Here is a 106,147-nt window from a genome sequence, read left to right on the forward strand (position 1 = left end):
TGTTCTTGATTGTTTACTTCATCCGTTATATTTGTTTGTTTGTGCCAATTTCTTTCTTGTGTATATATTATCGCCTCTGCACAATTTTGGCTGTTGGCTCCAAATTTGTAGGCAGTATTAAAGTTGAGATGCTCTTGCGTCTTCCCATCTGCTATTAGAGTCGTTTTTCTTTTACTCATTTACATACCTGAATTCTGCCTAAACTATGTCGGTCACATGGCAATTTGGCTAACATCACAGTTTGTGCAGGTGGTATAAGCTTGCTGCTCCAACTGCGCTGTTATACCTTCAAAAATGAGAGAACTAAATTTTTTTTCATAAAAACTTCCAAATTTATTTTTCATTACAAACAAAAACTGCTGAGAACAACAAATGGAATAGATATAAATAAATTTGATTGACATAAATGTATTTCACAACAGCCCCACTTGAGCACATAACCCAATCTTTGCTTCACAGGGTTCCAATGCTGACAATGAAGTTTTGATGGAGATACTTCACAAGCGCAGGTCTATTTATCTGACCCCAACAAAGCTAACCTCTTCCCTATTCAGAAATGCAACTTAACTAGAAGCTCATGCTTGACTTGATATAAATGACACCTGGTGCGAACGCGCCGAAGACGCTCAATGCGTTTCTTCTGGTGCATTGACAACACGCGTCATCGAAATCAAGTCAAGCATGGGCTTCAAATTAAGATGCATTTCTGAATACGGGGGTAAGAGGTGCCTTTGTTTTCAGATTTGCCATCTGCAGTTGCTTGATTGAAAATGAAGATGTTCATTATGCATGGCATGAGATGGCATGGCATGCCCTACAGACACGAGAACAAGGAGGCTAAGCATTGGCAGTTGTAGCCCTCATGGATGCAGCACACAACACAACATCATTTTTCTTTGGCAGAAAGTCAAAACACTAAGAAGTAAAGTTCAGCACACCATACAGATATGTTAAAGGGATGCCTCCTCAGGGAGAAGCTGACCAAAACAGGGGGTAAGTAGAGAGCAACCTATGTTTAAACTGATATTATTATCAGTTAGTATGGAATGCGACTTAATACTTCACATGTAACAAACCGACTTGAGAAAAAAAAAAGGAAGGGTAAAGGGGAGGAAAAGAGGAGGAGGGGGTAGGGAGGCTTTTATAATCCAAAAGATTAAGGCACCGCGAGGTGTATCACAGACAATCATGACATGCAATTTTGCCAAGTTTGGCAAATCACAAATTGGCCACATTATAAGACCAGCAGTGAACATGCTTTTAACGATACGACATCCTGAACCTTATGCACAGTATGTGTGATTTGAAGATGTATGCAGCTTGTACATCTTATTCCCTAACAAGGCTATATATGACTGTTTTGTTTACAGAGCTAATAGAGAGTGTGCCAACAGACTGCTTGAAAAATACAACCAAATTAAAGACTGGCTATTTCGTAACTAGCACGTCAACACTGTCAGCTGGCTGCTATTGGAAAGATACATGGTCTTCAACACTTTTAATGAAACTTCACTCCCTCACTGAAGCCTTCAGAAGATGCTGAAACATTGCTTTTCTGCAACAAACTTTTGTACACAACAGAGACAGAAAAAAAGAAAGGAAAAGTGGTCAAGCCAATAGTAATCTCAAGTAATTATGAAAAATTAAGATTACTTTAAATCCACAATCATAATTTGAAAACTATTTATGAATGGTAAGTATATGTAAGGTCCTCCTTATTCTAAACTGCACTACATAGCTCAAAGGGCATGCACACCTATAGTAACATTTTCGACAGTGTTCACTCCCAATGCTGACACGGCTATCACGTTCAAATAATTTCACATAATTAATTACCAAGAGGATGAATAACAGTGAACTTTAAATTATAGATATGAACACTTTCTTTTCTTCTGTAGGCAACCAGTAGAAGTTTTGTCAGGCTACACACGGTAGCTAGAGTATTTCGTATTAATAAAAAGGAGAGGGGGGAGGAGGGCACACTCAAAATGCACACAGAATACATGCTTGTGCCTTGAACACAGAACTGAGTAACATCAAGATAAAACTTGGGCACAGGCTCTTATTTATGACAGACTTCTGACACACTTTCCAAGGGGGGAGGTCAACATAAACATGACTAGTGCACAAATTTTCCCCATTCATTCTATGGCCTTTAGCCGTGCAACATCTTGCTCAACAAGCACAACATTGATGTTTACTGCTGTTGGACCATTTCTGTTCCACAGCACAACTTCCATGATGTCTTCATAACTAGAAGAAAAAAAAAAAATCAAATCAGTAAATAAAGCAGTTCAGTGTACAAAAAACGTCAAATAGCATTTGTATACAAAGAGCTAATACACTAACAGCTCTTACTGCTGCTACAACATTAACCTTTATAGAGAAGAGCTGCCTACAGGCAGTACAGTAGAAAAAAAAAGTTTTATTGGTGAGTTTCGGTATTGAGTAGGGTGTTTCTGGCTAAGTGTTTTCAGCCCACACTGAATGACAGGCAGCAAACATCATTTGTTGAATTAAAGCGGAGACACAGGAAGAGGAAGTTTGGCATGAGACTTGCTTTCTTTTAAAAGCAGAGTCAGAGGAAAGAGACCAATGCAAGATGCAGTGGCTGCAGTGCAGTGGCTGCAGTGGCATATCATACAGGTAATGTAAAGCGAATGCCATGTACACCTACGTTTCACATCCCACGAGAACTATCTACGAGTTTCAAATGAAGCCACAGGTGTCCAGTGTTTTTGAATTGGAGTTGCACTCTATTATTGAAAACGTTTCTGCAAAATGCTCTCTTTTCAATAAATATGATTATTCGCAGTGAATGTTTTGCACATTTAGGTCAATAATAAGCATTTCCTTTAGGCATTTATACGTATTATCCTTAACCCTACGGGTGTCCCATTTTTTTTATAGCATATTTAAGTGTTACAGAGCAAGTTATTTTAAAAAGTATAAGCAAAACATTTTTTTTAGAGAGCACCGTTTTTGGATGATTTATTGTAGTATACAAGAATAAACTTGCAAATTAATTTTGTATGAATGTAATACAATTTACAAAACTTATTTTTATGTTTAAACAGCTTTTACACAATTGGGGCCATATTATGGCAAATCTAATTCCATCTAATTTTCCACTTTTATCACGTGTTGCACACCGAGGGTTTGATCCCAGCAAGAACGGCAACACAGCGGCTTACGAGCCCCAATCAAACCAATGGTGAAGGCTCAGAAGAATGCAAAATGAAGTGCATCGTTGGAGAATACAGCCCCAGGACATGTGACCATAGCAAAAGCGAAGCATGCCATTTGAGTGCCTGTAGGCAATCTCAGTGGTAACATGTCCCGTCATAAAAACAAAGTGAGTGTGGAATTTGCCGTAATCAATTGTTAGATCGCTATGTGAGATTTTATCAGTTCATGTACGTCTCTCAGACAGAGATGCACGAGTGGCAGTATCAGCGATTTGCAAGCACCTGCCTGTAAGCAAAGTAATAACATGCCTACGGGAGGCCCATGTGGGCGAAAACCTCATGGTAGTGTTTTGTGTGATAAGAAACGAATAGAAATATTTTTACTGTCTGCACTAACTCAAGATGACATGCGCGAGAATGCTGCTAATAAAATGCACAAGCACGAATGTGACATTCAGCATTAAATTTGGTGACGTGGGAATACTCCCAAAATACTGTGGTGGGAGCAAATGGTCAGAGTGGGGCAAGGCTGCAGCACCTCTAGAGCGATGCTAGGCGCTGTGTTGTTCCATAGAAGGCACGTTCATTGTCAAATGTTCAGTCACAGCCGTACTTGTGGGGCCGTGACCACTTGCGAGTTGTCTCGGCTGCTATACATAAACGATGGTGACCCTCAAATAGTTAATATGCAGAGCCTGACCAGAACAAGGTCAATTATTGCCAATGAGTCCTAGCTATCCCAGCCAGTGTGTTTACTGTGCCTGTCAGTATTATGGACTTTTCAACCAGTGTCACAACACCAGAGACCTGCCATCTTCCCTACCATATGGCCACTAAGTGTTTTAGAGAACAAAAAGCACTCCTTACTGGTGGTTCAAATACAGTAGAACCTTGGTGATACATTCTCGTTATGTAAGCCTTCCTGGTGCCAACATTCGCAATCGAGAACAAAAGAAATCACCCCATAAAGTTACGCTAATTTTTTACCAGTTCATACTTTCCCGTAAAACATGATTTTTTAGCACCGATGTTCAGTATGGCAAGTTGTTTTTCCTACACTTTCAATTTCATTAATTTATCATTTCTTTAATTACATCCCATTCTAGATCAAAGAAGATAGAAGGGGAGCCGATAGACAGGTCTATTGATGAGTATGAGGATTCTAATACGCTGGTTCCTTCTTATTGAAGAGGCACACACCAGAGTTTAAAAGGAAGTTTTCCATGAGTCGACCTCTTGCATCGCATCGGGAGTCTCCCCACATCACGTTATGAACGTTAGGATCTCCCATGAGCATGTAAGGCTCGGGAAGCTGAACAATGAGGATATAAAAGACTTATTTTTTTCAGATGACGGTTCGAGGGTATATATAGGGTACATACAGTGACACACTTATTAAAAGGAATGGCCCAAACTGACACTGCCTCAAGGGGCGTCTGAAGAGCGACGTGCAGGCAAGCTAGCAAGCTACAGACTTGTCGGCTACTACTGCTACACCATCGGAGGCTTTAGCCTTGTCACAGTCTTGTCAGAAGATGGCGTAATTTCGCAGAAAATTTGTGTTCGTAGGTTTGAAATATGCCTCTTGAACACAAAGCAACTTTGGATTATGTTTGTGTAGTTCTCTACTATCATCAAGGTTATAAATGATTCCTCTAACATTCCACTGTAGTATTTGCGTCTCTGTTATGATAAAAGTGTTTTGTGCTGTGTAAGAGACGAAGATTAGCTTGCAGGTCTCTTCCAGGCACCGTGACGTGAGCTTTGTCTTTTTTGGAGCGATTGCGAGAATCTCGCCGCTACTTAGGTGCTGGTGGCGCCGCCTGGCTGGTGGTTGTGTCCATCACCTCTTGCGTGGCACAAAGAGTGCAATATTAACTTCCCTTTTTGAAGAGGTAATATGCACTCGTGCTACAGCATGGATACCAGGATGTGAGCTTTGTGGTTGTGTCAGTGACTAATGCCGTGGACTCCAAGACTGCATGATCTCGGAGGCCACACTGAGGAGTGGCACTGGGCTGCGAGTGGCTACAAGCAGATGATAGCAGCCCGAAAAGAGACTTCTTTTGAAACTTTGGCCAGTCCCCAGCAGCTACGTCATGTGACTGCAACATGCCCTTCTGTCACAGTGGAAGTTGCAGCCTGTTTGCAGACAGACCGGCACTGTATAAACAAAGAAGCCCATTGTTCTAAAAGACTTCTGGTTTCACCCTCTGGTACAGCCTGCTAAATTTAGTAGTCAATGAAGAGAATACAAGTTGCAATAGCCAGTAAACCTGCAAATACACAGGACCATCAAGCTGGCAACGGTTTCACTACAGTAGGTAGTTAGAACATACCATATTTACTGGCATAATGATCGCACTTTTTTGTCAGAAAAATTGACGCAAAATCAGGGGTGCGATCATTACGCAAGTTAAATTTTCTGCAAAGGAAAAAAAATTTTTTTTCCGTCCTGCGTTTGCTGCGGAACACAAAAACAAAAATGGCGGCCGGCGGAGCAAGCCGAACGCGCCGAACGCAATTTTTTTTTCTACTCGTTAGTACATTATGTGCATTGCAACAGTTTCTTCCATATCAGTAATGAATAATATCGTTAACATGGGAAAGTTTGCGGCAATAACGTAGCCATGTCCACTTTGAGGGGACAGAAACAGATGGGCGCACTTAGCTGCCAGTGACATAGAAACACATGGCTATCATGCTGCGGAAACTGCGGCACGTCTTCACTACCATCCTAATACGGCACGTTTTCACTACGGGTGGGTGAATATCTTAGCTGTGTTACAAGCGTTGGCGTGTGAATAGGGTACACTTTTAATGTATCAGTGTAAACGTGGCTACTATTGTTGCCGCTCGCGATTTGTTGCATGCCCACGAGTGCAGATGAGAATAACCGATAGGCGCCGTTTTTGTTGCTGTTGACCACAACCATTATAAAGCCTACACATAATAAAGGCAAGTTTGGTTGCAGCTTTTTTTTAGTCATGGAAGTGCGGAAAGTGATGATAGTAAAGAAATGAGGCTTAAGAATGTTTGGTGCGTGCAGACCGCTTGGTTTGTCTTGAGTCATTCGCGTAGCATTCGACAGATGGTAAGCGTGATCATTATTAGCTAGACTTGGCACACGACATATCGCTGCGGCAAGTTCGGGGTGCGATCATTACGCGAGTGCGATCATTATGCGAGTAAATACGGTAAATTGATAAATGAATTTACTCCAAAATGTGGAAGCGATGAACTATATACGAGCTCGATGCAGATCTGTTTCTTATACAGCGCAGTCCACTTATAACGATACCCAGAAGAATGGAAAATCCGATCATTATAACTGATTATCGCTATATCTGGACTGTCGATAAAAAAGAAAAAGAAAAAAAAAAACAGAAAGAAACTGCCGAAAATGCCTTTGTAGCTTTGAAACCAAATTTGCGACTTACAATAAAGAATTGACATTGTAGAAAGAAAGCTGTGAGAAATGAACAGTTTATTTATGCCCTAAACAGCGTGTCAAGCGTTAGGCGAGCTGAAGTAGTCAGAAATCTGCACTTGCTGTCATGGAAGTTTCAGGCTTACAACTGCGGTGCGTATCACATCCAGCGGCTGCGCGAACACTGGTGGCTATAATTTAGCGTACATGAAATCAATGACTAACTCTATTGACGACAGTGCACTTTGTATGAAGATTAGCATTGGTTTCAATCTCAATCTCGTAGCCTCTGTCGCACAATGCCGCCGTCTGTCGCAACAACGATTGCCCTGTCGGAGAATCTTCGCAGAACAAGGCAGCGCTATCTGCACTCGGAAACTCCTCCATCAAAGCACCATCTTATCGCCTGTAGCGACGTGCTCCCAGAGTTTGGCCATGTCAGCAGCTGCCACCCTGTTGGAACGTGTTGATTTCACACATGGGGTTTTGCCCAAGCGCACAAAGCCTGCCGTTTCTGTTCATCGGCATGGCCACTGGTCAGTCTAGCCATCATGATCGTGGCGCTCACAATTTTCAGAATTGTTGATATCATCGACTGTGCGAGCTGGCACTCTGAATCTTGTAAAATTTGCAGCTTCGTCTCAAGCGACACAGCTTTGTGCATTGTCGGGGCACCTACCGCTGCTTCCGAGGCACATTTCCGAGCGCAGGAGCAGTTCGCTTTTTGCTTTCTTTTTTCTCCCTCTGGACACTCGCCGGTGATGTGGTCGCGAAGCAGCTAGCACCATCTTGTGGCACACTGTGCAAACTTGCAATGCTCTCCGTGGCTTTCGCAAGTGGCGTGCTAGCGGGACACGCTGCGCGGTAATGACGGAAGGTACGAACTCGTGTAGGCAAACTTATTCGCCCCATCTCAGTTAAAAGAAACTTAGCAAAGGAAATTTCACGATTATTCTGCATGGAAAACACTGCCCAAAAGACAGCATTTTGATTGTTATATCCGATACGCAGTGAATAACATTGTAAAATATGTTTTTTTTTCTCATAACCCTAATGCGTTAGTTGATACTCTGAAATCAACTCATCGTAATAACCAATATATGTGGTATCGTTATGAGTGGACTACTGTATATGAATACATCAGCAAATGTGACTAAATGCAGTCAGCTGGGGGAAAAATACTTTTTTTCTTCCTTAGCAAACCTTGGTGGCAATAATTTATGACCAGAAGATTTTGAGGGTCACCAACACAGTGCAGTCACAGTGCAGATAACACGGTCTATAGCCTGCTTCAATGTAACGAGTTTACACTGTAGTCAAACCAGTTCTATGACGAACCAACTTTAAGCTGTGCATTGTGATCATGACGCATATAAAAACTGTAAGCACCATGAGCATGAAACACCATGTAACACTAGCTAAGCACAAGGAAGTTTCATAATAGTAGGCAATCAAAAACAGAGGGATAGTGTCCTACCCAGAGCGCCTGTGACCTTTCTTCTCAGCAACAAGAGAAACATCGAAGCCAGTCTCCTTGACAAAGACTCCAGTAGCAGAACGATCCCACTTGCTGCCCTTCTTGGGGCCCACGAATGCCAGAGACATGCGATGGGCACAGGCTGGAAGGCTTGTGAGCTCGGGAGGCAGTGGTCGCAGAGAGGAGCAAAGCACAGAGGTTCGGTTGCCATAGTCTAAATAGAGGACCCTGAAACGCCGCTGTATGAAGTGAAATGCATGAGCACAAGCCAGATGCACAATGCTTTTGAATTGACTCACACAAAGTGACTAATGCAGACCCATCAGCCCACGTTACCAAGAAAAATTAACACTTACATATGGCTGAAGTTGCACACCTCGTACCCTTAATAATTCTCACGTAATTTATGCCACTCATTTCCTGCTTTCCGTGTATTATCCCAATACAGTCAACTTATGTTAATTAAGAATCCTCAGGACTTCAAACTGTGTCTAAAACAATATATGGCCAATTATATAGGGTGTCTCCCGTAACTTAAGCCAAGCCTTAAAGATATACAAATGCCAAGTAGCTGGACAGAACCAAGGTAATGTTTGCCGTCACTTGGAGATACCACTCAGATTATCTTTTTCATTCCGTCTAATTACATAATTAGTTTTAATTAATCAACTTCTCAAATATTATGACTAGAAGAAAACTGTCAATGAGAAAATTGTAGAGCAGCATGAAAAACTCCCAATACAGCTTTCTCTTGCTCAATACATTCTACATAAAAGCTTTTCTAAGCATGAAAGCCCACGGATACATGCAAAACTGCCACGCAACTCGCCGCTCTTGAGGTACTTTGCATGCATTCGCAAGCTTCTAATGTGTCTGAAGCTAGTCATGCAAAATCTGGAGAAAGTAAATGTATCTCTGAAAGTGATAATCTGAGAATATGACACACCTTTTCAGTCCCCGTCAAGTCCAAATTGGCAGCTGGCATGCATAGTGTCTTTGCTTTAATATATCTTATTTAACAGCTCGTTCTCCTGATTTTAACAGGATGCTTACATAATATGTTTCCTCGGTAATACATATTTTTCTAGCAGCTTCATGGAAAACGTATTAAAAGGTTCCTACTGTATTTGTTGCACTTTCAAGAAGTTAAGGCTCCATAGTGTAATTAGTACTGGGTCGACAGTTATAAAATAAAGAAATAAGAATGAGACAAGTTTTCCGTCAGTACTCCTTTACATCATTGACAGCATGTGTCTTGTGACACTAAACTTCAAAGCAACTCTAGCCTTTGTCCTCTTGATGATTGAGAAATACATTCTTGAACATGGCTGGAACCAACTGAGAAGCATCTGTTTAAACACAGCAAAAAACTATCTTCATAAGTTTCAAACAGGACTCAGGCTTGTGGCGATTGAGGCAATTTCCCACGCAAGCTGTGCTTCTCCCTCCCGTGCTCAAGTCAGCACGCAATCAAGTGCCACCAGCACGCGCCCTGGTTGGCCTGCCAACCAGGGAGTGGCGGCACCCGGAAACCCGCTCCACCCGAGCTCTTTTCCGCTGAGCTCTTCACTGATGCGGCAAATTCTAACAGGCCTGCAATGAGGTGGTTAGATGGGACCTTTGCTTCCGCGAATTCTCGTTCTCACACTTGGTCGACTTCTACCCGGTTAGCCCAGGTGCAGCGGGTGCGCATACTCGAGCGGACTTGCGGTGAGCCTTTGCCCGTAAGCGCCGTGACAGTCGCACTGTGCTGCATCTTGGGTGAATAAACCCGTACTTGTTGGTGATCTGACTGTGAAGCCCTCTCTGCGTGTGTCAGAGAGTCGACAAACCCTGCCATAGCACCTTTGTGTGTTGCGGAGTGGAGGAGCATCGTGCCCTTTCCTGACCATCACTCATAGGGTGAGCCTTGTGCAAACCCATCTCCAAAGGCTCAGGGAAGGAGGGTGTTTGTTGACAGAAACAAGATAGCAGTAACTCCTCACCAGCAGCAGAGATAAATGATATAGTATTAGTATTTCAGATTCCAATTAAACCCATTGATGTATGGCTTTAATCATTCAAATACAGCATAATGATCTACACTATACATATATGACCAAACAAGTGGTTTCGATCAATTTCGCATATAAAAATAATGTCAGTAATTACACTGTAGTCGGATCTCTGCCTTGGAATTGCACGTTCTCGTCCAAAAGACTGGTTTTGTGGAACAGTTCAACAGGGTACAGATGCTGTTGGAACATTATCAGCTAAATATACTAAACCTACTAAACAAGATAAGCCTTTTAGATCAAGGTATGACAAAATTTTATCAAGTGAGGAGCAAACACAGTCAGTTATAAATAACAAACACTCACCAAAAGAACAAAAATATACTAACATTTCAAGACCCCTATTATAACCCATTTTTCACAATAAAGCAAAATAACAAGGTTTGTGCCTTATGTACATTATGTTGGTGCAATGACCTAGTCTACTAAAGCTTGGGCGAATCACCCCATGTGAAACGCAGCAGCACATACTGTACGAGTACCACAGACTGTATGGAATGTATGAAGATACTGTAGTATCAGGCGAGATAACAAGAAGCTATCTATGGTATTGATAAGCACTGCCTGACAGTTGATATGGTCTGTGGTAGTTTCATTTTCATCCAGGCAGCAAAACGTCACATGCTGCTTGGTCATATCATTTTGGTACTGTTTTAGAGACTGCTTCAAGTTGCCCAATTCACTATTGCAATTGCTGCAGCCTCAGAATGGTACCGTATAAATAGGCTACAGGTGTTTTCAATTTGAAATGGAGAAAAAGATGTGCATCGCTACTTTTTTTTTTTTCCAGAGTCGGTTTTAACCAAAAAGCGTCAGTGAAAGTGAATTTACAGGACAGTCAGTGGAGCACAGCTGCTAGCCTACACAAGGTCCGATGCAAGGAGCCTGGCGAGGTCAAGGATATGCGGCAGCCTACAACCCCCAAGCAATCTTATTTCTTTTTTTCATTTAATTTTCAACCATTCTGCCTGTTGCTGCGGCAAAAATGACGCACAGCGAGAAGTGAGGGGAAGAACTTGCCCACGTCCTTTCAGTCTTCCACTGTAGCCACTGTGGTGAATGAATCGGGCAATTTCACCGATGGTAATGCAGGGTCGTATTTGCGTATTCACAGTAAAGCTCTGTTTGGCTCTTTCCCCTACTTTGTGGGTGCTGGCTACTGCTTGCTGTTGTGTTGCTGAGTTGACAACAACTTGCCACTGACTGCTACCTTGGCAAAACGACAACTTGGGTAACTGGATATGTGCCAATTTTTGGCCAACCACCCAGAATTGGTCTGTGCCACTGTGACACAACGGGTACAGAAGCCTTAAATGTCAAATAAGCTTCGCGCCATTTAGATTTCACCATTGCATCGGATCTGCATGTCTGAGTGACACTTGAACGTCTGAATTGATGACGTCGCAAGGAGATGGTGCACGAACTTCCAGACAGTGTCACCGTCAACCCCTTTTCATACCTTCACTAGTTTACAAAATCTTAGTTCAGAGCAAGTCTGACCTCTATCCGATACTGTGGAAGTATACCTTGACAATAGTGCTCAACTTATATTTTCTTTCATGTCCATTTTATTTCAGTGAAACCTCGTTAAACCGTAGTTGGCCGGAGATTGGAAAATGTATGTACTAAACGGTAGTATTGCTTAACCGAAATAGCCTGGGATTACCCGTTTAACTGCCAAAAATGAAACTTGGAGATAGTGCGAAGAAAGCACAAAAACATGCAGTATTTATTCATTTCGCGTGACAATAATCTGTTATTTTCGTTTGATACCACGGCAGCCTAGCAGTGACGACAGCGGCCTCAAACTCCCTTAAGCCGCAAGCCAGCTTTTCCGTCAGCCCCGTTCTCAGCAAACACCCGTATGACGCTGGCGCAATGCACAGCTTCTCCCACTGTTCGCCCATGCTATCACTTTCCGTGTTGTCCTCATCACTGTTGTTAGGTGACACTTCGGTAATAATAGAGGAAATGATGGCCAAAAGTTGAACCTCGAAAAGTTGAACATCGTAGCCAACATCTTTTCACCATCCCAGCAGTACTGCCGAGCATTTTCTTCTTCGTATTCCTAATGCCACACAGCATAGTCAATGGTAGATCCTTCTCACGTGCCAGTGCCGACTTCGTGACAAGTTTGATAGCACGAATGATGTCCAATTTTTCTGTTATGCTGAGCACCCGGGTTTTGTTCGAGCTTCGGCATGACGCGAGTCCTAGCTTGCATGATGCCACAACTAGAGTGTACTAAAATACGGTTGAGTGGGACGAGTGGCTGGGGCGGCGCATGCTTTGCAGTGAGGCGAGCAACAATGAAAAATAGTGTGGCGGGGCTGTGATCGAAGTGGATTGGGCCACATCAAGGTCACGCTGTTGGAAACTGCTGGCGATACTTCTTCGAAGGGTCACTCATACAACATTGCGCACTGATATATGCGTTCAGAATTCAGAAAACAAATTATACATGTCTGCCCTATCCGGTACCCTGCGCTCAGAGTTACGGGAAGTATTCTTACGGAAAAACAAAAACAGTGCAACACTCCATTCATGTTTCCATCTTCCTTGTGTAACGGAATGTGGTGTAATTGGTACAGGTTCTTTGATTGCAGTTGGACCTCGGGCGTCGAAAACAGTTTTAGGTAGCCACTATGTATGCGAATGTTTGACCCGTAGGCCGTGTGGAATTTTTCGTCCAGTCCATGATTAAAAAAGGAAAGAAAAAAAATTAGTGGCTACATAGTGGATATGGCGTTATGCTGCTAAACTCGAGCTCACTTGTTCACACCAAATCGCGGAATTCGATGAGAATGAAATAGAAAAACACTAGTTTATTTCTTTGTAGGTGCATGTTAAAGAACCCCAGGTGGTGAGAACTGAATAGGGTGCCTCATAATCACATCACCAGATGTAACATGCCAGAAAAAAAAAGGAGGTAGTTCTGTCCTTTGCTTTTTTTCTAGGGGTGTAAACGAAAGAAATCAATCCCGAGTGATTTCTGAGAAAAACATGTTACGCTTACCTCGTATTTCATACCTAAATGTATATGCCATTCCCAACTGTATGTCCCCTCAACTAAGCACCTTCCTTAATATAAACGGCTGCTTTCAATTATCTGGTGCACTATCATAAGGACAATAATGAAGCAATTACACAAATGACATGCCTCACATACACGTAGAGATATTGGTATATGTGTTGTGTTCATTGAAGAAGTGTGGTACCACATTGGGTATCCAGTTCTAATCGGTTGCAAAAGTGGTAACACTGTAAAAAATAAAAAATAAATGTTTTTCTTGCCCGAATCAAGTTAGCAGATTTACAGGCCGCACCAAAACGGGTCGTTTATATTGATTGACAGCTAGGAGCTTGTTCAGTAGAACCAGTTAGCACCTGCGCTTTAATACTCTCAGGAACTGGTGCACCTCTGCCCAACAGCCACAACTCTCCAGCTGCCGAAACATTCGGAATAAGAGTCCTCACTTGCATCGGTCCCTCACCTCCGAGACTTCCGGTACTTCCCTCACCTCTGAAAAGTCTCGTTATGCATTAAATTCAAATGAAAATGGCTATTCGATAATTTTGAACAGTGAATTCTGAAGTCGAATACGATCTAAATAGCAAACACCATTGAATTAGACTATATGTTTTACTTCATTTTGTCTGCTGGCACATTGAAGGAGATCGCCAGACAAGCCATGGAGATTACATTGGTAAAGGATTCCCGGCATCCCCAATTCAGTCTGAGTACATAAGAAATATCTTTTCCCTAACGCTGTTGTTCATAGTAACGTTCAACAATTGCCGCGATAACTTTCCATGGGAAGTCAACTGGTTCACCAGGGGCTGGTGCAGGTTATAAAAGATTCACGCAATTTCTAAGACAAACTTATTCAAGTCAGGAGTTTTCAATTTTTCGATCAGTGCACTTAAAATATTTGATATCTTTTTCTCTTACATACCACATTTACTTGAATGTCACGCGCACCTTTGTTCCGATAAAACGGGTCCAAAAATTGCATGCATGTTAGAATCGAGTACGACCCTAAATCTGCGTTATCATATCGCCATCGGCATTCAAAAAATGGCCGCCTCGTACGCGCTTCTAGCATACCTCCATGTTGTACGTGTAACCAGGCGCTGGTGTAACCTAGTCTACCACCTGCCTTCCCGTTTTCTGCGTTTATTCAATCAGCATGGAAGCGCCGACTGCGAAGACACGCAGAGTCCACCATGATGCCGCATTTCAAAGGAAAGTTATCATGTGCAAGGAGACGGACAGAAATTGGGCCACATCACGGGCATTCGGAGTTTCCGAAACTTGCATGCGGAACTAGCGCAAACAGAAGGAGAATATTTTCGCCAGCAAAGCAGCAAGGAAGGGTTTCAGTGGACTGATGCAGGGCTGTTTCGCTGAAATAGAAGAGCTGCTCGCAGAATACGTGCAAGATTAGTGAATGGCACAGTGGCCTGTGACGACTGATCTGCTTAAAGTACAGGCGATGCAGTTATCCCTACAGAGAGGGCTAATGCGGAGTGACTTCAAAGTGAGCAGGTGCTGGCTATCAAATTTTATGAAAAGAAAAGACCGTTCTTTTCGAAGGTGGACAGGGATATGACAAAAATTGCCCGAAGGATATGAAGAGAAATTGTACAGTTTTGTGTGGTGCGTTTTGAAGTTGAGCCATTGAAATGGCTACCACTTCAGACAGATTGGAAATGCCAATCGGACGCCGCTTTACTTTGACATGCGTGCCACAACCGTTGAAAAGAAGGGGGCAAAGCAAGCGCACATTTTGTCTTTTGGCTACGAAAAAACTAGTAATCGCAATGCTTTGTTGCACTGCAGATGGGCACAAGCTGCCCCCGTATTTTATCTTCAGACGGAAGACGCTCCTAAAAGGAATCTTGTTTCCGAGTGGCGTGATTGTGTGCACAAATGAAAAAGGTTGGATGACCATGGACTTGGTCGCTGACTGGATTGATAACGTTTGGCGGAAGAGACCCAGCGGCAGTTTGGGTCTGTGTGGGATGCTTGTGCTTGATGCCTTCAGGTGCCACCTTGACCAGCGCATCAAGGACAAGCTGACTGCATGCAACACTGACCTTGTCGTGATACCCGACGGCATGACATTGCAGCTCTAGCTGCTCGATGTTTGTTTGAACAAGCTAGCGACAGATAGAATTCGGGCGCTCTACACCAAATAGCTTGTCAGTGGCTGCCACGAATTCATGCCCGCCAATAAAATGAAGCGTGACTCGCTGCAAGACTTTTCTGGATGGGTGAAAGATGCATGGTGCATGATCCTGTCTGCCATGGCTAACAAGGCCTTTAAAAAGTGTGGGATTTCGTATGCCCTGGACGGCACCGAGGATGAAATGCTTTGGTCTGATGATAGCGATAAGGAGTTGTCTGATAGTGACGACGAGTGATATCTATTGCCCCATGCGACTCGTACCGCAGCAGTGAAAATCTTGGAGGCAAGGTACGCCGCTTCCACTTGTGTTTTTATTCATCGCAACTGTCGTGTATTGGGAATAAATCTGTTTTTTTACAAATGAGAGAAAAATATTTCCATATGAAAGCATGAGGTCCGCAGTATTGTACTCGTCTTCTTTTTGTACATGGAAAACGGGTACGCATTACAATCAAGGGTGCATTAGAATCGAGTAAAAACGGTATATGTCGTGGTTATATCTCTACGTAGCCTTAGATTTACGTAGAAGTGCATCTCTTTGCGCCGCGAAGTTGGTAAACCTGGTTTATTTAACTATAATACTGTTTTTTCTGATCATTGTCCCTGATCAATATTACCAACAATAAGCGCTTGTAAAATGACACGTTGGCAATAAAATTTTCTTGCATAGCTTCATAATGCAGATAGGCGGCTTTTGTGGCAAAATTACGTCTTACTTTTAGAAAATCTTAAAAACAGCAGTTCACCTGGCTGAAGCTACAGCTGGTACCAGCTGACAAGAGTTGTGGGTGCACCAAAAAATTTTATTGCACAAACTTTCTGCGACAAAAACTAGGCGTCTGCTAGCGTCCATAGAACGAACGTGCACTCGCTGGCAGACGACGCATTTGTCGATGACAACAAAATTGAAGATGTTATGTTGTATAATCCATGCCTCAAATATGTGTACGTACCAAAAAAATGGCTATATAAATTTGCAGATGAAATCAAAGCACCTCTAGAAGAGTATATGCGCACAATCGGTCTTAGTGTCCACAGCGAAATTACATTGACTCTGACGGAAAGCACATCTTCACCACAATCCAGTTCACTCGCAGCGCCCTCGCACAATTTCTCCACACATGGCGCCTCAGCGGGAGAGCGCCGTTTGGCCCACTTGACCACTGTGTAGTAGTCTCTAGGCACAGCACAGGCCATCACTAGCCAGCCACAACACTCTCTGGCTCCACACTGAAATGATGTTGACGTTAATGGGGCTTCACCCTTCCAAGCGCCCTCTGCATTTATGCTTGGAGGCGGTTCTGATCTCTGAGGCTTGTTCTTCTGCCTGGCCGACCTACTGCCGTGATTGCACTACGAAAAGTGCAAACACCATGTGTTAACCGATACATACCCAAAAATCTGGTATGGTTTGTGCGGATACAAAATGCATTATGTTCAATGGCAGCTTAGTCAGGGATTTGACTTTACTACTTTTACAATGAAACTACAGTTTCCGTGGGTATGGTTTAACGAGGTTTTATTGTACATCAAGCCATGCACATTAGCCATACTCACGCAAGTGAGTCCTGGAAGAACATCGAGCACCCGAGCTCGATACCAGTTTTTGTCACCCTCAAAGCGGCATATCCAGAAGGAGCCCTTGTTCACCATTTCTTCCGTTGGTGCCTCACTCTGGGCACCGCATTTGTTCAGCTCTTGCTGAAGCTCTTCTAGCACCTGCATTTCAAGGGCGAAAACAAAAGTTTTTTATCCCCAGAGAGGCTACTTGATTTTTCATGCATACTTGGCTCAAACAAAGTGTGAATAGATCCCACCAAGACTAGCTTACCAGTGACAAGTATAGGCTGATAAAGTTTTACCGGAGCAAACTATTTCACTATAACAAACAAATTTCACAATAGCACAATGAGTTATAATGAAGGAGGAGGAAAACAAGATTACTTTGCATTTCAAATATAGCATGGTGCATATGTTTAAAATAAATAATAATTCTGCAAATATTCAGAGAATTAGGCTAGGCAGGATAGAAACATTTTTGCAACTGCAAGCCATAATTAAAATCGTGTAAGGGCTGAATAAAGTCAAACGTGAATGGCATGTACTGAACACAATGAATAAATACTGACACTTACTATATTCACCTTAGCAAGCATGTTACTGTGGTTGTAGTTCACACGTAACGTTATGCACTATTCCAAGGTTAATATTGTTACGTGTGGAAAGACCCAGACGAAAGAAGCTATTTACAGGCTATTTACACTGGAGCCATGCAGCCAGGCTGACACTCGCTAGCGCCAAGGGCCCCGACCAACTTCATCGTTCTCGCGGCAGCTCGTCTCTTGAGCATCGCTCTATGATATCGTAATAATATAAACCGCAAATTTTAAAACAACTTATTTTTAATCGCACTGAACAATCTATGCTCTTGTATACAAACTTCACTCGAATATGCATATCTATTGACTTTTCTGCAGACTGCCATATTTTCTTGAATTTAGTCATCATCTGAATTTTAGCATGTAGCTTTACTCAAGATGGCATAGTGCCACCCTCAATATTTGAAGTTATCCTTTGTATTGTAGTCATCCACATTTAAGTTGATTTGATCTCATGAAATAGCTATCTTTTAAAAACTGCAGCATTGCATACTAACTGGAAGGAGCTCAAGTGGTGGCACAGAGAATGCCACATGATGCGATATTACGCAATAGTATCACCGACTACAATGGGAATATATGTGGTGACAGCAAGCAGTATTAGTTGAACACTTCTAAAACAAATCCCTGTAAAAAGAAATAACTTGCATAATGAAGCATTTATTATACCCTGGCTGAATTTCTGTCTTTCGTATGTGTTATGATGCTTCTACAATGAATTTTCCTGTACAATGAAGGAATTTGGCATTCATGACGGGTGATCTGTTGCTTTACAACACACACACTATACTGGCACTGTAAATGTTCTCAATACCTGCCGTTGCAAGCTGTGGTTCCATATAGGGAGTACTAGTTGATAGCACAACAAAGACTGTGCAGGTGGGTCCGAACTCCACAATAGCTATGGTAGCACTTTACCACCCACAAAGGAATTCGGGTGGGCTTAATACCTAAACACTTTGATGAACTGCATTTTGACAGCAATAGCATGCCATGTAGCTTGATTCTACGCAGTTACCTCCGAGTGGCTTATCTTGCACCAAGTATCTCTTGAATTTATGCTACATAAGTGTTTTTTTACGGAACATGCATAGACTTTAGGAGCAGTCTGGTGTGCAATTTTCACAGTGAAGTGACCTGTATCGTGAATGATTCTTAGATGGCTGCCAAATCTTCAACCATGCTAGGAGGCCTCAAGTGCTTGGATGCACAACAAACCACGAATCCTGTGCCATCTTTTAATATGACGAATTCAAAATGCATGCCGAATGCAGCACGGCTTTCCGACGTAGGTTGTGTTGACAAGGTGTCCTCTACGTATCAAGAAAATCTGAGGCAGTGGTCACATGGTATCACAAACCCTTGATGCACACATCAATCAGTCCAGTGCCATGGTCACAAGCCGCACACTGACCGTTAGCCAAAAGTTCAAATCAAGTGCAAATGGTGCAAACATGCAATCCTATTTACCACATTGTACTTAATAATGTTAAAGCCGAATACCTGTTCTGTAGCTTGATCTGGAATAGAGGAATTCCAGATCAAGCTACAGAACAGGTATTCGGCTTTAACTCAGGAAGAGGACCTTAGTGTTGAAGCAATGAACTACAATCTTATGGGCATTGTTAAGGAGTGTGCAATAGAAGTCGGTGGTAACTCCGCTAGACAGGATACCAGTAAGCTATCGCAGGAGACGAAAGATCTGATCAAGAAACGCCAATGCATGAAAGCATCTAACCCTACAGCTAGAATAGAACTGGCAGAACTTTCGAAGTTAACCAACAAGAGTAAGACAGCTGACATAAGGAGGTATAATATGGATAGAATTGAACATGCTCTCAGGAATGGAGGTAGCCTAAAAATAGTGAAGAAGAAACTAGGAATTGGCAAGAATCAGATGTATGCGTTAAGAGACAAAGCCGGCAATATCATTAATAATATGGATGAGATAGTTCAAGTGGCTGAGGAGTTCTATAGAGATTTATACAGTACCAGTGGCACCCACGACGACAATGGAAGAGAAAATAGTCTAGAGGAATTCGAAATCCCACAGGTAACGCCGGAAGAAGTAAAGAAAGCCTTGGGAGATATGCAAAGGGGGAAGGCAGCTGGGGAGGATCAGGTAACAGCAGATTTGTTGAAGGATGGTGGGCAAATTGTTCTAGAGAAACTGGCCACCCTGTATACGCAATGCCTCATAAAGTCGAGCGTACCGGAATCTTGGAAAAACGCTAACATAATCCTAATCCATAAGAAAGGGGACGCCAAAGACTTGAAAAATTATAGACCGATCAGCTTACTGTCCGTTGCCTACAAACTATTTACTAAGGTAATTGCAAATAGAATCAGGAACACCTTAGACTTCTGTCAAGCAAAGGACCAGGCAGGATTCCGTAAAGGCTACTCAACAATAGATCATATTCACACTATCAATCAGGTGATAGAGAAATGTGCGGAATATAACCAACCCTTATATATAGCTTTCATTGATTACGAGAAAGCATTTGATTCTGTCGAAACCTCAGCAGTCATGGAGGCATTACAGAATCAGGGTGTAGACGAGCCGTATGTAAAAATACTGAAAGATATCTATAGCGACTCCACAGCCATCGTAGTCCTCCATAAAGAAAGCAACAAAATCTCATTAAAGAAAGGCGTCAGGCAGGGAGATACGATCTCTCGAATGCTATTCACAGCGTGTTTACAGGAGGTATTCAGAGACCTGGATTAAGAAGAAATGGGGATAAAAGTTAATGGAGAATACCTTAGTAACTTGCGATTCGCTGATGATATTGCCTTGCTTAGTAACTCAGGGGACCAACTGCAATGCATGCTCACTGACCTGGAGAGGCAAAGCAGAAGAGTGGGTCTAAAAATTAATCTACAGAAAACTAAAGTAATGTTTAACAGTCTCGGAAGAGAACAGCAATTTACAATAGGCAGCGAAGCACTGGAAGTCATAAGGGAATACATCTACTTAGGGCAGGTAGTCACTGCAGATCCGGATCATGAGACGGAAATAATCAGAAGAATAAGAATGGGCTGGGGTGCGTTTGGCCGGCATTCTCAGATCATGAACAGCAGGTTGCCATTATCGCTCAAGAGAAAAGTGTATAATAGCTGTGTCTTACCAGTACTCACCTACGGGGCAGAAACCTGGAGGCTTACGAAAAGGGTTCTACTCAAATTGAGGACAACACAACGAGCTATGGAAAGAAGAATGATAGGTGTAACGTTAAGGGATAAGAAAAGAGCAGATTGGGTGAGGAAACAAACGCGAGTTAACGACATCTTAGTTGAAATCAAGAAAACAAAAGGGCATGGGCAGGACATGTAATGAGGAGGGAAGATCACCGATGGTCAATAAGGGTTACGGACTGGATTCCAAGAGAAGGGAAGCGCAGCAGGCGGCGGCAAAACGTCAGGTGGGCGGACGAGATTAAGAAGTTTGCAGGGACGGCATGGCCACAATTAGTACATGACCGGGGTTGTTGGAGAAATATGGGAGAGGCCTTTGCCCTGCAGTGGGCGTAACCAGGCTGATGATGATGACTTAATAATGATGATGCAACCATTACTAATGTGACTACCATGTGGAGAACCCTGTCTCCAATGGGTGGAAACAATAACAGATCTTGGCATTCTGCCAAATGTTGCCTTCCCCTAAATAAATGCTTTAATGGTACGATTTGGCAAACAGCAACCAAAGAAACCTACATGAGCCTTCCGACTCAAGTTTGCTCAATATGGCACGGTGCCTCTACGAGGCACACTTGATGAGCTGAAACAAGTTAGGATAGAACCTGGCCCTTACGCAGTCAAAACTTGTCTCACAAATTACAGGTCACTCATTGTGAAGGCCTCCTGTGAAAGCACGGATGCTGCAACTAAAGCTAGCAGAAGATAGACAAGGTGCCGCATAGACAAAGCCATGAGTCATGAGAAGATGAGCTACGTATATAAGGGATTTTAGCTTTGATGAATGTTTTTGTTTGCACTGCAGGAGTTTCAAATCATTTTGCTGCAAAAGCGCTTTTTTTCTTGAGACCTCTCACAGACCGACTTTCTTTGCAGAGAAGAAAAGGAATTTACGTCATCGCCTGATATGCGGAACCTGACCTTCTCAAGCCTGCCCAATTTAGGTCGAGCACGCAGACGTTTCCAAGCTGTTTGCCCTCGTCACAAAAAGTGCAGGAAGTGAATGGTGCTGTAGACATTCACTGTGCTTTATCTCGACTTGGTAGCAAACTTCACGCATTATCTCACAGTGTTCTTGAGACTTTTTTCAATATCAAGGAATGAAGGCCTAGCTTATGATCCCACACAGGCAGCTTGCGATGTCACTGCAACAAAACAGTGATGCGATCTGGTGAAATCTATCACTGCCATGGCAAAACACGGTGAAAGACACTGCATGTTAATCAATGGCGCCACCGTATCGTTGCTAAGAAATTGGCATCTTTTGAGCCGTATCACTGCTGACGACACACACTTGCATTTGCCTTGAATTGGTTTGCTTCAAGCCACAGATGGCAGCATACATGCTCCCTTAACTTATGCATCAACACTCGAACTTACTGAATCATTTTTATTGCAGAAACAGTTTTAACCATTAACGGCTTCGTGTTGTAGAAAATTCTGTGTCGGTGGAGTTGCTTGTGAGCAAAAATTTCCACATATATTTAGGTATGCGTATATGCCACGTCTTACTATATGACATGCGGTATATGCAGGTTATATTGTCACATCATTTTATCACTAATGTTGCTCATACCTTGTCTTACATTCTTGACAAAGTTATTTCTAGGAATAGTAAGCTGTTGGGCTAGTTGGTTTGCTACGATTTTTGCAAAGGGGAGCGCAAAAAATTTGTGGAAAAAGGAGACGTAGACAGGAAAGACACTCACTTGTAACTGAGTATATTTCCAGAGCCAAAACTCCAGGAATGTTATTGTGCATGGGCTACCATCGAGAATTGTGAAAAAAGTTTAAAATATATATATATATATATATCGCTTAATAAAGGGGCATGCATCATTACAATAACGACAGTTAGTGTAGGTGCTAGCAACAGCAACATGTGGAAGTGGCCTGACAGAAATTGTCCGAAAAAAACACCTTTAAGGGGAGGGGGACAGAGGAGGGGGCATAGAAACTTCAGCCAAGGACGAGGAATGTAAATTTCTCATCCATTAGATGTACTGAATGAATGCTGCCTAAATATCCCCCCTGCAACAAATATATGCCATCAAATGCATCATTCCTCTGATAAGCATTTTTTTTTTTTTTTACTATTTCTCCTGTATTCAAGCAACTCACATTAGCCTTTTCCCAGTTTTTGTACCTGGACCTTCTCTGCTAAGGGCACTTGATCTCACGCAACTGAGTTATGGGTCCAGTTTGTAACTGAATGCCAACTACCTTTCTGAGATGCACCTGTCGTTGTGCAAGACCTTTATGGCATCTGAAGTGCGAGTTGCTGCGGTCGGTGGTTGTGCTGCGTCATGTTTCTCCACAGCCTGGCCTGATGGTTCCCGGCTGCGTTTCTTGCTGAAATCCACTGTGCGTCTCTTGTTGAAATGTGCCAATGTGTACTCTTCTTCCATGGACAGTACAAATTTCAATTCCATATAACTACAAACCTATTTGTGACTACTTTGTTCCTATGGCACTCAGCGGCCATCAATTCAGCAGTAACCTAGTTTGGTTCAGAAATCAAATAGTAAACCTAAAATTTTGTACACCAGCAAGCATAACTCATTTTCCAATTAGGATTCTTAGGGAAACGTTCCACACTTATTTCACACATATTTGGGTGCGCCATGGACCACTACAAATAAACTTGTATAACTACTTCAGATATAGATCCCCATTATAGCAAAGAAATCCTACAGTAAGAGCACATTTCCTAAAATTATTTCATCATTACTCAAGAACCTTCTGGCCTCTTCCATTTTGGTTTAATACACAGATCAAAGCCTCACCTGTGACTATTAAAGTTAGAAGTGCTGGCATGAGAGATGAATTTGTTAACAATTCTATAAATGAAAAAAATATTTTTCACACCCCAAAACAATTGTGAAGTAGAAATATTTGTTCTATAAGGTAGACTATAATTTGTATTCTTCCTTTTCTGCTAAAAATGATTTTTTTTTAACTTGGCCTCATACTTAGGTGCCTTAAACCACCCCTTCAGCTTGGAGAGCGACACAGTCCATGGGGAAAGGATGAAGCTGCAAACAAGTGGCAGGTAAGAATACCTTCCTTTCTTTGCAAACAGACGGCTCCTCCTCACCATTTTTTAAACTGCTGGCTGGTTGCCAGCTCAAGCCAGGTGGTGGCAGCCCATAAGCATTAGTAATTGAGCAATCATTTTTGACCACAAATTACTTGCAAGCAGAAGCTCACGCACATACATACCCTACTAGATCTGCCAAAGATACTTGACAAACGAGAAAAGGATAGTTGTTAGCCTATGTCAAGTTTCTTGTCACTAGTCCCTTGTCGCCCTTGGGGAACTCTGTCAGAGGCCCACCTCAAAAAGCTGCCATCAGCTTGCCGCAAAAATAAAGAAAGAAACGGAGTGTGATAGGCTGGGCATTGTTAATGGCACCCCACCACTGAGAACAGATGAGTTGAAAGGGATAGACGAATATATTTAACTCCTAATTTCTATATTCGTATTATGTCTATTTAAAAAAGTCCATCACTATTCGATTTCTTGAAAGACATCAGCCATTTCTCATCTTTCAGAAGAATCTTTAGGGCTCTTTTTAGTTCGCTTCAACATACATGTTTTCTACCAACCCGAATTTCTTTTGCACACTAAAGCGAAAAAAAAAAAATTAAATTATGGGGTTTAACGTGCCAAAACCACTTTCTGATTATGAGGCACGCCGTAGTGGAGGACTCCGGAAATTTCGACCACCTGGGGTTTTTTAACGTGCACCTAAATCTAAGTACATGGGTGTTTTCGCATTTTGCCCCCATCGAAATGCAGCCGCCGCACACTAAAGTGACTTGGAGGTTGTTAATCAAGTGTGCACATCATAATCAGCTGCACTGTATAATTATAAAATTTATTTGCAAATCAAGTTCTTGCTTAGCAGATGCACTAGAATGGCCTAGAGGAAACCTACATAACAGACGTCAAGCATCCTTATTCGGTGGCACCACCGCATCCCAACTAAGCCATGATGTGTAGTAGGTCCACAGTCAATGGCATTGTTTTGCTGTCAATATTGAATACCTTGGCCTTAAGAAGTGCAACCAAGACTAGCGAAGCCCTACACTACAAATCTGGAACCAGAAAAATATTCTTATAATAAGACTGAACATGCCCTTTTATTGCTAAAGCATCACATGCCCATAATGTCATGCATAGTGTCATGCAGTAAAAGAAAGTGAGCTTCTGACCTTGGCTGTAGTGTTTGCTTTTTCCACTATCTGGCCATAGAAGTCCGATGGGTTGAACACCACTGAGATGCATACGCAAAAAGTGTCGCCTTCAGGAAGGACAGCTGGAGGTACCGTAACTGATGGCAGAGCTGGTGGCAGAGCTGGTGGAGCCGTCCCAGCTTGTCTCAGATTGTCTGGAGGCAATGTAGCTGGATGCATGCCATGTGATTCCATGCCACCAGGAAGTGCAGTTGCAGGAGCCATGGCAGCAGGAGCCATTGCTGTGGGGGCCATCGAAGTGGCTGCAGGTGTCATGGCATTGGGTGTTATTGTGGCAGGAGGCACAGTGGCAACAGGCTTGCGAGGTGGAACCATACCAGCGGGAGCTGGCGCTGCACTAGTGGGGCGTAGAGCTTTCACAGTGGGGGCGGGAGCAGTGCCGGTGGAATATTGAGCCAGGCCAGCAGGTGGGGGAGCCGTGCCGGCAGGAGGTGGAGCCATGCCAGTGGGTAGGGGAACCATGCCAGCAGGAGGTGGAGTCATGCCAGTAGGTGGGGTAGCCTTGCTGGTGGGAGGGGTAGCCATGTCCGCAGAAAGCGGGGAAGCCATGCCAGCGGGAGGTGGAGACATGCCCGCGGGTGGTGGTGCCATGCCAGCAGAAGGTTGGGGAGCCATGTCAGCGGGAGGTGGAGACATGCCCGCAGATGGTGGAGCCATGCCATCGGAAGGTGTACCAGCCAGAGGCATTCCGCGATGTGGCACGGAAACTGGAGCTATGCTGGTAGGAGGTGTATGACATGGCAATGTGCTGGCTGAAGCTATGCTAACAGCAGGCATGCCAGCCGGGAACATGCCAGGAGGGGGCACAGATGTTGAAAGTGCAGGCCCAGTATGCATGCCCGACAGAGGCATGTAAACCGAAGTAGTGGTAGCAGCGGGGGTGCCAACCAAAGACATGGCAGTTGAAGATGTCACAGCTGCAGCGGTTGTGACTGGAGATGAGGTGGCTTGTGACATAGTGACTACAGGATGAGTCTCGTGCCGCTTGGTGGTAAAGTTCATGCCTTGCTGGTTCTGAAATCCAGAAATGCAACTTTCACCAACAAAGCCCAATAGGCAACAATATCCAGAAGAAACATAACCATGCACAACGTGTAGAGAGACTTAGAAACTATTCATATGGTGCCCATGCTGCCGTCCGATTTTCCGGACCTCACGGGGACCGAAAAAGAATCCGAAAAATTGAATAGTCAGAAATACTTGTTCATCCCAAAACAACAAAATTTATTAGACTTAGAGTGGCTTTAAAAAAATCTCTAATAGTGCGCTTGGAGGCAATCAGATCAGCTTAGATTTGCACAAGAGTGACGTTGTCTCCGCATACAGAAGACAAGAGCGTCACCGCATTTGTGACCTCTGTTGGCGGAGATCGCCATGAAGATCAAAGAAACGAGCCACGTTACATTGCATCACTTGGCTCTTGTGAAAGCACTAGACTGATCGCACAAATGTGAAGCTGCACAAACATGCATAAAAATGCGACAATGTCTCCGAGACATACCTGCTCTGTGGACATTATAGGCGTTCTGTGGACACACCATGCACAAAATAGCAACAAAACCTTAAAAAGAGAGAGAGAGAGAAAGCTCATCGTGCATTAACTGATTAGGATAATGCTGACCAGAGAATGAAATAAAGAAAAAGTGCCATCCTCCGGAGCGCTTTGTTAGCTAAGAAAGAGCGGGCATGGCCTCTGAGACCAGAAGATGGCGCGTGCTTTCTATTGATAGCATGAGCCATAGAGAAACTATATATCGCGTGAGCCTCCGAATCTTGGAGGCAATATAGCGGGTCACTGGAAGCCATCCTAGCCAAGCCAGCTAAAAATCCAGTATGACGGCCTTCAAAATTGGGTAGCGGGGCTCAGAATGAGCGATTCAGTCTGGAAAATAAAAATTTGGGGCCTAAATTCGTCCAATACATCCGCCATGAAGATGTATTAGCTCTATGGGAACCCTGAAGTTGCATTTATGAACTACAGAATATCCATCAAGCCCGAATTTTCGGAGTCGGCAAAATCCGTTGGCTATATACTGTACTTCAGTGCAATGGAAAGGTTACTGTCCAGTGCGGCCAATCCCACAGCGTGAATGTAGAGAACAGTTTACTGTACAAGTGCGTAATCCTGCAGTAGTAACGTAGAAAACAGAGGCACAGGCGGGAATTTATTTCCAGAGGGGGTTCTCCACCAGCCACTACTCCTCCACCTACACCCACCGCCCAGAGATTAACACTATGTTAGTCTTCTTTACATCTCTTTTTAAGGCGAAAGCCTTAGATGGCTCATGGGTCGAAAAATCCACTGTCTGGCGTAATGGCACCAAAATTCAAGCGAACCAACTTGGAGACATAGGCAAACCAGCCATATATTCAAATTAAAGGTACACTAAAGGGAAATACTAAGTTGACGTGAACTATTTGAATACCATTCCAGAAACCTCGCAATGCTTGTTTCGTGCCAAGAAAAGTATTAGTTTAAGAGAAAATGGCATCTGAAGGCTTCGCATACCCGTTTCGAAATTTGAATGTCCTGCCACCCAACCGGGGAGTGTGAGCACACGTCATCACCACCCTTTGCTGCCGTCGGTGAGTAAAACGGCGCCTGACAGACGGCCGTACCGAGCCAAGACAGAACAATGGACTCACCGCTGCAACTGCTTTTTGGTCAAGTCGCGTAGACCATTTGGGTATCCCACGACCTCACTTGGAAGTTGAATTCTCTGCTACTTGCAGTTTGTGCGAGTTTCACTAGCCAGCAGAAGCAGCGCAGCACTACGCAATAACAAAACTACTAAAACGCAAAACCGTGGGGGGAGAAGATTCGAGTGTAAACAAAAGCTTTGGACCGGTCACATCGTTGTCAAGAGTAATTTCAATCAGTTCTTTTATCTAAAAATGAAATAGAACCGAACAAGTAGCATTTGATTAATTCTTAAAATACAATGATGTTTTTTACATGGAGTAGTTGAGTACTAGTGACAGAATATAACTGAAGAGTGCTTTCGTCATCAGTCATGTGATCGAATGTCTCGGGGGAATCTAGTCATGTCCTGTATTTACCTGAATTTCTCAATTATTAAGGCTCTGTTCGCGATAATATTGACGCTTTAGAGATTCTCGGGCACTAATCTATCACTTTAGCTTGACTTGGATTTGCCTTTAGTGTCCCTTTAATGCACCTAGCTGGGCGAGTTGGTGATTGAACATATTGCTAAGGAGTGGGCAGCGCAACACGGGCGAAGGGCAAAACTAAGTGGACTGCGCTCATACCGTCCACTTCCTTTTGTCAGGGTTATGCTGCCCACCCCGAGGAACATATATCGAAGTTGGATTCCAATTCACATCATGTTGGTCAAGAGTCAAATCCAATTTATGAATTGTAGCTGGTGAGTTTGCAAAGCATGTCCACTTGGAATGAATTTACAGAATGACACCGGTTTGGAGATATACATCAGACTCGCCATAAAAATGCAATGTTGGAGCTTTTAACAAAACGCTCTTTTATGCATTGAAGCACAAAAGTAACTGGAATGCTAATGTATTGCATCCCATATTTTCGCGAATATCTTGAAACCGGGGTCACCTTGGAGATTCAAGCGGTTATAGCTTGCTAACTCACAGGCTACAATTCTTAAATTTAGATATGGGCCATAAAGTAAGTAATTTAATTATTGAATTATTGTTAATTAGTTGAATATGTGTTTCTATTTCTAGTATTTAGCAATGTCCACCTCTTAGAATAATCCACCTCAAGGAGAAGAATTATGCGATATGCCAAAGGCAATTTTTTTTTAAGTTCCAGAAAGTTTAAAGATGATCATCCCGTACATCTTATTGGAGCAGTCTGGAGCATGCATATTTAGAGCAATAATATAATTAAGAGGGCTAACCAGTCAGTAAATCTTGCATTCTACAGCAATAAAGCAGTGTTGAAAAGAAGCCTAAAGGCATCTTTAATACTAATTTTCTACTAAGTGCTGGTGAAATGACTGGAGGTGTTTTTCAACAGAATATGGGAAGAAACGAAATACAGCATGAAGGACAAGGACTGAGAGATGAAATGACAAAGTAAAAGGGCCCCATTGTACTAGAAATAAAGCTAACAAAGGCAGATGATGATGATATGCGATGTTTAATGGCAAAAAGGCCAGGTCTGGCCAAAGAGCACTATACAAGTGCATATGAGTATTTAATGGCACAATGAAGTGGTGGAACACGGCTGTATATGGGCCTATAATAGAGTCGCTGTGCAGTAATATATTAAAATTATGACAATGGCTTTAAAGTGTTCAATGAATGTAAAAGATGTTTTGAAAGAATGGTCTTTTAACATATGTGCATGCCATTGGCATTGCAGCCTCATCAGAAACCTTGGATGCAAGGCTTTGGAGGCATGTGCCATACAGATGCTATAATCGCAGCAGTAGCCTCTGTTAAAGGCCGATCCACACGACGGACCAAATTGCTCTTTTGGACCGCGGTCTGTGCATCACGTGATAGGACATCACCAGTTCATGCGTACAGCTGTTGGCCCGCGCAAGACCGCGGCCCTCCTCGCGGTCGAACAAATCGTAGAGGCTTTTCCCGCTTCCGTTTTGGCGGCGGACCGCATGCAAACCGCAGCTATTTTGGCGTAGCCAACGAATGTTGTCCGGCAACAGAGTGTCTTCAGCCAAATCCAATCTAGTTTTCGGCTCGGCAAAAGCCAGTCAAGTCGGTCGTTTCATGTCCGCCATTCCAGCAGATATATTTTTTAAACACCGTGTCCTCTTGGAGTGACGAGGAGGTTTTTTTCATTTTGTATGCCTCGTTGAGCAGTTCCCGGCTTTGTGGGACTTGAGCCGGAATGATAACAATGATAACACTCTGGCCAAGAGTGTAGCTGGTTTATAGTGCCTAGAATTACTATAGCTGGTTGGTCCGCTCTGCCGTCTGCTATGGCGGCCCGCCGTGTGGATGTGCTCTGCACCGGACCGGACCGCGGCGGGCCGTGACGTCGCATCACGTGACCGATCGGACCGCGGACTTGGTCCGTCGTGTGGATCGGCCTTAAGCAGTCATGCTACGAATTCATCGGTCATAGATATTGTAATGAATGAACATCATTTAAATATTTTAAAAGTGATTTGCTGCTGAAAAATGCATTCACATGAAGGAACATTGCTGGATGAAGAGGAATATTCTGTTTGTAAGCTAGAGGAAAGTGTTTTTTTTTTCTTTCAGCTTCCGATTCCTGGCACTCCACCAGGACATGTAGCACAGTCAGTGTCTCTCCACAATTAGCGCAGCACACGGGAAGGTCACCACCAGACAGCCTAGTAAGAGTGGGTCCTGTAGGTATGGCCTATCGTAAGTTGACAAGGAATTCAGTTCGCCGTGTTTTTGTTGTTGGCCCCCAATTAGCCAACTGAGGCTTAATTAAGTTAAGCTTATTCGACGTTTCAGTGGCCCAAATTCGCTGCCCTTATGTCCTGATTTTTCTGTAGAGAAAAGACTTCAAGTCTGTCAGAGAGACAGGTATGAAAGTGTTGCTCACTTTCACTGTAACAGATGTAGCCATCTGGTCTGCCAGCATGTTCCCCTTAATGCCTCTGTGGCCGGGCACCCAACAGATCACAACAAGCTGGTTTGACATGTACGCAGTGCACAAAAGTGAATAAAACTAGTTGAGTACAGGATTTTTGTTTTTGCGGAATGACATTAAGGATCTTACTACACTCAGGGTCAGTGAATATGATGGCGCTGGTTAGGTTGGTTATCCCGATACATTTAACAGCCAACATTACTGCGTATGCCTCAGCAGAAAAGACACTTTGTTTCCGGGTGCAAAACATCCGATTCTGAGAATGATGGACCAGCCACTGCAAAAGACATGCCAGTGTGGCACTTTGGTGTGTCGGTATAAAATTCCAGGCATGAGTACTTTAACTCGAGTTCTAGAAAGTGCATTTGGATGTGTTCCTCTAGCGTGTGCTTTGTAACATGAAAAAAAACGACGTGTCACACTTAATAAACTGCCATTGCCACGGTGCTAAGAGCTTTGCCAGGGCCTTTAGACGAGGTTCTAAAAGTGGTACACACATTCCATCACTGAACTTCCTCACACGCAGTGAGAAAGACTCCTTTGCAGTGGGTCGGTTGCGAAACAGTGTGGTGCATATCATTTATAGTAGCGTAATACGGATGTTCAGGGTTTGTGTGTACCTTCAGAAAATATGTAAAGCTAGAGTATGACCTTTGCAAGTTAAGTGACCACTTGTTTGATTCTGTGCAGAGGTTTTGCGCTGGACTTGCCCAGAATGTACCTGTGGCCAGGCGGATACACAAATGGTGAATTGGATCCAGCATCCTCAATGTGTACAGTGCGGCAGATTGGTACACCATGGTACCATAGTCTTTAATGTGTATGTATAAGGCTTTTGTATAGATCCAACAGGCACTTTCTGTCACTACCCCATGTAGTGTGCGACAGAAGTTTTAGGAGGTTCATTGCTTTCGTGCATTTCGTCCCGAGATACTTTATATGGGGTATAAACCTAAGAATTTATGTTCACCGCTGACAGCGAGTTCATGTCCATTGATGAAAATACTGGGCATTGGTGTTGCGCCTCTTTTCTTGGAGAAAAGCATGCAAGTACTTTCCTGCACATTCAGTTTAAGCCCATTTTCATCTGCCCATCTAGATAATTTGTTTAAGCCAAGCTAGAGCCAGCATTTGCAGATAGCAATACAGTCGACTCTTGTTAAAACGGGCCCTGATAATCAGACAAGAAATGTTCATTTTATCAGACGTCCATAATATCCGAAACGCCTCCCTTCCGAAACTTTCGTTGCGATGTCTAACAGCTTTATTGCAAATAGTAAGTGACGAATGTACAAAGTAAAAAACAAACAAAAAAGTTGTAGTTTCACCCGAAAGGCGAAGCATCGATTGCGACAGCAAATTAAGAAAAGCACGGCAGCAGCATTAGTGAGCGAATTGACCTTTGTGCTGCCTCTCGCTTCAACGCGAACGTCGAAAGCACAGCACGTACGAGGCACTTTACATACATACTGGGCGCACTTTGTCCGCATCGCAGGTCCCTTTGAAGATGAGGCCCGAGCAGGCACGCACTTTGTTCACATCACAGATTACTTTCAAGATCAAGCAAGGTGACTCAGTGTGCATTCAAACTGGCGTTAGGGTCTACACATTCTATGTTCAGTTCAAGTAAAGTACTGTACAGCAATGTGGAGTGCTACACAATATTGTATAGTGACAAATAAGGGCACTTGCATAGGTGGTGTTCAATATATAAGAGATTAGATCAAGGTTCGGTCGAAGGTTGGTCTGAAATACACTATGTGCTCTTATGTAAGTCAACACCCTACACAACAGGAAGGATTGCTTGTAATTATTCGTACATACACTGTCAAAATGCTGATGGATAAAAGCACCCTAGGGTGCGAAAAATAAACCTACCTTTGATATTAGTCGAACACCGTTATCAAACTAACACGCACTCATCAGCATCTACTGTTGTTTGAGAAATCATTAAAACAGCCTAGATGTCATATAGAAGAATTAAACAACCCGACAGAAGCTTCTATGGCTTCACTCCTTCTGTCATCTAAAAATGAGGTTGCCGAGTCGACCAAAGAGCAAATTTTGGGTCTTTTTATTGAGGAAGTGCTAAGAGTACAAGAGGCTAGTTCGGCAATATCTCCAGTCGAAGTTTTTATTTTTTCCAGACTCCCTAATTTGCCAAGAATTGTCAAATCTGAGCTGTAGTTGAAGTTCAATCATCATTTCAGATGGTGCATAGCATTGCTAGTAGAACAACTCCAATGAATTTAAACAACATGTAGAAATACTGTCGATCAAATTGATCAATTTCTATAGGCCAGGTAAGGAGAGAGTTAAGGAACCAATGACCCTTCATCTCAGAGCTTCTTGTAGTACTTACTAAGTAAATATTAGGTACAGCAACAAAAAAAAAAAAAAAGCAACAAGTCACACAAGATTAAAGCCTTACTTTGGGTAGTGTGGCTTTTTCTTCTGAACAGAGACTGAGAAATTCTTGAGACAAGTTTTGCGAAATATGGTCTTCGTTATAAGACAGAATGTCCACAATGAAGCGGCCAGTGACATTATCTTGCGAGTGAAAGTAGGCTTGCAGCTTTGTGCCTTGTCGAGAGACCATGTTTCGAAATGTACGCACAGCAGCGATAGTCCACATGCCGGGGCCACATGGAGACCTCACCTACAAAACAGAGCAGTTTCTTAAATCACAACATACTCTCGCACATACCAATGTGTGCATCAAACAACATGATGCCCAAATAAAAACTTGTAACCAATGATTACAGAAACTAAGGCTTATTTGCTGCTGTGGGCATTAAATACTGCAAAGTTGCAAGCAGTGCATAGTCCTGCTCACACAAGTTCCTTCTTTCATCCTAGGTATGTATATAAGCTTTAATCATGTTGAATAATGCAAAACCAACTGGGTCTAACAATACTATTCTGACATGCTGTTTCATGCAGCAAGGGAACAACTACATGGAGAATGTACTTCCTCCATGTGCATAGCTTTATGTATTAAACAACAAGCTGCAGTTACTCAATGGGCACATGAGGGTCATTCTTGCATGGAGTTACCGTATTTGCATGATTCTACTGCATCACCAATTGTAACTCGCAGTTATATTACCACCCAAATACCCCCGAAATAACTTGGTGCTGATTCTACCATGCTATTATTATTATTATGGATTCTACAATATTATGGAACATACAAAGGCACAGAGACATGCACACAGCAGAATTTTAGCAGCTGGTGGCTATCGGAATCCGACGACACCTCCTTTTCACTGTCTACCAACCACAGAAAGTCATCTTCAGTTTAATGCACTAGAAAAGTCACATTTCGGGAGGCTCGCACAATCATCGTCTGGGGGAGAGAATTCCCCGCACCACTGACCCACCTTGCGATGTCTCCGAGCGTCGCTTTCTAAAGACGACCCGTTGGATGGGAATGTGGCTAGCTACCTTACACGCAGCTTTTTTTTTCCCCAGTAAGAATCGGTTTCATGTTTTAGTTTGAGTAGAATTAGTTACGATTGTAATGTGCATGCAAATTTGAACCTTTTATTAAAAAACAAGTCCACATTAGAATCGTGCAAATATGGTAATTAGCAGCCATATTCTATTTCCTTGAATACTTCGCCCAAGACAAGTTTGTGCCAGTTAGGGTATCATGACAGGTAAAAGTACTAATGAATATCGACATAACAAGACTTTGTAGCTTTAGATATTAAATAATGTACCATACATACACCCTTAATGCTGCAGCAAAAACCCTGCGCTGGAAGTGATGCAAACTCCTCTTCAAGGAAGGACACACAGTCAATGTCCACCCTGTCAATGTTGCCAAAGTCCACATAAAAAACCTTGGCATGATCTGGAAGAGCAAAACAGTACTGCGGTTGTCAAAAATGCATCAAAAGAAAAAAAAATTTCAATAAATAAAAACTAACTACAGTTCCATACTCCGATGCCTTTTCTTGACTGCATCCACATGAAGCATCTGTGCCTAAATGACGGTCTATGACGGTGCATCCACAAAATGGACTTCACTGCAGACAATAATTCTGCAGCCTATCCAGCTGCAGCAGTTTATTGTTTACATCGATGATTCAAGCATATTTGTTAAAGCACACAATGTTATGAGCCCTCTGACGTAACAAACATAACACTTCAAAATGTGCATGTGTGGAGTATAGCAGATTCACTAGGAATAAATACACATTACAAAAACAATATCGGTTCTAGTCGGGCTTTTTAGAAACTCTTACAGCCATGCATTTTATCATTTGTATCTTGTAGCTGGAAAATTAGCTGTTGTGAAGTTAAAACACTGGCAATAATTTTTACTAAGCATTTATACTGGGGTGCTCATATACGATGTGTGTGTGCCAATCTAACATGAGCTTGTGGTGTGCTTTCTAGGCTCTGAGAAGCACTGCCGACCAAGAGTAGATTACTGAGGAGGTTTTTCTTCGTCCAATAGTGCCCAAATGGGTACATTGCTTTGAATCAAAACTATTAATCTGAAAGTCAGACGAATGTGGAATGGTATGGCTTTGGTATGGTATGGCAGATAAATGGCGGCAGCTTTTTTGTAAATTCTACCAATTTGGTGTAAATTATGTCACCACAAATAACAAAAAGCACCCATGAAGTGCCATTCAAGTTCAGTGAGTTGACATGAAAATTCAGGATGCAGCATGAATGTGCCAACCTACCTGTGATGTTACATCTTCATCTCTATGTTTAACACTTTCATGGTCACCAAACAAGTCCCAAGTGATCATGAATGCGCACGTACGATGGCGACCGAATGTTTCGAAAAAAAAATCACTTTTTCAGAATGAAGTGTCGACTAGCATTGCTCCAAAGGTGCAGCAATCTTCTGAGACTTCTAAAAAAATTCTTATTGTGCTACCATTCCATGGCTGCCACCACAACTGATCTTTTGCTTCCCTCTATGGCAGCTGCCACCATGGTAGTATAGGAGTACTTGCACTTTACCTAGTTTACTGCTGCATGCTTGCACACTTTATATTTGGCATTTTCATGCACATTTCCATTCATTTCAAGCCATGAGTGTTGGGGAAAACGGATTGCCGTCTCCTTTATCAGTTGACGAATTACTGCGAGATGCTTACCTGCATGACTGTGCTACAAGTGTACGATTACTTTCTCTAAAGGTGGGCACTTGCAAACAAGCGACACCATCCCCTTTCGCAAAATGTGCAAAAACTTGTACACACCTTGTCTAGCGATCAAATAATTAACTACTGAAAATTTCTCGCTTCATTGGTCTGACTGGTGCACATCACTGAGACTGGATTCTTTAACTCTACAATTTATTTTCCATTTTTATGGCCTTTTGTCAGTGGCTTGAATGTGGCTCAGAGGTTGCCACACAGTTGCCTTTGCTAGGATAGCACCGCTGGCACAACACATGACAAAAATGGAAAATGAAGTTAAATGATACAAAATGTGGGCGCTCTTTGTGTCAAACCTATTTAAAACATAAAATTAAGTTGTGTAAATTTTATTACATTTGCAAAAAAATTATTTCACGAGTACATCCATGTATTCAACAATAAAGTATTGTTATACCTTTGTTTTTTTATTATAAGCATGGTCCCATGTCAATATCAGCAAACGAAAACTACAATTGGGTCTATGCGAAAAACGCATGTGCGATACCTCCTAGGAGCCAGCAAAGGGTCTACAATTGATTTTGATCGCCCCTCAGTGGCCTGTCATGCCAGTACATGACATGTGATCGATAAAGAATGGCCTCACTATTAAAGTCCCACAAATCTCATGCCACAAAATTTTTTTGAATCCTTCAACTATAAGTGGAGTTATCACATCTATACCTGGCTTTCTCTGTCTTTGCATCTCTGTTAGCATGCTGGAAGCTACACAGCAGAGAAGCCAAGAGGGCAAAGACCGAGCCAAAAGTTCAGCGTTGCGGCGGTGAAAGGGCGTGTTGCAGTACTCCGTTGCGGCCGTGGTAGAAGTCTCGGAGGCCATAAGCAGCAGACGCAGCTACGCGCAGTGCGATGATTAAATAATTTTTCTGTCCTTTTGAGATTGTGGACACCTAATTTTTCATTTCTTTAACTAAAAATTAGCAATTATCTATTACTGAGAATGTTCTCGCAATCACAAAATCAGTCAATAGTGTTGGTCAGTCAAGTGCTTTCGATGACGATATTGACACGTGTACTTATCTTTATCGGGCGACCACGTTTCGCCGCTTAACAAATGTAATCGCACAGCGAGAGACGCGCCTGCATGTATCCGACGTTTCTGGAAAGTTATCGATGCTTCTACCCGGCTGTCTGTTGTCGCCGAACCTTGTGTTATCCGATTTCCTCGCGTAACACGAATGGTGTAGAACTTTGTGGAAGGCACGCGGGTCCGAACGATTAGTCTGGAGCATTCGACAACTGCTCTATAAAAGCCGACGCGCTTGACCTGCTGATCAGATTTCCGACGATCGCCGACCGTGTTCGCCGCTATCGTTGTGCTATAAGTGTAGCCTGTTTTGTGGGCACAGGTTCGCCCAATAAAAGCTAGTTTTGTATTCCACCGTACTGCTTCTTTCTTCACCGTCACTACCACGTGACATCTGGTGGAGGTGCTTTTCGTTCATGTACGGGACGCCCCCGACAAGCCGTGATCCCAGCCCAGACCGCAAACAGAACACCAGCGTCGTCCCGGACCACCGAGCAAGCCGCCGTCTTCAACAGCTGCTCCCGGAGCACGGACTTCTACCTGAGAAGACCAAGAAGATTGTGGCCAAGGCAACCCCAATGGCAGCCCCAGCGTCCCCCATCGTGCTGCAGCAGCCCAGGGAACCACTGACGTTCCGCGGTTCCACATTTGAGGACCCGGAAACCTGGCTGGAAACGTATGAGAGGGTCGCTACGTTTAACAACTGGGCAAGCGACGACAAGCTACGACACGTCTATTTCGCATTGGAGGACGCCGCCAAGACGTGGTTCGAGAATCGAGAAGCCACCTTGACGACGTGGGACCTCTTCCGAAGCGGCTTCCTGCAAACATTTCAAAGCGTCGTGCGAAAAGAGCGAGCCCAAGCTCTCTGGAGACAAGAGCGCAGCTGCCGAATGAGACGATCGCGATCTTCACTGAGGAAATGAGCCGTCTGTTCCGCCACGCCGATCCCGAAATGTCCGAGGAGAAGAAAGTACGTCTACTGATGCGTGGTGTAAAAGAGGAACTTTTCGCCGGTATGGTAAGAAGCCCACCGAAGACCGTCGACGAGTTTCTTCGTGAGGCGACGAGCATCGAGAAGACACTGGAATTGCGGAACCGGCAATTCGACCGACGCACCAAGCCAACAAGCTACTCCGGAATTAAATCACTGGCCACGAACGATCGATGCGAGACCATCAGAGCCATTGTGCGCGAAGAACTGCGCAAGGTCTTGCCATCGTCGCAGCCTCAAGTGGCCTCGATCGCCGACATCGTGAAAGAAGAGGTGCACCGATCGCTAGGAGTTCCTGAGCTGCAACCACAATTACCGCAGCCCCAGCCAGAAGCGATGACATACGCCGTCGTCGCACGCCGTCCAGGTCTCCCTCCGCGACCACGCTAGGGCCCTGCAACGACGCAATTCCTTCGTCCACCGCCACCGCCGCCAGCACGCCCACCCGCCGCCCAGCGCACCTACGCGAGGAAGACGGTCATTTGGCGCGCCCCCGACCACCGCCCGCTCTGCTACCACTGCGGCGAAGCCGGCCATGTGTACCGCCGATGCCCATACCGCGACCTGGGATTGCGAGGCTTCGCCGTCAACGCACAGCGCCCGAGGGAAGGTGAACGACCTCGTGACATCGCCGACTACCTCGCCGCTACTCAGTGGAGCCCTCGACGACCGTCGCGTTCGCCATCACCAGGCCGCTACCTGTCGCCGCAGCGCCGACCATACACCGGTCCAGCCCTGGGCCGGTCAGCGAGCCCATATCCGGAAAACTAAAAGCAGCAACCAATGGAGGTGCGGTTGCTGTTCGTCGAACTGACGAAGATCCTCCGCCGCCGACGAAGACGATGAAGAAACGATCTCGACGACATAACAACGACACGCTGCCATCCCGACGAAGTGAGGAAGGCAAGACTACACCGATGAACGACGACTTGACGACGCGACGTTCTAACTTCAGTTCAACACGACGCAGCCGTGATCCGATGCCACGACCTAACTGCAACGCCAGACAAAGAACCACCGACTTCGACGTGCTTCTCGACGGCCACGCAGTCACTGCCTTAGTCGACACAGCGGCCGATTACTCTGTAATGAGTGGACACATCGCCGCCCAGTTGAAGAAGGTTAAGACTGCATGGGAAGGTCCCCAAATTCGGACCGCTGGAGGACACCTCATTACGCCAACTGGAAGCTGCACGGCAAGAATTACAATTCATGACCGGACTTACCCTGCCACCTTCGTTATCCTCCAACAGTGTTCACGAGACGTCATTCTCGGCATGGACTTCCTGAATCAACATGGCGCAGTCATCGACCTGAAGTTGAAATAGATAACGCTGTCACAAGATCAAGCGATACCGCCGGAGAGCTGTCGTAGTCACCACGCCTTGAGTGTGCTCGAAGATCAAGTGAGCATCCCGCCGCGTTCCAGCATTATTATTTCCGTCGGCACTGAAACACCCGCTGATGTAGAAGGAGTCATCGAGGGCCGCTGGAGCCACATCAACAAAGGCACGACAATCGCATGCATCGAGGAAATTGTGGAAACCAGCAATGCCTTTGTCCTCTCGGATTCAGCCGCATCTACCCCGATGAGCATTATCCCCGAACCAGACTTCGACGTAAATCCAAGTCTTCCTATGAGTAAGCAGCAACAGATCAGAAGTCTTCTCCGACGATACAAAGACTGCTTTTCAACGTCATCGAGGATTCGACAAACACCAGTTGCAAAGCATCGCATAATAACCGAAGAGAGCGCTCGACCACTCCGCCAGAGCCCTTACCGAGTTTCGACGCGAGAACGTGAAGCTATTAGGCAACAAGTCGACGAAATGCTGCGCGACGACATCATCCAGCCGTCGAAAAGCCCGTGGGCCTCCCCTGTAGTTCTGGTAAAAAAAAAGGACGGAACCCAACGCTTCTGCGTCGATTATCGTCGACTGAACAAGGTCACGAAGAAGGATGTGTACCCCCTTCCACAGATAGACGACGCATTGGATCGGCTCTGCAACGCTAAATACTTCTCGTCGATGGACCTCAAGTCTGGCTACTGGCAAATAGATGTCGACAAGAGAGATCGCAAAAAGACTGCCTTCATCACGCCAGACGGCCTCTACGAGTTCAAGGTCATGCCATTCGGACTGTGCTCGGCGCCTGCAACGTTTCAGCGCGTCATGGACACGGTGTTAGCCGGATTGAAGTGGCAGACGTGCCTTGTTTACCTGGATGACGTCGTTGTCTTCGCCGGAAATTTCGACGATCACCTTAGGCGGCTTGCAACAGTGTTAGAAGCCATCAAGTCTTCAGGGCTCACTCTGAAGCCGGAAAAGTGCCGTTTCGCTTACGGTGAGCTTTTGTTCCTAGGCCACGTGATCAGCAAATCAGGAGTACGCCCCGACCCACAGAAGACAGCTGCCATCGCAAAGTTCCCACAGCCAACCGACAAGAAGGCAGTGCGCAGATTCCTTGGCATGTGTGCCTACTATAGGCGCTTTGTCAAGGACTTTTCACGCATCGCGGAGCCGCTAACACATCTAACCAAATGTGATGTCGCGCTCAAGTGGGAAACGCCTCAGGCCAAGGCATTTCAAGAACTCAAACGATGCATGCAGTCGCCGCCGGTACTTGCACACTTCGACGAGGACGCCGATACCGAAATCCACACTGACGCTAGTAGCCCAGGCCTCGGTGCCGTCCTAGTCCAGAGGAAAGAAGGACTTGAAAGGGTGATATCGCATGCTAGCCGTTCGCTGTCAAAAGCGAAAAGCAACTATTCTACGACTGAAAAGGAATGCCTCGCCATCATTTGGGCTACAGCTAAATTCCGCCCTTACCTCTATGGCAGGCCATTCAAAGTCGTCAGTGATCATCACGCATTGTGTTGGCTAGCTAACTTAAAGGACCGTTCAGGACGGCTGGCGCGGTGGAGCCTCAGACTACAAGAATATGACGTCACGGTAATATACAAGTCCGGAAGAAAACACTCCGACGCCGACTGCTTATCGCGCGCCCTCATCGATCCCTCGCCGCAAGACGACGAGGACGACGACGCCTTCCTTGGGATAATAAGCGTGGAAGACTTCACTAAACAGCAACGAGCCGACCCGGAGCTAAAAGGCCTCGTCGAGTATTTGGAAGGGAACACCGACGTTGTCCCTAGGGCATTTAAGCGCGCGTTGTCTTCGTTCACGCTACAAAACAACCTGGTCGTGAAGAAGAACTTCTCACCAGTCCGCGCCAGCTACCTTCTTGTTGTACCGTCAGCGCTGCGTCCAGAAATACTGCACGCCCTACACGACGATCCAACCGCTGGGCACCCCGGATTCTCCCGGACGCTGTCGAGAATACAGGAAAGGTATTACTGGCCGCGTCTGACCACCGACGTCGCCCGTTACGTCAAGACATGCCGAGACTGTCAACGACGCAAAACACCACCGACAAGGCCAGCAGGATTAGTACAGCCGATCGAACCTCCTCGCCGACCATTCCAGCAGATTGGGATGGATTTGCTGGGGCCGTTTCCGATATCAACATCCAGGAATAAGTGGATCGTCGTGGCGACGGACTATCTCACCCGTTTTGCTGAAACTAAAGCTCTACCAAAAGGCAGCGCAGCCGAAGTGGCGAAATTTTTCGTGGAGAACATCCTGCTGCGACATGGTGCCCCAGAAGTCCTCATCACCCACAGAGGAACGGCTTTTACAGCAGAGCTCACCCAAGCCATTCTGCACTACAGCCAGACAAGCCACAGGAGGACAACTGCCTACCATCCGCAGACGAATGGTCTCACGGGTCGCCTGAACAAGACCCTCGTCGACATGCTAGCAATGTACGTCGACGTCGAACACAAGACGTGGGACGTGGTCCTGCCGTACGTAACCTTTGCGTACAACACGGCGGTGCAAGAAACAACACAGATCACGCCATTTAAGCTGGTTTACGGCAGGACTCGACGACGACGCTTGACGCCATGCTGCCGCACGTAACTGACGAAGAGAATGTGGACGTGGCTAGCTATCTCCAGCGCGCCGAAGAAGCCCGACAGCTCGCCCGCCTGCGAATCAAGAGCCAGCAGAGGACCGACAGCCGACACTACAACCTCCGACGACGCTTCGTCGAGTACCAACCTGGCGACCGTGTTTGGGTCTAGACCCCGATACGCCGACGAGGACTCAGTGAGAAACTACTCCGACGCTATTTCGGACCCTACAAGGTCATCCGAAGTATTGGCGCTCTGGACTATGAGGTCATGCCAGACGGCATTTCGCATTCATAGCGGCGCCACGCACGATCTGAAGTGGTCCACGTGGTGCGCCTTAAACCCTTTTACGGACGCTGACAAACTTCGGCATTTTTGTTCTTTTCTTTGCTACGAGTGCTTTTGCTTATTACCTTCGTTTGTTTGCAGCATCGGGTCGATGCTTTTTAAGAGGGGGGTATTGACACGTGTACTTATCTTTATCGGGCGACCACGTTTCGCCGCTTAACAAATGTAATCGCACAGCGAGGGACGCGCCTGCATGTATCCGACGTGTCTGGAAAGTTATCGATGCTTCTACCCGGCTGTCTGTTGTCGCCGAACCTTGTGTTATCCGATTTCCTCGCGCAACACGAATGGTGTAGAACTTTGTGGAAGGCACGCAGTTCCGAACGATTAGTCTGGAACATTCGACGACTGCTCTATAAAAGCCGACGCACTTGACCCGCTGATCAGATTTCCGACGATCGCCGACCGTGTTCGCCGCTATCGTTGTGCTATACGTGTAGCCTGTTTTGTGGGCACAGGTTCGCCCAATAAAAGATAGTTTTGTATTCCACCGTACTGCTTCTTTCTTCACCGTCAGTACCACGGGACAATATTGTGGATGCTAGAGCAAGTGACTGTTCCCTGCTTTTGACACGAGATTGTTAATTCCCTGCTGCATGAAGGGCAATAATATTTCGCTCATATTCACAGGAGCCTCGTTAACAGATTGGCAACAGTTTTTTACTGTGTTTAAATAGTGTTTTAGGGCCCCTTTACCATGCAACCATGCGAATGGTGTGACCACAGAGGATCAATGCACTGGCGTGTAGTCTGCGGGCCAGCCAAGCTAAGCTGATGGCCTAATGGCATATGTGCTCATGATGCTTTTGCTGACTATGTGACATTTTAAAGTGAACAGCTTTCTTTGACACTTTCACTCGTTTTCGTTGTTGGCAGCAGTCAGAGCGGTTGGTGGCAGTTTATGGTCTGTGATCGAACTTGCGACAGAAAGGTGACAAAAGATAGGGCACGTGCTCTCACACAACCAAGTTGCGGGAAGGATTGGAGGGGAGACTGTCACACGTGAGCTTGTTTGTTCATTCATGCGCCCACCCACTTGCTCGTTCGTTCGGCCTATTCGTTTACACTGACAATCATCATCGATGGCTTCTGCACAATATTTTTTTTACTACAATACACACCTTAAGCTGTGAGCAAACAAACATATGCTTTGCTGTAACTGATGCTGTCTCCGATCTTGTATTTTCAGTTTAGTTATAGCAGTAGAATGTTCAATGAAATAAGGAATGAGCTACCCAATTTCAGAATTTCTTCTGTCTGCAATAATTCATTTATACATGCATGTTATACCGTGGTTCAATTATATTCACATTAACCTGAATCTCACGAAGATTACTCAAATTCTACCTCTGCCTAACTTAATATGCTCTGAATACAAAACTGTGCTGAGGGTGTGGATTTGCTTAACCTGGCACACAAGCACCCTTTGGCACACAAATGCCTGGATTGTGGAATGACAAAAAAAAAAAAAAGGGGGCAAATTATATCGCAAACATAAGGTGAAGTTATTCATGAACAAGCACACTGTACAACAATAAGATAACAGTGAAGGCTGAAATAAGTACTCACCTGGCGTAACTTGCAGGATCCTAGCGCGATACCAGTGACCATCTTCTGCATAGTATGCTGCACAGTACATGCCTGCTCGGAGAGTGAACTCTCGCCGTCGAGCGCTGCTGCTGTAGTGCTCCCTATGGGTATAACACACAATACAATTTTATCAAAACCTGTGTCAGCCAGTGTCCTGTTCACTCATTATTTCATAAAATTTCACGAAATTTATTTTCACAATTAGCCTTTTGGCGTTGCAAGAATCTGCAACCGATCCTACAGCGTGAAGCCACAAAGTTCGTTCAAGAATAAAATAGGCAGCTATCCAAACTGCTTTTCAGGCACAGTGCATCAACTCTACGTATATGTAAGAGTGCAGCTGCGTTTAAGTAACTGGTAGGCTTTACAACCCCCCTTACTTCCCTCCACCTTGCGGGCTTCCGCAGAACTATTAGGTCAAATATCATGAAGTGATTGAAAATCCAGACTTGAGGTCAAAATTAAAAAAAAAAATTTAGGGAAAGAAATTGCCAAATGTCTATACATATGCTGCAGATCTTTAGAACATTGCTGTAACTTTTTTTACAAGTAAAAAAATGAAATGCCAGGTAGCTTGCAATACCATAAGATGATGCTGCAACAGCTGGCCTTATACAACAGCTTCTGTGGCCTCCAGAAGCAACACTCACCTCTCATTAGTAGACACGAGGAATGCGGGAGATGGAAATTCAAGACGATGAACAAACCGAGAACAAGGTGAAAGCAGGAACCAATGTTTCGACAAGGAGACTTGTCTTTTTCAAGGCCTTGAAAGAGAAGTCCACTTGTTGAAACATTGGTTCCTGCTTTCACCTTGTTCTCATTTTGCTCACTCACCTTCCATGGCATACAGAAGCAACTGCTGCAAAAGTTAAGCCTAAAGAGTGGTAGTACTAAATATGATGATGAGTTAATCATTTCTGCCACTATTCCCCAACTTTTTTACATTGCATACCAGGTGCCCTGGGCTTGTATGCAACTGCTGGCTGTCCCAAGTCAACCTTCTTCATGTTTGAGCCACCCTCTTTCTTCCTCTAGCATTTGAGAAACCAAAAGGCTCATACTGTGGTATCACCTCACATGTCACTCCTGTGCAAGCCACACCTACAATCCCTTGAAAACACCTGTTCAGCACTCCTTACCAGCAGGCTTATCACCTGCACAATAATGTAAGTCTCTTTCTAATGAAGATGCCACCAAAATGCTCAATCTTGCATTCAAAAGTAACATCACGAGCTTTAAGGTGGCACGATTATGATTGATCCTGGCAACTTGTTGTTCTTTACTATGTGCTAAGCTCTTAACTCCACCACGACCCTAAACAAAGCTTCATTCACAAGGCATCAGCCTTAAAGCCTCAAGATCACCAGGTATGGCACACTTTGGTCGTGGAGTCACTATAGGCACAGGCATCTGTTTCTCAACAGGACAACAGTAAACATAGCAGAGAAGTGCAAAAACTAATGAACTTACTGCAACCTCTTTAGAAGGGTTTCCAATATGTTTGCAGAAGTAGTCAGCTGAATCCAAAACTCGGAAGGTGTCTTGTAGAATGAAAGAACAATGTCTTGTGTGGTCCCAACAACACCTGCATTAGGTGAAGGAATTCCAGGAGGCTTCAGTTTACTGGGCAGTTGTGCAGCAGCACTTGTGCACGGCCTTGAAGCACTCTCTGGTGGTTTCTGTTGCGTGAAGTTATGCATTGCAGCTGCATTATCACTGGCCACCCAATTTGGGCTACCTTGGCTTTGTGCAGGAAGCGCAGGGGTCGGGGGAATGTTTCGCACTGACACACATGGTCCAAGCTTGGACCATTTGTTCTGGTCACCTTCTTCCTCATAGGAGTATGCATCACCTTGATCAAAGCTTACAGGACCAACACTTTCCCCACAAATAGTACCAGCAGCTTCAGCAGAAGGCTGGTGTACAGGCGGCGCAACTGTAGGTGCCTGTGGTGTTGTAAATGTCACAGGGATAGTAGGGTCGGGCGCAACATGACCAGGTGTAGCTGGGCCGGGTACAGCAGGGCCGTGTGTAGCAGGGCTGGGTATAACAGAGCCAGACATAGCAGCACCTGGCACAAGCACAGTATGGGCAGGCATAGTAGCAGTGTATGCGTTGCTGTATAGAGTTGTGCCAAAATAAGGTGCCAAGCTAGGTGGAGGCATAGCAGAACTATGTGCAACAGCAGTAGGTGCAACAGCAGCAGGTGCAACAGCAGTATGCACAGTAGCATAAGCTTCGCTGCCAAGAGTTGTGCTACAGTTTGGTGTCAAGCCAATCGGAAGTACAACAGGTGCAGATACAGCAGGAGCAGATACAGCTGGAGCAAATACAGCTGGAGCAGGTACAGCTGGAGCAGGCACAACTGGAGCAGGCACAGCTGGAGCAGGCACAACTGGAGCAGGCACAACGGGAGCAGGCACAACTGGAGCAGGCACAACTGGAGCAGGTACAGCTGGAGCAGGTACAGCCGGAGCATGCACAGTACCAACAGGAACAGTAGCAACAGGAACAGTAGCAACAGGCACAGTAGCAGTAGGCACAGTAGCAGCAGGCATAGCAGTAACATACGTTTCACTGCCCGGAGTTGCACTACAGTTTGCTGCCATGGCAGGGAGCCTTCCGGAGCTGTCACAAGTTGGTGCTGTTAGCGATGACCCGCTTGCAAGTCTTGCATATGCTGCAGTGAGTGATGAAATTGCAGCAGCAGTTTCCTGTGGAAGTGCAAAACTTGCAGCCGATGTTTGACGTCCCAGCACCTCATCACAGATGGACAGATGTGGCAATGCAGAGGAAGCATGCTGTGACTGCAAAAGTTGGGTTAAACTTATTATAGGTCTTTGCACAGACTAGAGGTACGCAGAGGCTCAAGTTAACCTGAATGTTCATTGCTGGCATGGTCTGCAGGCCAGGAAGAGACCACCTAACTGTCTTAGGCTAAAGTACCCTTCTAACGGTTGGGCCTCACTTGTTTGACAATGATGTGAATGTGGAACTTCCTTGAATTTATCAGCAAAGATATGTGGGAGTAAAATATAGGCTAGCAGGCATGTAATGCATGAGCAAGAAAATGAAACAGTGTACATTTCGTGCAGAAGGGAGACAACATAGCCAAAAGACAAAAGGAATGATAGATGATGACTGGTTTGCGTATTACCTTGCTATCATGAACTGAGCAACAGTGACTGGTTAGTGAGTGGCAAGCAGGAGGAGCTTACTGAATAATCATCCTCCCAGAACAACTTGCAAGAGATTTAAAAAAAAAGCCATAAGACAAACCTTTTCCAAGCAAATATTAGCGACTCAAATGACTACCACAACACACACACGTGTGCAAGCCCAGCCTTGGCCATGTGTGGCGCTGGCTAATACTCCCAAGGTTAGTCTCGTACACACATGCCCAAGAAAGTGGCCAGTCTAGTCTCGCTAGTCTCGTACACAAATGCCCAAGAAAGTGGCCAGATGGATAGGGTCGTTGTAGCTTAATTTGTAAAGCACCGCACAAGTACAGTAATGCAGAGGATGTGGGTTTGGTTACCACTTGCAGCACATAATCTTTCTATTCCCTTTAATTTCTCTTTAATTTACTTCTACATTTTAATTAAACATAATAAACTTCCCTTATTCTTTCTCTGACTTAATTGTCACATTGTACGACTGTGACAAAAAAAAAATCAGTTCCACTTATTCTTTTCACGCATTATATACATGAGCATGTACGATGGCAATACAAGGGAAGTTGAATAGTTTGACAATAAAAAGACCAAACGCTATTATTATGCCCAGTCAAGTACAGACTTGAATGTGAACAAAAAAAGAAGCGCTGCGTTTGCGCGCTTTGCCTGTGTTTGTTTGGTTTTGTGCTACTAGTGTTATATCATGAAATGAGCACGTCAAGACCACCACATCAATAAAATGGACAAGAAAATCTATGCGAGTATACAAAGTCAAGGATGTTTTTGTACTCTGGCCATTTTTGCACAAATGTCATGCAAGTTAACGACCGAATCATGTGTCAGAACTGCTATTCCATAAATTTTAACTGCAAATATTTATTCTGAAATGATGCTTTGACACACTTTGCTAACATTATGCCACAATAGAATCACTTATATTTTTCAAGTTGTTGCTACAGTAGTGATTGTAGACTATGAATGGTTTCAAAAGTACACATTTACATTATTAAAGCATGTTTGGCAACATCATCTAGAATTCCTGCAGCATAATATACAACTAAATGCACTGCAATTGACGAAACTGCCTGTTTATTTCTAGTCTTCTCAATATAACTTTACCCACTTTTTATGCCAGAATAGCTGATGTAATTACATGTATAGACTTGAAGAAACACAAAATGAATACATTAAGCAAAGCTGTATAAATAAATTAGACTTCTGAAATAGCAAAATGGCCCCTATTACATACAGTGAGACAGTACTGGCAAGCTAAAAAAAGAAGGATGCAAGAATGAAATATGGGTGGCAACATCACCCTAAGTTCCTTGCACAAGCTTACTGTGGCACAAATTTTTATATTGTCTGCTTGGGCTCAGTTAACCATTTATTGGTAAAAAAAAGGACTACACTGCCCCAATTCTAATAAACCAAGCACCAAATTTTACGTATTACAGTGAAGCTGTTAGCTTTCAGTTGGTTGAGATTTTTCACGGCGATGCCCTCACAGAAAAGAAAAAAGAAATTTCAGTGATTGAAGCGAAAAGTGCATATGTTCTTTGGTATCATGCGTACAACATACAGCACAGCATTCCTTTCAACAAAGAACAAGCACAAAACAAGCATCGAAACCACTTAATTGATAAGGCACTCCAGCAAACCATGTGAAGCACATAGCGCTAACCATAAAGCTGCCACGGTGACGGCAGCTTGTGATGCTGGGAGTGACCCGACTAACCTTCCATATATAAAATAATCAGCCTAGCAACTGAGTTCATTGTTGTTGCAGCACTGCCATGGGTAGGCAACTCATAGTTAGGACTCCCAAGGAGCAGCGCGAATATGAGGAGCGGCAAAGGGGAAAGAAATGGCAATACGACCAGCGGCAGCGTGCTGCCACTGGTCGTATAATTGTGGAATTCAAGCACAGGGGAAGTCTATATGTCCACATTTTTCTGTGGCTGAATAATGCACCAGAGGAGGAATTGAGTGATAAAGCATTGCGTATTCCACTCAGCAGTTGTAGTGATGGTTTTCAACAGCTTCGCTGGACATCCACTTTCTCAGGGCCGGGATGGCGAGCCAAACATCTTGCATATATTTTTCTGTTTAATCTGACTTTACGTAGATTTTCAGTCCTTTTAAATACGGTGTGTAGGATCAACGAGCATGTGAAGTCAGGGAGGTTTCCTTTCGACCACTGTGCGAGGACACATAAAAGAACTTGTTAGCAATACTGCATGTTGCCGGATGCAACATGACAAAGGATGCTTTGGTTAACGAAAATTGATGATGTGCACCATACTATGTGCTTTTACCTAGCACTGCAAGCTACAAAGCTTGCTAGGCATGCATGTGAGCAGCTGTCAGACTGTTTAAGGCTGATGTTTAAAACTGTGATGAGTAACGCCTCATGACGGTCTTTTTAAAAGATGGTGTACTTCTGAAGAATGTGTGTGCGATATTCAGATGTTTCTTGAACACACGGCAACTTAGGATTATGTTTATGTAGGAGTTTTTTAGTGTCATCGAGATTGTAAAGACCCTTGAAATTCCTACATAATATTTGTGTATCCATAGTAAAACAGCTTTGTGCTGTGTGTTTAGGAGAAGATCACGTTAGCCAACAGAGCCCCTTCCAAGCCGCGAGATGCAGGGTTTGTCTTTTTGGCACCGTTCAGGGAGCTCCGCCGATCCTTCAGCGTCTGGGACGCCGATGTACTTGACAATTTTTGCCTCCACTGAGGTGCTGGTTGCCCACTCGCAGTGCAAGCTCACGGGTGTTTTGAGCTTCTCTGGCCAAGCAAAAACTAGACATTCTAGACCACGCAGGCACGGAGGACTGCTGGCTCATCTTGCTGGGCGGCGAAAGAGCACTTGCTGCTTCTGTTGAGGAGGCAGGTGGTTCTACTGCTGGTCCACTATGTGTGGTCTGAACGGCTGCCAAGAACCAGTGCAGCACTGCCCCCTGCCGTGCCACTTCAGAGAATTAAGGTCCCTGTACAAATGAGAAGTGCTTGCACGCTTCTTTGAAGTAAATGTTTTCTCCGACTTTGAGGGTGATTTTTTTTTCTTCTTCCAAGGACAGGAGTGAAAACACGCAGTTTTCACAGTACGGTGGGTCGTTGCAGTTGTCCATGAGGTGGTCATGCGACGCGCACTTTGTACAGGTGGCATGGCCTCGGCAGCTTGGAGAGCCATGACCGAAAATTTGGCACTTGAAGCAGCATCGTAGATTTGGAATGTATGGTCCAACATCACTTTTGATGTAGCCTGTTTCGATGCGTTTGGAGAGTATGCTTGTACAAACCGTGAGAATGAGGTGTTTTGTTGGAATTGATAGCCGGCGAGCTTGCATTCCACAACCAATCCAATTCTTTCTTACACCAATGCGCTGCACAGTGCCCACTACATTTCATAGCTCATCCTCCCACACTGTGTGGTTTACAAATGGGTCAGCACTTGCAACTTCTTTCAGCAAACAAAGAAACATAAATCTTTGTCAATGCAAAATCGCTTATGTGGCTTGCGCAGCGCAGACAAACATAGGTGTGGTTGAAGTGCACAGCATAGTTCAGAACATCTCACGGGAGGCAACCATCTTAAAAAGAGCTAGGTGCCTCGATGTTAGCACGAGAGAGGGTGTGCGCCTTGATTACCTTCGCTAGCGAAAGTCGGCATCAATGTTCCACTTAGGCAGCTTGCAAGTGGACAGCGTTTCTCGCTCTGCTAACCCGCTTGTGGCTAAGCGGGTTAGCCACAAGCGGGTTAGCCGCAAGCGGGTTAGCCGCAAGCGGCTAAGCGGAGGGCGCATGCGAATTCGCGCTTCCACACAGCTGCAGAGCGGAGCGTAATAACACCAAACTAAAGCACTTTACTGAATTAGGGGTGTCACCCAATGAAATGAGATATGTCAGTTTGCCATGTTAGACTTTGTCACAAATTTCTAGGAGAACGACACCACTGTCCACTTTCGTAACTTTGTATCCAGGGCCTATAGTGTCAGTGAAGCACCTTGCGACAACAAAAGGTGGTAGTGCTCATACAGTCTTTTCGAGGGTTTCAGTATGGGTCACATGGAAAGATTTTTGTTTCTGGAAATCATGCGCCAACACAGAACTAGTAGACCACTGTTCGAAGGAAAAGTCTGGTTATGCAGATACCATACAAACTACAAAAAAGTGTGTAATAAAAAAGTGAAATCATGTACAAATCATGGCTTACAGGGATTAACATCAGTAATATCTGAACTCCTGAACGAATATCCCATACATTTAAGTTTTTGCAGAAGAGAATCTCCCCAATATAACTTAAAAAGCAAGTTAACGCAATATTACTTTCTGAGGGCTAGGTTTGTGCCATGGGTTGTATTACAGAGTTCATTTTGGTGTAAGATGTGTGTTTATTGTCAAAAATATGGTACATGTGTAACAGTCTGTTTGTCCTCCTTTTATTCTTCTCAAGAGCAGAAAAGAATAGTTGTATCTGCATTGATGTATGTACCTCATTATGATTGTATGATGTGTAACAATATGAAAAGGATCGTACTGCTGTGGCTGTTGTCAGGGTGACAGCCTAGTCAGGTACTTTCTGGGCCTTTTGCTATGCCTCTCAAGACAATTTGTATAAATTATCTTGAATAAAGAATGAATGTTTTTGACAAAAAATGTGAAAGATTCATAAGTGCGCCCCCTTTACAAAAGAAGGCGGTCAGGCAGCTTGCAGAATGCGCTTGAAGCCATAAAATGAATATAATTTTGACAGCTCTGCCAGCCACCCACCACGAAGCCCAACAAGAGAACACGACATGATTTTGTATATATAAAGCCTGCCAGAGACAGCAGTATACAGTCACTGTAACCAAACATGATATAACCTAGCTTGCCTATTTCACACAAAGTTAACCCTCATTGCCAGGATGATCAGATGCAATACAGAGTGGGTATAATAGAGAAAAGGTAGAAGGTGATAGAGAATGATTGAAGAACAGCATAGGAAAAGGCAACTACTAATTTCCCCCGGTTAGGTCAGTCTGGGGGGTGCCCCCTACGTGAAGCTAAGGCCAAAGGTGTGTGTTGTCTCCGTTGAGTGGCCTTAAAGATACAAACACTCAGCATCAGCTCAACCCCCAGGATCCCCATTTCCCCAGACATGGCTAAGCCACACATGATTTAACATGGGCAGGTCCAACCCCCATGTGTTCGGGCCTGTGGTGTTTCAACACACCAAATGCCTGCTGACACCGACATCCCTGCGGGACACAAATAGACTTGCCCATAATGAATAACATGTAATTAAGTATTTGTATTCAAATACATTCTTGGTAGTTTTGTAATTGAACAAATTACTTTAGTAACTTGGTAACACTCACTGCAGCTGAATTACTTTCTTCTTAATTACATGTAACCAGTAACTTTATAATGACGAGACAGGCTGTAACGGTGTTGCTGCTTTCAGCATTTGAATATTTTAGGAAGTGCAGTAGAATGTCTACATATGTGCCATGCTGCTGCCACCTGGATGCACATCTTCGGACAGCCAAACCTGGGTGCTCTATATTTGTTCTCATCTTAACGGCAGATCGTGTGGTCTTTATTGTGGTCGGTCCTGCATTCTGCATCTTGCAACGGTTTCACATACAATGTAAAATAATGACTCTTGTAACAGTATAGTTACACTTTTCTATGCAGCACGAGTGCCCCCATGTTCTGCAAGTTTAGCCTTGGCTTTTTTATAGACACTGAATAGTTCCTGACCTTCGTTTCCCTTTCTGATATCTGTGAGTTACATCACCCTTCCCCCCAGCATTCACTTCTAACAAATTTTCAGTGTTGCTGTTGATGTTGTTGAAGTCATCAAAAGAAAATGAGGGCAAATACATACATAAATTTTGAAAAGCGATTGTCAGTGGTAATAACCTATGAAGGCTGCAGAGGACACACTGAAAGAGCCAGGCGGCTCTTTTTATTTAGTGTGTGCAATGTTAATGAATGCTTGGAGCAAAGTGAAGTAAGAGTAGTCCATTACTTTTTAGTAAATGCTCAGTTACTTTTGTGTGGCATATTACTCTCTGTAATCAATTAAACATTTTTATTGAAGTAATTCAAATCAGTTACTTTTTTTTTTTGTAGCATCTATAAATCTAGCCACAATGAAGACTCCACAAGAGCACACATTTTCGTCTTTTTTTGTACACATGACAATAGCTGCCATGAGGCAGATTAAACAGCTTTATCTTCCAGGCAGTATGGTGGAAAGACATGACATCACACAACTGATAAAGTACCACACTTCCTTAAGTATAACTCGTATAATACCATGGACAACTGAAACGCAAACAGTGGAGCACAGCTTGCCTGAAGCATAACTGAAGGTACAGTGCGCGCCATCAGCCAGTCATCCATGTCCACATGCATGTATATATTCTTTTCGCACAGTGTGTGGGGCTGCTCATCCTACTGCGATAATGCCATGCATACTATTTTTTGCGAACTTAAACTGCGTTAGGGACGAGACACCGAGGTAGAAGAAGACAGGACGAACGCAAGTTTAGCCTTGGCTTTTTTCGTAGTCACTGAATAGTCTTCTACCTTGGTGTGTCGTCCCTAGCGCAGTTTAAGTTCACAAAAAGTATGTCTTACCAACTAGCCTCCCAACACACTCTCCTATACCGATTAGACTCTGATGCTTGTTTGCTCACATGACTTACTTCAGTAAGGCACTTATTACAGTAGGTCGAGCAGCCTGGCACTCTGCGTGAAAACCATATGCACATACATGCGGGCAAGGATAACTGGCCAATGGCATGCGCTGTACCTTGTCATGCTTCAAGCATGCGCTGCACTGTTCGTGTTTCAATTGCTCGTGATAGTAATTAAGCTGTAAAAGAAAACATATGTTCTGGAACATACTTACACTAGATGACAGGCAGTTCAGCCTATCCTTTGCTTCAAGTACAGCAAGCTGGGAGTTGCTGCTTTGATCACTGCTTGCATGGAATGAGTATGTTATAGCCATATGAGGAACTCTCTGTTGTTCAGCATCAACATAAGTATCCTCAGTGAGAAGGACATGAATCTTGAAGAGCTTCATATACATGTGCTCCATTGTGCTACTGGCATCCATAAAATAACAAAGAAACTGGTTCATGTTTGTCAGGCTGCTCACGTGAGCCACCATCAGATCCATCTGCAAAACAAATGACCCCATAGCTTAAAACGACAGAAAGCTGGGCTAGTTGGTAAGGATTCATTATGCAAAAAAGAGGTGAGGCGTGCAGACAGGACACGAGAGTAGAGAAGTGAACACGAACGCCGGCGTTCGTGTTGTCCACTTTTCTACTCTCGTGTCCTGTCCGCACGCCTCACCTCTTTTTTGCATAATTACTCATAGCTTAAGTGTCAACAGTGTAGAAATATGTCAACACACCTACAACGTGATACTGGCACACAACTTTGCCGGTATACTACCAACACTGCAACTGAAGATGTCACTAACAATCGCTTACACCGATTATTTCAGTTGTCCTCACAAAATGGGCTATGATGTGGGCCGATTTCCCCAAGTAAGCTCAATGAAAGACATTACACGTTGCATAAACGCATACTTCAGTGCGACACAGTATGGATAAAAATGCACTTACCCTTTTTAGCAAGTGATCTAGCACGTTCACGATCAAGTCTTTTTGATGGTGAAGCTTCTTCAGGCGCCTCTGTAGCTCGTCCTGACCGAGGGCATACGCCCGCGTACCTGACATTCTCGGCAACAAGCTCTGAAAGGGAATACTTGAAGTGTGATGACACCTTAATAAATGATATCACGGTCTTGTCAAAAACAGCATGGCTACTGCTAGGCTCATCATGACAGGTGCGTGGCTATAACAGTTGCAAGCAGACGTTGCTGCGTCTTCCAACTCGCAGATAAATTCCACCACAGAATTAAGCTGTAGTACTGAGTTTAGTCAACATTCTCCAGGCTGAACGCGTCAGTGCGCGGTAGAGATAGGCTGGCGGCGCCGTACAAAACTGCACTAGAAACAAACGGCATCACAACACTTCGCCACCAGGCTGAACGAGCGATAACGTACCAGCTACACGCGCGCTTATTTGGAGCACTTAACGCGAAACAGCGACAATAATTAAGTAATAGAAGGCCAACAGTATTTCACGGTGACTGTGACTTAAAAGAACAATTTTACGCACCAGCCAAATGCGGCAACTTGCACGGCGTCAACACGTCAAACGCTGCACTAGAGAAACCACATGCGACTCCACGCAGGCCGGCTGAGGCCGGTGAACAATAGCACCAACGCCTCCTATAATATACTATGCCTGGAACGTGAGCCGCAAACGCGCTGCCCTTCCCTCGCCTGTACTTTCCTCCTTTTGGTACGGTGGCGAGCGCCTCTTGCGGCCAGCCCTTGTAAACACGCCGGTGGCACGGCTACTGGGAGACGCTACCGGGAGCGACGTCGGCAGCCAAGCGGCTGGCGCGTCGTGAGCTTTCGGCGGCGGCGGCAGTGGTTGCCATGAGGACCGGTACGGTGGCGCGCGCCGTCCTGCGGCGCATGGTCGCAACACTCGGCAGAGAGCTCCCAATGGAAAAGAGAGCGACGTTCCAGGCATATAGTTATAGGAGGCGTTGAATAGAACGCAGCATCCACGTGACCCTGCGTTCCCGGATGTAAGTCCAACTGTCCCTGTGGGCATAGAGTTAGTAGACCTGTGGGGCCACCGAATTGGCCTCGAGCTCCACCACTGGAAAAGCTGGCGCCACCGTCGGCGTGACGTGCTAGGAGGGATCACGTGGACATAGCGGCCGCGTCGGCTGCTTCGGGCGCGCCGAAGCGAGCTGAAAACGAGCTTAAATTCCCTCGTACGATGCGGTTTTCATTTAGTGGCGAAATTTTCCCGCTTCGAGTGTCTCCTTTACAACGCTTGAAAGCACTACAATAGGTAGTGGCTGCCTTTCAAGGCGCGCGACATGGTAGACTACTGCTCGGTGCCGCAGGGCCGGACGCACGTAACGGAGGCCGGTGTCAGCCTTATTCGCACGTAGCCGCAGGACAAGAAGCTGTGTGAAGCTTGGCTCGCGAAACATAAAACCGGCAAACAGTCATCGGCTACAACTCGGGTATGCAGCAAGCACAGACGCGAGGAAGATTTCTGCTACGGCGCCCGGTCTGCGATGTCCTGAAAACGTGCACTGAGACGCTCGCCCGAGTCCGCTGCCCGACTAATGTCATGACGGTTTGGTCTATGATATTGTCGATGCTATAGATACTGGCAAGTTGAGTGGAGTGGAAAGGCAGAAAAAAAGCCTGGCATATGGTCATGTTTGTGTTATGAATTAATGCATGCACTGGATTACAAAAAAAAAAAAGAGCAGCGGGAAATTGCACGCTGAGAACACCGATAAACATACAGTGCGACGCAACTCGAGAAATAATATTGAAAGGTCAAAGAATTTAGAAGAAAAAAAAAGATTGAATCGTCGCGACGGCACATCACAGTCCCCGTAGGCGTCGAAGTCTCTACAATGAAGTTATCTTTGAACAGTTGTGATAGCACCCACGCAACAATGGTTGCTTGTATTCTGTCAAATGCTCATATTCTGCGGCCTAAAGCTCATGGCGCGGTGCGAAAACGCGCGCGCGGTGAAAGCGAAACAGTGCGCGGACAAGCATGCAGACGCGCAGTCAGTCGCGGCGAATCTGCGCGATCGCTGCATTGAGCTTCATTCTATTACGCTCCATTTAGTTATACAAACACTATAAGAACATATTTCACATAGTTTGCTCTCAGCGTTTACCTACCTTTCACGCAAGAAGCCGGTTCGGGAGACTCCATCACGGCGACCGCGCGCAGTGACGTTCACTGTACGTATTCGGTAAAGAGATAGCGGCTGTAAACGATTGTGTGCTTTCAGTTTGCCAAAGATTATTATTTAGACAGTAAGAAACTTCTCTCGTTTCGAAAGTACTTACAGAAATGTCCGGTAGAGCTCGCGCGTGGTGTTTTCAGTGAGCGCTGACAGCAAAACCTATGAGGAGCGCGCCACGTGATCCCTCATACTACGCCAGCGAGGCGCTCCCGATAGAGGGCGACTCCGTAACTCCTCGCCGCCAATACCTAGGGTGTCACGTGATTGGGGAGGTTGGTTTCTCCGGATTATACAACCCTAGTGCGTGCAATGACACGGATATAGTGCTTGGAATATACATACTGGCACTATAACACGGAAACTACGTGCTTTCAAACATCGCCTATTCCGCTTCGGAATGGCGCACGTCTGTGATCGGCGTGCGTCTAAAAATGTCGCACAAAAATTCCTCACGTGACCTGATCCTCGGTGCCTAGAGACAGGATTGTTTAGGGATTTTTGAGAAGGCACGATGGTTGCGCCGAACGACGCCGTGGCGTGTTCGTTCTCGACTTGACCGAGGTATGTGGAAAGGGGTAATGGTTCCAGGACTTACTTTTCGAAATGCGGTTGTTTGCTTTAAATCAGGGGTACAGTCAGGACTCGACGGGAACCAAAGGTCAGTGGGTCGCCTCGCATTGGGCGCTCACGGGAAGACCAAATGAAGCTGCAGGTGCAAGGGATATGGGCTGGACTAGTTTTGAAGTGAGGGAAGCTCGCAGTAAAATTGAGTATGAAGAACGGCTGAGGAATATGGAGGAAAGTAAATGGGCTGGGAGAGTGTTCAGGTATCTGTACAGGCAAAACATTGATTCACAGTGGAGGAAAAGAACTAGGAAGCTTACCAGCAAGTATGCGGCCTGTGGGGTGGGCAACACAGCAACAAAGAAGGTCAAGCGGAAAGTCAGAGAGGCTGAATTAATCTCATGGGTGCGGCAATGGAAAAGAAACCTGCCATGAGTAACTACTTAAGGGGAAAAAAACGAAATTAGGAAAGAAACCATTTATGATAACTCAAAGGGAAGCTCATTACTTTTCGAAGCGAGATCGGGATGCCTTAGAACACGCACCTATAAAGCGAGATATAAGAAGGAAGAAGAAGCATGTGCTTGCTGCGGTAAAGCTAGGGAAACGACGGAGCATATTTTATTAGAATGTGAAGACGTCTATCCAGCGGTCGATTTAGGCACCACTGGCCTCCTTGAAGCCCTTGGGTTCAGCGGGAGCAGTGGTAAAGCAAACAGGTCTGCAATAGACATCAGTAAGAGGCGATTGGAGGATTGGTGGAAGAAAAGTAGGGAAACGACAAAGGACGGAGACGTACAAAAGCACAGTTCGCAATAGGGTATCAGAAAATTTGGACGTGGTAGTTCATAGTGTTTTTTTTTTCATTGGTTAACCTAGGTAGGATATTAGACAGCATAGTAGCAAGAGCTTGGTGGCGCAAGCCACCGCCCCGTTCCAAAGGGGACGCTCATAACATCCATCCATCCATCCATGACCGTCCCCTGGTCCGCGCGTTGTTGAACATTGCTCGTGTGATTGTGCTTGCGTTGCTTGTGTGTTGGTTGGAGGTTCTGTGTTACTTGGCGGAAAGCCGTGAGAAGTGGTAGTGCGGCTTTGGCCTCAGTGAACTCTGGCAGTACAGAATTTGCGTTTTGTAACCCGTGCTTCCTTGAGAACCCCGCGGTGGTGACAATTGAATTGTCGAAGTGGCCTAGCGCATCGGCACCATAGTTCAGCGAACCGCGATGTGGCGTCGCCGTGTACGCCTTTGCTTAACGGACATCGAGGGATGTGCTGCTAGCTACAAGTCATGTAAATGCGACTGTGTCGACCGCCCTCTGTTCAGTGCTGAATGTGTGGTTGGTGTGCTGTGCTTGTAACGAGTGGCGCAGCCGTGCAGTGAAGGTGGTGGTGGAGCAGAGTGGCCTAGGGACTCCATGTGCGCGTTCAGACATGCGCTCCCGTTTAGCGGCTATCGCGGAATTGTGGTGTGCTCCTTGTCTTGTATGAAGTTTATGATGCTAACACACAGCATGTTCACGTTTTTCCGTGCTACTTCAAAATGTGAAATGATAGTATCTTATCACCAATGGTCTAGCAACGTTTCATGAAAGCGTCGCACTTATATCCTGCTTTTCTTTATTTTGATGTTCTTACAGTTATGTTTTCTTTATATTGTGCATCGCATTGACATGTATAACACATCGAACCAAACACTTCTTTTTTCTCTTGTTTTCTTCACATTGTCAATTGTTGAGCAACGCACTTGTCTAATGTGTCTTGATGTGTGTTCATATATCTACTATTGCGATATGATGTGTGTTCGTATATATAACATTTTACCATTTGAAATTATATAATTCAGTGCCGTACTTGACACACCAGTCGCTTTTCTCCAGTTCCATTTGATTGTATGTGTGCTCTTTTTGTTGTTCAGGTACATTTGTACCGAAGTGTAACCCACTCCTGCTTAGGGCCTGGAATTCAGGCTAGCAGTACTTAATAAATAATAAATAATATGTCATTTGCATGGCGGCCGAGTTGAAAACGAGGCATATGTCTGTGTTCTTTGCGTTTGTGTGTTGTAAATTACGTTCTATTGGGGAAGTTCTGGCAGTCTTATTACGCAAGGAGTACGAACGTAAACATATAAACATATTTCTGTGTGTGTGAAATTTTGAATTACACATAATACCCTTTACGACTGATAAGTGGGCTACACGGCCTGTGTGAATCAGCTACCTTTTGTTGCAACGCTCTTCCGTGTGGTAGACTGATGCATGGTGCGCGTTTTATTTCTGTACTGTTGTAAAAACCATTTGTTTATTCACTCAATACAAATGTACTGCTTCTTTGCCGCAGTACATTTTAGTTACGCGGTGAAGCATACTAAAAGTGAGAGGGGGCGCTATCACCCAGCATAGTATGTCCATTGTTACGTATTCGACGGCTAGACGCCGAGGGCGGCAGGACGACCGGCCCAGGGAACAGACAACCGACGCAGCTCCAGGAAGACAATCGCATTTATTGGGTCGGCGACGCGCTTTTTAAGCGCTAAGCAGCCAATCAGGGAGTGGCAAAAAGAGAAAGATATCGTGGCAAGCGGGGCAATCTGATCTGTAGATTGCAACGGAGAATGCGGCCAGCACCGCGAATGTTACACCACTTAGACTACCTGAGAAGCGGCGGATGCACGAGTGTATAATTAAAGAACTCTTATGACCAGTGACAGTGGCCCCTTTCCCCCTTTTAGTATGCTTCACCGCAAAACATTGGTCTATTGCGAGAAAGGTAATCTTAAAAAAGCTTAATTATGCAACATTTCTTTTGTAGCTTGCTACACTGCAATACATGGGTGGAAATAAGCATTGTGCAGTAAAGCATACTAAAAGTGGAAAGGGCACATAGGTTTACTCTGTGCTCATTATATTCAACTGTGATATAATTTGTAAGTGCATCTGTGCTTGTAGTAAGCTTCATTGACAATTCATTGTACATTACAACTTCATATTGCAGGGAAGCCTACTAAAGCACATTTGCCATTATGGAACGCGTTATCCACTTCAATGCAGGAGCACAATGTGGATTCATGCCCATGCTTTTGGCCGGACTGCACATGCTCTTTGAGAATTGATTTGTTGTTTGTAAGGGCACTGGTACTTTAAACTGGCGGGCTGAAGTTAATATGTAAGCACAATTTTTATTGAGGGGACAAGATGTTGCCAAGATGGTTGCAGCACAGCTTATTTTTTTTCTTCCAGGCACCTTTTCTCCTAGAAGCTTCCATTGCAGTGTTTCGAGCCTCTTTGAGCCAGCACACAGTGTATATAAACATCAGACACTGATTGGGAACATCACCTATCCTCTGTGCAGTAAGTTGTGCATAGGAGAAGTTCATGCCTATCTATAGTAAAAAAAAAATGTAGCACGACCAGACAAAATAAAAAAAGGGGGTGGGCTGCAGCGATCATCATCATCATCCTGGTTACGCCCACTGCAAGGCAAAGGCCTCTCTCATACTTCTCCAACTACGCCGGTGATGTACTGATTGTGGCCATGTTGTCCCTGCAGATTTCTTAATGTCATCCGCCCACCTAACTTTCTGCCGCCCCCTGCTATGCCTCCCTTCCCTTAGAATCCAGTCCGTAACACTTAATGACCATCGGTTATCTTCCCTCCTCATTACATGTCCTGCCCATGCCCATTTCTTTTTCTTGATTTCAACTAAGATGTCATTAACCCGCGTTTGTTCCCTCACCCAATTTAACGTTACACCCATCATTCTTCTTTCCATAGCTTGTTGCGTCGTCCTCAATTTAAGCGGAACTCTTTTCGTCAGCCTCCAGGTTTCTGCCCCATACGTGAGTACTGGTAAGACACAGGTGTTATACACTTTTCTCTTGAGGGATAGTTCATGTTCAACCTACTGTTCATGATATCAGGATGCCTGCCAAACGCACCACGGCCCATTCTTATTCTTCTGGTTATTTCAGTCTCATGATCCGGATCCGTGGTCACTACCTACCCTAAGTAGATGTATTCCCTTACCACTTCCAGTGCCTCGATACCAATCGGTAAACTACTGTTTTCTTCCGAGACTGCTAAACATTACTTGTGAGTGTGCATTGCAATTGGTCTCCTGAGTTACTAAGCAAGGCAATATCATCAGCGAATCTCAAGTTGCTAAGGTATTCTCCATCAACTTCTATCCCCAATTCTTCCCACTCCAAGTCTCTGAATACCTCCTGTACACATGCTGTGAATAGAATTGGAGAGATCGTATCTCCCTGTCTGATGCCTTTCTTTATTGGGATTTGGTTGCTCTCTTTATGGAGGACTATGGTGGCTGTGGAGCCACTAGAGATAGCTTTCAGGCTGCAGCAATGCTAAGTGTTAAATGATGCTTTATCCTTTCCCTTGAGTTTTCCGTTTTTGTGCTTTTCATTATGGATTCTCCGCAGTAACCACACGATTGAGCTTATTGAACTTGAGCTTATTGGTTTCAGGTCTCTTGGTTGTTACTAACAGAACAGTGTGATAAATGAACAAGGGCTTGGAGGCATCCAGTCACCTTGCTTGTCTCATTGTGTCACTTCATGAGTGCCGTGAGCCTCCAGACCAACTAGCAAGGAAGGTTTGTTGCAATCGCTTCTGAACTGTATTGCCGCCAAACCAACAGTGCTCTCAATGACAACTTTTGGACAGTAGAATGCTTGCACCCAGAAAAGTAAGAAGGAAGCATTCAGAATCTGCAAAGTGGACCTTTTGAAGCTGGCAGCATTGCTGAAGGGGCCTTGTCTGTCTGCCCTCTTTATGGATACACCACGACGATTTCCTCTTTGAGAGGGATTGTTTCAGAGGTTGTTACATGGCAACAGTGCTGGGTGTCTAGTAACAGAGAAGCTTGTCTTTGCCCACTGTCAATAACCTGTTCCTTCTCCAGTGCCCCTGTGAAGTGCCTACTTTTTGGACGCAATGTGCTCTTCATGCATGCATGCATTTTTAGCTTGTAAAGACGTCTATTATAACCCCTTGCCTCAAGCTGGTCCTTGCTGATGTCGCCTAAGGCATTGGGGAGTACGGCGATGCACACTTACAAAACACTGTTGATGCCAGTGAGACCAGATTAATGGAGCTGCTGTGCTTTTTGTCCACTCCATCCTCGTTAGTTACAATGGGCAGTTCTTTGTCCAAACAGAAGGCATATGTAGTTGGTTGTGCATAGCTTGTGCACTAAGACTTGTTGGCGCGTTATGACTGACCTGCCTGAGAACCTTAGCAGAGTGCTTATATGTAAAAACCTTCCAATGTGTTGAGGATTTCCTTCTCTTTATCACACTTTTCCTGATGAACCCAGCAACTTGGTCAACCAGATATTCAACAGGCTTCCCACTAGTTTTCCCAGTGTCTCCTTTACCAGGGTGCTGCTCATGGATATGTTTTCTTGTGCTTCACTTCAACCATGGCCACACCTGCTGAACCTATAGCATGCGGTCAAAAAAGTGCTATACATCATGTTGCTCTAAACTCGTGACATGTGCTACAAGGCCTTGAGGAACACCCTCGTTTATTTACGCCCTCATCATACTGTATGAAGCTTCGCCTGATAAGTTCGACAATTAACAACTGCTATAACCACATGTCACACAAAATGAAGGCCACTGAGTGTACAGGTGGTTTACTTCAAATTCAACAAGCTTGGTTCTCCATTTGCAAGTGACTAAACTCAACTTGCCCTGTGACAAACTATGTGCCATATGCTGTGTCCCCTCCAAAGCTGAAGATGTGTACGAGATCCTGACATTCCGCAGCGGCTTCTGCACTGGACAAACAGGCTACTATAAAAACGACTGTCTTTACTAATATGCTAATAACATGAAAACGAGCAGCAATTTGGCAATTCGTTGGCACCAAGTGCAGGTGCAAACCACTCTTCCCCCAGATGTGTGTTGTTCACAGGAACTGGAGCTATACAAATGCAGATAAAAACAATGATTTTTGAAAGTAGTAGAGTTGCACTATATTCTGCACAGGCAGTGCTACATGTACCGCTGGTACCTTATAGCCACAATTCATGGCTGCACCAGCATGCAAAGGCACTGTTCTTGAATTATTAACTTCTATTTATTATATTTATGGTGGCCATATATTGCAAGTACATATCCACATTGTGTGCAATATGGTTAAATAATGTCAACTATGATAGCCATCCCTAATCTGAAATGCAACAGCAGAGCAAAGATAGGCAACAAATTGTAATTCAAAAAGACAACCAGCGCACAGGATAAGTGACACTTCCTTTTATTGAGAAAAACGTCACGTGTCATGCCACCAGCAATGGGAAGCAATCTTTCAAGCTTGGGTGAAACTTAGCAAAATGCTACAATCGCACTCAAATGTAGAACGGCCTTGGGCACAAAAACCGACATGATATTGTACAGAATGAAAGGGCAAAACTCCATCTAAGAACTCTATGGCACCACAGACTTGACATGGTGTGAAAAATGTTAACACGCCCTACACTTAAAAAAAAACAAAAGTAAAAAAACATGGAAAACACTTTAAAATGCAACGTGCATCTGAAACCAAGGAAAAAAAACAACCCATAAAAGGTTTTGCTATGTCTTTCAATGATTTAAATTGTCAAACTGTCTAGTGACTTCTTAATGAACCTGCACAGGTGAAAAGGAAGGAAAGAAAGAAAGCCCAATAGCAGGGCCGCAGAAAATGTTGCCAAATATACTTTACCTCCCAAGGATACCTCCGGTTTAGTTGTGGTCTGACTTTGCACAATAATTGCGTATAAGCATTTCTTGTTTAGAATAGTTTAGCAGATAGGGAAGAAATGACCATGAGAGCACCAGGTGTATGCAAAGTCTATGCACATAAAGCCACTGCTTTCTTCTATTTTTTTTCTCTACTACTATTCACGAGTATTTAAGTGCCTTAATAGCACTGCTAACATCCTACTGCAAAACACAATAATGGGCAAGTTGTGGCATAAAGAAAATTGCAGTTTCACTCGTAATGCAAAACGATGCAGTAGCTGGTGAAATATACACAGGAAGGTTGCGTCATGCAGTGTTTGTTGAAGTGAACACTTGCCTATGCAAGTCAGTAATCTCTTTTAGAGAAGTAAAAGAAGTACAAGTCGTATTTATTTGTGCGAGTTGTGCCTCCCAGTATTGAAGTGAAAAGACTGCTTTTCTTCCTCTTTCATATCCGGACTTGGCCACTGGTCCCCACCAAAACAACCCTTTAGCTTCTTATTGCTGAATTCATTTTGCTTTTCTCAAATCTATATTTGGGCTACCCACTGCTAGGTCTCGCTTTCTGCTTGAGGAAAACAAGAAACCAACAGCCCCATCCAGTAAATCTGAGAAGCCAAGCACTAGAAGAAGGTTAATGAAGCAGATGCACCCAATCATTGTTATTACATGTAAAAAAATTTAACATAGAACTGCCATCACAAGTGGGAAGGTGATGTGTCAGAACTTGAAGGCATGGACGCCCGCTCTATATGCAGTACGCAGACATTGTGCAGGTGTTAGCCAATCTTGGCACCTGTTGGCTTGATTGCGCTCTCCAGGATCAGTATTCACCATGACTGTGCCTTCAGCAGAGTGGCTAAAATATAGAATTGTGGACTGCCAATCTTTTGATCGTATGTTTGAATCCTCGCAGAACAATGAGAACTTCATTTGCAATATTCTAGCAAGACATTTAGGAATTCCAGTGACAACACCAGTAAACAATCGGGGGAGTTAGCCCATACCAGCTATTGCTGTAGAAAAGATGACTGGCATAAGCACAAGAATTGAGATGGATACACTACATGCCTTTGTTCTGGTGGTGGTCCACTACTTTGGTGCTACAGCTACTGATCTCAAATGAGTTCAAGGAGCAAGAATTTAGCCCAGAAAGAATATTCCGCTTAACAGCTGTATCTAGTTGTATCATTTTGCCTATGCAGCTTTATAGAACCCTGTCCACACTTGCCTAAAGCACATGAGTGGCATCCTGAAAAAAATAAAGAGCTTTTGATATTGCTTTGGAGAAAATTCATCTGTTTTGGCCTAACAGTACGTATACATACTGCATGTACTTGCATTCGGTATACCTTATCACCAACTGTTACATCACTTTCTTACTTCGTCAGCAAATCACTCCTGCAACCAAGTGTGCTGGTCCGGGTTTTACCTGTATTTCCACCTGTGCAGTTGGTAAAAGTCTTTGGCTGTTTACTGTAACTTCATATTTAAAACATTTGGTTGCATAAGAGGCTTTGGCAACACTGCTAACCCTAATGCCTGGGCAGGCTTCACGAAAGGCCACCAGTACCTCCTTGTTGCAGCCTATGCTCAACATTCTTCTTGGTTCGACTGTGACTAAGAACCCATGTATCTTTCCTCTGAAGCGGCTGGTATTGGCGATGCTTTGATGCAGAAAGAGGCTATTGTCACAGGTGCCAACCCTAGGCCAGAAGCCAATCTGGCACAGGTGGAAATAGTCTTGTCTTTCCCATATGGTGGTTCAGCCTTGCAAGGCATATTCCTTCAGTCAATTTGCATACTGTCAATGTGTGTGAGACTGATCAAAGGTTGGCTATGGTATCAGGTTTCTTGCCTGGTTTTGGTAGTGGCATCATGACCAAGTGTTTCCATTCCAATATTCCAGATTTCATTGATTACAAGCAATCGTGCTTGCTTCCTCGTTTCTGCAAGATTCCTCAACATCTGCAAAATGACTCCATCTTTGCCACATGTGCTTTAAGTTTACAACTCTGGTGATGGTCAGTCACTGTGAGGTGGTCGGGGAAAGCATCTGCAGCTTGTTCCTCAAATTACTCAGATGTGCACTGAAGATTGAGCAGCGTGTTTTCAATATTATTACAGTATTTGGTTCATCCTGTTATAGCCGAGAATGTGTCGCATCTTACTGAGACCTATACGTTGAAATTATGTGCAGTGGTTCATCCACTAGTCTCTGGCAAGTTTCTTAGCATGACATCTTGCCTGCTCAGTCTTGTGCAGAACATTGATCAGGGTTTGTTGCGTGCAGCCACAATTTAGGTATGCGGCTTGGCTTGCTCACCCCAAAGTTGCAGCAGGTGCTTGTCAGGGCTGAATGTTCCCCCAGTAAGCTCTAGTTCACATGTCGCTCTTTGCAGTGTGTAAAGAATGCGTGTTGCGAGCGATTCTTTAACACCTTCACATTTTGCAGACTCAAGTGCATCACGGAAATGGTCCCAGCCTGAAACCCTGATTTTGTGAATGTGGCACATTTTCACACCTACATCAAGTGTTATACTGGACAATGGTCGCTACCTTTTGGGGCAGAGTAGCACTGACACTCTGGATGAAGGCCCCAGTTGCCAATGCTAGGAAAGTGTACTGCCCTTCTGGTTGTAATGGAGGGCGTGGCAATTGGGATAGTTGGTGTCATTTGTTTATTTGAGGTCTGTGGTGTCTGCTTTGTCAAGGTGGCATCCTCTTGGCCCTACGTCTTTGCATCCCTAATGTGGGTGATATGCATTGAGCTCACCTCGACTGAGTATTCTGTGCTCGGGAAAGTGAATTTGAAGATGTCAAAGCTAAGTGATGTCACCTCGGCTGCGGTGCCTGGTTTTGGGACAGAGGTAGACCCATGCCAAAATGGCTTCCCTTTCACTGCCCTAGCCTGCAGCACACACTGATGAGAGATATGTTTATTCAAGCTGTTCTTTCTTTCCCCTAATTCAATAACAGCCAATTTTAGAAGTTGCAAATCAAGCTGACTTCATAAGACTGCTGATTTTTTAGTTAATTCTAGTAGCTTATTGCGTGGTCAATTTTCTAGTTGGGCATGACACGCTTCGTGCTTAAAAAATAAACTGTTTAAAGAATTCTTTGAGTAATATTAGGACAGGCAACTCTAACTGAGTGTTCACTGATTTTGTCGCAAAATGTGGCAATCAGCTAGGCAGACACTGTTACGACAGCATAGTTTTTAGGTTGTATGAGTGTAGAAGAAATAAAATTGGAGTTATGAAGTTCAAAGCCCTATTTTTACAGCCTCTCTTCATACTGCTGACATTAGAAAGCTTTAGATTAGTGGACGCAAGCAGCATGCGTAAACAAGAACCCTGTTTGAGTATTTCTGGGACCAATGTGGTTTGCATAACCAAGCAGCACACGTGTCGCCTGCATCATTTTGTCCAATACTATTATTTTCATTGTAAAGCAATAAATATCGCAGTAAGTCTGATCAACCTGCATCAATATGCTACAAATTTTTAAGCACTTAAGGTGTGTCGGTTGAGCGTTTAAAGCGCTTCACCACACCCTTGGTGACTAGACTTGTGCTTTCCAGTATTGCTAATGAACTCTTGAGATGTTTACATTGTTTTTCTGTGCTGTAAGAATAGTTTGACAGTCCTAATAAAATTGTTAAAGTGAAGGTCTGAGCGGTTGTATTGGCCATGTAATTCTAAAACTGTTAGGTCTGACACTGTCATACATTTGGCAACTTTAATAAGCCTCACATATGTATTGCGGTGGGATCATTCAGCATGTGAAAATAAAAATACCGGCACATAGAGAGTTCAAGAGCACCTGAGATTATAGTAAAGCGGGCGAAGCAGTACCTTCAGGGTAGCGAGGACATCAAAGCTGGAACTAGGGCTGCCATACATCCCGTCACCGCAATACACTGTTTGCTTCATCAGCGACGTTAAAGAGCTAAAAAATTATAGGCCCATTAGCTTACTCCCAGTATTATATAAAAATATTTACCAAAATAATCTCCAATAGAATAACGACAACACTGGACTTTAGTCAACCAAGGGAGCCGGCTGGCTTCAGGAAAGGTTACTCTACAATGGATCGCATCCATGTCATTAACCAGTTTATCGAGAAATCTGCAGAGTACAATACACTTCTGTATATGGCTTTCATAGACTACGAAAAAGCATTTGATTCAGTAGAGATACCAGCAGTCATAGAAGCATTGCGTAATCAAGGAGTACGGACCGCTTACGTAAATTCCCTAGAAAATATCTACAGAGATTCCACAGCCACCTTAATTCTACACAAGAAAAGTGGGAAGATGCCTATAAAGAAAGGGGTCAGACAAGGAGACACAATCTCTCCAATGTTATTCACTGCATGCTTAGAAGTATTCAAGCTATTAAACTGGGAAGGCTTAGAAGTAAAGACCGACTGCGAATACCTCAACAACCTTTGGTTTGCTGATGACATTGTTCTATTCAGCAACAATCCAGACGAGTTACAACAAATGATTTAGGACCTTAACAGAGAGAATGTAAGAGTGGGGCTGAAGATTAATATGCAGAAGACAAAGATAATGATAAATAACCTGGCAAGGGAACAAGAGTTCAAGACTGCAAGTCAGCGTCTAGAATCTGTGGAGGAGTATGTTTACCTAGCTCAACTAATAACAGGGAACCCAGACCATGAGAAGGGAATTCACAGAAGAATAAAAATGGGTTGGTTTGTATACAGCAGGCATCGTGAGCTCCTGAGTGGGGGCTTATCGTTATCATTGAAAAGGAAAGTATACAATCAGTGCATTTTACCGGTGCTGAAATACGGCGCCGAGACTTGGAGGCTGACAAAGAAGCTTGAGAACAAGTTAAGGACCGCGCAAAGAGCGATGGAACGAAGAATGCTATGCATAACCTGAAGAGACAGAAAGAGAGCAGTATGGATCAGAGAGCAAACAGGTATAGACAATATGAGAAAAAAATGGCGCTGGGCAGGTCACGTAATAACCGTTGGGCCATTAGGATAACAGAATGGGTACCAAGAGAAGGAAAGCACAGTAGAGGACGGTAGAAGACTAGGTGTTGCGGCGAAATGAGGAAATTTGCGGGTGCTGGTTGGAATCGGTTGGCGCAGGACAGGGGTAATTGGAGATTGCAGGGAGAGGCCTTCGTCCTGCAGTAAACATGAATAGGCTGATTAGGATGATGATGACATATATACATTCATTCATCCCAACTTTACACAGAACCCTGCGTCCCATTGCTAAAACTAAGAGTGCGAAAAACGGGCAGAGATTCAGCTGAACATAACAGGGCACAGTATTAAGCTCCACCTCACCGTGTTTATCGTGCCATTAGTACGAATAATATTAAACATCTACTCTGCATTTTAATTCGTGGAATTCTAGCTGGCAGACCATGTGATGTCACTAACGCTCCGTTAAGTTCACAGCACTACGCGATAATTGTCGTAAAGTCCACAATGCTTGTAACATTATCCATCAAGGTGTGTGGGTTCATCTGTGAGTAGTACAAAAGTGCTAGAGCTGCATTTATGCAAGCATTTTCCCCCTTTTCAAATTGCCGCAACTGTCTCAACAGGTCCTTCTTGCATAGAGATATTTCCAGTGTTCGTAACCGATTCCAGTCTTAGTGCGTAAATTTGCTTTATGAATTCTTTGTAGAAAGAAGGTGCTTGAATATTAGTTGCATGAAATGCTCCAATGCACACGGCATATGTAGTGTGGGGTTCACCTCCCGTACTCTTGGGACAAAGGAACGACAACTCAGTAGTGCGAACAATCACAAGAGCATTTATTGCACCTTTCATAGATCAATGCCTGCTAGCCGAGTTGCTATCCACAAAACATGCCGATGGGCGCGCGACAAATCTAGGAAGTCCGACTCACCGCGACCAGATAGCGAGCGAATATGTTCGCCCCATGCTAGATCCCAACGCCTTGTCGATCGCGCGTACGGTCACGCGAACGGTGGCGCGTGAGACGGTCTCGTGAGGCGGCCACGCGAGACGGTCTCGCAGAAGCATGGATCGGCGCACGCGCGGCACGGCACGTCCGCACTGCTCGCTGTCCCGAACCAAAGAGGGAGCGCCTTGTCTTCCCCGCACCCAATAACCCCGCAGCAGCTAGCAGCAGCGCGACACTCGCGCCATCTCTCGCACCGCGCTTGTACCACTCCGACCGCCGCGGGCCATGCGGCGCAGCCGCACGGAGACGAGGGCTATGCGGCAAAACAAGATATCAGGGGACGCATGAGAGTCGCGCATCCCCACAGTACAGGGTGTTTTTTTTTATCATACAGGTTTTCTTGTTTTAAAGTTATGAGCGTGGCGAATGTGGAATTCTTGCAGAGGAATTCCTCTATTTTGGAACTCCACAAATTTGGATGCAGTCACATTTTAATGCACTCTCATTTCTTACAAATCTTGGAAGTTGCACCTAATTCAATATAGTCGTCATTGAATTTCAATGGTAAATCAAGGCAATATTGGAACCGAGTGTGCTGGGAGCGTAGAAGAAAAGGCCCCGCTATCTTATCAGATGGAAACACTCCCCTTACAACAGGCCGGAGAAAGTCTGAAACAACATCTTGGCCAGTCATTGTAGCTACCGATACAACACACTTTGCCTGGCAAGCATGCACGTCAGTGTGCCGCGTCAGGCTATCATTTATGCTTCGTCCCAGACTTCTCAACGGGGCACTGCCGCCTGATGTGGAGCAGGATGCACCAAGTTTTAATAGTACTCATTTGAGCACGATAACGAATATTTCAAAATAAGTGCAATTTTTTAGATTTAGAAAAAGAAAGGGTGCGCACTCAAATGCGACTGCCTCCAAATGTGCCATTTAGACAGCTGCCCCCAAGGTACTAATAAAAACGTTACTGAATTTTTCAAAATTAATTTTCTGAATCTTGCATTATTAGCGGCAAAGTGTGTACACCTCACCTAGAAACTCCTTTGCAAGAACGCCGGGCTCTCTGTGCTCAAAACTTTTTATGAAATATCTGCATGGTTTAAAGAAAGCTAGATATGCATAATTGTTAATGTATAAAAATCGTACACTATCACTTGTCAAAATTATTGTCCTTTTATGCAACACCAGAAAAATTGGAAATAGAAGCTTCAGGTGACCTATCTGATGTGCAAGTTGCATGGCCATGTTATTGTTTTAATTTTTCGCTATTACCTTTTACTGTGACGTTGCCACTGCAGTAGCTCGACGGCTGTGGTTTTTCATTCCAGGTCACAAAGCTGCATCCAGGTAGAGGCAGAATGCGAAAATACTTGTGTACTTAGGTATAGCTGCACATTAGAGAATACCATCCCCAAGTTTCATCCGTAGCCCTCTTGTAGCCCAGGAGTTCCATATTTTTTATTGGGATTGAAGAGTAACATTTGTGCCGTATACGCTGTATCCCTCAATTTCAGACTAAATAATGTGCATGCAAAATTATTATATCTTCATTATTTTACACCACAGCGCCCATATATCTGTCGTGCATTGATTTTTGATGTCTCTGCATTTGCTATAGCAAGGATTTTTAAACATCAGCCACCCCCCCCCCCCACACACACACACAAAAAAAGGTCAAGGAACCAAGAAATGGTGCTGCAGCTCCCTTCTTTTTTTAATTGGTGACAAGTTTTGCACTGGTTGGGTGTTAGCAACCCTGTTTCGCCAATCATGTACTTTAAAAGGAGTGTTACCCTTTGTGGTTTTGTTCTGCCAGCTGCTTGACCAAAACAAGCAAAATGTATGATATTCCACAAATTCATTCTGCATGCATTTGGTACAAAAAAATTTGTTTCAAGAATGGACAAATGCAGTGTGAGGGTTGCATTGAAAACTGCAACATGCCAATGTTAGTTTCATGTTTCATTAATTTTCTCAGAGCCCCAAGGAAAGCATGCGAGGTTTGAAAATGTATCATGCGACTAAGTGCTAGCCTGCCGTGACATTAGTGCACTCGGTCTAGAGGAAAGATGAATGCTGCACATACATTGAACATGGTGGATGTGAGGCGATGGCCGTGACCATCCCTCATGCATTGGCATTCCCTGCCTAAACCACCTCACCAAAACAGCCTTAACAGCAAGAAAGCTGACAGGGCTTCCAAGAATTTCTATGCTCTATTTATTAGTATCGCCCTACTGAAATTGCTCCATTGCTTTGCTGACAATTGTCTTGACAAAAGTGGAAGCCGAATCGGTTGTGTTCAATCAGTTTTATTTACATACAACCTATCATAAAGTGAACATTTCTTCGCCTCTTCAACGTTTCCACTGCTGCTGGTGCCATCTTGCACGCCACATCGAGGAGGAGGGGCAATGTACATGGCAGGTGCATGGGAGGATTTTCCATGGAATTCTGGAGGCTTTGCAACAATGCCCTCTGGAAAGCTGTAATTATATTGAGGGCAAAATTGAAAAGTCTTAAATACAAAAAGGGTGACGAGTATCGTAACCTTGTACATGTTGATCACTCCACATGTTTCAGCTGCAGCTGTAAGTGCCTTGCCTCATCAACCAAGCTACAGTTCTTGCAATGTTTAACTTTGCGATACTCAGTATGAATTGATAAGACTGACTGTGCTTTGAACACTAGTGGTTGTGCAGGCCACAAGGGAACAGTGCCTGGCCTTTGTGCTTGTACGCATCAATAATTCTCTCTTTTGGTCTCGACCAAGCCACACGAAAATGTTATCTACGAATGTCGTGCCAAAAAGGCCTGGCTACATTTTTTAAGCCGTTTGACCCATTTATTGCACTGATGCTGAACTGATGCATACAGTGCGACCAAATGAAGGAAATGACATTGCCTAGGAGATTAGTAAATTACCCTTCTAAAGTACCACAGGATCAACTTTAACTGTGGCAAGAGCCCTAGCAAAAACATAAGAGACACAAACGTGAAGGAAGAGCGACACCTTCAAGTTCCCGCACCAATTCACCGTGACAAGCACGGATTTTGAGTGTCTGCTGAGTGCCTGCTTGAGCTTATAGTTATTTGGAGATACATGGAGTTGAATGCTTTTACGAGCATTGAGATGCCCCACTATGCTAGCTTGCCTTTTATGGCTATAGAAAGCCATATACTGCCACAAGTCTATGCCTATTGTTCCGATTGGAATCTATATTGAAGCTGCTTTAAGCAACTGGCGGTGTTCTATTTCAGCGCTAATGATACATTGAGAGTTGTGTGCCTGGAAGGAACAGACAAAAGCATTGCAGAAGCTGCAGCGCTTACGTTTGTGGTCGCTGAATGATCTAGAGAAAGTAAAGATGCCGTCAGAAGCATCCTTCATATGGAGTCTCTTTAAAAGAAAAATCCTACAACTAGACATGGTGACAGTAGCGGGCAAACTAAAAATATTATGATAATTGAAGGTATAGTACGACATGTTGATGCTATTTCTGAAAAATAAACACGGCAAGTTTGCCCATGCTAACAATTGACACAGGATGTGCAGATGCAAAGCTGCAATACAGCCCCACGGCATCAAAACGACGCAAGTGGTGGTCCAGCATCAAAACTTCAACCAATGTCTCTACATGCAACACCAGCTGGGAGGCCATGCTGCGTGACAGGAGCCTGTGTGGCCAGCAAGCGCTGGTCCGTCGGGCACAGGACGTGGCAGCAACTATTTCTCCTAAGGATTCAATAGAAGCATTTCTCTACCTTACCCACCATGCGATGCGCCGTGTGAGGGAATGACAGTGCCACCATTTTCGCAGGATATGGATGGTGCACAACACCACCTCGAGCGTCGGAGCGCACGTCTCCCAAATGCCATCAATGAACACAAACAGCAAGGAAGGCTTAGCTTAAATCATTTTCACAGTGTGTCGGATCTGCATATTTTTTACATCCTGTCTGCATGCCGCATTGTTCATTTGTTTAAAGCATGTACGAGAGCACTCGCGTCACTGCTCAAAAATGGATAGTTGCGTGGTACTTTTTTCTATTTTGTGCACTTTTGCCCTGAAAAAATAACCACAACAGCTATCTTCATAAAAATAAAGCAGTTAGATATTTCTCAATAAGCCGTAAGTATTAAAGTTGCTCAAAAGGGTAGTCTACTGAATTGATTACATTTGAGAGCTGAAGGCCTACCTAGTTTCTTTCGTTCTTTCTCTTTTAAAGCCTCGGCACAAGTTAGCTGAAACCCCCTGTATATTGTACTGCATATTGTACAAACACCCTCGCTATGAGTAACAGTTATACTACAATTCTTATCCCTTGTGGACTGCATGGTCTGAGCCGTGCTCTGCGTATGTTATTGCAGAAACTATAAGTATAGAATTGGAAAAATCCTAGCATTATGCCAGATGTGCATCCTTACCTGCCCACATACCTTGCTAAGCAAAGCGATTCCTAGCTAAACAAGAAAATTGAGAGGGCAACGGTCGGGAGCATCTCATACCTGCCGGACAACATATGGGTGGCCCTGAAAAGGGCCATTTGATGGCAGGCAACATTTAGTGTTGTGTTGACATTTGCCGAGAGGCTGGCTTACAAAACTTGATATATTCATTTGATTTGTGGCCCTCGGTGTTGCAGAAGCAGCACTTGACTGCCTTGTAGACAGCGCTTCGTTCAGCACGTGCAGGTGACTTGACACCATGGCCAAACTGCTGAGCAAGAGCATTAACAATGATCTTTGCTAACTGGTCAATTCCTCGGCCCCTGTGCACATGGTACGCCTCCTCTGCAAACATAAGGCGCCTCGGCTTTTTGGACGCATTGAGAAATCGATGCTGGAGGAAAAAAAAAAGCGGTGCAATCGGGACAAATGTTTGTAAAGTATTCAGGCCACTGCAATATGTACAGTCTGGAGCACAAATCTGGACACTGCAGATGGTGCAAGAAGGTAACAAGCATTCACATGTGCAAATGTTTGCCGCACTTTGCTATATATACATTTGTGCGTTCTAAATACTGATAGTTTAGTTCCTGGCCAGACTGTCAAATGTTGGCTCATGCAAAATAATTATTCTCATTGGATACTGATTTTTCTCCCTGTGTTTGCTTAAAGGCACATTCACACCGAAATCGGGACGTCTAAGCAGCCAAGCGGATTTTCAACGCACTGAGGCGGTCAGCGCGCGGGCCTGCTCAGACCGGACGGCTTGTCTGGCTGCCCGCGCCGCCAAGGAGGCGGAGCATCTAACGTTTTTGTAGCGCACGTGTTGCCATCTCATGGCACTGGTCGTCTGTCCTCATCGCGCACACGCCAGTGTCGTCTGGTGTTCTGATTGGCTGCGGCAAAGTAGAGAGCTCCAGCGGGCAGAAAAGATCGGTCCGCGAGCGATCGGGCTCGCCACCTTGTTTTCCGCCCGCTTTTACCCGCCTGGCGAGGAGGTTTGCCCGCTTTCCGCTTGCCCACTTTAGCCGCTCCGTCTTCGGTGTGAACGTGCCTTTAGAGTGAAAATCAAGAGCTTGAACTTGGACATTTTTTGCTTGATAGCTGCATTCAATTTGCTTGCTCCTCGTCTATTAGATGTCTAGGCTCCTCACATTCTAACGTGGCTGAACAAATAGTGCACAAATCAGAAACGCGAGTTTCTGTGGCCTAGCCTCCTCACACTTGCTCGTATCACCTGATCCATATCTCAAGAACATTCAGCACTTGCAGGGATACCATCCAAAATTGACCTTGTCTATTTTTCTTACGGCTCACTGATTATGAGCATGCTGTCATCGAAGGATCTCAAGTGGTTCTCAATGATTTTGGTGACAAACGGAATACAGTATGCTGAGCTACAACTGACTTGATATTTGTCAGCACCAATGAATGCAGTAGTTTGAATTCTCATTAAATAGAGAGTTCATCCTAACAGCAGATGGACACCCGTGCTTTGAATCCCCGTGTTGGCAAATTCAACTGGCTGAAATCAAGCATTTAAAATACATTCGCTTAGTTCCGTCCCTGCAATCTGTTAGCGCAATGAAGATGAAGGTCACAATGAAGGTCAGGTTATGTGGCTGCAACACCTTCTGTTCATACAGCATACCTTTTTTCCCCCCAGAAATTTAGCATGCACATGCCTTGTGTCCAAGCCACATCTATTTACAACAGAAATAGCGCTTTCCACTCGTGAGCCAAAGTTTCGAGACAAAATATGGTAGAATTTTTTCATCCAGCCTATGCATGCACGCTGAAATCCAAGTGGTACAGCCAATATGTGCCTGTTCAACCAATGCAATGCATTGAGACACTTCTGACAGCGCACGGCTGTACCAGAGAAGGTTTGAATTTTTTCGCTAATGCCATGGACTTGTGAACTTTTATGAATGTACCTTCAACTTTCGCAGGCTTTCGAGCAGCTCGAACGTAAAGTGACGTGTGTGTTATTGCTATCCAGGCGGAGTGCAATAAGAGCCAGTCAAATTAGTAAAACATATGAAGTCAATGTGCACACAAAGACTATATGTACCCTTGCATGACTTCGTGCCACAGGTAGCTAACAGCTTCCAATTCACAGTTCTTGTAATATGCTTGTGGCAGCCATCTACAGTGATCTATTTCATTTAACGGAGAAGTGTGCGTTGGCTGAAAACAAAAAAAAATATGCTAGAAAATATATTAACACCGATGGATGCAATATATCCTTTCCGGTAGAGTTTTGCACAGAAATGTTAGAAGATTCCATGCATATGTAAAAATCGGTTATAAGTGAAGCCTTAGTAATGTTCAGTAAAATGTAATCACTCGTTCACTTCTATAGCTCTACACTTAATGCATGTCCTGGTTTCGTTCATTTTTGTTCACACTCTGCTGCTTTTGATGCTGGCTTTCTGACTTCTTAAATTTCCTGTTGCATACCTAATTTCTTGCCTTTTGTTCTACTTGTCTACCCAGTGGTACAGGTTGAGCTGCACTTAACCAGTAATCCAAGTTGGTAATTGGACACATGCCAAGTAGCACATATCCAGTGCCAGACACACAGTGACCAATATTGGCAGGACTGCAATAGCCACCACCCACAGAGCAAGGAAGAGGCAAAGAGGGTTTCGTTTTAAGAACTATGTTCATGGTTTTACCTTTGAATATTGCGTGTATCTTAACCCTTTCATGGGCGCAAGCAGAGAACAGATCGCTTTGTGTCCGAGACTTTACAAGTGCTTTTTTTGATGAAGTATTTTTCACATAACTTATCTTTATCGGGCGACCACGTTTCCCACAAAACAGGCTACACTTATAGCACAACGATAGCGGCGAACACAGTCGGCGATCGTCGGAAAACCTGATCAGCGGGTCAAGCGCGTCGGCTTTTATAGAGCAGTCGTCGAATGTTCCAGACTAATCGTTCGGACCCGCGTGCCTTCTACAAAGTTCTACACCATTCGTGTTACGCGATGAAATCAGATAACACAAGGTTCGGCGACAACAGGCAGCCGGGTAGAAGCACTAACTTTCCAGAAACGTCGGATACATGCAGGCTCGTCCCTCGCTGTGCGATTACATTTGTTAAGCGGCGAAACGTGGTCGCCCGATAAAGATAAGTACACGTGTCAATACCCCCCTCTTAAAAAGGACCACCGACCTCGACGTGCTTCTCGACGGCCACGCAGTTACCGCCTTAGTGGACACAGGGGCTGATTACTCCGTAATGAGTGGACACATCGCCGCCCATTTCAAGAAAGTTAAAACTGCATGGGAAGGCCCTCAAATTCGAACCGCTGGAGGACACCTGATTACGCCGACTGGAATCTGCACGGCAAGAATTACCATTCATGACCGGACTTACCCTGCCGCCTTCGTTATCCTCCAACAGTGTTCACGAGACGTCATTCTCGGCATGGACTTCCTGAATCAACATGGCGCAGTCATCAACCTCAAGTCGAAATCGATAACGCTGTCACAAGATCAAGCGATACCGCCGGAGAGCTGTCGTAGTCACCACGCCTTGAGTGTGCTCGAAGATCAAGTGAGCATCCCGCCGCGTTCCAGCATTATTATTTCCGTCGGCACTGAAACAGCCGCTGACGTAGAAGGCGTCATCGAGGGCGACCAACATCTACTGCTCGACCGTGAAATTTCCGTCGCAAGAGGGATCGCTCGACTCCACGGAGGGCAAGTGGAAGTTATGCTAACCAACTTCAGCCAAGAGTTCAAGCACATCAACAAGGGCACGACAATCGCATACATCGAGGAAATTGTGGAAACCAGCAATGCCTTTGTCCTCTCGGATTCAGCCGCATCTACCCCGATGAGCATTATCCCCGAACCAGACTTCGACGTGAATCCAAGTCTTCCTATGAGTAAGCAGCAACAGATCAGAAGTCTTCTCCGACGATGCAAAGACTGCTTTTCAACGTCATCGACGATTCGACAAACACCAGTTGCAAAGCATCGCATAATAACCGAACAGAGCGCTCGACCACTTCGCCAGAGCCCTTACAGAGTTTCGACGCGAGAACGTGAAACTATTAGGCAACAAGTCGACGAAATGCTGCGCGACGACATCACCCAGCCGTCGAAAAGCCCGTGGGCCTCTCCTGTAGTCCTGGTAAAGAAAAAGGACGGAACCCTACGCTTCTGCGTCGATTATCGTCGACTGAACAAGATCAGGAAGAAGGATGTGTACCCCCTTCCACGGATAGACGACGCATTGGATCGGCTCTGCAACGCTAAATACTTCTCGTCGATGGACCTCAAGTCTGGCTATACTGGCAAATAGATGTCGACGAGAGAGATCGCGAAAAGACTGCCTTCATCACGCCAGACGGCCTCTACGAGTTCAAGGTCATGCCATTCGGACTGTGCTCGGTGCCTGCAACGTTTCAGCGCGTCATGGACACGGTGTTAGCCGGACTGAAGTGGCAGACGTGCCTTGTTTACCTGGATGACGTCGTTGTCTTCGCCGGAAATTTCGACGATCACCTTAGGCGGCTTGCGACAGTGTTAGAAGCCATCAAGTCTTCAGGGCTCACTCTGAAGCCGGAAAAGTGCCGTTTCGCTTGCGATGAGCTTTTGTTCCTAGGTCACGTGATCAGCAAATCAGGAGTACGCCCCGACCCACAGAAGACAGCTGCCATCGCAAAGTTCCCGCAGCCAACCGACAAGAAGGCAGTGCGCAGATTCCTTAGCATGTGTGCCTACTATAGGCGCTTTGTCAAGGACTTTTCACGCATCGCGGAGCCGCTAACACATCTAACCAAATGTGATGTCGCGTTCAAGTGGGAAACGCCTCAGGCCAAGGCATTTCAAGAACTCAAACGACGCATGCAGTCGCCGCCGGTACTTGCACACTTCGACGAGGACGCCGATACCGAAATCCACACTGACGCCAGTAGCCTAGGCCTCGGTGCCGTCCTAGTCCAGAGGAAAGAAGGACTTGAAAGGGTGATATCGTATGCTAGCCGGTCGCTGTCAAAAGCGGAAAGCAACTATTGTACGACTGAAAAGGAATGCCTCGCCATCATTTGGGCTACAGCTAAATTCCGCCCTTACCTCTATGGCAGGCCATTCAAAGTCGTCAGTGACCATCACGCATTGTGTTGGCTAGCTAACTTGAAGGACCCTTCAGGACGGCTGGTGCGGTGGAGCCTCAGACTACAAGAATATGACGTCACGGTAATATATACAAGTCTGGAAGAAAACACTCCGACGCCGACTGCTTATCGCGCGCCCCCATCGATCCCCCGCCGCAAGACGACGAGGACGACGACGCCTTCCTTGGGATAATAAGCGCGGAAGACTTCACTAAACAGCAACGAGCCGACCCGGAGCTAAAAGGCCTCGTCGAGTATTTGGAAGGGAACACCGACGTTGTCCCTAGGGCATTTAAGCGCGCGTTGTCTTCGTTCACGCTACAAAACAACCTGCTCGTGAAGAAGAACTTCTCACCAGTCCGCGCCAGCTACCTTCTTGTTGTACCGTCAGCGCTGCGTCCAGAAATACTGCACGCCCTGCACTACGATCCAACCGCTGGGCACCTCGGATTCTCCCGGACGCTGTCGAGAATACAGGAAAGGTATTACTGGCCGCGTATGACCGCCGACGTCCCCCGTTACGTCAAGACATGCCGAGACTGTCAACGACGCAAGACACCACCCTTATAAAAATGAACGTTAACATTCTTTAGAACTCCTACCAACTTTCTATTTACTTTATTGACAGTCTATTTACATTTACACCCGCCGTGGTTGCTCAGTGGCTATGGTGTTGGGCTGCTGAGCACGAGGTCGCGGGATCGAATCCCGGCCGCGGCGGCCGCAGTTCGATGGGGGCGAAATGCGAAAACACCCGTGTGCTTAGATTTAGGTGCACGTTAAAGAACCCCAGGTGGTTAAAATTTCCGGAGCCCTCCACTACGGCGTGCCTCATAATCAGAAAGTGGTTTTGGCACGTAAAACCCCAAATATTATTATTATTATTTGCATTCTAGTAACATTTGTTCATACACAGTCAAAAGACTTCCTTCTTACTTTTGTATAAAGAATATTTTCAATATACCGTTAACAGACTTTCTTCTTACTTTTGTATAAAGAATATTTTCAATACACTGTTACCAGACTTCCTTCTTAATTTTGTATAAAGAATATTTTCAATACACCGTTAACAGACTTTCTTCTTACTTTTGTATAAAGAATATTTTCAATACACTGTTAACAGACTTTCTTCTTACATTTGCATAAAGAATGTTTTAAATACACCGTTAAAAGACTTCCTTCTTACTTTTGTATAAAGAATATTTTCAATACACTGTTAACAGACTTTCTTCTTACTTTTGTATACAGAAAGTTTTAAATACACCGTTAATAGACTTCCTTCTTATTTTTGTATAAAGAATATTTTTAATACACCGTAAAACACTTCCTTCTTACTTTTGCACATAGAATATTTTAAGGTCCCCATCAACATGTATTTTTCTTGCTTTTGTCTCTATAACCACTTTAGTAGTGCGTCACAAGGCTCGTTACTTTTGTGTAAAGAATGTTTTACTATACGTCATCGAACTATATTTTTTTGTTTGAAGGACATGTATCCTCAGTAGGTCCACAGCTCGTACTGTTTGCCGAAAAATATTTAGAATGGGAAGTAACTTGAGAGTTTTTGATAAATTTTTCTAACACATATTAATGCCTACATATGACATACTCAGGAGTCAAGCTCTTTGTTTTAAATCATAGTCCCAATCCAAGTCGGTAGCGAATTGTTGACGGAGTGCTACTAAAATGTTTAAAGAAATATCTTCGTAAACTGTTAGAACTAATCTTTCTATAGGTTCTGCTGGACTACGTGAGCGTGCGGTGACGTCAGCACACTCCGAGAAAATTTGCTTGCGCTACACCACCTGACCGGTGTGATAGCGGACTACTGTGCAGGCCGCGCACCAGTTGCAGAGCTTTATCCCGACCTTCGGGCTGTTTAATTAAAGGCCGATTTACGCTTGAGCCGTGACGCGTGCGGTCGTGCAGAAAACTGTACATTTCACCCACTGGTTCACAAATTTTGGCATACACTGGGCTCGCACATGCAGTGTAAACCGAAATGTCTGTACCAGTCTACGAAATGTGCAAATTTTCACCCGACCACACGCGTGCGGGCAGGCGGGTGGTGTGGCGTGGGGCTGGAGCGCAAATTTGCCCTTACCACACACTGCTATTGCAATGCCACCAATTAGCTTTGCAACGAGATAATCAGGTCAGTGCATTCTGCGATATAAATAGTACGCCCTAAGCTCGAACGTGTCAGCATAGTAGTGTCAAGATATTAGTTAAAAAGAATAAAAAGAGCCGAAACTCAGGGTAACACGGCGCTGGAACGTTGCCGCTCAAATGTCCAAAAGGCTGCAAAATACAGCTGCTGCTGAGTGAGAGCGAGTATTGACCTGAGAAGCGCACAGTTCGAATAGAAAGAAAAGCTGAACTCTGTGCAAGTAACACCTTTCTGTGAAAAAGTAATTAAATTACCCTTACTGTATAAAAAATGTAGCTTTCTACGCGTTCCTATTCGCACGCTTTCGTCCCTGCCTCCTACTGACGGCTGCTGCACATTAAAAGAAATGGACATTGCATCAAAGTGAAGGCAAAGTAACTATGTCAACTGATGTGCTTTATGGCGATGGTAGCTTGCTGTGTGTGAAAACAGATAGAAAAGAAATAATTATGCACTCTTAACATTCAGTGATCTTGCTCCACAACACGGCGACAAAATTTTGAGTTCCGACAACGGGTCATCATGACATCCGTAATAATGACATTCCGTATACCAAGAGCCAGGATATCTAAGGCCATGCTTTTGCCGTGCTTCCGGCGTATGAAAACTGCTAACGTCATAGCCGCCACACTTTGGACATGTATTTGACTATAAAAGTAGTACTACAATGTGCTTCACCGCTGGGCGCTAGGGAGCAAAGCTTTGTCTTTGAAAGCAGCAAGTGCTAAAGGATGCTCTTGCGCAAAATAGAATAACCACATAATTTACCGAATATGATATTTTTCTATGTTTACTACATTTCGAGAAAAAAGTCAGTTTTCAGAACAATAATTGTCTAGAAAGATAAAACTATACAGCCCCTAAATGCCCAACAAATTGAGCCGGCTGTCTTGTCAGTTTTTTTTTTCTTTGTCAACGCCGCGTTGGCCATGAGGTACATTCCTCCCTCTAAGTGCAGTTCCCAGAAAGGGGTGCGTACAAAAGGCCGGCCACAACTTTCACTGAGAGGCGACGAATGTCTAGGTGTGAGTCAACCATCGCAAAGTAGTGGGGAAGGGGGGGGGGCATGTTTCGGCTCAAAGAGGGGCTTTAGTTCCGCGGCGGTCAAGGCGAAGCAGGTGGATGGAAAGAATGTAGCATGCCTCTCCCGCGCATGCGCAAAAATTTGACTGTTGGCCGAGTCGAGGCAAAGAGGGTGACTATCGCAATCGCCATCAGTTCTTTTGCGACGCCGGCATGGTACGGTCGAGCGATGTAGGTGTTTCGTGGCGTATTGTAGCAGCAGTCTAGCTGTTTTTGCTGCTTTTTATTCTTATGATGTGTTGTGGCTAATTCATCAATGCAAGCCAACCAGCAAGGTGTTTGCGAAGCCCACGGTGCTTTCTTCGTTCCGTGATGTGAGCGTTTCTGGAACTTCTCTGCTAGCTGCGATGCAGTGTCGTGTGAAGTGATTCAATATTGGCACTGTCCGTGTTTTAAACTGCACAAGTAGCGAATAGCTGTTCCTCAAGACTGCTATGCGCCGAAGTTTTCTCTATCTCCAAACTATAATAAAAGGTATGTTCTTTTCCATCACTTTTCATAAACATTTTATTTTGATGTTATTTTATTTCTTCCTACGCCGCATTCTGGCAGGTTATTATAGCGCGAACTGTAACGACGTGAAATGTTTTAAGAATGATTGTCTTACATTTGTCAGCTGCCCCGCGTCATGCGGTTCGCTTGAAGTTGCTATAAACAAGAAGCGTACAAATACTTCGTTTTCACAGTGTTCGCATTGACTTAATGTGGGTTAAATATTGTCTGATCATGAAATCATTCTTTGCTCTTTCGTACTCTGGCTGCGCAGGATGAGAGATAGTAAAATATTGAGCGTATAGTTTCATGGTTCACAATTACATATGTTTCAGCGAAACGGTTCACAATGACGTAGGTTGCACTGGTTATACAAGTGCGAATGTGAAAGAAAATCATTCGCGCTTGTTAACCATTGCAACCAATGTCATTGTGAACTGGTATATTTTGACACTGATATTTTGTTTTGGAGTAAAAATAAACCATTACGTCAAATTACAGAAGCGTTCCATATAGGCGTGCTTAAAAATGCGTCAGTCAGCCATTGGTTGCTATCACTCACAAAACATTTGTATTCTTGAATACTGCTTGAAGCTCTGTAATCTGTTTATATAAAAATGGATGACACGTTTTGCACATGCTCGGTGCAGCTAGCTGGGGCTGTTACGTTCAGTCCTTCCAAAAATAACCAGCTGTGAGTAAGCGCTCGCGTGTCCACCGTCTCTGCGTCCATGTCTGTTGTTCGCGCTACAAGTTTCACCATGAATAAACCATTTAATTAACTTTTTGAGTGAATAACTCATTTATGCAGATAATTGGTAGAGAAAACATTCTGGACACTTTCCTAATTTTAATAACATGTAGTAAATACAACGCAGCAAATGATATGCATTGCAAAATGTTCCCAATCCTTGCCAACTCCTCTGCAAGTAAACAGGGATGACGGTTACAATTTTAGGATTCATCTGAACCTTGTTAAAAAGCTGTTCTGTGTATGTGATATGCTAACCTGAACATGATGTTAACACTGACCATCTTGTTTCTGTGCAGGGTTGGTTCATTCTGCAAACATTCTGGACATCAGCTCTGAATGTAAAGAATACATTATAATCGATGCTTCCTAGAGATTATGCGACAGCTGCCATGCCGTAATCAACTAAGTCATCATTAATTTATTATTTTTATTGATTTCTCTACTACTTCTTTCACAATTCTGTGTGAATATTTTTTGTGTGAATAAACTTCTTTCAGTGCAAACTTGCATTTGTTTTCCATGCACATGCACCTGCTGGGTTTCATACTGCCTTTTACCAACATGTTCACGCATACTGACACATTTTTACACTATGCTACTAGGTCGTATGTGGGACAAATGTTACTAGGGGGATAGTAAGACGTCAGTAGCAAGTACATAAGCACATGGAAGTAAAATATTGCCAGAGTGTTACTAAAGAGCCAAAAGACTTGTGTTGGTTGGCGGTTAGTAGAATGTTTACAGACCATCTATGAACATGCTTCAATTGAAGTACGGTAGCCAATTCTTGATAGGGTCCAATTCTTGATAGAATCCAATTCTTGATAAGATGTTACTAGGGTGTATAAAGACATGTTAATAGGTGATTGGTAGGAAGTTGGCAGAACGTTTACAAACATTGTTCAATTGGAAGAATGTTAATACGGCGTATAAAGAAAGCTTGCTAATAGGGGATCGGTAGGAAGTCAACAGAAAATATATGAACATTTTTCTTTTGAAAGAATGTTAATATGGTGTATAAAGAAAGTCTGTTAATAGGGGTTTGGTAGGAAGTTAACAGAAAATATATTAACATTTTTCTTTTGAAAGAATGTTAATATGGTGTATAAAGAAAGTTTGTTAATAGGGGATTGGTAGGAATTTTAACAGAAAATATATGAACATTTCTCTTTTGAAAGAATGTTACTAGGGTGTATAAAGACAAATGTTCATAAGAAATTGCTAGGAAGTTTAAAGACATCCTGTGAACATGTTTCTATTGGGAGTTGGTGGCCAATTGTTTATAGGATGTTACTAGAGAGTTGGTAGGATTGTATAAAGACATTTGGTAGAATTTCAATTGACTGTTGGTAGGTTCTAGTAACAAAAGTCTATAGACTGTCTAAAAAATGTTGCTAGAAATTTTTATAAGAGCACCGATAAGGCCAGCAGGATTACTACAGCCGATCGAACCTCCTCGCCGACCATTCCAGCAGATTGGGATGGATTTGTTGGGGCCGTTTCCGATATCAACATCCGGGAATAAGTGGATCGTCGTGGCGACGGACTATCTCACCCGTTTTGCTGAAACTAAAGCTCTACCAAAAGGCAGCGCAGCCGAAGTGGCGAAATTTTTCGTGGAGAACATCCTGCTGCGACTTGGTGCCCCAGAAGTCCTCATCACCCACAGAGGAACGGCTTTTACAGCAGAGCTCACCCAAGCCATTCTGCACTACAGCCAGACAAGCCACAGGATGACAACTGCCTACCATCCGCAGACGAATGGTCTCACGGAGCGCCTGAACAAGACCCTCGCCGACGTGCTAGCAATGTACGTCGACGTCGAACACAAGGCGTGGGACGCGGTCCTGCCGTACGTAACCTTTGCGTACAACACGGCGGTGCAAGAAACAACACAGATCACGCCGTTTAAGCTGGTTTACGGCAGGAACCCGACGACGACGCTTGACGCCATGCTGCCGCACGTAACTGACGAAGAGAATGTTGACGTCGCTAGCTATCTCCAGCGCGCCGAAGAAGCCCGACAGCTCGCCCGCCTGCGAATCAAGATCCAGCAGAGGACCGACAGCCGACGCTACAACCTCCGACGACGCTTCGTCGAGTACCAACCTGGCGACCGTGTTTGGGTCTAGACCCCGATACGCCAACGAGGACTCAGTGAGAAACTACTCCGACGCTATTTCGGACCCTACAAGGTCATCCGACGTATTGGCGCTCTGGACTATGAGGTCGTGCCAGACGGCATTTCGCATTCACAGCGGCGCCGCGCACGATCTGAAGTGGTCCACGTGGTGCGCCTTAAACCCTTTTACGGACGCTGACAAACTTCGCCATTTTTGTTATTTTCTTTGCTACGAGTGCTTTTGTTTATTACCTTCGTTTGTTTGCAGCATCGGGTCGATGCTTTTTAAGAGGGTGGTATTGACACGTGTACTTATCTTTATCGGGCGACCACGTTTCGCCGCTTAACAAATGTAATCGCACAGCGAGGAACGCGCCTGCATGTATCCGACGTTTCTGGAAAGTTATCGATGCTTCTACCCGGCTGTCTGTTGACGCCGAACCTTGTGTTATCTGATTTCATTGCGTAACGCGAATGGTGTAGAACTTTGTGGAAGGCACGCGGGTCCGAACGATTAGTCTGGAACATTCGACGACTGCTCTATAAAAGCCGACGCGCTTGACCCGCTGATCAGGTTTTCCGACGATCGCCGACCGTGTTCGCCGCTATCGTTGTGCTATAAGTGTAGCCTGTTTTGTGGGCACAGGTTCGCCCAATAAAAGCTAGTTTTGTATTCCACCGTACTGCTTCTTTCTTCCCCGTCACTACCTCGTGACAATATCTCAAAGCTGACAATGATTATGTAATAGCAAAAAGTGGGAATATTACGCCCCATTATACAGCCTCAAGGCCCGTTTATACCTACTCGTGGTCACCTGTAATGTGATTAGAAGCAGCCAGAGTACCCAGTACATTATACATGAAGTTCGTGCACGTTTTCATTATACTTATTGAGCATGCTTGTGTGAGCAGCCTCATTCAGGGCTTTCCAATATCGCAAGGGTTCTTAGAAAAAAGGTGCTTCTTGAAAATCCTTGAAGGCTATGCAGTTCTGATATGCAGCAATGCGATTTGTTCGCGATGCTAATAATTTGATCACCTGTTTTGGTAGCTGTGGGCACAGAACATTTACACCTAACCGCACCAAAAACCAAGCTATTATGAAAACACGGAATTTCGATCAAAAGAGTCCATTTGCCGCTGTGGTGGTTTGAACGAAGGCGATAGAATAAACTAAACATTGTAGAAAGGGAAGTAAACAATCGGCGCAATCGCTCTATCACGTTGTTTGACATAGGAACGAACGAAAAGATGTGCTTAAAGTGATTCAGAAACATATATCCACACAGGAATGTTAAATTGTAGAAATTACACGTCATCACTACAGAGTAGCGAAGTTGCCCTGAATAGTGGGACCATATTTCCGACCGTCCAACAAAGGGTGAAGTGCGCACAGTATGTACCGCAACACTTGCTTTGTTCACCGCAGTAATGCGATTCTGTAACGGAGACTCAACTCCGACAAACTGTCTGCATTTCTACCGCAGCAAGCAGCGACAAAAGTGATACATCAACCGAACCAAAAATAAGCCAAGCGTGTTCCGGACGCTATGCAACGGTATGCCGCTAGAAAAAGGAAGTCCATACCTCGGGGTTCAAAATCCGCAGACACGGCATGCGCTTTAGCGTAGCCATCAATTTGCGGTTAAGCAAGCGACGCTTTTGCAGTTTCTGCTCCGCATCAGCATCTTCCAGGCAGCGAGGGAGCACCTTGAAAACCAGCACGACGGGGGCCACGTCTCGTTGAACCATCAAGGCCTAAAATTTAAAAGAAAACACAACCATCAGCGCTTAATGTTTAGAATTTTGTGATTTCAGTAGACTTACCTTGATGTCGCATATTTCTTGTGGATCCATGTTGCTTTCAAGGTCGTTTCCGCCAACATAAATCATAAATAAAGAACGGCGAAGTCGACACGCTGGACACGCATCGTGGAGACCGCTCTCGCCAACCGCACTGCATAGTAGCCAGGAAAACTGAATGTGCAGGTTTTAATAGACTCAATTAGGTGCAGGCGCGACCTACTTAAGAATTTAACCTGACTGTCGCCGACAATGACACCGCGCACGGACGGCACGACTGAACACGATCCAGCGAGGAGTAACAAGACCACGTGAATGTCGACCTAGGTGAGCCTGCAGAAACCACAGGGATTTAGCCGCAACACCTAGCAGCGTCTTTCCCTAGGCGTACAAGTACCTATCTGGGGGCAGGAAGTACACCCCTGACCCCACGTCATACCCGGTTTAGCTCCAAACCGGGTACAGCCGGCCTGCGGGGAGACGCTTCTGACAAACCACAGGACCACGTGCTCAGAGGTAAGGTCCCTCGTCAGAGGCGTCCAGCATCGGACGCTGCACCTAGGAATCGCGCTGTGAGCGGAAAGAGGAGCCGCGTCGCCTTAACACGAGGGTTCGAGTGACGCACGCTGGAAGTTGGAAGGGGAGAGAGCGAGAAAACTATTGGAGCATCCTCGCATACGAGACGTTCATTTGAGGGATCGCCAGTCGTTTGTACGCATGCGCGAGTAAAAGCGGGAGCGAGAGAGAAAATTTGGGGCCTTTTGCTCCTACAATATATGAGCCTGCCTAGGTACCAGTGGCGTAGCCAGAAATTTTGTTCGGGGGGGGCTACGCCACTGGCTCAATATATATATATATATATATATATATATATATATATATATATATATATATATATATATATATATATATATATATATATATATATATATATATATATCTGCACGTTGCAGCTCAGCCTCCTCCTTAAGAGGAAACTTTAGCTCGGGTGCTCCTATTTAAGTACATGTAGAAGGGGAATTCGTTTTTCCCTGCACCCACTTCACCAAATTTGAGGAGGTTTGTTGCACTTAAAAGAAAAAGTTTAATTCTAGTGACTGCTGGCTTCGAATTTTTCATTTAGGTGGTCAATTATTTATTAAAAATTGGCCAAAATTGAACATTTTCAGAAAACGAAACTATCAAGTTTAAAACTCCGTGACTCAACAATGAAACGTGATATCACAATTCTGTGAATTGCATCTAATAGTACATCTACAGCGGACAAAATAGATATGTTACACATGAATCTCAAGAAAATTTTGTATTGTGCAAATACGGCTTTTGCACAACCCTTGTACACAACGTAACCTATTCACGTAAGATACAAATTGACACAGCAACCTTGTACGCTTTGACTGTTATAATAAATGCTGTTTACAGAACCACAATATCTGTTCTTCATGCATAGCTATTAGTTTGTAAACGTCGTGCTTAAATTTTTCAAACTTTCGAATTTTCCAAAATATTTTAAACAAAATTCAGGCCCTAAATCGAAGTTCTGTTTCAAACAGACACTAGGATTTAACTTTCTCTCTCAAATGCAACCAATTTCAATAAAAGCGATTAGCAAGATTATCTCAGAAAAGCGTTTCTGTGTTTTACAAGTATTTGAATAGGCCGCGTCGGATTGGGCCCGAGCCATGTGCCATTGCTTCCTCTTAAACAATTTATCGAGGGATCAAATACATGAATAATAACTGCATTGTCATTGCCAAAGATGCTGCAAACGAATTCGTGAAAGCTACGCTCTGTAAATACAAGTAAAATATGTATTTTTTCATAAAATATTATACTCGTATGTGCCAAAAATTGTGCCCAACATACCTGACGTCAATGCTTCCATGTTTGTTGTCTATTTACTAAGTAAAGAAAATATCACACGAACTTTAGAACTATATCAGTTCGAAACCAGGAAAGCAGTGCATGCCGCTGATATGAAAAATTAAAAGGCAATGAACTGAACAAGTTCAGGACAAATATGCTAATGAAACTTTGCCATTCAAGAACCGTGCTTACATTCTTGTATATATGCAATGGCCAGTGAAAAATCTCAATGACGCTGTCGTTTGTTCCAATGTATTACGCAGGAGTAGCTGTCCCTTGTCGTGTATCGTGAGTAATTGTACCGAAGTTATACTCGCGACAGAGAGCACATATAAAAAGCAGGAGTTCTGCAAGATATATGAGGGCAAGTCAAATGAATGAGCCAACAACGGGGTACTTTATTTAAAAGTAGTCTTCATGAGAATTTAGACATTTGTCCTATTGACTAACGAGTTGCGTGATTCCCGTCTTATAAAACTCCTTGGGTTGCTGCTTCAAAAAGTCTGTATCTGGTTCCCTTGAGCTGTTTTTTCGGTTGCCCCAAAACGTAGAAGTCGCAAGGTGACAGGTTTGAGCTGTATAGCGGATGTTGCAGCGTTTCCCAATTGAACTTTGCCAGTTCTGTATTAACCACATAAGCGACGTGGGGACAGGCATTGTCGTGGAACAAGATGACCCCATTCGTCAATTTTCCGCGTTGTTCGTTCTTGATTGCGACACGCTGCCATTGTGGCGTTTCACAATATCGGAAACAATTGATAGCCTCTCAAGATTTAGCAAATTCTATCAGTAATGGACCCTGTCGATCGAAAAAAAAAGTCAACAACACCTTTCCAGCGGAAATGATGGCCTTTACGTTCTTTGGGCGTGGTAAATTCGAATGTTTCCACTGTAAGCTTTGCCGTCGTGTTTCAGGCTCGTAGTAGTGGCACCAAGGTTCGTCCCCGATCACAGTTGCAAACCAGAAGTCGTCATGCTCATTGTGATACCCGATCAGATGAGTCAAGGCAGCGCGAAACTTCTCCGTCCTCTTGCGATGGATAAAAATCTTGGGGATCCGTTGCGCACCAAAGAGCCGATAACCGAGAAGCTCATGAATTATGGCGTGAACCGAACCGTGACTGATGTTCAGACGGTCTGCCAGTTCATCGATGCTTATCCTCCGTTCTTGTTTCAGCAGCTCATGAACCTTTGAAATTGTGTGGGGGGTGATTGCACGATGGTTTTGGCCCGGTCTTGGAATGTCTTTGCAACGTCCTTTGAACCGTTTGCTCCAACGCTTCACAGTGGTCAATGAAATGCAGTGTTCAACGTACACGGCAGTCATATGGTGATTAATTTCTGTTTTGGAAACACCTTCAGCTGTCAAAAGCTTCGCGACACCGAGCTGTTCAACTTTTGAAGTGTACATTATGTGACGCAACCATATTTAACCCAGTGCATGGGAGCATTAAAGAACATTTTTCACACCTGCGTGTCACTTTTGTAAATGAGACATGCCGTTCTTCTACGCGCATGCCTCGCAGATAATGAACCGAACCATTATTGCGCGGTTAGGGTAGGCTCACTTTCATTTGAGTCGCCCTCGTACATTAGAAATGCAGAGATACAATGGGATATTCAAATGCGAAAATCCGGCTTGATAAAGGACAAAAAAGTGTCCCTGGAAACAAAGTTCACGGCATGTATACACAAAACCTCGCAACAAGATATTTAAGTATACGTATAAGTCTCCAATTAGTCTATGCATGTAAGAAGAAGTAACTGTATATAATGCGTCAAACAAGGCAAATAAACATGTTGCAGAATCATCGATTCACAGAATCCTAGATTCCGCCCCCATTCCATCCACACTCCCCGATGTATTGCGCGCGACAGAAGGCGGCGCGCTTGCTCCCCGCCTTTCTCCTTTGCGCGCACAAGACTGAGCCACCATCGTCGGCTCACCCATTCCACCTCCCCTCCTACGCTTTCACTCGCACATACAGCATGCAGCGCGTGGTCACGATGTTATCACCCTTAAACTTTATACGAAACATGAGGGCGACGGCGATGGCAGGAATGCGCCTGGAGTGTCCATATAATTGCTTTCGCAATAATATAATACACGTATCCGGCAACTGAAGGGACCCGTCGCCCATTACTTTCCGCAAAAGAAGTATCAAAATGGAGCTTTCACCATACGACAATTCGCTGCGCCGCAACAATGTATTTTTTTTTTCTGTGAGGCGGAGGCACCGAAATGAAAAAAAAAAACGCATAGGAAAGTATGTTGGCCTGAATCTAATGCCCACTTCGGGCACCTAATGGGGCTACGGAAGGAATACCGAAGAAAACATCAGACGCTTGGTCCACTGAGAACCATACGCATACTGCTCAGTATCCTACAGCGGCGAAACAAGACTTTCCGGAAAGGTTCCGCTCAAGGAATGCGGTGCAATCCTTCGAGTCCCCACAGTGATGGCCGCGAGCGACCATTGTTGTTTTTTTTTCTCGTCTGCTAGGCAGAAAGCGTCCAAAACTATGTCCGGTGAAAATCCACTCGGCCAGAGCGAACCGAACGCGCACCGAAGTGCACCGCACGGTGGTCGGGGCCATACGAAAAAAACGTATGCGCTCTGGCTGGCTCTGGCAGCCCGCGGGTAGGGTAGCGAGAACCAAAAAAAATTGAAGAGGCTCAATGTGTCCTCGCGAATAAAAGTCAAAGTAGAAAAAAAAAGAACGTAGTTACTTTGGCTGGCTTTAGTGTCTTGACATGCATGTTCTGGCGTATAGGTTAAAAAAATGTTGATATTTTTTTATGTGACATGATGGCATAAATGAACCACCCCAACGCTTCGTCTCATTGGACCTCGCTGCCTGCTTTGTCAACTCGTCTGCTAGTGTGTTGATTTGGCTTGTCTCGTTGTATGTTCCGATGTAAGACTTCAGAAAAGTCAATAGACCTTTGGCGTCAAATGTTTATAACAACATTAAACCCACAAAGTTCCGCAATTGAAAATCTAAAACACAACTTTGGAAATGTCAATGCACCTTTCACATCAAGCGCTTATGAGATTTATACCCATAAAGTTTCGCAATTGATATCCATGCGCTCCATAGATTCCGTGGCCTCAGTGAGATGCCGCGGCGAGCCCGCTTACCATCAAAGCGCCCTTGAAACTTTGTTCTCGGATGGGACTGCTTGGCGTTATGTGACTCCCGGTGTATGGGCGTTGCCACGAAATCCAGCCCGAGTTTACAGTCTTCGCAGTTAAATGTCTTTTCGAGCGTCAAAAAGACATTCTAGACAAAATCCAGAGTGATTTCCGGCGCCGGGGGTCGCTTTGGTCGGCGGTGCATGGACAGCACCAAAAAATTTCGGGGGGGGGGGGCTGAAGCCCCATAAGCCCCCCCCCCCCCCCCCTGGCTACGCCCCTGGCGTAGACCGTTCTGGCATCCCACGACATCGAATGGAAGTTGAATTCTCTGCTACTTGCAGTTATTGCGAGTTTCGTGAGCCAGCTATTGGCCTCGAGCTCCACCACTGAAAAAGCTAGCGCCACCGTCGGCGTGACGTGCTAGGAGGGATCACGTGGACATAGCGGCCGCGTCGGCTGCTTCGGGCGCGCCGAAGTGCGCTGCGGTCCTCATTTAGTGGCGAAATTTTCCCGCTCCGAGTGTCTCCTTTACAACGCTTGAAAGCACTACAATAGGTAGTGGCTGCCTTTGAAGGCGCGCAACATGGTAGCCTACTGCTCGGTGCCGCAGGGCCGGACGCACGTAACGGAGGCCGGTGTCAGCCTTATTCACACGTAGCCGCAGGACAAGAAGCTGCGTGAAGCTTGGCTCGCGAAATATAAAACCGGCAAACAGTCATCGGCTACAACTCGGGTATGCAGCAAGCACAGACGCGAGGAAGATTTCTGCTACTGCGCCGGGTCTGCGATGTTCGGAAAACGCGCGCTGAGACGCTCGCCCGAGTCCGCTGCCCGACTAATGTCATGACGGTTTGGTCTATGAACTTGTCGATGCTATAGATACTGGCAAGTTCACTGGAATGGAAATGGAGCGGTAAGACGCACATAAAAAAAAAAGGCTTGGCATATGGTCATGTTTGTACGTGTTATGAATTAATGCACTGCATTACAAAAAAGAAGCAGCGGGAATCGCACGCTGAGAACACCGATAAACATACAGTGCGACGCAACTCGAGAAATAATCTGGAAATGTCCAAGAGTTTAGAAGAAAAAAAAAAGATTGAATCGTCGCGACGGCACATCACAGTCCCCGTAGGCGTCGAAGTCTCTACAATGAAATTATTTTTGAACAGCTCTGATAGCGCCCACGCAACAATGGTTGCTTGTATACTGTCAAATGCTCATATTCTGCGGCCTAAAGCTCATGGCACGGTGCGAAAACGCGCGCGCGATGAAAGCGACACAGTGCGCGGACAAGCATGCAGACGCGCAGTCGGTCGCTGCATTGAGGCTTCGTTCTATTCCGTATACACTCCATGTAGTTATACACACTATAAGAACATATTTCACATAGCTTGCTCTCAGCGTTTACCTACCTTTCACGCAAGAAGCCGGTTCGGGAGACTCCATCGCGGCGACCGCGCGCAGTGGCGTTCGCTGTACGTATTCGGTAAAGAGATAGCGTCTGTAAACGATTGTGTGCTTTCAGTTTGCCCAAGATTACTATTTAGGCAGTAAGAAACTTCTCTCGTTTCGAAAGTCCTTACAGAAATGTCCGGGAGAGCTCGCGCGTGCTGTTTTCAGTGAGCGCTGACAGCAAAACCTATGAGGAGCGCGCCACGTGATCCCTCATACTACGCCAGCGAGGCGCTTCCGATAGATGGCGACTCCGTAACTCCTCGCCGCCAATACCAGCGCAGCACTACGCGATAACGGAACCACTGAAACGCGAAAGCATGGGCGGCGTGAAATCGAACGAAAATAAAACTTTTCTAGCACTCACGTCGTTGCCGAGGATAATTTCGATGAGTTCTTTTTTCTAAAAATGAAATATAACTGGTCAAGTAGCATTTTATTTCATCTTATAATACAAGGATGTTTTTTTGCAATGAGTGGTTGAGTTGTAGTGACAAAATTTAACTGAGGAGTGCTTTCGTCATCGGGCAAGTACTTGAATGTCCCGGGAAGTCTCTAATCATGTCTTGCATTTACCTCAATTTTTTCGATTATTAAGACTCTGTTCACGATAATATTGATGTCTTAGAGATTCTCGAGCACTAATCTATTACTTTAGCTTGACTTTTAATGGAAAACAGTTGCCTGGCATAGACTGAACATCTGCCTAGCAGAGCGGATGTGACGTCAATCCTTGCTCTCTCGCTTCTCCTCTCCCGGCGCTCACCTGCTCGCTTGCTCGCAACAGCTGCACGCGCGCGCGTTCGTTTCGCGCTCTGACGTCAGCACCGGAGAGGGCGCGTGAGGTGCGCTTCGAGCGCCGCTCGCTAGGGGGCCACGCTCCGCCAGATTGCGCGCTCTCCTCTTCCTCCTAACCCCCCTCGCTCTTCGCCCCCATATCGTGCCAGGGCAAAGACGTTCGCTCGCTTAACCTAAAGAACACCAGTGCCCAGGTGCGAGTGCTACTAACACACACCGAAGTCAAAGACTAGGGTCGCCTGCCATTTTTGAATCTCGAATACCTATTGCAATGCACAGTGATTAAACTGGAGTCAATAAATTTGGCGCGAATGTAAATTACAATACGCTGGTCTATTGGCTTTCAGAATACCACAATACACTGCCACTAGAAGCCCCTTTAGCTCCTGTTACGTCTCAACACGGCAAAGAGCATTCCCTAGGTGTTCCTAACGAGGCAACCCCCCCTCCCTGATCAGCGCATATCCAGAAGTCGACGCAGCCCTCACGTCGACTGTTGACGGGTGAACAAAAGAGCTGACTTCGAAGTGACAACAACCTTGAAGTGAGGTTGTTGTCGGACTATCCTCCGTGGAAGCTGTAACTACCTCGAAGACTACTTTACCTGAACCTAACGCTGACAAGCGGAATTCGGCGGATAGCCCACTAATTGATTAACGGGGACAACGTCGAGAACTACTGTGGGAACGGCGTCGACCTCGGTTTCCCATATTGCGAGGCGATTTCGACATATGGGAAGGAGGATGGGGGGTGATGGTGCAACATAGGAGGTGGAGCCCGAGAAACGGTGCGACGTCATAGGAGGGATATTGCGACGGATTCGACGGTTGTGATTGGCCGAGATACAATCATCAGATTCCCTAGTGTAGTTTCCTAGGAAAGACGACTGTTTAAAAAACGGAGACCTTTGGTGCAGTGAGGATGTGCTGCCGTATCCTGATGTGAACTCCAACATTTAATATGCTTCTACATGGAGTAGGCTTCCGTATCTAGAGCCAGTGCAAAGAAAGTAAAATTAACTCTTTTCCCTTCATTCCCTACTACTGGACGTACTCATTGTTTGGCTTGGCGAATTTCTTGCCTAAACGCTACCCTGAGCCGCAGAAGCTACATTAAATCAAAATTGGTGACCCGCAAAGGTAACGCTGATGTGCAATCATATTCTCACAAGCAAGATGCTATTATCATTGCTTCATTCGGCTTCATTTTATTGGCGACAATTTTTCATTCAACAAGTTAGGCATCCGTGCTTTGTAATACTCTTAAAACGGTTGCACCCTTTGGGGTGTATATTTGTCCCACAACAACAATCGTCATCTGCCTTGCTTGCACCCGCCGTGGTTGCTCAGTGGCTATGGTGTTGGGCTGCTGAACACGAGGTCGCGGGATCGAATCCCGGCCACGGCCGCCGCATTTCCAGGGGGGCGAAAACACTGTGTACTTAGATTTAGGTGCACATTAAAGAACCCCAGGTGGTCGAAATTTCCGGAGTCCCTCCCTACGGCGTGCCTCATAATCAGAAAGTGGTTTTTGCACGTAAAACCCCACAATTGAATTTTAATTTTTTTTTGCCTTGCGTGCGTTTCCTTTCCTGAAAACTCGGCGCTCGCTATTTCCTGTCGAGAACGCTGTGTCACACTGATAACGCGCATGCCGTTCGTGACTGAGAAGTACCGGGCTCGCAGCGTTAAAGAAAGGAAACGCGGGCAAGACAGATGACGATTATCGTTGTGGGACAAGATAAGCCCCAAAAGGTGTAAGTTTTTCTAAGAGCGTGTACACTCTTAGGCAAAGTTACACCCTTTGGCTTGCCCCTTCTGCCACACAACAATAATCGCTATCTGCCTTGATGCGTTTCCTTTCTTTAACTGCGAGCCCGGTACTTTCCAGTAACGAACGGCACGCGCGTTATCAGCATAAAACAGTTTACACCATTTGGAGTGCCCCTTCTGATAACGCGCGTGCCGTTCGTTACTGGAAAGTTCCGGGCTCGCAGCGTTAAAGAAGGGAAACGCATCAAGGCAGATAACGATTATTGTTGTGTGGCAGAAGGGGCAAGCCAAAGGGTGTAACTTTGCCTAAGAGTGTAGGTTCTGCAAAAAATTGCGTGCGTCTATCCAGCCGGGTAGATTGAAAGTTTTCCCCATACATGGGCCGATCCTGAAGATAGCGCAATACCGGGCCGACCCGCAGCGGAGGCGAAGCAGGCTTTAACCACTATATGTCAAATTTGCAAAAATAAATTTAATATCTTGGGTTCAAATACAACCCGTATAGGATAATAAACTTATAAGAACAGATACTACACTTTCACACGCATCGGCCATGTCTACGTTCGCACCGCCCGCTCTTTGTCGGCGTTCCAAGCGTTTGCGTATCTCCTTTCCTTCCGCTCTCCCGTGGTGGCGGTACCGTACGCACGCTGCCCGCAGGACCGCGAGGCCGAAAGGAATGCGAACCGTTCATGCGGCCCCGATCCCGCAAACTTGGAACGTTTCACCGGATCAGCGACCAGATTTCAGAGGAAGTTTATGGGGAACGAATTTTGTGTGGCCTGTGTTGTGTGTGAGCGCTTGTGGTTTTCGAATGACCTCATAACCATTACTGCATTGCGGGACGTCGACCAACGCACGATCGCTTTGGCTACAGTGAAGCAGTGTGTGTCCTCGGAGTGCGGTGAGGTGCGTGTTGGTTCTACGTGCCGGGATTCGTTAGTAAAAGGTGTAGTGCCGCGTTTTGCAGCAATACATGGGTATGTATCACACTCGGTGCTTCGTCATCTTCCGAGGCTCAACGTCGTGGAGGTGCGACTAGTCGCGCCTCGCCTTGCATTTACGTGCGTACGGCGTTCGGCGCCCGGCAAAGGACAGTTCGCCATTAAGGGGCCCACATACACAGCTTGGCTTGTCATTCACCTTCACAGAGTGGAATGACCCGCCGCGGTTGCTCAGTGGCTATGGTGTTAGGCTGCTGAGCACGAGGTCGCGGGATCGAATCCCGGCCACGGCGGCCGCATTTCGATGGGGGCGAAATGCGAAAACACCCGTGCACTTAGATTTAGGTGCACGTTAAAGAACCCCGGGTGGTCGAAATTTCCGGAGTCCCCCACTACGGCGTGCCTCATAATCAGAAAGTGGTTTTGGCACGTAAAACCCCATATATTATATTATATACAGAGTGGAATAGTACTGAATTTTTTCTCATGAAGTTAGAATATGACGCTTGCAAGCATCATATTCTAACTACTATATTCGAACAAACATGTGATTTCACGTTAATTGCAAGGGAACACGCGTAGTGCTAGAAAAAGAAATGCAAGGCAGGAGACACTAGGGTTCAGCCACTTAACGTGAGGAAATATATTTCAAAAGAAACATGCGCAGGGAGATTAATATTTCCTGCGTTCTGTTTTATTTCCCACGCCCCTTTCACCAGCGTTGCAAAAATTTGCAGCATCCACATTACTCGCTGGAGGAAATAACGAATAGAAGGAAAATGAAAACCAGTAGCTAGTTGTGTTATATCCTAGCACACAAATTAATTTGTGGATGAATATTAGATAACTTATTTGCTGCCACCTTCATTACTCTTAGAACACATTTAAAATGTGTTTCATTATTGTTCTTCAAATAAAATGATCACACAAAAGAAAATGCAAAGCGGCACATGCATGGTTATTGCAGAAAATCTGCTTACTTTTGTGCAACAATAAAATATTGTTAACTCTGTCTTTAGGAACGTCTTCTGCTCTTGCGAAATGGGACCACTTGTATTCGTGCTTTTTTCATTGATTCCTCTTGTGGCTGCTACACGAAAGATACTTAAGACAACTGAAGTCAGTCTAGATTTTTTTTTTTTGATGCGAGCTTTCCTCCATTCAAATACTTCTCATATGTTCACCGTCATTTCAATGCAAACTCATCGTCACTTTGATTCAACTCGGTGACGTTTTGCCACTCTTGAAATTTTTACTTCACCGCCCTCCCAATCTCACTAATGCGCTTCCCATTGTTGACAGACGGAGGGGTCAAAGACACTGCGCCACCTCCATTTGAACGTCGCGGATGGGTCCATCCGTTTGTCGCCTGAGCACGATAATCTTTAGGAATACGAGGTCTTAACAGCCTGGGAGCAACGTTGACCAGAGTTTTCCAATGTCACGAAAACGAAAGAATTCGGGTAGAACCCATCCCACGATGACTATCGAAGTTAATGTGATTAGAGTTCAAGCAATATGCAGCGACACACCATAATGCCGAACGCATGTATCTTTGTTTAGAATCTGTAGTGAGTATTCTGAGATTCCGATTGCTTTGACTACATCCAACATACACCGTTTCCGTGATCGGCCAACTTTGCTATGAGACTGGCTCGCCGTGGTCGGTCATGACCATAACTACATGACGACGACGCAGTGACGGCGATGAAATGACGAGGAAAGAATGACGTTTGATGGAACGACGAATGCTGTATGACGACAATGGCATGAAAAAAGTGATATGACGACGAGTGGATGACGACGATGGCGTGTCGACAACTATATGTCTACGACTTGACGACGACGGTTGACGAGATTCGACAGACGAACGATGGCATCACGGCGACGATTGTATGACGAGACACAATGGCGACCACGGCACGACAACGTCGTCATAGCCACGACTGAAAGACAACAGAAGGATTACAACGGAATGTCAAAGAAAGGATGACGTCACAACGACGGTATCACGGATGACGTCATCACAACGACGGTATCCCAACAAATGCATAGCGACAACTGTGTGACGACGACGGCATAACAACGGCGGCTTAATCACGACTGAACGACGACAGCACGTTTACGATGAAATATGAAACAAGGACTGACGTCGGCGAAACGGTGAAGGCAGTATAATTACGACGGCATGATGACAAATGAATGACGTTTGTGAAGCGATGACAATGGTTGACAGCGTTACAAGAATGGCATGCCGACAACGAGATGACGATGTCATGATGAGAGTCGGATAAGATGTAATAACGACAACGGAACAACCACGACGGCATGGCGACCACGAGGCCATACTGGTGGTACACGTTAGTAGGCAACTTGGGCCATTTGGTCTAAGTAGGTTATATACTTAAACTTCTAGAGTGGCAGTCCCAGGCGCCGCCTACGGGAGTGAGTGAAAACGCCGGCGGCCATATTGCTAGAGAAAAAAGAGCGCGGCTGCTGCATAGGCGGCCGCAGTATATGGGCGGCGCTCCCTGCGTTTGCGGTTACGCGATGAAAAATAAAAATTATACCCCTCTAAGAAATATAGCAGATCGTGGTTGCATGTTGCTGTTGTCGAAGAAAATACTCCTGCGTCGATTCATTGCCGCAGGTTTCTCAAAGCTATCGGCGGGACGCTTCGCCAATCGCCCTTCCTCGCATTGTTAAATTATGAACGGTCTCTCCGTACGCACTATGCTTGTGTGATGTGAGTGCTTAATGAGCAGTCACCACTGTTTACCCACTAGTTGACGTGAAAAATTATCAGACACAGTGCATAAAGACTTAATGCACCGTCCATCCGTCGTCGTACAGCGGTAGCTGCAGAGAGCGGAGTGTTCGTCGTGCTTATAGACTGTGCGCGGTTGCAACAGTGTTTAACTGATTGTGGCATGCTTTCCGAGGGCTTTATAACACCTCGGTAGGTCACAGCTGCACCAGTCGCGTAAGGACGACGCCGGTTGTAACGTTTCACTTGTAACATTAGCTCTTGTCTGCTCAGGATCGTCGTACATCATGCGTACGTTTGCTTCAGTTGGCAACGGTTGGGGAGGTGCCCGTAACTACGCGTATTACATTAATATGTTTATGTCCTATATATACTTGCTGGCACGTCAGTGCCAGCAAGTATATATAGGGCGGTCGGTCGGTCGGTCGGTCGGACAAAAGAGTGCCAATCATCTTAAAAAAGTGGGCGCGGGTGACCACGTGTACCGTTTTCCCAGTGACGCAAGAGCGCTGCTAATGTCGATCGTGATCGGGTTTGATCGCGATCGAAAGTGTTCGTGTGACGCCAGCTTGAAAACTCCTACGCATTGAGAACATGTTTAAATTTGTAGCGGGAAAATCGTGGGGCTTATCCGTGCGTTACATGTTAGGTGATTTCTGCGATACAGTTTTAATGTCTTGTCCAACACATGCAAGACTAATCTCTATGGACTACAGAGCGTACAAGCCCAAGCACATCGGACATGTCTTGGCCTTCCCAGATGTTCTTCGACAGCTGCAACGATAGTCATCGCACAGGAGTCCCTGATCACCACACATATCGCCGCTGAGAGGCTAAAAGCGCACATTAGACACCTTTCTCGACCACTATATAGCCTTTTCGCAAGCGCAAAGAACACGGGCTACATTCTGTGGCATTGTGACCAGACAAAAGGACTAGATACCATCTGGCTTCAAGCCTATGAAACGCACAACATCGGCATTGTGGTGTCTTTAGCAACCTCGCGTGTGCCTCTCAGTTGTTGGGATTGTTAAGAAGACAGACTTGTCACGCTAGCCCTGAAGCCGTTATCTCTGCTTCTCCTAAAGGAGTCCTATTTTGACCGCATCCACAATTACACAGACGGCTCCATGAATTACAACAGCTTTACCGGAGCAGTAGTTGTTCTATCGGACGCCGTCTATATGGAGTTAAAATTATCTGACATTACGATGTCGACAGCAGCAGAACTTTCGGCTCTTCAAGGTGCAGTCGATTACGTGCTCCAGCAGCCACCAAAACGTTGCGACATTTTTTGCGATGCGAAAAACGGCCCTGAAAACTCTGCAATTTGCCCTACGTCATGGGTTACACGAGCAGCTAGTGTCGGAAATAAGGCACGCTCATCACCAAGCGCTCGAGAAAGGACATGGCATTCTATTTCAATGGTTACCGAGCCACTGCGGAATTGTCGACAACGACAGTGCAGATGAAACTGCGCGCTCGGCTCATGAACATCAGCAAATGCCTATACCACTCTCGGGAACGGATGCTGCGCGGCAACTTCAATCACTTCTACTTCACCACATCACACTTCTACGATGGAATTCACCGGGTTTCACCAACCCACGCCTGTATTCTCTCGACGTAGCTAACTTTCGACTTCGCCTATCACCCGGAATCTCCCACGGCGAAACAATTTTACTGCGCCGCATGTGGTTGAACGTCGCATTTACAAATGCCTATTCATTCCTAACAGGAATGGCCAACAATGCGGCCTGCAATATGTGTGGGTGCGACAAGACAGTAGAGCACCTTCTGTGCCGCTGCCCATCCTTTGACGTTCAACAATGTGCTCTGCAAGCTGGGCTCAGCCGATTGGATGACTGACCGCTCTAGGAGGAAAAAATCCAAGCATGCACAAGGCCACAAAGGCTCGAGTGCACTTTAAGGCGACTGGACTGGTCGAACGCTTGTGACAGCGAGTGAACATTTCTTTGCGAGTGCGTTCGTAATGATTGCCTCTGTATTCTTTTTTCATATTTATTTTCTTCTTCTCCCGTCTTCTCCCTGAACGAGCATAGGGTATACCGGGCAGCTGGTCCTTGGCTAAACTTTCCATCTTTCCCTCTTCGTTTTTCTCTGTCGCTCTCCTGATCTCAACTACAATATCGGCTAGTTCACTTGCTCTTTAATCCACAACGCTCTCTTCCTGTTTCTTACTGCTACGCCCATCATTTTTCGTTCGATTTTTCGTTACCGGTTATTCAGCTCCTTCCCAAGCTTCTTTATTAGCCACCAATTTTCTGCTCCATATGTTAGTACCGGTAGAATTCAATGACTGTAAACTTTTAGTTTCAAGGATAGCGATAATCTGCCAATCATGACTTGGTAATGCGCCATCCGTACGCGCTCCAACGCAATTTTATTCGGTAGATTTCTTTCTGATGATCGGGATCCTTTGTGAGTAAATGGCCTAGATAAACGTACTCTTGGAAAAATTCTAGATGATCGTCGTTAAGGAATTCTGTTGGTCTTACTCGGTGATTGTACATAACCATAGACTTCAAGCCCACTCTTAAGCTTTGTCGGCTAAGGTCCTCAATCATTTGTTATATGTCATCTCCATCATTGCTGAACAGAATTTCATCTACGAACCGTAGATATCTGAGTTTCCTCCCGTTGAGGTGGCCTATGTAGACGCGGCGGGAGATGGTGGTGGTTTTACGGTGGCAACGGCCGTCAGCGGCCGGGGTAATCCCGTGACAGCTGCCACTTTGCGCGGGCGCAGCATAGAAGTTGCCGAGGAAATTGCGATCGCGTTAGCTTGCGCTGGAACGGACGCCAAATTTGTGATCAGTGACAGCAAAACTGCCATAAAAATTTTAGCAAGGGAAGGATCTCGCCCTTAGCGGCAAGAATCCTAGGACAGAGAAAGTTAAAAAGAAAAATTCAAATAATTTGGGCTCCGGCGCACGAAGCCGTCCCCGGCAACGAGGCGGCCCACGAGCTGGCTCGAGATCTCTACCGCCGAGCCGCTACGGGGCCCCTCGATGACCGAGGGAGCGGAGAGCGCATGCTAAAATATGGGGAGATCACGCAGCATTATTGATTGGCTCGTAGACTGGTATCGCCACCAGACCCGAAATTAACCAATAGACAAGCAATCGCGCGGAGACGAATGCAGGCTTACACGCATCCGCACCCGGTTGTGGCGAACCACATGTTCCCCGAGGCCAGGAGCGATAGGTGTAATCTTTGTGGGGCGAGAGGGACCCTCGACCACATAATATGGGAATGCCCGTACTCTCCTGGGGGGACGCACAATATTGGTAGTCGAGACATCCGGGAGACCCTGCTGTGCAGCTGGGATTCTGAGCTCCAGCTCCGGCTTGTCCAACTGGCTGAAGATGCTGCTGGGACCCAAGACCTCCCAGCATGCATCTGAGGCGGCAGCACCCGCCCCCTGACCTGCGTGTCGGGGGGTGGGTAGATCACATTATCCGTTGGAGAATAAAGTTTATTCTATCTATCTATTCCCCGTTGATTACCCAAGCCGATGCTTCTAAGTCTAAGAACTTGAATACTTCTAAGCATACAATGCCGAGAGTCTCTCTTCTTGCCTGACCTCCTTGTTAATAGGTATTTTCTTGCTTTTGTTGTCAAGAATGAGCTATGCATGCAATCTTTAAACATATTTGCTAAGATTCATTCACGTGTGCTTCCTCTACAATAGAGACCTTTAGCTTGTACGCTATTCCGGTAAACGGGAGCGGTTTGGGCGGACTACCGGATGGTCGGGGCGTAAACGTGAGCGGTGAAGCCGCCTGGTGTTGTAGAGCTCAACCAGACAAAGGCATAGCTAAAACTGCAGTAACTCACCATATCCTGCTTCGCCAATCGTGCAAATTTTTGGCAGCGGCGTAATTGTGAACACGATTACGCCACTGTCGAAAATGTACCCCAGCAGCTAAGCAGAATACAGTAATTAGCTCTGTGTTTGTGTGGTTGAGCTTTGCGCCACCAGCTGGCGCCACCGATCGGGCCGCTCACCTTGACGCCCCCGCTAAACCGGAAAACCGCCCGAATACCGGACACGCTAAAGGTCCCTATTTTCACCGTACGCATTGTCTACATTAGTGTTGGTATTTATGCTGCATCGAAATCTTTTTCGTTGATCTACGAACACCATAAATTGGTTGGTTATACTTAGCAGATTTCTTAGCTGTTCTTGAATTATTATATGGATGCGCTCCATTGATGAATATTCCTTCCTAAAGCCAACCTGTTCCCTCATACTCATGACTGATCTGATACGTACCCATCACTATATAATGAATAGTGCCATTAACTTACGCTTAACGCCGGTCGCGTAAAGACTTCTGGTATTAAAAAATTTTTGGGGGGTATTTAGTTGGAACAGTCAGCATAAAAAAATATCCGACGCACGATACTCGCCAGTTCTATAAGTGTTTTGATTACGCGATATATTGAGGCAAAGAATTGGTGACCGAAATCACTGCACCGACTAGTAGTCAGTGCATTCGCAGAGGGAGTAGCATTATGGGAACGCTGGCACGATGAACGCGCTAGCAGTGGCACTGCACGAGCGCCTGAGAGCTGCGCTCTAAAATATGGCCGAGTAAGATATAGCTTTACTTTTAAATAATAATAATAATAATAATAATAATAATAATAATAATAATAATAATAATAATAATAATAATAATAATAATAATAATAATAATAATAATTGCAGCAGCAGCTTCAGCTTCTCAACGTCTCTCGCAGAAGTAATAGCCTGTGTTTCGATTGTATGGTGCCGCCGGGGGTTGCCGGTTTCTGTGTGCCGAAGCTGCAGTCGCCAACAATTGTTCAGCATCAGGCTTGAACTCCATTCTTGCTTCAAGCTAGTGCTGTAGAGCAGAGCGCCAATTAACAGGAGCCGGCATGCTCGGACGACGTGAGCAGCGGTGCTCTATGCGGCGGATTGTACCTACCGACGATATGTTCAGCGATATAGCTGAGCACATTTGCAGGTCATACTCGCATACAGAACACACAGATGCGTGGCTCATGCTACACACAGCACCAGACACGGGTACCAGAAGTCGCATTCGTCAGGGGGAGCACTGTGAGAGCGAAGAGAACGACGAGACGCACGCTGGGAAATTTGCTGCGCTCTTCTTTTGTTCCACTCATTGTGAAACTCGTTTCTGGTTCGGCAAGCTTGCTCACGGCGATCGGCCAGTAACGGGTAAGTTGCAAGCGCTGCCCTGACGCAGGATTGGATTGGATTATCGGGTTTAACGTGCCAAAACAACGATTTGATTATGAGGCACGCCGTAGTGGGGAAGTCCGGATTAATCTCGACCACCAGGGGATCTTTAACGTGCCCCCAATGCAAGGGACACGGGTGTATTTGCATTTCGCCCCCAAACGGAATG

General features: G+C 45.1%; 1 protein-coding gene, 1 long non-coding RNA gene and 1 other non-coding gene across 4 annotated transcripts; 1 reads left to right on the forward strand and 2 right to left on the reverse strand.

The window, feature by feature from the left end:
- Nucleotides 1-308: 308 nt before the first annotated feature.
- Nucleotides 309-55,229, reverse strand: LOC135906028 (nascent polypeptide-associated complex subunit alpha, muscle-specific form-like). Of its 2 annotated transcripts, XM_065437171.2 has the most exons (12): nucleotides 55,044-55,229; nucleotides 54,485-54,613; nucleotides 53,758-54,030; nucleotides 45,140-46,476; nucleotides 43,646-43,767; nucleotides 34,277-34,401; nucleotides 32,974-33,201; nucleotides 25,276-25,972; nucleotides 24,917-25,200; nucleotides 16,899-17,060; nucleotides 8,096-8,334; nucleotides 309-2,253 (listed from the first exon to the last, which is right to left on the reverse strand). In XM_065437171.2, the coding sequence occupies exons 2-12, from the start codon at nucleotides 54,596-54,598 to the stop codon at nucleotides 2,142-2,144; spliced, it is 3,693 nt and encodes a 1,230-aa protein (XP_065293243.1). In that variant the 5' UTR covers nucleotides 54,599-54,613; nucleotides 55,044-55,229; the 3' UTR covers nucleotides 309-2,141. The 2 variants fall into 2 exon arrangements, with proteins under 2 accessions (XP_065293243.1, XP_065293242.1); XM_065437170.2 differs by having other exon boundaries at nucleotides 24,917-25,972; nucleotides 55,044-55,228.
- A 2,001-nt stretch (nucleotides 55,230-57,230) lies between these two features.
- LOC135906062 (uncharacterized) lies at nucleotides 57,231-67,714 on the forward strand. Its single transcript, XR_010565614.1, has 4 exons — nucleotides 57,231-57,285; nucleotides 60,531-60,641; nucleotides 61,066-61,140; nucleotides 66,493-67,714. It is a non-coding gene; the product is annotated as an uncharacterized lncRNA (long non-coding RNA).
- A 29,668-nt stretch (nucleotides 67,715-97,382) lies between these two features.
- On the reverse strand, nucleotides 97,383-97,565 carry LOC135906072 (U2 spliceosomal RNA). The gene has a single exon (XR_010565616.1). It is a non-coding gene; the product is annotated as a U2 spliceosomal RNA (small nuclear RNA).
- Between the last annotated feature and the right edge of the window lie 8,582 nt (nucleotides 97,566-106,147).

This window comes from Dermacentor albipictus, chromosome 1, assembly GCF_038994185.2.
Source record: "Dermacentor albipictus isolate Rhodes 1998 colony chromosome 1, USDA_Dalb.pri_finalv2, whole genome shotgun sequence".
NCBI lineage: Eukaryota > Metazoa > Arthropoda > Arachnida > Ixodida > Ixodidae > Dermacentor > Dermacentor albipictus.

Coding starts and splice junctions, on each gene's coding strand:
- LOC135906028 (XM_065437170.2), bottom strand. CDS start 54,598: ATGTCAGGTACGCGGGCGTATGCCCTCGGTCAGGACGAGCTACAGAGG. Junction 54,031..54,484: donor TAGATCACTTGCTAAAAAGG/GTAAGTGCATTT, acceptor TTTGTTTTGCAG/ATGGATCTGATGGTGGCTCA. Junction 2,254..8,095: donor AAAGGTCACAGGCGCTCTGG/GTAGGACACTAT, acceptor TTTTTCTTCTAG/TTATGAAGACATCATGGAAG.